This window comes from Schistocerca americana, chromosome 3, assembly GCF_021461395.2.
Source record: "Schistocerca americana isolate TAMUIC-IGC-003095 chromosome 3, iqSchAmer2.1, whole genome shotgun sequence".
Classification (NCBI taxonomy): domain Eukaryota; kingdom Metazoa; phylum Arthropoda; class Insecta; order Orthoptera; family Acrididae; genus Schistocerca; species Schistocerca americana.
The window spans coordinates 602,749,937-602,894,115 of NC_060121.1; the positions used below are offsets into that span (position 1 = coordinate 602,749,937).

Here is a 144,179-nt window from a genome sequence, read left to right on the forward strand (position 1 = left end):
GAACATCTGTTAGGTAAAAAAGGAACGAATATTCGCAACTCTACCTTTGCTGAACACCTCTTGTTAACCGGCCATACGCCTAAACAGTTAGAAGACACAGTTATCCTACATAGACAGGTCAAAGGACGGAGACTAGATCTGTGGGAAGAGCTATTTATTTTTAAACATCTAGAGCTCAAAGACGGCAATATTCTGAATGATCAGTTGAACCTTGCCTGTAAACAATTTTTCGAAGGCTTTAAACCCGTACTGTGTAATATATAACATTAATGTTAGTAACCTCAGTAGTCTATTTCCTCAGGAAGCTATAATGCACTTTCAAATCCTCCAGTTTACTATCGTTTATATAATGTGTTCTTTTCACGATATATGGCTGCCACTACAGCGGCCCTCATGTAATTTTCTCTTATTCTATATTACGTAGTAACTGGATTGTGGACCAGGTCTCGTAATTTTCTTAAAAGCCATTACCGATTGTTCTTGATGGTTTGACTTATATACGTTCTATGGGCTTCACTAATATGGTAATATAACTTTATATTTTGGCTATATAGACCACTGCATGTAACTCACGGCGGAAGCGCCACCTGTCTTTTTGATGTATGTATCTACGTTATTGTTCCTATACCTCCCACAATGTCATAACGGGAGTGTCAAATGCTTGCCAATTTATTTATTATCACTCTATTTAAGAACGCATTTAAAATTGATGTTTCAAATGTTACTTCAGTACGCCTATCGGCACATAGTTCGCGACATGAGCGCCACCTGCCCTGGCCGCTGTGCTACTACGCTGGCCGATTTTACTCAGTCGCTTAGGCGCTCTGCAACTTCTATGTATCTATTTTATTTGTTTGACAAACCCGGTTGTCAGGGCTATATTTTATATGATTAATGTAACTATGCAGATGTTTGCCTAAACGATAAGGACATATCACTTCATGTTGTTATAATACTGTAAGTACCAAGAATCTTTCTCACATCTTGTAATACAATATTTCCCTAATATATGTTAAACTTTATTCTTGACTCATTTATGCCAGCGTCGCCTGGATCTCCGCCCCCACCTGCTTTTACAAGGCTCTCCAAATCCTTGAACGCCATGCGCTCCGCCTTGCCTTCCGTATCCGCCTTCCTTCCCCCACACGGCTCCTGTATGAACTGATCCCCTTCCCCCACCTCCTCTTGTTCCTCCAACATCTCCGCATCCTTTACATTGTTCGCAGGGTTGATCCCCCCCACCCTCTGGTTTCCTCCTTCCTCTCCACCCCTCGCCCGTTGCCGCGCCTCTATCGCTGTATCCCTCCCTCTCTCCACCTCCACACCCTCCTTCTCCTTCATCAGGGCAATTTCCAACGCCTCCCCCTCCCGGATGACGAACTTCGCCGTGACATATACCCTTCCTTCCAACTATAACCCGGCCTTGTTCCCCCCCCCCCCTCCCCAGGGCCCCCTTCTCCTCTTTCCTCCTTCCCCCAGAGCGGATTCTCCTCCATCCCCCCCTCCCCTGAGACCCTGCACCCCATACTTGCCTCTCTCCTTCCCACATCCCTCCCTACCTGGCCCTCTTCCGAGCGACCCCCATTCCCCTCCCCCATCTCTTCCCCTCCCTCCCTTCTTCAGGTCTCCCTCATCTCCTTGAACCTGGCAGATCCTCTGTATTGATCATCATCAGTGTGCCACGTCAGTGTTGTGTTTCGTGCTATTTCTCGTGTGCGTCCAGAGGTGTGATTTTAATTGTGTACTGCCTTGAGGTTCGCCGTCAGTGTGCTATGCCATCCGTCAACACCTTCATGCTCCAGTCATACTGTGCCTTGTGTTCTTTTAATCGTCGCAGAGTGTGGCTTTTTGTGTGTGCTACTTTTGAACAGTTTTTTTTATCTCCATTTTACAGTCACCCCGTTTTTTTGTATATTGCCTTCCATGATGTTCTCCCTTTTGTATATCTATGTTCGCCTTCTTCTCTCCTTTGCTGTTTTTAAATGTCTTCTATTGTTTTGTTCTATGTCTTTCGGCTGAAGAGCAGCGCATATGCTGCTGCCAGCCCGCCCCGATGGGGAATTGAAATACAATAAAGAAAAAAAAAAAAAAAAAAAAAAAAAAAAATCTTGACTCATGTTTCATACCTTAATATATATTACGATGTTCATTGTCCCCAGGCATCTTCTGAAGAAGATAGATTTATATCTATTGAAACCTAGGTAAAGAATACTTTATCCTTTGCAACTGGTCGGCTGTTCTTAGTCTGATTTGCTATATATATTATGACTTTTGACCACTTTTAAGGTAAATATATTGCTTGTTCTCTATCAAAATCTTTCATTTGCTAACTATGCCTATCAGTAGTTAGTGCCTTCAGTAGTTTGAATCTTTTATTTAGCTGGCAGTAGTGACGCTCGCTGTATTGCAGTAGTTCGAGTAACGAAGATTTTTGTGGGGTAAGTGACTTGTGAAAAGTATAGGTTAATGTTAGTCAGGGCCATTCTTTTGTAGGGATTATTGGAAGTCAGATTGCGTTCCGCTAAAAACATTGTGTGCGCTAAAAATGTTGTGTGTCAGCTTAGTGTTGATCAGAACAGGTAAAGAGCAAAATGTCTGATTACGTTCAGTTCTGCTCAGCAGTTTGAAAATCAAATAATGTAAGAGGTTTATCAGCAAAGTCATTCATTAATTTTTCTAAGGGGACATTTCATATGTCGACCGTAGCCGAGGATACCTCACTGGAGTCTTCTGATTTTTTTCTTGTAGTCTGTGTAATTAGTGTAGCTACTGTTTATTGCTAGTGCGTAATTATAGAGAGAATTTCCTTTGTAGTTGTAGTTTTTCATTGTTGTACAGTAAAAGAGTTGTGGCATGCATGTAGATTTGCACCAAGTATTTCGCAGCTGCGCTTGCAATTAACGAGATATTATTTTCAATGCTATGTTAATGTGTTTTCTTATTTTGCTCTTCAAATTGTGCTTTTCTGTGTTATCGTGTAAAATATTGTGACAATAATGGCGTGTGAAAAACGTAATACTAGGCTCCAAAGTAAACTGAGAAATGACAGTGAGGACGAAAGCAGCGTGTTAGCGCCACCGTGTAATGAATTAACTAATGTTCAAAGTAGTAACTTGGTAATTGTGCATAGGGAAATGGAGCGGGCTGCAAATAATGGTGTAGACAGTGAAACAATTAGTAAACAGGTAAGCATTATCGATCGATCGGTCTGCAACAGGTCGCCTCAGGAATTCGAAATGACAGGACACAATCTCGCAAATACTGCAGATTCAGGTTTTGGGTCCTCACCGTTTTCTCAAATAAGTCAAGACACATTTTCTGCTTGTCAAAATGCGAAAGTTGCCGGTGCAAATTCACTGCCGAAAAGCACTGAGGAACATGTTTCATACACCAGTGCATTGTTATTACAATTAATACAACAAATGGGACAAAATCTTCAAAAGTTAGACACGATGGAACAAAATCAGAGACAAACACAGCAAAAGCTTCAAAAGTTACACTATAGAACAAAATCTTCAAAAGTTAGACACCACGCTTGAATAAACACGTGAGAATTAAACTACTGAGTTACATAACATCGAATCGAAATGTCAGAAAGTCTGAAATAACGTAAAAAAACAAATTTGTGAACATTTTAACCTATTTTTTCGCGGCACGAAAATGCATTGCAGAATCACGAAGCAACCATAAAACAACTGCAAACTATTGTTCATGAAAATCACGAACCTTGCGGGCTAAAAGTGACTCAGTTGCATCTACCGATTCGGTTACGCTACTTGCAAAAACTCAGGAAAACTTAAAGGACACAGTAGATACTCTGAAAATTGGTTCAGAAAGACACATGGAGGAAATTAGTTCATCATCAGAGAAAGTAGTTGAACTTTCGGATCAGCTAAATAATTTATCTACGAAGGTAGACGATAATCTGAATGACACAAGACTGGTAGTCTTTAATGACACAAAAGAGTACGAACAAATTAGGAAATTCAAACAAAATCAGAATCAAATTAATGCGCAACACCATAGAGAAATCCAGGAAGTACAAGATCAGTTGACGCAGGTAATACAAAAATTACATATTTCAGAGGACACTCGCGCTCCATTACAGGAAGAGGAATATAGAAATACGGAACAGCCACAAAATAATAACACAGTGCACTTCGGAAATTATGAAAGAAATTGGGAAGTTACACCGAATTTTGAGTTGGAACCGCCGAAACGACGTAACAAGGACTGACATGATGATTTTGACTATAAGCTGTTTATTACTACACGTAAATTCAAAACATTCAACAATTCTGGCAATGACATTCATCCACAAGCATGACTTCATTAATTCTCTCATTGTTTTCTTCCCAACTGGTCATTAGAGCACAGATTAGAATTTATGTGTGGCTATTTAGAGAATGAACCAGCTGTAAGAATGCGACCGGTCATTCACGATTGTCACAGTGAAGGAGAATTTTATGATGCCTTCCTCTCAGCATACTGGTTTCAAGCTACACAAGACCGAGTAAAACGTAGCATCATAATGATGAAACAATTCGAACAATCTGAATTTTCCAGTCTTGTGAAATATTTTGAAGACATGTTGCACAAGAATCAGTACCTGTCAATCCCATACAGCCCCTCAGCACTCATCTGCATTTGTTTAATCAAATTGCCTGAACACTTACGACATAATATTATCAAGGGAGACAGAATAACTTCAGACACATTGGTCCCCCGCACAGTTACGACTCAGGGAGAAGTTCTTCACCACGTGACCGACAAGAAATTAAGTACAGAAATTACCGACATGACGACAGACGATATAATCATAACAACAGACCTGAATTTCATCAGAACTGGCGAGATTCAAACAGGGCAGGGCCTTCTCGTCAAGGTGAATTTGTAGAAATTAGGTCTCCTAATCCTAATAACGACGCATGCCAACAAAGAGCCAGACAATGACTCGCACAGCCCGCATCTCATGGTCGTGCGGTAGCGTTCTCGCTTCCCACGCCCGGGTTCCTGGGTTCGATTCCCGGCGGGGTCAGGGATTTTCTCTGCATCGTGATGGCTGGGTGTTGTGTGCTGTCCTTAGGTTAGTTAGGTTTAAGTAGTTCTAAGTTCTAGGGGACTTATGACCACAGCAGTTGAGTCCCATAGTGCTCAGAGCCATTTGAACCATTTTTTGAATGACTCGCACCGCAGGCAGCTACGTGCGCTGGCTGGCTCAGAGAAAAATAACATAAACGCTAACCTTGAGAAAAATTCCAGTATTCTTTACCCACCTATACCACATGATAATTGCGTTCAAGTTGAAACTCTCTGAGTACTATGAAGAGTAAAGGATTGCACCACATTTCACATGTAAAACCGTTTATTGAGAGATAATATGTTTTTAACTTAGTCTTTTGCTATAAAACTTTTCACTTCGCGTTACTAGTACTCTTTGTCACTCTTAGAAGCTGTTAACATGCAACTATGTCTTAAAGTTATCTATACAGTCAAGAACCTAGGGAACTTATTTAGTTGAGTAATTACAAATGCATTGTTATAGTGAACAGAGGACACAGTGTTATTGTGTGTGTACATTTTTACTTGTTAGTTGCACGATTACGTAACGACTATAAGGCTTACATACTTAGAACATATACTGCTAATGAGATTTTAATGCAGCATTTTGGTTTACTTGAAAAGACATTCTTTGTTTGAAGGTACTTTCTGTGAGATTAAAGATGACTTAGTATTTGGTTTCTTTGACAGCTACACGATTATATCACGATGCTACTAATGTGTGACACAATTTATATTGTTGCTTTTGTGCTGTATCTGTTTCATATCTGCACAGTTTTTCTGAATTCTTCTGGAATGGAATACACGTTTTAGTAGTAACTTTTGTGGTATAGCTACAATGAGACAGCCTTTTCTGTAGCACAACAATACCTTACAGCATAGCACTTTCTTAATCACGGTAATGTACGTATTAACTACGATATCTATACGCATAGCATTTCACTTTTGTTTATGATGAGGTAAGTACATTGACTTCTGCAGAACTTAGCTTTCGGAGGACGATAACTACGACACTTCCACAGAATTATCTTACAGCAAGATGCACATTTAGCGCTACAGGACACGTATTTGAGTGATTAATTTTGTACTTAAAACATTTATATTTAAAGGTTTTTGAAATACAAAGATACAAAGGTTTTCTGTGATACATTTCATTCCATTGCTGTAATTGGTAACACCTGAGGGTATAATTACATTAATCCTCAGGGGGGTAAACGCTTACTTTGTGTACCATGCGTTTGGCAAGCACAAGGAGCCCTAGCTAACATGGTATTTGCTTATACAACTTTACTCATTGGTACAATATTTCTCTAACACATAATTACACTGCTATCTGATCATTTAACTGAGAGAGACAAAATATTTTACTTCATCAGTGACAGATGTTTACGCAATTACACAGGTTGATAACTTCACACTTATGAAATTGTATCTTGTCTGTACTTTGTGAACTGTTCATATTTTTTTGGAACCATTGTGATACTATGAGAGCTTTGAATGATGTATTTGGTATGGGATCATGATTTTTAAAATACGTTTGAGGTAGATGACACTATTGAAATGAGCAGAGAATCTTTTTTAGGTTTTGAAATTATTGGAGGAAGCGACAACGATTTTGAGATTTGACTGAGGTGTTATGATGTTATTATTACGACGAAGATGTGTATTATGCTGTTGAGGTATGCTTTTGATCAATAAGCTGATGCTATATGAGGAATTTGATTATGCTACATATTTATTATGATGAAATATTGAAGAAGTGTCGACGAATATGTATATGGGTAATAAGGTAAGGAATAATGAGTAGTGGTTAGGGACTCTGATTTGAGAAAAAGGATGTTGGAAACCAAGAATCGTACTTTAAGAGCTATGAAATTGTGTAAATGCGTGAATGTATCACAACGCCGGTGAAAATTTTTTGGACACTGTTATGTTTATAGGATTTTGTTTCTGCACATTTCTACTGTAACTTTTCGACCTGTGAAATTTTTTTATATGAGACTGTCACTGCTGTCATAAATATTTCAGTAAGAAAGCTAAGTGACCTTGATATAATGCGTCGTGGGTGCTCAGCTGTGCCACCTGCCTGGAGAAAAAGCCATTAGGTGGAGAGAAAAAGAGGCCATTAACCTCGCTATTGACATTCCCTTGTAGAAAGCATCGCAAATATGACACGCTATTACTTGGAAACATATTATTATACTGTGGAGCATGTACTTTGTGCTACTTACTGAAATGCTTATGAATTGATGGGAAATATTCTTACATCTGCACACCTGATTATGACAAGTGTCTTCCCACGAAAGTTGAGAGAATTTCTACTGATTTATGAAATCCCACATGGCTATTTAATGATGTTTTTATGGTTTGCTTTACATAGTTGCTTATTTCATTTCATATCTGTTTTCCAGCTGTGTTGCAGCATTGGTTTTATAAAATAAAATTAAATGCATTTGCTAATGTGAACACTTTCTGTCAACAGATCTATTAAATAATTATTTTATGATCCACATTCTTCGAAAAAGGAGCACTTGGAAAGGAAAGAACAATAATAAAGGATTAATAACAGTAACTGCATACATAATTTTCTTTTCAACTACTTGTTAATTTTTTTGGTAGAATAACTTGTTGTGGAGCACAACTTTAATTACATAGATACTAAGTTGTGAATAGACATTTCCCTTATCTGCATTGTTGTCTTTAGTGTACTATTTTTTCTGCTTGAACTTTGTCATGTTTAAATATAAGTTATTGCATTTGCTGCTGCTGTTTGCCAGGCATAGTGTTAGTGAATTTCACTTTGTGTTACTACGTTAAGCCAGTTTTACTACTGATTTATTTTTCTTGTTTGCTGCACAGTGTCTTATATTAGTTGCAACATTGCAATTGCTTTGCTAATTTAGATTTACTGCTGCTAGCTTTGCACAATTTGTATTTTTTGTCATTGCTGTTTGTGTTAATTTGTTGTGTGCTGCCATATTGCCTCATCCCTTAGTTTAGCATCTGAGCTCAGTAGATTTAAGTTAGCTTAAGAGGGGGTGGGACATATAAGAGAATGAGTTGAGGTGAATTGGAAGTGATGCAATGACAAGGTATTTAAAAAAAGTGAAATAAGAGGAAACATCTATGAAATGAAGTTTTGGGTTGGACTGCAGTACCAAATATCACACTGAAAACAAACCCTGTCCTGTCCTTTCGTGTTATTGCACTATGTGTCTGGGTACCTTGTGCATTTGTGTTCTTCCTGTCTCTATGTGTTTATCTGAGAAGAGTTATGTTGTAGAATGTTTCTAATAATGTGTTATTTACTTTGTAAATATCTTTAGACATTCTGTTCTGCTTCAATGTGCATGTGTGAAATTAATGTTTCGAGAACCATTCTCACTATTTTATTTATTTACTTATGTCATAATTCCTGTAACACTGATGTATATGCTTATTTCTATTCTTTTGTAAAGCCTGCATTACTACAAATGTTATCCATACTATTATGTTCTTTAATGATGTATTTTGTACCTTTGTAATTGTATTCTTATGTTGTAAATTTATAATTGTATAGAGACCAGTTCTTCAAATTAAGTTACATTTCACTGCACACATTTCTGTTGGTCATAGTATATGCACAATAGATGAGAAGTTGGGACTGTTAGTGTTTGCACGTGTGTTAATAATTCAGCAAGGGACTGCCTTACAGCATTGCTGGTTCTAAGGACAATTCCAAAAAACTTTGTGAGTGCACAAGTGGTGGTTATGGACTTGCTATGTTGTCATCAAGACTTTTGATAGTGATTGGGCACCTGCACAGTCGCAACAGATGGCTGCTGGCCGTCTCTACAAGGACTGCAGTGGGTCTGCACCTTTGATGACCCACCAATACCATAATCTCTACAAGGACTGCAGTGGGTCTGCACCTCTGGTGGCCCACCAATACCGTAATCTCTACCAGGACTACAGTGGGTCTGCTCTGTGATGACCTACCTACCAATATTCTTCAAACCTTCGACTGACTCTGTGTTGGGTTTGCTCTGTTGTGGCCCATTACCTGTCTGCATGTCAGGAGTCTGCATTGTCTTTCTGTTGGAAGGACAACACTGTTTCTTCAAGACTGCATGGAAGTTCACTACTTACATGTGCATTTTCTTTTACTGCTCAGACTCTGAGAAAAAAAAACCACTGCAATTTTACTGTGATGAATGATCAGGACTGTCTTTATGGACTGTGAGAAAATTTTAGCTTTTGACCAGCAGTGTGTCAATAAGTGTGTGCATTTGATTTCTTTGTTATTGTAATTAAGAAAAATTTTTTCAAGTCTGTATTTGCCACTGCCCAAAACAATTTGTAAATTTTTTTGTGGGGGGCATGGGGGCTATGTAAGTAGGCTGATTAGATTTTTATGTTGGTAACGCCACGTAGCGCTCTGTATGAAAATCACTGACTGTGCTGTGTGCAGTCTGAGGCTGGTCGATATTGTTGCAATATTTGCCATAGTAGTGTTGGGCAGTTGGATGTTAACAGCGCATAGCGCTGCGCTGTTGGAGGTGAGCCACCAGCAGTGGTGGATGTGAGGAGAGAAACGGCGGAGTTTTGAAAGTGCATGATCTGGACGTGTGTCCATCAGAGACAGTAAATTTGTAAGACTGGATGGCATGAACTGCTATATATATTATGACTTTTGAACACTATTAAGGTAAATACATTGTTTGTTCTCTATCAAAATATTTCATTTGCTAAATATGCCTATCAGTAGTTAGTGCCTTCAGAAGTTTGAATCTTTTATTTAGCTGGCAGTAGTGGCACTCGCTGTATTGCAGTAGTTCGAGTAACGAAGGGATTTCAAAAATCCCTACAAAAGAATCGCCCTGACTAACAATAACCTATACCTTTCATGAATCACTTACGCCACAAAAATCTTCGTTACTCAAACTACTGCAATACAACAAGCGCCACTACTGCCAGCTAATTAAAAGATTCAAACTACTGAAGGCACTAACTACTGATAGGCATAGTTAGCAAATGAAAGATTTTGATACAGAACAAACAATGTATTTACCTTAATAATGTTCAAAGGACATCATATATATGTATCAGTTCATGATATCCAATAATACAAATTTACTCTTTCTAATGGACACACGTCCAGATCATCCGTTCTCAAAACTCCGCCATCTCTCTCCCTACATCCACCACTGCTGGCTGCTCACCTCCAACTGTGCAACGCTACGCGCTGTTAACAGCCAACTGCCCAACACTACAATAGCGACTGTTCCAACAATGCCACTCAGCCACAGACTGAACATAGCACAGCCAGTGATTTTCATACAGAGCGCTACACGGCTTACCAATATAAAAACCTAAACAGCCTACTTACACTATGCACACAAATTGCGTGAAAATGTAATCACATGTCAGTTCTAGTATAATATATTTGTCCAATGAATACCCGTTTATCATCTGCATTTCTTCTTGGTGTAGCAATTTTAATGGCCAGTAGTGTAAATTTTAATCTATGTCCCACATACACTCTCTCAATCATTCTCACGCACTCACATGGCAAAATATAATCATACAATAATTTTGACCGATTCTTGTATTACGTAATGCACAGTGACTAAATTTTTAAAAAGAAAATTCTAATTAATTGATTTTTATGCACTGATAACTTTGGAATGGCTTCAAATGTTAATGAAAGTCCATCTGTTATTGTTGCTAACTTGGTTTTAAAAGAACAAGCGTAGGTTTTAGAAGTCTTATGTAATTCTCTTTATCTACAAAATTATAATAAATAAAAATCTGAAATTTTGACAGCATCATTCCATTAAATTTGAACAAAATCAGATAATAACTAATGTGGAATATTTAGATTCGTAAGGTATCGACTGAATTTTACGCTGTGCAGTTCTCACGGCAGGCAGCGTCAGCTGTGCTACGAAAAAAACAAAAACCAAAAAAAAAGGTTATCCTGCAGTCACCGTACTAGATGGCAGCGAGCCTTACTGCAACAAATGTCATCTCGTAATAACTTGCTGCCTAAACCCCTCTAAACCCACGTACCTGGTCCTTCCCGCGGCGGTTGATCTGCTGCTCTCTGCACTGCCTGCTATGATGTGTCCTGTAATTACTATTGTCCAGCAGGGAGAGGAGCCATTCACACAAACAAGTTGATCTGGTAGAATTCACTGTATTCTGTTAAACACTCCAACAGGGTAGGGCTGCACTGTTCTCAATTAACATTATTCCACAATGGACGTGATCAGTATTTGAACTCCAAGTACGTGTCTGTTATGGCGGAAAAGGATGCTGTCTAAATGATAGCATCCTCTGCAAAAACACTGTGCATACAACACAAAATAACCACTGTTCAGTGGATGTTGTATTAGTTGACGATTGACACAGTTCTTCCAACAGTAGTAAACAATTCAATAGCTTATGACATGAGCGTTCGCATGACCGAATCGCGACGCGGACGCTCCATAATATTTCGGGCACGATATACGAACGGGAAAGTACCTGCGCTCGTGATATTCAGCCAGTCAAAACGATATGTCTTTCTTTCACTTAGAAGTCGCAATTAGGATCATACCAGTCCACATTATTTTTCCGTAACCGTCGCGACTCGGTTGATTGTTGTTCTCCGACTCGACACACGAAACCGAGAACGGACACCTTTTGGATAAACAATGATACTGTGTCGTGAACACCGAAATTAAGCACAAAACTCGTGTGGCAAACATTTTCAATTACTTCATCATAACTTGTAAGATACGTGCTGCAGCCACGGCATCAACACAACACTCCGCCCACGCTCCACGAAAGTTACGCCACGACTCCCCACTGTTGTTCTGCGCTCGGCAGAGGTTACTATCGATAGTCAACGATAGAATTCTAAGCTTACAATCCGTGCTGACTGTGTGTCAACATATCATTTTCCTCGAGATGATTCCTAATGTCCAAACGCTGTATATGTTCCAAAATCCTACTGCAAATCAACATTTGTGAGATGGGTCTGTAATTCATCGAATTACTCCTACTTCCTCTCTTCAGTATTTGTGTCAACTGCGCAACTTTCCAGTCTTTAGGTACGCAATTTCGGTGAGCGAGCGTTTGTGTATGAATGTTAAGCATGGAGCTGTTATGCTTACAAACTCTGAAAGGAATCTAGCTGCTATACAACCTAGACCGGAGGCCTTACCTTTATTAAGTGATTTAAGCTGCTTTTCTACATCGAGGATATGTTGTTCTCAGTTACTCGTGTTGTCAGTAGTTCTTGATTCGAGTTCTGGAATATTTACTTTGTCATCTATGGTGAAGGAATTTTGGAAAACAATATTTAGTAACTCCGCTTTAATGGTACTGTCGTCGATAGTATTTCGATTGGTATCACGTAGAGAAGGCATTGATTGTGTCTTTCTGCTGGTGTATTTCACTTACGACCAGAATCTCTTTCAATGTTCTTCCAGATTTCTACAGAAAGTATCGCTGTGAAAATTATTAAAAGCATCTCGCATTGTAGTTTGCACTAAATTTCGAGTATGTGTAAAACTTCGGCAATCTTGGGAATTTCAATTTAAAGTTGGCATGTTTCTTTCGTTGCTTCTGCAACAGTGTTCTGGCCTGTTTTGTGTACCATTGGGGGATCATATCCGTCTCTTATTAATTTATGTCGTATAAATTTCTTTACTGTTGTAGATACTATTTCTTTGAATTTACGTGAGTCTGGTCTACACTTACATAGACTGGAAGGAATCAACGCTATTTCTTATGAAGGCGTCAAACGAAATTTTTATCTGTTCTTTTATGCAGATGTACTTTGCTTTTATTTTTGTTGGGTTTGGCTGTTACTGTATTCATTCTCGCTACAGCGACCTTGTGATCACTAATCCCTGTATCCGTCCTAATGCTCCTTACTTTCTCGAGATTATTTGTTGCCAAGAGGTCGAGTATGTTTTTGAAACCATTTACACTTCGAGTGGGCTCCTAAGCTAATTGTTAAAGATAATTTTCAGAAAAAGCATTTAGTACGATTTCGGACGATGTTTTATGCCTGCCACCGACTTTAAACATTTCCTTCTCCAACTTACCGAGGGTAGATTAAAGTCACCACCAAGTGCAGCTGTATGAGTGTGGTATCGATTTGAAATGAGAATCAAGTCTTTCCTAAACTGTTCAGCAACTGTATCATCTGAGCCAGGAGGTCGGTAAAAGGAACAAATTATTAGTTTATTCAATCTGTCAAATATAACCTTTACCGATAATAACTCGTATGAACTATCTGCTTCAATATCGTTACGACGTAGGCTGTTCTAACAGTAGCAAATACACGACCACTATCACACGTATTTAGCCTTTACCTTCTGACCACCGTCAGATCCTTTTTAAAAATTTCGCCTGATATTAAGCTCCGTCTTTAGCCAGCTTTCAGCTTTGGGCTACTGTCTGGTTTAACTTTTGCATCTGTCGGCCACCTCTCGAGGCGTTCTGAGTTTCAGTAACATCTCTGTGGTGTTTTGGTTCGATATGACCAAGTCGAGTTGCGGGCCTTGGTTTCTGCCCGTTGCCTTTGAAAAGCTCCTGGTAGCATGGCACATCCATATCGACTGTCGTTTTACAAAGGCGCAGGGCTGTTTCGCACCGGGCTTGTATTTCTCTCCCGTATGGGTTTATTGAAACTAGTTCTCGACTAGTGGTATGGAACAGGCCGTTAACACACGCCTTAGTGTGTTCTGGTTTTGCCGGCGAGAGAGCCACGCCTTGTAGAAGACGACGCCGGTCGGTCGATGCGGACCGACGCCCGCACCCGGAAAAACCGACGGACGGCGGCTCGGCAAACGGTACACCGAATAAAGGGTTACGTAAATCAGTATACGTAGTTGAAAGCTTGCCTTGAAGTAGAACCTTGGCTGGGACTCCCAATTTTTTTCCCTCCTTTTCTCAAACCATTAAGATTTGAACTGTTTTCTTGTTGTTTAACTGAAAGAAGTTGTAACATTTTATTAAGTATTGTGGCATCATGTAGGTTAATTATTTTAAAGCAATCATACATAATTTGAAGCATACCTTGAATGTATATACGGTGGGTCTCTAAAATTGTTGTTTTCTCTTAAATGGATATTTAAAAGAAAATTGTTTCTTTTCAATGGCAGAAAGATTTAAATTTGATGGTTAACATTTTTCTTAAGAAATAGTTAATTGTGAACCTTCCTCAAGCGCTTGAGTTGGAGTGTGGGTTAGGTTATTTCTTTTTATTTAAATTATATTTCTTAAAACATTGGAAAATTATTAATTGAAAAATTTTGGCTCTTGTTTAATAAAGTATGTTACTAAAAGATGAAAGATGTTTTCCGTGAACTTCGCCTAGACGCTACATGTTTTGTCTGGGTTTGTCACAAACATCACAGACGCTCTCTTGGCCATGTTTGTTTTTAAGTTGCTATTACTTTTTCTTATTTTTTATTTATTTATTTTTTGCCTAATCAGATGGATACTCATAGCGTTTTTCTTATTATTGTGGGTGGAGGGACCTTTTTTTGCCTAGTCAACTGGTTACTCAGAGCGTTGTTTTTATTACGGGGGGGGGGGGGGGGAGACGTTTAAGCATCTTTCACCTTGATTATTTATTTAGTGATATAATAGTTACGTAAAGTTTTGCTACCTATACATTTGCGATTTTCAGGCCACAGTTCACTGTGGAGGCGCGGCGTTGACCGGAGCTAAACTTGTTAAGACACAGCAGATCGTCCACGAAGCGGAGGTTCGGTCTCAAGTTGCAGAGGGAAGCGTTGCCGATCTCATCGCGGGTGAGGGCGACGTTGGACAAGCCTCTCGTCGTCACCGCGGGAACTGTTGGCGAGGTAGGTGTCGCGCTGCCACATTATGCTGCTGCGTTGGCCGGTTTAGGATGGAACACTGATTTTCTTGACGGCGCTCCTCCCACTCGTAAGCAACTCGCTCGCCTTCAGGCTCAGCTTTTGCTTTGGGAAAATAGGATTAGTGATTTGGTCATTTTAAGCCTGATACCGAACAAGTACAAGTTAGTTAACAACTCCAGGCCAGGTTGCCAAATTGCTAGATGCTGTAAATCGGTTTGCTTCAGAGGATGTAGCAAGTTCGAGTGGAGACCGGGTTTCTGATACTCAAGTTGGTTTGAATAAGCCTGGTCGGACACTTACTTCGCCTGAGTGTTTTGGTATGAATAATTTCAGTAAACTGCCACGCCGTATGGGACGGAAATTGATCAATTGTCCATTGAGTCCGTGAGCGACGTCGGGGCGGTCTTATGGCTTCCGGTTGAATTTGAGCGTGTAACGTCCCCTTAGAAAAATTAATGAATTACTGTGCTGATAAACATGTTATGTTATTTGATTTTCAAACAGCTGAGCAGAACTGAACGTACTCAGACATTCACTAAAGTGACACACAATATTTTTAGCGCAACGCAATCTGACTTTCAGTAATCCCTACAAAAGAATGTCCCTGACTAACAATAACCTATACCTTTCACGAATTCTTACCTCACAAAAATCTTCGTTACTCGAACTACTGCAATACAGCGAGCGCCAATACTGGCAGCTAAATAAAAGATTATAACTACTGAACGCACTAACTACTGATAGGCATAGTCAGCAAACGAAAGATTTTGATAAAGAACAAACAATGTATTTACCTTAATAGTGTTCAAAAGTCATTATATATATACATATCAGTTCATGACGTCCAATCTTACAAATTTACTGTCTCTGATGGACACACATCCAGATCATCCGCTCTCAAAACTCCGCCATCTTTCTCCCCACAGCCGGCCGGTGTGGCCGTGCGGTTCTAGCGCTTCAGTCTGGAACCGTGTGACCCCTACGGTCGCAGGTTCGAATCCTGCCTCGGGCATGGATGTGTGTGATGTCCTTAGGTTAGTTAGGTTTAAGTAGTTCTAAGTTATAGGGGACTGATGACCTCAGAAGTTAAGTCCCATAGTGCTCAGAGCCATTTGAACCATTTTTCTCTCCCCACATCCACCACTGCTGGCGGCTCACCTCCAACTGCGAAACGCTACGCGCTATTAACATCCAGCTGCCCAACGCTACAATAGCCGGCCAGACTGGCCGTGCGGTTCTGGGCGCCGAGCGACCGTTACGTTCGCAAGTTCGAATCCTGCCTCGGGCATGGATGTGTGTGATGTCCTTGGGTTAGTTAGGCTTAATTAATTCTAAGTTCTAAGTGACTGATGACCTCAGACGTTAAGTCGCATAGTGCTCAGAGCCATTTGAACCAGCCAACACTACAATAGCAAACAACAATGCAAACCAGCCACAGACTGCACACAGCACAGCCAGTGATTTTCATACAGAGCGCTACGTGGCGTTACCAATAAAAAAACCTAAACAGCCTACTTACAAGCGTCAAGCGGACGCGTTGTATTTGCCTCATTATCAGGTCCTTCGGTCATTGTACCCGTTAACTAGTGCGACATTTAGTCAAATATTTGCTGATGTTTAGCGCGAGGGAAAAGGGTTGAAGGAGTTACGTCAACGAGTGATCAGCTTCGAACTGCCACCCTGTTTGAACAACAAATTGCAGTGTAAGCATTATTGGAGGGTGCAATCAAGTAATCAGCCCTTGACTAAATATATAGAACGGATCCGAACCGCTGTTTTGGTCTTAGAATTGCAACTTCCCGAGGGTCAAAGTGTCGATAAGATATTGGAAGGGATGAGGCCCGAGGATTGATCTCGCATCACCTTTGCTACTAAACCCGCCACCTTTGATGAATTAACCGCTTTGGTTTCCAGCATTGAGTAACTTAGTTACGCTGATAATCAGTGGGTTCAACGACTTTGATTTGTTAGGGAGCTAGTGTGTGTTAGGTGCAACGCAAATTCGACAGTGCCCCGCGACAACAAGTTAAAGTCTGTCCGCTTCAGTGAAAAGGGGAGATAGTTGTCGGTATCTTAAGACGGGAATGAAGTCTATGCCATCCTTTGTTAGGAGATGTCCTCGAACTGGGAGCGTAATGCTTGAGCCTTTACCGTTTGTGTGTGCCCAGTTGAATCACGAGCCATTCGGCACCCTTGTTGATTCTGGGAGCTCAGAATCGCTGCTGGACTATCATTGATTCCTGGAGGATCGGTCTTTGTTAGTTTGTTCCCTTACGAACTTGTCGTCGGAAGTGTCGATCTGTTCGCAGCCATCAGCTGCTTTTAGCGGGTGTTTGCGGTTAGTTTCAGTATTACAAAGTCTCCCTGGCGATTAAGTTGTTAGTACTTAAGAATTTGTTAATTTGGTCCTGGGCTGTGATTTTATATACCACGCGGGATTAATGTTGGATGGTCGACAACGCGATGTTATTGTTCTTGTTGTGGTCTTCAGTCCGGAGACTGGTTTCATGCAGCTCTCCATGCTACTGTATCCTGTCCAAGCCGCTTCATCCAGTAACTACTGCACCCTACATCCTTCTGAATCTGCTTAGTGTATTCATCCCTTAGTCTCCCTTTACGATTTTTACCCTTCGCGCTGCCCTCCAATACTAACTTGGTGATCCCTTGATGCCTCAGATCACGTCCTACCAACCGAACTATAGTTAAGTTGTGCCACAAATTCCTCTTCTTCCCAATTCTATTCAGTACCTCCTCTACCTATCTAATCTTCAGCAATCTTCTGTAGCACCACATTTCGAAAGCTTCTATTCCCTTGTTGTCTAAACTATTTATCGTCCATGTTTCACATCCATACATGGCTACACTCCATACAAATACTTTTAGAAATGATTTCCTGATACTGGTAAATCTATACTCGATGTTAACAAATTTCTCTTCTTCAGAAACGCCTTTATTGCCATTGTCAGTCTACATTTTATATTCTCTCTACTTCTACCATCATCAGTTATTTTGCTCCCCAAATAGCAAAACTCCTTTACTACTTTAAGTGTCTCATATCCTAATCTAATTCCCTCAGTATCACCTGACGTAATTCGATTACATTCCATTATACTCGTTTTGCTTATGTTGATGTTCATCTTATATCGTCCTTTCAAGACACTGTCCACTCCATTCAACTGCTCTTCCACGTTCTTTGCTACCTCTGACAGAATTACAATGTCATCGACGAACCTCAAAGTTTTTATTTCTTGTTCATGGATTTTAATTCCTATTCCAATTTTTTTTGTTCTTTTCACTGATTGCTCAATATATAGAGTGAATAACATCGGGGATAGACTACAACCCTGTCTCACTCCCTTCCCAACCACTGCTTCCCTTTCATGCCCCTCGACTTTCATAACTGCCGTCTGGTTTCTGTACAAATTGTAAATAGCCTTTCGCTCCCGTATTTGACCCCTGCCACCTTCAGAATATGAAAGAGAGTATTCCAGTCAACATTGTCAAAAGATTTTTCTAAGTCTACAAATGCTATAAATATTGGTTTACCATTCTTTAATTTATCTTCTAAGATAAGTCGTAGGGTCAGTATTGCCTCACGAGTTCCAACATTGCAGCCGTGATTTATTAAACTGACAGTTTGGTAATTTTCACACCTGTCAACACCTGTTTTCTTTGGGATTGGAATTATTATATTCTTCTTGAAGTATGAAGGTATTTCGCCTGTCTTATACATCTTGCTGACCAGATGGTAGAGTTTTGTCAGGACTGGCTCTCCCAAGGCTGTCAGTAGTTCTAATGGAATGTTGTCTACTCCTGGGGCCTTGTTTCGACTCAGGTCTTTCAGTGCTCTGTCGAACTCTTCACGCAGTATCGTATCTCCCATTTCATCTTCATCTACATCCTCTTCCATTTCCATAATATTGTTCTCAAGTACATCGCCCTTGTACAGACCCTCTATATACTTCTTCCACCTTTCTGCTTCCCCTTCTTTACTTAGAACTGGTTTTCCATCTGAACGTTTGATATTCATACATGTGGCTCTCTTTTCTCCAAAGGTCCCTTTAATTCTCCTGTAGGCAGTATCTAGTGATATATGCCTCTACATCCTTACATTTGTCCTCTAGCCATCTCTGCTTACCCATTTTGATCTTCCTATCGATCTCATGTTTGAGACTTTTATATTCCATTTTGCCTGCTTCATTTACTGCATTTGTATATTTTCTCCTTTCATCAATTAAATTCAATATCTCTTCTGTTACCCAAGGATTTCTACTAGCCCTCGTCTTTTTACCTACTTTATCCTCTACCGCTTTCACTATTTCATCTCTCAAAGCTACCCATTCTTCTTATACTCTATTTCTTTCCCCTGTCCCTGTCAATCGTTCCCTAATGCTCTCTCTGAAACTCTGTACAACCTCTGGTTTTTTCAGTTTATCCAGATCCCATCTCCTTAAATTCCCACCTTTTTCGACTTTCTTCAGTTTTACTCTACAGTTCATAACCAATAGATTGTCCTCAGAGTCCACATCTGTCCCAGGAAATGTCTTACAATTTGAAGTTTGCTTCCTAAATCTCTCTCTCTTACCACTACACCCCAATATTCATCTTAAATCCTGTCTAGGGGAACGCATTGGTTTATGCTCATATACGATCTCATTGCCGGTGTGTTCTGTTCTGCATGCTACTGGGTATTATGAACTGAGCCATTTTGAGCCACAACAAAGGAATCAACTGTCTCTAGGGCCGCATTAGTTTCCGGTGGTCCCCAGCAGTAGGCTTGGCATGACTAATAAAATCCAGTACCAAATCAGGTTGATTGACCTTGTTCGCTTCGTCAATCGCCCGACAGGTTATCCACCCCCCCCTCCCCCACTGCGTGTCTTGATAGGCGGTATGTTGCGTGAAGGGGTCATAAGACCTTGTACTTCCTCCCTACGCGTCACCTGTGTTCTTGGTTCCTAAGTAAAGGGTAGTTCCGACCGACAGTTGCTTACAAATTAATTAATGAAAAGGCTATCTGGAGTGGGTGTCTTTATCTGATATTCATCATTGTTTCACAAGGTTCTCTGAAGCAAAATATTTCCCCGTTTTGGACTCGAGCCAACCCTATTACCAAATTCTGCTGTCAGAGGATTCCAAGCACATTACTGCGTTCTTTAGTGGTTGTAATCTCTTCGAATTGAACAGAGTTTCGCTCGGCCTATCGACAGGAGCGTCTTGTTTGTATAGGTTACTGGATTGGGTGCTCGGCGACTTAAAATTTAAATGTTTGGATAACTATGTTGTTATCTATGATGATGATGTCTGGTTCTTGGGGCGCTCAACTGCGCGGTTATCAGTGCCCGTACAAACTCCCAACCTTTGCTCAGTCCAAACTCGCCATTTTCATGAATGATGATAAAATGATGAGGATAACACAAACTCCCATCGCAAGGCAATGTTGTTATCTATAGCCCCACATCTGAGGTACACTTGCGACATTTAGAAGTAGTGTTAGAGAGGTTTAGCGAAACAAGATTGACCCTGGAACCTTGTAAGGTCATCTTGGTGCTCCGGCAGATTCCCTTTCTAGGCCGAAGGGATTAGGATAGATCAGGAGCGTACGAAGGATCTCCAAAACTTTCCCCTTCCTGTAAATAAAAAGGAGGTTGCCAGATTCATTGAGATGGCCAACCATTTCCTCATATATGTGCCTGACGTGGCACAATAGGCCTCCCCTCTTAATAAATTACACAGGAAAGGGGTTAATTTCCGTTGGGATCAAATTCAGCATGCATCCTTCCAAGCTGTTAAGCAGGATCTTAGTAACCCGCCCATCTGGGCTATATTTAACTTCGAGTTGCCCTTTGTGGTCCAAACTGACGCCTCTACTTGTGTGGTAGCGGTAGTCCTCCTCCAAGAGCAGGAAGGAGAACATAAACCGGTGGCCTACGTGTCTAGAAGGTTGTCCCCAGCAGAACTTAAGTATTCTGTCTATGAATGGGAGAGGCTAGCGGTGCTTTTTGCTTTAGAAAATCAAGCCCTCAGTAGGATGTTGGCGCGCCCACGTAAGACGGGTCGTATAGCTCGCTGGGCTGTCCGAATTCCGGCTTTCCTGTTCAAGGAGAAGCATAACCGTGACACCAACAATCAGGTGTCCGACGCCTTGAGTCGAATGTTTAAGGTTGGGGTCCAGCAGTCTGAGAAGTATTCGAGTCCGGAGGATTGTGTAGGCACTATACTATCCGAAGTCCCAGAACTTTCCGGGGACCTCAGGCAAAGACAGGACAATGATCTAAAGCTTAAGGCCATTAAAGATACGGTATTGTACGGGGAACAGGTGCCCGTTCATCTCATCCATAAACGACTAGTTTGTTGTTGTGCGGTGCGGTCAGATGTTTTTCAGATCTGTTTGCCCAGCCTATGGCATCTAGGTGTCCACGAAACTATCGTTATTATTTGGCGCCATTTGTTTTGGCCTTGCTTATACAAGGATGTTCGGCGGATGGTAACTAAGTGTGAAATCTGTAAAAGAGAAAAAACCGGTAAAGGTCTTCTGCAATCCACTAGGAAAACTTATCCCATGGATGAGTTTTCATCGATTATAATGGTCTTTTGCCACGCACTCACTATGGTAACCAGTGGACGCCTTCTCACGCTTCTGTTGGTTAATCTCTAGTCGCTGGGTTACGGCCCCTATTAATATTCGACAGCTCTCGAGGATAAGTTCCATCTTTGCCCGCGGAGGTGTTTGGTCAGCGATAATGCCCCGAGTTTTAAATCTAATAGCTTTAGGATATTTTGTTTTGAGCAGGCTATCCACCCCGTCACAGCTACCCTTATCATTCTCAACCATCTTTTGCGGAGCTTGGTTATAACGATTTGAAAGGAGCTCTTATTGCTATCGGTTTTTGGAATGTAAGGACATTGAGAGAGGCAGGGAGGCTAAGACAGGTTGAAAAAGAGATGGAGAACTTGAAAGGGTACAGTACCGCCCGACATTGAAAATAGGTACAACATACTTCATTATTTTTGTCAGAACAACACATTTTTTTCTAATAATAACTCAATTTCAATTAATACAGCGAAGCCGGATACCAGTGTGGGAAAGAATGACAATTTATTTATTTAATTGATCACATGTGTACTCCCACAAAATAAATCCCTACATCCAGTTTGGTGAGATCCGTGAAATGAATGAATGTATGGTCGTCTGCTAACCGCAGATAGTGAATGTGAATATATGATCATCTTTGAGACGATCCTTTGGCCACCTTTGGTGGGACCAAAGAGATGAAATTTACCTGAGCTTTGAGCGCCTGAAATGTGGCTGACCAATACGGTAGCAAGGTGCTCCCCCACTTCGGATGAGGTGCGAGAGAACTTGAAGAACGGCCATATTTCAGCACTCTGCCGCTGGATCTTGTGTTGTTAAGACCTGTCTTAGGTGTGCTCCGTAAACACAAAAGAGTGGAGACATGGTATGCATGTGGAATATTTAAGAGTAGTTTGAAATAATAATTTCTCTATTTCAGGAACTTTTGTGGGGAGAATTAAATGTCAGGCAGGTAATATTAATGGCATCGTAGTAATCTTCGGAAGTGACCAACGGTCACAATGAAACCACGTGTAGCAATAATTTGAATTACTTCCGTGTGCTTAAGTTAAGCTGAATTACTAGCATGTGTACAATAGTTGAAATATTTAAGAAATAGCGTGTGTACCATAAGTTGAAATATTTAAAAAATGGCGTGTGCAGGACTTGAAATTAGAGACGAGTACTTCCACGTGGTGAGTACTGTGTGAGTCTCAATCTGTGTATGAGACCAAGGATAAAGAGAAGTACTCGTCCATGGTATCAGTTGAGGACTCTCGTGTGTGATGAATATGTTCTTAATATTACTTTGCGTGATATGATTCCGTGTGACGCTAGATTCAAACTCTGAGAGAGAAGCAAGGTGAGTCAGCCGTCTATCCAGCAACGCCACTTGGCTTGCATTCCACAGGAAGACGTGCATATATCTCCAGAGTTCATAGTAGGAAAGTAGAATTACAAAGTGGGGCAGTGTCGTGTGAAACTGGGATAAATACTAATTGAAATGGGAAAGCTGAAAGTGATAGTGTTGTGACTATTTATTGTATTGTATTCCATGTTGTAGTGTGGTGTATGTCATGTAATTTGGGTATGTGTGGTATGCATGGGAGAGTAGCAAGGTAGTTTCAAAAGATTAGTGGGTTATGCTTGTTCCTTCTGTACCGCTCGATCTGGAGGAAAGATTCGTGATGATGATTGTGAGAGTCGAAGTGTGAGATATAATAAAAGATCCACCATCCTATCCAGAAAGTGCACTGTAGCGTTAAATAATTACGAGAGCATAAGGTAGAGAATCACCAATGTAAAGCCATGCCCACTGGGCGGAATTTCTGATGTGTTATTGTTGTAGGTCAGAGAATTTGTGTGTTTAGGTTATAGAATTTATCGGAATAAATAAGATAGTGAAAAGAAAAAAATTGGTGGACTTTTCCTTCGAATTGTATGTTGTCATGATGTCCCGAATTTATAATGTGTGCGCCATTCATATTCAGTGCGGTGGCCACATGTTGATAAAAGCCGTTAAATAAAAGACAAAAAGAAAATGTGGTATTGCCAGTGCATAGTGAACAGTCAAGAGTTCTGTAAATCACTGATAGTCAGATGCGCGTTTCCGTTACGTATTATTCATACAGGAGGATAATTTGTAACTTAATTGTGAGTACGAGAGTTCATGTTACTCGATAAATAAGAATGAATCCACTCGCTTGGCAGACCACTCATCTTGCAGGCCTGACTGCTTGATGCCACAGTATGAGCAAGGCATGTGGGTGCCTCTCACACTGTCACGTTAAAAAAAAAGGGAAGAAATGACAGTATCCAAACTAAAGAAACTACACAAACCCTCTTATTTCAGAGTTATGTCCCCCCCCCCCCCTTGTAAATTTAATACCCTGAACACGTGCAATACCTTAAACAAAAAGCGTGAAAATTATTCACTTCTTACAGTTCATAATTCTTTACTCTTAATGGCAGACGCCAATAGCAAGCTGCAGAGGGAGAGGGAGATAAATTAAAAAAACGAAAATAGGCAGAAAGAGGAAGACGAACTCAGAGAGTTAGAAGAACGGTTGTGTCGAATAAAACAGGTGGCAAACCCAACTGGGTATAGTCCAAGGTCGGAAAACATAAATGCGGAAGAAGAATGTAGGAGGCACTTCGTGTCGGTACAAACGTACACTTGTTTTCCGGATCCTGATAATTACCAACATCCATGCCTGTGGCTGTCTCAGTTTCAAGATTCATTACCTTCATCGTGGGGACCGCTCCTCAAAATGAAGTTTGTGTGTAATCATTTGAGGGACGAGGCTAGAGCGAAAATGCAGGAAGTTATTAAAGACTGTAGTAGCTACAAGATATTTTGTGACAAGTTTTTAAATGAATTCTGGTCGAAGAGTAAGCAGGACCAGGTTCTGCAAAGCATATTGATGATGCCAAATTGCAACGAAGGTAGTATAAGAGATCCAGTGGCGTGCTATCAGGAAATGCTGAGACGAAATAGATATTTGGATGTGCCATACGAAACTGGGGAGCTCATTAGGATCTGTATAACGAAGTTGCCAGTGAGATTGGGCAGAGATATAGCGACAGCAGGCAGAGGCTTAGACGATTCTGCGTCATTTCAGCACTTGTTACAAGAACTGGGTAATGAGAGCAACATTGTGAACAGACACACGGCTCATAGGTCAGACAGAGTCGAGGATAGGAACGGCAGAAACTATCAGAATGGCAGGAGAGCATGGAATCCTGGCATTTCATTCTTGTTATAATGAATTGAAGGATAGGAGAAACTAATCCAACATATCAGCCCTTAGCATCTTGCCTTAAAACACATGCCGCTGGCGCTGAAAATTGTCTATGTAGCAGACATACTCTACTGATATGCAGGAATGCAAATACCATACTTCCGATCACAAAAAAAAAAAAAAAAATACCAGTAACGGCATCTGTTAGGCTGGTCTCTCAGAGCAAAATTTGCAAATTTTTATTTGGAACACTACAGTAAAAGGACTGTTTCCTCAAAAACCAGTTGCTAAAAATGTTAGGTTAATGCCAATGAGTCCCGTTAATTAGTGCGATTTGACTATTGCAGGTACTTAACACGTAATGTAAAAAGTCAACATTGTGATCGAAGTTTTTGGATTAGCTGCCATCTGACCTATAATATGTCATTGTCGTGGTGACAGTTATAATGAAGTGCTGTGTATGGTTGTTCGGAATCTGGTGTTAGGGAAAGAGGCCACTAGCACCTAAGTTTCTAACACTTGGGCTTCCCATTTCTCACAGCTTGTATATTCTCTGCACACATTTAATTTTCATGTATACACAGATTCCTAACTAGCAAATTCTTTGCTGTATATAGTGGACCATTCAGAGTGAGGCGGATTGTCCATGAAAATGCTGTACTGATTGAGACGATCAAGGGAAAACAATCTCGCGGGCTTCATCACATTTCTAACATCAAATTATGGAAAAGTTAAGGATAGATCGAAAGTAGGCAATTTATGGTAGATAGTCAGTGTATTTATTTGTGGTGTGTAACGTTGTGCAGGGTCAAATCGAACATAAGAATTTTCAGGCGGGATGTCAGGAAGTATGACGGAATAGACTGGTCGAATGAGTCATGAACAGGAGTCGACAGAGTGGTGTATGTACGTATTTTTTGTCATATGAATAAGTATCAAGCAGAAACGACGTGATGATTAATGAGTGGATGGTAGATAGAGAAGCGACGTGATAAATAGTAGTGGATAAAGGTGATATTTAAGGAGAGAAGCGACGTGAAGCAGTGTGATTAATAAAGAGAGATTCGACGTGATGAAACAGTGGTAAATGAAGGTGATTAGAATTAATAATGTGGAGATGTCTTAGATGTATGTTACAGAGTGGCCTTTTTATGCTGCAATCGAGATAGATGCGAATGGCGAAGGAAGACCAGGAAATGATGGAGTAATGGACAGACGGAGAGCCGAAATACGAATGAAGAGATGAGGACAACTGCACAACGTGAAAGGACATAAAGGGAGTATGAGATCCAGATGATGAACGTTGTGGAATACTGACGTAAGATGTAATATAAGTGTAAATCTAATTCTTACCATAACATTTGCAATATGAAAAAAATAATTTTTGTTGTTGTTGTTGTTGAAGCCTGGTACCAGTATAACTAATCAAAACGGTACCAAGAACGTGTACAGTTATTTTGCAGGATGAATAATTTGTGTATTTTTTGTTCTTAGGTGAAATGTCGCAATTCTAAGTTGATATTTAGCAGGATGAATAATCGGTAAAGTGAATGCAGAGGTAAGCCGATGGAGAGAGGTGCCAGAGTGAAAGGACGAATTCGGAGACTGGAATGCAATCTCTGAAACAACTTCATGTGTTATGTAGTTGAGTATAAGGGAGCAAAGGTATGGTATGTTGTCGTGACTGTGGTGGTGTTAAGGTTAGCTGACTTCTAGACCTATTCTGTTAGTGTATTGATGGATTGAATGAGAAGGAAAATGGTGATGTCTGGTGAGTGAGAGTCGTAGGGTAGTGTGATCAATGCGCACACTGCTGTAAAGGGGATGCTACCGATCCATAACTAAAACATTATTGAGCTTTATTGTTTGATTTGGAGGAACCTCAATGGCAGGCCAGGATCTGACATCATGTGGACGGTGCATACATGTCCTAGAAATGTTGTTATATATAATAAAAAGGTAAAATATATAAAGAGATACTAATTTATGTCTGTCACAAGCACAAAGGTGCATTGTATGTTGCAGATTTAGAGTCACCAGTTTCTAAAATGTTTATTGTGTTAGGATGTTAAAGTAGTTTACTATTTAACAACATGTGGTAGGTAATTGTGAGCTGTGTAGATTATTTCTTATTTTTTTTTGTTAGAACACTTTCAAGGGGTATTAATTTCAGTCTGTCACAAGCACAAAGGTTCATTGTATATTGTAGTTTCAGAATCAACAGTTCATAATATTTTCACTGTGATAGGATGTTAGAGTAGTCTACTATTTGATATTGTAATTATGAACTGTACAGATTGTTTCTTATTCCTTTTTTTTTTCTTTTTTTTGACACGTTCATGTTTTGTATGAGGGATGACAGGTACAATCAATAGCACAAGCGTGGGCTGTATATAGAACAGGGATAAATGTTCATGTTGTATGTGTAGAAAACTAGGGTGTATGATTTTACGTTTTTTGGAACAAAGATTCTTTTGTTACCAATGTATCTAATAGATCATACATGTAATCAATGAGTATTTAAATACTGTAAGAATAACCTTTTGTCTGTAATGTTGCAAGATGCACGGAAGGGTCTGACTGATTGGGTGTCATAGTGCTGAGGTGCTCATGCAGAACGCGCCCGTACCTGCATAAGAAGGCGGGAGGCCAAGCTGACGTCGCCATGGGAGAAGCAACAGAGCCACGGCACTCCCCACTCCACTGCCGGTCGGGGTACACTCCACGCGCCCGCTACAGCAGGTCAACGGCCTGGGGCGACACGCACGTACCACTGGCCATTCATAAGTTCCGCCACCCTTACGACTGGGAAAAGTATCCCGCGGAGGCAACAGCGGGTGGTTTCTTCTGCTCAACGGCGCCTCGCGCGGCGGCGCCATGGCAGAATGAACGATGCGCGGCAGAGTCCGGCGGGCATTTTTTAACAGCAACTATTAACAAGTACTGGACTGTGGAGCCGCGAAACAAGATGACTGCTCGTGTGTCTCAATAAGTTGGAAAGTGAAGGACTGTTGTTTCCACGGTGTGAATGGTGGAAAAGATTTTGTCTTTAGCAGACAGGACGATTGTTTTGTTTAGTATTGACCACTGAGCGGTGGGATCCATAAACTTTTGGCAGTGACTTGTTAAGTGTGCTTTGTGAATTGCGTGTGGGACGCTTGGTATACTTAAAGAGGACAGTTGTCGTTTGGTGACTAATTATTGTATGAACGCAAGAAACTAAAGTAGGACATTGACATTTGCATTTGTAGTAGGAGACATTTCTTTAATTGGTGCGAGAATAAGTGCTGTTTGTAGGAACTTACGACTTTTAATTACACCATGAACTGAAAGGACAGAACTGTGGGTAATAGTAGTGGTAGGGCCATTTCTGGACGACCAGATTCGTGTGGATGGTACTCTGAGAGTGACTATGACATTTGTGTTTAATGTGAGATACAGTTTACTGTTCAGTGCGTGTTCAAAATGCCGATTTGAGTGACCTAAAAACTTTCGTCCAGGTAACCATGGGAGAGCTTTGACATCGAGACAGTGTTTCTAGGAAAACTATCAGCAACTTTTTGACCCCAAGAAAATCACAGAATGAAATGTTTCGTGTGACTCGCAAGATAGGGAATAATGTATTTGTAATTGTGTAAAATTTGTAAAATTTTTTATATGTTTCATTCCTGAAGGGACAGCAAGTGTAATTGTATTTCATTAGCGTATGTGTTTAGAATAGTTAGTGTGTTTTTTTGTTTGTTCTGGGTTATCAAGTTCACGTAGCATGTTTATTAGAATATTTGGTACAATGATGCTTTAATTATTAGCCATTGACGTAATACTAACGTAGCAGCTCTTGTTGCATTGGTCAGTAAGGTTGTCACAGGGGACAAGAGTTTGCATTGCACAACAAATATCGGAATTAACTGGTGCATTTTGATGTCGTGGACAGTAATGATCTTGTTGGTGTGTTGACTGAAGCCACTTAATTGCATTATCACAGTGGTGATATTTCACATTAAATTGTAACGAAGGCTGGTCGAAATGTAAGTTCTTGTCGTCTAAATGTGTAACAACAGAGAAATGAGCAGTAGAGTAAGATACGAGAGCTATTGGTGGATTCAAGCACTTATTGCTAACTATTTACTGCGTGTATTGATCAAAGTTGATGGACTGACTAGCTCAGCAGCAGGTATTTGTACTGGTGGACAAGGATAAGGTTAAACTCACAGTAGAGTAGTGGTGGCAATTGCTTAAGCGATGATAGTTAATTAGGTATGACATAATGTCTTAGATGAACTTTATTATGTAAGAAGTATGTAACTTATGGTATATTTCATTGTTTTTCTTCTCAGTTTTATTTCTCTGTAGGTTTGATGTATATTTTAGAGTAATGGTATGGAGCCTGACATTCTACATGTAACTACCGTACGCAATGTTTTTCTTTTGTTGATTTTGTTTTGTATTTAGACTTTGCTGTGTAAAGGTTTTTACCCCGCAATTTATGAATGTCAGATTACTTGCTCTGTGTTTGGACAGTGAGCTATTTAAAATTTCATGAGTACAATTAGTATTTTTTTATTTGATTTAGAATTATTGAAGTTTGGATTACTCCTAAAAATAACGGAGATCCTGGTAACTAAGCCAATTTTTATAACACCATTATTTTTTATTAGTATGATGTGATGTTTTATTTGTCATTTGGATTGTTGTAAATATGTATGTGTACGTTACTCCGGATTGTGGAGAGTACAATAATGCAACAACTGTGTCAATAATTTGGTAAAGTAACAGCATTTGGTCGTCTATTTGAGGTCACCAGGGGCTAAGGTCTCCTCCTGGTTATTATGATGACTTGCTACGTTTGTTCTAATACAGCTTTCTTAAAAAAATGTTCGGAACTACCCTCGCATTGCAAGGATAGTACCGTGCCATTTTTTTCTGCATGGTTAGCCGGTGGTGAAAGGGTACAGTACCGCCCGGCATTGAAAATAGGTACAACATACTTCATTATTCTTGTCTGAACAACATATTTTTTCTAATAATAACTCAATTTCAATTAATACAGCAAAGCCGGATACCAGTGTGGGAAAGAATGACAATTTATTTATTTAATTGATCACAAGTGCACTCCCACAAAATGAATCCCTACATCCAGTTTGGTGAGATCTGTGAAATGAATGAATGTATGGTTGTCTGCTAACCGCAGATAGTGAATGTGAATATATGATCATCTTTGAGACGATCCTTTGGCCACCTTTGGTGGAACCAAAGAGATGAAACTTACCAAAGCTTTGAGCGCCTGAAATGTGGCTGACCAATACGGTAGCATGGTCTTCCCCCACCTCGACAGAGGTGCGAGATGACCTGTAGAACGGCCATGTTTCAGCACTCTGCCGCTTGATCTTGTGCTGTTAAGACCTGTCTTAGCTGTGCTCCATAAAGACAAAAGAGTGGAGACATGGTATGCATGTGGAATACTTAAGAGTAGTTTGAAATAATAATTTCTCTATTTCAGGAACTTTTGTGGGGAGAATTAAATGTCGGGCAGGTAATATTAATGAGATCGTAGTAATCTTCGGAAGTGACCAACGGTCACAATGAAACCACACGTAGCAATAAGTTGAAATACTTCCGTGTGCTTAAGTTAAGCTGAATTACTAGCGTGTGCACTATAAGTTGAAATATTTAAGAAATGGCGTGTGCAGGACTTGAAATTAGAGACGAGTACTTCCACGTGGTGAGTACTGTGTGAGTCTCAATCTGTGAATGAGACAAAGGATAAAGAGAAGTACTCGTCCATGGTATCAGTTGAGGACTCGCGTGTGTGATGAATATGTTCTTAATATTACTTTGTGTGATATGTTTCCGTGTGACGCTTGATTCATACTCTGAGAGAGAAGCAAGGTGAGTCAGCCGTCTATCCAGCAACGCCACTTGGCTTGCATTCCACAGGAAGACGTGCATATATCTCCAGAGTTCATAGTAGCAAAGTAGAATTACGAAGTGGGGCTGTGTCGTGTGAAACTGGGATAAATATTAATTGAAGTGGGAGAGCTGAAAGTGATAATGTTGTGACTATTCCCTGTGTTGTATTTCATGTTGTAGTGTGGTGTATGTCATGTAATTTAAGTATGTGTGGTTTGTATGGGAGAGTAGCAAGGTAGTTTCAGAGGTAGTGGGTTATGCGTGTTCCTTTTGTACCGCTCGGTCTGGAGGAAAGTTTCGTGATGATGGTTGTGAGAGTCGAAGTGTGAGATATAATAAAAGATCCACCATCCTATCCAGAAAGTGCACTGTAGCGTTAAATAATTACGAGACCATAAAATAGAGAATCACCAATGTAAAGCCATGCCCACTGGGCGGAATTTCTCATGTGTTATTGTTGTAGGTTATAGAATTTGTGTGTTTAGGTTATAGAACTTATCGGAATAAATAAGATAGTGAAAAGAAAAAGATTGGTGGCCTTCTCCTTCGAATAGTATGTTGTCACGATACCCAGAATTTATAATGTGTGCGCCATTCATATTCAGTGCGATGGCCACGTGTTGTTCAAAGCCGTTAAATAAGAAAGAAAATGTAGCATTGCCAGTGCGTAGTGAACAGTCAGAGTTCTGTAAACTTGCGTAATATCCAAGCAGGAGGATAACTTTTAACTTATTTGTGAGTACTAGAGTTCATTTACTTGATAAATAAAGAATGAATCCACTCGCTTGGCAGACCACTTATCTTGCAGGCCTGACTGCTTGATGCCATAGTATGAGCAAGGCATGTGGGTGCCTCTCAAACTATCGACTAGATATATTGGGACTAAGTGAAGTAAGGTGGCCAGAATCTGGGGAATTCCAAACACAAAATGGTGGAGTGTTGCTGTATGTGGGTCAGACAGGTGAGGACGCGATGCATAGGAATGGTGTAGGGCACTTACTATCTAAAAGCAGCAAGAAGAGCTTACTGGAGCGGAAGCCAGTCTCAGAAGGGATAATAACCGCACGCTTTAAAACAAATGTGCGATATGTCACTGTAATTCAATGCTATGCACCTACTGAAATAGCTAAAGGAGAATTAAAAGATGCATTTTATACAGAGCTTAACGGAGTCCTTAGACAAACAAATTCTAGGGACATAAAAATTTTAATGGGTGACTTGAAAGCAAAAGTTGGTTCAGAAAATGAAGGGCTTGAACATATCATGGGCATGCATGGCATGGGGATCAGGAATGTAAATGGTGAACTGTTGATAGATACATGAGCTGAACATGACCTAGTCATTGGAGGCACACTGTTGCACATCGTAACTGCCATAAGATAACATGGGTTTCTCCAGACCACGTTACCGAAAATCAAATAGCCCACATAGTCATAAGCCGCAAGTTCCGACACTCTCTGTTAGATGTCAGAAATAGAAGAGGGGAAGACATTGGAAGTGACCACCACCTAGTTTTTGCGGAATTCAGACTGAAGATAGTGGCAAATACAACCAAGCTCAATCACAGGTGCAAGAAAATAGATGTGGCAAGGTTAAAACACCAACAGATCAAAGAAACATTTGCCCTTGAACTACAAGACAGATTCCAGGTCCTCTCTGAAGAAAACTTTATGGAAGAGGGAATTGAAACATGCTGGCAAAAAATCAAAGACAGTTATTTAGATGTGGGAGAAAAAATCTTAGGATTTAAGGCACATCAAAGGAAGGAATGGATCTCCGATGCTACAAGGAATGAAATCAGCCACAGGAAAGAACTAAAACTTAAGTTAAATATTTGTAAGACAAGAGCGCAGAAGAGCGAAGCGCATAAAGAATACACGGAGGTGAACAAAAAAGTGAAAATATTGCTACGTCGAGATAAAAGGAAATGAACAGATGAGCAAGCAAAATTAGCAGAAGAGGCAGCAGGACAAGTAAATATGAAAGAGCTCTATAATATTACCAACCGGTTGTCAATGAAGAACTTCAGACATGAAGGACCAGTAAAGAACAAGGATGGGGTGATGCTTACAACCCAACAGGCACAGCTGCAGAGATGGTAAGAGCACTTCAAGGAACTGTTAAATGGTGAAGACAACCAAGAGGAACAGGTAAGAGATGTTCCAGAGGAAGTCGAAGAAGATCAAGATATAAATTTGCAGTGGCCCACAATGGACGAAATTAGGATTCCCTTGAAAACACTAAAAAATACAAAGGCTCCAGACCTAGACAACGTAGCACCGGAGCTCTTAAAAGCCCATATTGAAAGTACTGTTAAAATGCTCCATCATTTGCTGAAGCATATTTGGCTTGAAGAAAATCTCCAAAGGAGTGGAAAAATGGTTTGGTGGTAAAGCTCCCAAAAAAGGTAAATTTGTCAGACTGTAACAACTGGCGTGGTATTACATTGTTGTCAGTGCCCAGTAAGGTCCTCACCAGAATTATTTTAAACAGAATTAAAGAATCCCTCTAAAAACGACTGCGTAAAGAACAGGCCGGTTTTAGGGCACAACGCAGTTGTGTTGATCTTATTAACACTCTTCGGATCATTTTAGAGCAAATCAAAGAATTCCAAGCAACCATGTACCTGGCATTCATTGATTTTCAAAAGGCCTTCGATTCCGTGAAACATAAAATGCTCTGGCAGGTGTTGCGGAAGTATGGCATACCACAGAAGATCTTAAACATCATAAAAGATCTGTATGATGGCTACAAATGCTGCGTACTCCACAAGGGAAATATGACAGAGCCCATAAAAGTAACAACTGGAGTCCGGCAAGGTTGCATTTTGTCACCAACACTTTTTCTACTTGTTCTAGACTGTTATGAGAAGAGTCACAGCCGGCAGGAGACGAGGAATCCAGTGGTGGATCGATGAACGTCTGGAGGATTTGGATTTTGCAGACGACATAGTTTTGTTAGCTCCAAGGCTGACTGATATGCAAGCTAAATTAAACTTGCTGAAAGAAGAAGCAGAGACTGCTGGCTTCAAGATAAATACAGGCCGATCGAGATTAGCCGAGCGGTCTGAGATGCTGCAGTCCTGGACTGTGCGGCTGATCCCGGCGGAGGTTCGAGTCCTCCTTCGGGCATGGGTGTGTGTGTTTGTCATTAGGATAATTTGGGTTGAGTAGTGTGTAAGCTTAGGGACTGATGACCTTAGCAGTTACGTCCAATAAGATTTCACACACACACATAAATACAGACAAAACAAAGGAAATGAGAGTAATTTCAGGGAACATGGAGGTGCCACTGTTAATAGGTGAGCAGCAGGTGGAGACTGTCAACTCATTCCTGTATCTGGGTAGTATAGTGGTGGAAGATGGTGGAGCTGGCGATGACGTGAAAAACCCCATTAAAAAGGCAAATGCTGCCTTCATACAATTGTATCCAATATGGAAAAATAGAAATATCACGTACAAAACAAAAATCCGTATATTTAAAAGAAATGTGAAGGCTGTCCTTCTGTACGCCAGTGAAAGCTGGAAAATGGATAAAAATATAACAGCCCATTTACAATGCTTCATAAATAGATTTCTTCGATGCATCATGAATATCTGGTGGCCAGAAAAAATATGTAATGAGGAGCTCTGGCGAATAACAAACCAGATACCTATAGAAGACCAGATACGAGAGAGAAAGTGGGGCTTGTTGGGACACACCTTGAGAAAACCAAATGGCGCCATCGAGAAAAAGCATTGGAATGGAATCCCCAGGGAACAAGGAAGAGAGGAAGACCAAGGGGCACATGGAGAGGACAGTGGAAGGGAAGCAAAAAGAGTTGGCAAGACCTGGGCAGAATTGAGGCAAATGGCCAAAGACAGAGACGGATGGCGAGTTCTCCTGGATGCCCTATGCCCCCATAGGGGCCAAAGGAATTAAGCTAAGCTTATTGCTTCTATAATAATTCGCAGAGTAAATGCGAGCGCTCCGTGGGGTGGCAGAATTTTGTATTTAATACGGCCCAACATAAGTCATTGAAGGCTGCCCCTGCTCCCTTTGTGTTGGGCTATCGACGCTAAAACACTAAAGAAGAACTGGAGGAAGGCGCGCCGAAGTATTCAGCGGACACATCAGACGTTGGCAGATCATTATAATAAGAGGCGTACGGAGTTTAGGCGTAAGGTAGGTGATCGAGTTTTTGTCTGCAGCCCCACTGTTAACCAGAAAAGGGGGAAGGGCTGTTCTAGTAAGTTAGTACCCCGGTTTTTGGGCCCCTTTGAGATCATCCGAGTATTTGGTCCGCTCAACTTTCTTGTGTGCAATGTTGAATCGGATAAGGTGTCCAGGGTTCATGTCTCCCAGGTTAAGGAAGACTAACCTCCTCCATGAACACTCAACACATCAAAAGGGTAGGGCGTTTCATTGGGTTTGGCGGGGAACGTTGAGCCTCAGCTTCCTTCTAATTCACGGGGCGTAATTGTCCTTTGTTACTTCGCTTCGCTCTGAGCGAGGTGGCGCAGTGGTTAGGACACGGTACTCACACGGGACAACGGTTCAATCCCGCGTCCGGGCATCCTGATTTAGATTTTCCGTGATTTCCCTTAATCGCTGAAGGCATATGCCAGGATGGTTCCTTTGAAAGGACACAGCCGATTTCCTTCCCCAGTCCGATGAGACCGATGACCTCGCTGTTTGGTCTCCTTCCCCAAGCAACCCAACCCAACCCAACTTCGCTTCGGCTCAGCTTCCTTCAAATTCACGGGGTTTGTTTGTCCTTTGTTACTTCGTTTCTGAGATGTTCTTGTTCTGGTGGAGGCGCTCGCCACGCGGAGGAACCTCAATTTCAGCGACGCTGGCCGCAAGAGGGCGCGATCGGCAGTACGGCAAACGGAGAGATCGATGGTTGATAGTCGGGTGGAGCAGCTCTGACCGGACGGAGGTGGCAAGAGGAGACAGGACGCGAACGCCAGTACAGACAGGAGGCGGCCCCATCGTTTTTCAGGAGTTGGCGTCCGGTGCAAGGGTATCATCGCCCGCACTACTCGTGTTTCCACTACTTAGCGACCATCTTTGACTTCCATTACTTGGTGCAGTGGCCCTAGTGCTGTGATCCCTGATACGAAATTTTGGCCCTAGTTACAAACCTGACTTATGGCTTAGCTGTTTGATTATGTGTGTTACGGGAAGAATACGCATGGGTAGTGTCACCTTGCTTGCGGTTTTATTACATGTATCCAAATAATCTGAAGGCCCACCCAGTATACCGTTGTGAATACTTCACGACATCTTCGGGGTAATGGGTGTGTATCACTAACTCCACCCATGGGCTGTATAAGTTGCTGCCTCCTCTGAGTTTATCTAAATTGGGGGACTGTTTGGTTTAATCTTTGCATCTGTCGGCCACCTCTTGAGGCGTTCTGGGTTTCGGTATCGTCTCTGTGGCGTTTTGGTTCGATGTGGCCACGTCGACTTGCGGTCCTTTCTTTCTGCCCGTTGCCTTTGAGCCCTGGTAGCTTGGCATTTCCATACTGACTATGACTTTACAGACGCACTACGCTGTTTCGCACCGGACTTGTATTTCTCTTCCGTAAGTGTTTACTGAAACTAGTTCTGGTGGTATGGAACCGGGCTTTAACACACATCTTAGTGTGTTCTAGTTTTGCCGGCGAGGGAGCCACGCCTTGTAGAAGACGACGCCGATCGGTCGCGGAGGCAGGACGGCCGCACCTGCGACAACCGAGGGACGGCGGCTCGGCAAACGGCACACCGAGTAAAGGGCTACGTAGGGTATTATACGTAGTTGAAAGCTTGCCTTGAAGGTGTACCTCGACCGGGGCTCTCATATATTTTTTCCTCCTTTTCTCAAATCATTAAGGATTTAACAGTTTTCTTGTTGAAACTTCCTGGCAGATTAAAACTGTGTGCCGGACCGAGACTCGAACTAGGGACCTTTGCCTTTCAGGGGCAAGTGCTCTACCATCTGAGCTACCCAAGCACGACTCACGCCTCGTCCTCACAGTTTCACTTCTGCCAGTACCTCGTCTCCTAATTTCCAAACTTCACAGAAGCTCTCCTCCGAACCTTGCAAAACTAGCACTCGTGGAAGAAAGGATATTGTGGAGACATGGCTTAGCCACAGCCCGGGGGATGTTTCCAGAATAAGATTTTCACTCTGCAGCGGAGTGCGCGCTGATATAAAACTTCCTGGCAGGTTATGTGTGCCGGACCGACACTCGAACTCGGGACCGTTGCCTTTTGCGGGCACGTTCTCTACCATCTTGTTGTTTAACTTAAAGAAGTTGTAAGATTTTGTTTTAGTATGGTGGCATCGTGTAGACTTTAATATTTTAAAGCAATCATACATAATTTCAAGCTTGTCTTGAATGTATATGTGGCAGGTCTCTAACATGGTTGTTTTCTCTTAAATAGTTGGAACCTATTTTTTACGAAAAATTGTTGTTTTTAGATGGCAGAAAGATGTAAATTTGAGATTAACATTCCTCTTAATAGTTGGGTAATTATGAACCTTCCCAAAGCGCTTAAGTTGGGGTGTGGGTTAGGTTGCTTGTTGATATTTAAATTATTTTCTTGAAACAGTGAGAAGTTTTTAATTGAAAAATCTTGGCTCTTGTTTAAGTAAAGTGTCTTACTAAAAGGTGAAAGAAGTTTTCTCAGAACTTTGCCGAGACGTTCCACGTTCCCTTGGCCTTGCCTTTTTTTCTTTTCACTGCTATTATGTTTCATTCGGCCTTGTCACAAACTTCACAGAAGTTCTCCAGTGACTAGAAGTCCTGGAAGAAAAGGCACTGCGGAGACATGGCCTAGCCGCAGCCTAGGGAATTGTTTACATATTGAATTTCCACTCTGCAGCCGTCTGATTTGAAACTTCTAGCGGACTGAAACTGTGTGCCGAACCGGGACTCTATACTGGGATCTTTGCCTTTCGCGAGCAGACGGTCTACCTACTGTTAAGAATTTTTTATTCTTATTTAATTTTCTGCTCAAACACCAACATTCATGTACTGGTCAAGACTGCAAACCACTAAAAAAAGTAATCTCTGTCAACTAATAAAGTCTTGACTACATTATAATACATATCTTCTTATTTTACTCCTCATAAAGTATAATTTTATCTCTAAAAGGTAATTAACGGCAGGTTTAGGCGCCTGGATATCAACACATTGTTTTGCGTTACGGATTTCACATTGACGGCTGGCCCGCAACGGAATGGGTAGTAATTCGCTTTTCTGTCCTGCAAAGTTTGACACTACGCTAAACCCTCGCCAACTCTTTGGCTTAGGATCGTAGGATTAAAGTCGTTCAGTAACTGGCATATAGTTGTGAAAGAAGACAAGATATCATTGGCACTACCATTTCCATAACGTATTTTTTGTTTTAGCTATATTTCACTCATGGTCTAAAACGTACAAGATTTGTAAGTCGATAGTACGCGCTTGATAAATAGCGCCATTTCACTGTTGTTAGTTAAGTAAATGGTAAACACTTTACTCTCCGTCCCCGGTACCTGAGTGGTTAGCGCGACAGAATCTGAATCCTAAGGGCCCGGGTTCGATTCCCGGCTGCGTCGGAGATTGTCTCCGCTCAGGGACTGGGTATTGTGTTGTCTTAATCATCATCATGTCATTCCCATCGACGCGCAAGTCGCCGAAGTAACGTCAAATTGTGAGACTTGCGCCCGGAGAACGGTCTATCCGACGGGAGGCCCTCATCGCACGACATTTTTATTTAACGGTTTACTAAGATGCTACGCTACCACGTGTATTAAAACTCAAGTTGTTTAACCGCGTACTTACTTCAAAATCGATTGAGGAAAGTTAAGGAACCGAAACTCCACGCGAAATGATAGGTAGGTTTTTCTTTTTTCGAAAGGAAAGTAGAGCTTTCACAGAAAAAATAATTTCGTGGTTCAAATGGCTCTGAGCACTATGGGACTTAAAATCTGAGGTCATCAGTCCCCTATAACTTAGAACTACTTAAACCTAACCAACCTAAGGATATCAAACGCATCCTAGCCCGAGGCAGGATTCGAACCTGCGACCGTAGCGATCGCGCAATAATTTCGTGAATGTGGCATATTTTACAGCGTGAAAATGCGGTCAAGTGTATTTTCCCTTCCCCCGTCCCAGGCTGGTTCGTAGTGTGAACGGCCTGGACAGTGGCCAGACGTGGCTAGTGGCTGGTCAGTCCAGTACATCCCGTTCAGGCCTGTTCCGTGCACAGTGTGAAAGCAGCCTCACAGGGGACGTGTCCTTCATCGCGAAGCACATTCGTGGTGGTTGCTCCATGCTCTGAAACGACCTACTACATCTCACGGAACGTGCTCTTCATCGCGATCAACGACCGCAGAGTGTAATGTCAGTCTTTGAGTGCATTATACTCATATTCTCTATGTTGTATTGATTTCCGTCACTCTGAAGTAACGTATTTCATCAAATAGATTTCACGGTCGTGATGTGTTTCGTAGTTTCATTCGAATGGTATAGGACATTTTTTTCAAAGCTAATGACCGTCACTGAAAATATATTTACCGGCGAGATGCGAACATGAGACAGTCCATAAAACCGAGGTGTACATCTTAGACAAAGTTCCATAACAGCAAAAACTTCCAGTGTGTAACTTGTGTTTACTTTCCGACATCAATGGCAGTTACGTTAAGATTTCTGGCGACAGGAGAAACATTACTGTCGCTGGCCTATGCAACAAGAATTGCAGAAACTATATTCTTTATAATTAATATTATCGATGCTTCTATTAAATAAACTAGAAAGTCCAGCAACATTTACGAAACGTATGGTGAATAAAATATTTGTTTCTAGCCAGACAAATGCCTGCCGTCTTTTTCTTCACAGCGCGCCCACTATCGATTACACCACGGTTTGAACTTAGCATGAGCATCTACGGTACATGATATGCAGTAATCACAGACATCTAACGGTTGAAACCACAGATATTATTTGATAATTAACTATGACAAATCGTACCATTTAAACTGCGTGCTTTTATAGCACGCAAGTTTTAATACGAAATAATTAAATACACCAGCTTTAACTGCCGATATATAGCTTCCCGTCATTTTACTCTAAGAAATGGTATCAAAAACGACATATTTTATGTACTGTTGCTTTGAAACAGCTTATATTCATACTACGTCCGCTGCAATAAGAAACCAAGAAACGAGGAGTTAAACACCATATGACGGAGTTAAACACCATATGACAAGCCATGGGGTAAAGATACGCACTTATAGACATGACGGTAGTGTCGCGTACACAAGGTATAAGCGGGCAGTGAGTTGCCGGAGTTGTCTTTTGTACTCAGGTGATTCATGTGAAAAGGTCTCTGACGTCATTATGTCCCCACGATGGGAATTAACACATTTGGAACGCTGAATGGTAGTTGGAGTAAGACGCATGGGACATTCCGTTTGGGAAATCGTTAGGGAATTCAATATTCCGAGCTCCACAGCGTCAACAGTGTACCGAGAATGCCAAATTTCAGGCCTTACTTCTCACCACGGACAACGCATTGGCCGACGGCCTTCACTTAGTGACCTAGAGTAGCGGCGGTTCCGGAGAGTTATCAGTGCTAATAGACAAGCAGTGCTGCTTGAAATAACCACTGAAATCAATGTGAGACGAACGACGAACGTATCCGTTAGGTCAGAGCGGCAGATCTTGTCGTTAATGGGCTATGTCAGCAGACGACTGGTGCGAGTGCCTTTGCTAGCAGTACGACGTCGCCTGCACCGCCCCACCTGGGATCGTGACCCTATGTGCAGGATTCCAGACGAATGGGAAACCGTGCCCTGGTCATATGGGCACCAATTTCGGTTGGTAAGAGCTGATGGTAGGATTCGAGTGTGGCTCAGACACCACGAAGTCAAGGATCCAAGATGTTAACAAGGCACTGTGCAAATTGATGGTATCTACATAATGGTGTGGGCTTTGTTTACATGGAATGGACTGGGTTCCCTGCTTCAACTGAACCCGTCATGACTGGAAATGGTTACGTTCAGCTACTTAGAGACCATTTTCAGCCCTTCATGGACTTCATGTTCCCAACCAACGACGGAGTTTTTATGGATAACAATGCCCCGTGTCACCGGGCCAGAATTGTCCGCGATTGGTCTGAAGAACGGACTATTCTAGTGAATGACTTGGTCACCTAGATCACCAAACATGAATTCCATCGAATATGTATGGGACGTAATTGAGAGGTCAGTTCGTGCATAAACTCCTGCACCAGCATAACCTTAACAACCACGGACGGCTGTAGACGCAGCATGATTCAATATTTGTGAAGGAACTTCCAACCAATTGTTGAGTCGACGCCACGTCGAGTTTCTGCATTACGCCGGGCAACAGGAGGTCCGACGCCACATTAGGAGATATCCCAAGATTTTTGTCACCTCGGTCTAATGCAGTACGACGTCTTCTAAGTTCGGCTTGTGTCATACTCTAACCAGTCAAAAAATTAGCCACCCTTTGAGAAATCATTATTAGAATTGTTTAATACAGCGTAATTTCGGCTCTGAACTTGGTAACTGCCTGGATTCGGCTAGGAAGTAAGTCCACAAGGTTGTGCAGGTACGTCGCAACCAACTCGCTGTGGATATGATGCCGTAATTCCACCACATTGCTTGAACGTTGATGTGGACATTTTACCCGCTGTGTCAACATGTCCCATATGTTTACTGTGCGTTTCATGTCATGTGATTGTGCAGACCAGTGCAGATGAATAGAGCCGGAGGCGTTCAGAAGACTAGCCACATATCTTTCCAGTCCAAGGAATTCTTCTGCAGTCGTTTTGGAAAATAGGGCTATCAGTAGCATAATCATCATGCAGATGTTGACTCAAAGGCAACATCTCATCTTTCAGAATGTATAAATAAACATGGTGGTTCATGCTAGTGGTCAGCTCAGGGAGTGGACCCAGTTCATGATGAGAAAAACATCCCAAAACGTCACGGAGACGCCTCTGGCTTGAACTTGAGCGTGGCACACATCCAGGTTGAAATGCTTCATTTGGCCTTCAGTGCACTCGACGGCGTGCGTCGTTTTAACATAGCCAAAAACGAGATTCGTGAAATCACATTACGTTTCTTCAGTCAGCTACTGTCCCTTCGATGATTTCTAGTCCAGTGAAGCTGCGCAGAAATACGTGCCTGTGTGAGCAACGGCCTCTTGCGAGGTGACGGACTGCCAGATATTCATTGCACACAGTTCCCGTCGCAATATTCACTCGCTAACAAGTGGAGGCGGCTGGCTGCAGCAATTCCTGTCGTGTTTGGAAGCGATTTTGGAAGCGCTTTTTGTTTATAAGCCGTGAAACGCGCCTCTGGTCCATCTCAGTCAGGATCTTTTCACAAATCTGACGCTGTGTTTCGTGGCCACGAGTGTTACACCACTGCTTGTAGACACGTTCAACAGTCCGCCGCGAAACATCAAGAAATCCACCTTCACACGCTGTACGGTCACGGGCACGGCCAAACACGATTGCCCCTTTTGTCACTCTGTCACGTTCTTACGTTTACCCTTGTTTAAGTACAATGTTCACTGCGAAGATAAATGCCTCGCTGATCACTACTCCATTACGCTCAAGCAGATGCTGTGCGCCCATGGAAGAGCTCGTGATTCGACAATGAGCCATGTGTTAAGACTTTATGATACATCTGTGCGAGCTCAATGGGGTGACTAATTTTTTCTCAAGTGAGTTTAAAATCTGTGCTGTGTCTCAGCGGCTACATTTCTTTCCGCAAGGCAAAAATCTGACGTGCCAGATTCTCCCTCTCACGCTTCACGGTGTAGCGGAAAGTAGAATTCCACGCTGTGACGTCACTAGCCGCACGTCGAGGAACATTTTTACGTCCTTTGAGAGGACGCTTTTAAGGTGTCCCCTCAAGGGACGTGGAGATTTTGATGTCACATAGTGATATTCCACGTTCCACAATAATGTGGAGCACGAAATGAAGAATCTGGGATGTCAGATTTTGCCTCGGGGAGAGGAGTGTGGCCAATGAGAAGCGAGGGCCTTTCACGTCCCACGCTGAACTCAGGAGCCGCCATCTTTTACTGAGTTAAACTACGTATTTGGTGGTTTTCTTTAGCACAGAATACGTGACATGAATGCAAGGTGATTCAAAGTAAGAGTAGATTAAGGATTTCTCGAAAACATGTCATTTTAGTTATGATTTTTATAATAAAATGACAGGAAACTGCCTATCGGTTTGTAGTTGAAGGCTTCCTGCATTTAATGTTTTTAGTGGTGTAAGTTGTGTACTATGGAAGTATACTGCTTCGATGCTGTGGCAAAATGGCGATCTATCAAAAGAGAATCATTTTGGTGTGGTTTGTCGTAGTTAAATACCAATTAACGATATTTACAGATACAGTCCCTTGTACAATGTATACCATTTACAGAGGATGGACTGCCGGCCGGAGTGGCCGTGCGGTTCTGGGCGCTACAGTCTGGAGCCGAGCGACCGCTACGGTCGCAGGTTCGAATCCTGCCACGGGTATGGATGTGTGTGATGCCCTTAGGTTAGTTAGGTTTAATTAGTTCTTAGTTCTAGGCGACTGATGACCTCAGAAGTTAAGTCGCATAGTGCTCAGAGCCATTTGAACCATTTGAGGATGGACTGACATGTGGAAGACGCAGTTTCGTTGACAGTGGCGTGAACTGTGAAGACAAAGCAAGCAGTTTGGTGTCCATCTCTTCTGAATTTTTTTTTTACCTTTTGTTTTCTAAAAGATTTATGGTCTTTCTTATTAATGTAATGTAAGTATTATCTACAGTAGTCAATTTTTATTTATTATGAAAAATGTAGCAGTTCTCAGTGAAACGCCATGCTGTGTCGTTGTCGTCGGAACAAGACACAACCAGGTCAAAAACACCACAGGCGCAAAGTTGCGAGCTGGTGCCAGTGCTATAGAGACTCGCCACTTGCCCGAGCTCCACCAGCGCCACGGGCGGCTCTGAGGATGGAGGTATCGACTTCCCCTCGACCAATTGCCGGCCGAGTACAATCCTCCAATGACCGGACTACAGTGGACAGAAGCCTACTCGGAAGAGAGGAGAGTACCTTTCGCCCTGTTGGTTATAGATCATCGTCTAGGGCTGACATGGACAGGAAACGTTGTTTAGTGAACTCTTAGAAGTGAACAGACAGTTGTTGTAAATTGCACTTGTTGTGTGCTGTGAAGTTTACCTGCGATTATTTGCACTTAGCGACTGAGGGCCTATTGTGTGTTATACTACATGCAGTGTTGCAGACTTCATTACTCGACAAGACACAAAGATAAGTAAACCTTTTTAACTCATTTGTGTGACTTTGTTGCTAATTTGCTGGCGTGTTGTAGAACCTTCATCCTGTCACCTGACCTTGGGTCATAGCTGTGTCCTAGTGGCACGGAGAAATTGTCTTAGCTGTGTACTGCACCACAAGACGCTAAACCAACTCACAAACTCGGCCTATCGTAAGAGCAGTGGCAGCTCGAACTCCACAGCTGTAGCGACGAGGCCTCTACAAAACTGGCGACGAGGGTTTCCAAAAAGATGGTTGTACAGCATCTAAAAGTCCAGAATCTCCTCTGGAAGTCCCTCCGCTTTTTTTGACAATCGCTGACAGAGTTAACGCAGCTACACTACTGACCATTACAATTGCTACACCACGAAGATGACGTGCTACAGACGTGAAGTTTAACCGACAGGAAGAAGATGCTGAGATATGCAAATGATTAGCTTTTCAGAGCATTCACACAAGGTTGGCGCCGGTGGCGACACCGACAACGTGCTGACATGAGGAACGTTTCCAACCGATTTCTCCTACACAAACAGCAGTTGACCGGCGTTGCCTGCTTTAACGTTATTGTGATGCCTCGTGTATGGAGGGGAAATGCGTACCATCACGTTTCCGACTTTGATAAAGGTCGGATTGTAGCCTATCGCGATTGTGCTTTATCGTATCGCGCCATTGCTGCTCATGTTGATCGAGATCCAATGATTGTTAGCAGAATATGGAATCGGTGGGTTCAGGATGGTAATACGGAACGCCGTATTGGAGCCCAACGGCCCCGTATCACTAGCAGTCGAGATGACAGGCACCTCATCCGCATGGCTGTAACGGATCGTGCAGCCACGTCTCGATCCCTGAGTCAACAGATGAGGACGTTTGCAAGAGAACAACCATCTGCACGAACAGCTCGACGGCGTTCGCAGCAGCATGGACTATCAGCTCGGAGAGCATGGCTGCGGTTACCCTTGACGTTGCAGGAGCGCTGCAGGAGCGCCTGCGATGGTGAACTCAACGACGAACCTGGGGGCACGAATGGCAAAACGTCATTTTTTCGGATGAAGCCAAGTCCTGTTTACAGCATCATGATGGTCCCATCCGTGTTTGGCGACATCGCGGTGAACGCACATTGGAAGCGTGTATTCGTCATCGCCATACTGGCGTATCACCCGGCGTGATGGTATGGGGTGCCATTGGTTACACGTCTCGGTCACCTCTTGTTCGCACTGACGGCACTTTGAACAGTGGACGTTACATTTCAGATGTGTTTCGACCCATGGCTCTACCCTTCATTCGATCCCTGCGAAACCCGACATTTCAGCAGGATAATGGACGACCGCATGTTGCAGGTCCTGTACGGGCGTTTCTGGATACAGAAAATGTTCGACTGCTGTCCTGGCCAGCACATTCTCCAGATCTCTGACCAATTGAAAACGTCATGTCAGTGGTGGCCAAGCAACTGGCTCGTGACAATACGCCAGTCACTACTCTTGATGAACTGTGGTATCGTGTTGAAGCTGACTGGGCAGCTGTACCTGCACACGCCATCCAAGCTCTGTTTGACTCAATGCCTAGGCGTATCAAGACCGTTATTACGGTCAGAGGTGGTTGTTCTGGGAACTGATTTCTCAATTGCGCGAAAATGTAATCACATGTCAGTTCTAGTATAATATATTTGTCCAATAAATACCCGTTTATCATCTGCATTTCTTCTTGTTGTAGCAATTTTAATGGTCAGTAGTGTATTTTACAAGCGTTGATTTTAGTAAAGAAGCTGCGTGGCTTGCACATTTGGTGCCGCAGACTGCCGTTGGAGGGCGCTTTCCGTGAGATGCAGCAGGTCGTTGCAGAGAGTGCAGTAACGAAGATGGAAACTGGCGTGCTTCGTGAAGCACGCCTCGTTTCAGGACGGCTGTATGAACCGCAGCACTTGACTGTTGCAAGATGTTATCCGTTAAGTATCGCTCCTCATTGTGAGAAAGCCTGACGTCGGAACGTGCCAAACGGTGCACTGCGCTGTCGGCAGCAAGTTGCAGCGTTGCGAAATGTGTGGGCGCGGCAGCCGGCCCACGCGCCGCCCCCTGCCGCCACGCTGCGGCTGCCACGCGAGCCGCTCGCGCGGGCCACGCGCCTCGCAGCCGGCAGCCGGCAGCCGGCAGGCAGTGCTGCCTGCAGCAGCAGGGCCGCGCCACCAGCCGGGCGGTACGCTCTGCTGCGCCCGCCGCCCACAGCCCGCTGCTCCCACCGCGCACCCACGCACGCTGTGAGAAAGGCGGCCCGCGCCGGTTCTCAGCGCCCTCTCTCCTCGCCGCTCCTCTCCGCTCGGCTGCCGCGGCGCGGCGCAGCGCGGTATGGGATGGGACCTTCACAGGCCGCCGCATCGCACTGCTCGCCCGCCGACGATTAAGGTCGTCGGCACACGGACCGCGCGCTTGAACTTTGAGCGTTGAGCGATACGAATCTCTGACGTCATAGCGTGGTACAACACATTGACGAGTCTTTCTAAGCGTGCAAAGCTTTTCAGTTGTTCTGAACGTGCACATGAACGTAGACGAATACGATGGCAGAACGCCTCACGCACGCCTTCTCCTTTCGGTACAGAATCGCCAAGCGCAGTATTGGTCTTTAGTTGAGCCCACATGTACACTGAAGAGCCAAAGAAACTCGCTCACCTACTTAATATCGTGTAGGGCCCCCGCGAGCACGCAGAAGTGCCGCAACACCACGTGGCACGGACTCGACCAATGTCTGAAGTAGTACTGGAGGAAACTGACACCACGAATCCTGCAGGGACCGCGCGGGATTAGCCGAGCGGTCTCAGGCGCTGCAGTCATGCATTGTGCGCCTGATCCCGGCGGGGGTTCCAGTCCTCCCTCGGGCATCGGTGTGTGTGTGTGTTTGTCCTTAGGATAATTTAGGTTAAGTAGTGTGTAAGCTTAGGGACTGGTGACCTTAGCAGTTAAGTCCCATAAGGTTACACACAATCCTGCAGGGCTGTCCATGAATCTGTAGGTGTACGAGGTGGTGGAGATCTCTTCTGAACAGCAAGTTGCAAGGCATCCCAGATATGCTCAATAATGATCATGTCTGGGGAGTTTGGTGGCCACCGGAAATGTTCCTGCAGTCACTCTGTAGCAATTCTGGTCGTGTGATTTGCCGCATTGCCCTGCTCGAATTGCCCAAATCCGTCGAAATGCACAATCGACATGAGTGGATGCAGGTGATCAGAAAGTGTCACCTGTAAGAGTCGTAGCTAGACGTAGCAGGGGACCAGTCCCTTCTGAGAAAAATTACAGATTCCAAGTTGCTCCACTAATGACACGGGTACGGGCTTGCGATCTCTCATTTATGCCATCGATTTCCGTATTACACATACTTGGCCATTGCATTGTGGCTGCAGTTGTGGAGGCTGTTTTCGCAGCTGATATTAACCTCGACGAATCATTCAGTCAACGATAAATGGCCCATCCGGCTGAGGCAGACAAGGGCGCTACAATAGCACTCCATGCAGAGGGATTTTCAAATGGCTATATAGCAAGAACTACGAATATTCACAAGTCGACGGTAGCCAGATGGATTAGACGAAAGGAAGAGGGTGGTAACCTGAATGGAAGGCCTCATGGCCATCGCCCCAAAACAGCAGCAGCTCAGGATCGGGAGAAACACCGTTTCAGTGAGAACCGCCCATTTGTCAACGCACGACAAATTCAGCACACTTTGGGTCTCAATGTTAGCAGTAAGACCGTCACTAATCGTCTAAGGGAAGGTGGACTGAGAGCAAGAAGCGCTGCTGTGAAAGAGACATTGACTGTTTCCCAGAGAGAAGCCCTCCTTGCTTTTGCTGCTGAAAATGTCGACAAACGTCTCCAGCTTTGGAGACGAGTGATTTTCACGGACGAAAAAGTTTCCTCTACGGCATCAACCGGAAAAGTACTTGTTTACCGGCCAAAAGGTTCTAGGTATAATCCAAAATATATTTATAGCTGCCGAAGGAGTGGTAGGGAGTCGGTAACGGTATGGGCATGGATATCGGCCGAAAGGTGTGGGCTCCTGTGGGAAGTGGAAGGAAGACTCGATACGCGCAATTACATATCAGTACTGGAGAACGTGATGTTGCCTTCTGCGAAAGCAAGATTTGGCGATGAACAGGTCATGTTCCAATAAGATCGATCGCCTATTCATATGGCACGTGTGGTTAAGAGGTGGCTCGACAACTGCACACGCCCAACACCATTATAGAGGCTCCACCAGCTTGAGCAGTCCCCTGCTGATATGCAGGGTCCACGCATTCATGAGGTTGTCTCCATACCTGTACACGTCCATCCGCTCGATACGATTTGAAACGAGACTCGTCCGACCAGGTAACATGTTTGCAGTCATCAACAGTCCAATGTCAGTGTTGACGGACACAGGCGAGGCGTATAGCTTTGTGTCGTGAAGTCATCAAGGTACACGAGTGAGCCTTTGGCTCCGAAAGCACATATCGATGATGTTTCGTTGAATGGTTCGCACACTGACACTTGTTGATGGCCCAGCATTAAAAACTGTAGCAATTTGCGGAAGGGGTTCACTTCTGTCACGCTGAACGGTTCACTTCAGTCGTCGTTGGTCCCGTTCTTGCAGGATCTTTCTGTAGCCGCAGGGATGCTGCGTTCCATCGCTCGTACGCCGACTATAACACCACGTTGAAACTCACTTAAATCTTGATAACCCACTATTATATCAGTAGTAACCGATCTACCAATTGCCCCAGACACTTGTCGTCTTATATAGGCGCTGCCGACCGCCGCGCCGTATTCTGTCTGTTGACACACCTCTGTCCATTATAATTATCCGGGCTGTTATGCCGTGGTCGGTTGATGAATTCTGTGTCAATTCCCAACATTTCGTCTCCGACTGCGGGAGACATCTTCAAGGGGGTCCGTAGCTCGATGGAAGGTCCAACACACCCACTGGCTCGCTACTGACGGCATAACAGCACGGATAATAATAATGGACATGATATTTCCGGCCGTGAAAGTCTACATTTTAGTATGACACACCTCTGTATTTGAATACGCATGCGTATACCAGTTTCTTTGGCGCTTCAGTTTACATACACTGATAAGCCAAAACATTATGACCACTGCCCTCTTCGGCATTGGATGCCGTCTGGTGGTGTTGTGGGCACGTGACGCGGTAATAAAAGCATGAAGTGGAGCAGACATGGACGGAGGATCACCTATGGCCTGCAGATGGGGAATCCATTCAGATAAGTGACTCTGACAAACGGCAGATTATTATTATGCAGATCTTGTGAACGAGTATCTCGAAAACGTCGAAGTTGGTCGAATGCTAATGTGTTATTGTCGTGAACATTTACGGAAAGAAGCAGGACACTGAAACTGCCACTAGGGGCTAAATGGTTGGACGTCCACGGTTGTTCACAGAACATGGGGTTTAGAGGGATGTCTCCTCTGCAAAGTAGGACAAATTTTGATGTGTGGCATCTCTGCCCGAAAAGCACAATGATGGTGCACGCACAAGTGTTTCGGAGCACGGCGTTCATTGTACATTGTTGAAGGTGGAGCTCCGAAGCAGACCACCCCTACGTGTTCCCCTCTTGACACAACGACATGGTCAGTCACGATTGTAGTGGGCGCAGGATCAACGGGATTCGACCGTCGAACAATCGAAAAGTGTCAGCTCTTCGGGTGAACCACATTTTTGCTGCACTAGGTCGGTGGTCGTCTCCACAAACGCCCTCGTCGAGGTGAACGGAACGTGCAGCGCGCCACGGACGCAGGCTTGTGGGAGCAGTATTATGCTATGGGAGACATTCTCCTGCACTTGCATGCGACCTGTGTCCGTGTAATCGGAGACGCTCTGTCAGCTGTGCTGCTTTAAGTGTCTTATTTCCTAATCTAATTCGACTTTATTCCATCGTCATCGTTTTGCTTTTGTTGATGTTCATCTTATACCCTCTTTTCAAGACGCTCTGCATTCCGTTCAGCTGTTCTTTCAGGTCCTTTGCTGTCTCTGACAGAATTACAATGTCATCGGTAAACCTAAAAGTTTTATTTCTTTTTTTTTAGTTTTAATTCCTACTCCAGTATTTTTTTTTGTTTTGTTTTGTTTCCTTTACTGCTTGCTCAATACATAGATTTAATAAAATCAGGGATATGCTGCAACCCTGTCTCACTCCCTTCTCAATCATTGCTTCCTTTTCATGCCCCTCGACTCTTATAATTGCCATCTGGTTCCTGTACAAATTTTAAATAGCCTTTCGCTCCCTGCATTTTACACCTTCCACCTTCAGAATTTGAAAGAGAGTATTCCAGTTAACGTTGTCAAAAGCTTTCTCTAAGTATACAAATGCTAGAAACGTAGGTTTGCCTTTTCTTAATCTTTCTTCTAAGATAAGTCGTAAGGTTAGTATTGCCTCACGTGTTCCAACATTTCTACGGAATCCAAACTGATCTTCCCCGAGGTCCGCTTCTACCAGTTTTTCCATACGTCTGTAAAGAATTCGCGTTAGTATTTTGCAGCTGTGACTTATTAAACTGTTAGTTCGGTAATTTTCACATCTGTCAACACCTGCTTTCTTTGGGATTGGAATTATTATATTCTTCTTGAAGTCTGTGGGTATTTCGCCTGTCTCATACATCTTGCTCACCAGATAGTATACTTTTGTCATGACTGACTCTCCCAAGGCCATCAGTAGTTCTAATGGAATGTTGTCTACTCCCGGGGCCTTGTTTCGACTCAGGTCTTTCAGTGCTCTGTCAAACTCTTCACGCAGTATCGTATCTCTCAGTTCATCTTCATCTACGTCCTCTTCCATTTGCATAATATTGCCCTCAAGTACAATGCCCTTGTACACACCCTCTATATACTCCTTCCACCTTTTTCCTTTCCCTTCTTTGCATAGGACTGGTTTTCCAACCGAGCTCTTGATATTCATACAAGTGGTTCTCTTTTCTCCAAAGGTCTCTTTAATTTTGCTGTAGGCAGTATCTATCTTACCGTTAGTGATATATGCCTCTACATCCTTACATTTGTCCTCTATCCACCTCTGGTTAGCCATTTTGCGTTTTATATCGATCTCATTTTTGAGACGTTTGTATTCCTTTGTGCCTGCTTCATTTACTGCATTTTTATATTTTCTCCTCACATCAGTTAAATTCAATATCTCTTCTGATACCCGAGGATTTCTACTAGCCCTCGTCTTTTTACCTACTTGATCCTCTGCTGCCTTCTCTATTTCATCTCTCGAAGCTACCCATTCTTCTTCTACTGTATTTCTTCCCCCTGTTCTTGTCAACCGTTCCCTAATGCTCTCTCTGAAACTCCACCTTTTTGCAGTTTCTTAAGTTTTAATCTACAGTTCGTAACCAATAAATTGTGGTCAGAGTCCACATCTGCCCCTGGATATGTCTTAAAATTTAAAACCTGGTTCTAAATTTCGGACTTACCATTACATAATCTATCTGAAAGCCTCCAGTGTCTCCAGGCCTCTTCCATGGATACAACCTTCTTTCATTACTCTTAAACCAAGCCGGCCGGTGTGGCCGAGCGGTTCTAGGTGCTTCAGTCTGGAACCGCGCAACCGCTACGGTCGCAGGTTCGAATCCTGCCTCGGGCATGGATGTGTGCGATGTCCTTAGGTTAGTTAGGTTTAAGTAGTTCTAAGTTCTAGGGGACTGATGACCTCAGATGTTAAGTCCCATAGTGCTCAGAGCCATTTGAACCACTTTTTCTTAAACCAAGTGTTAGCTATGATTAAGTTACGCTCTGTGCTAAATTCTACCAGGCGGCTTCCTTTTCATTCCTTAACCCCAGTCCATATTCACCTACTACTTTTCCTTCTCTTCCTTTTCATACAATCGAATTCCAGTCCCCCTTGAGTATTAAGTTTTTGTCTCCCTTAACTACCTGAATAATTTCTTCTATCGTATCATACATTTCTTCAGTGTCTTCATCATCTGCGGAGCTAGAGGGCACATGAACTTGTACTATTGTGGTAGGACTAGACCTTGGTGATGGTGGGGTGGCCTGCGTGCCTCACCGATAAAGATACAGATACCCGTACCGTAGCTGTAACCACAAAGGGGGGGGGGGGGGGGGGGGTATTAGTTTAGAAGTAAGGTATCCGAAAATAAGTGATTTACTAATAAGTAAGTATAGTGAATACATTTTAACTTGGTTGATTTTAAATGGGGGTGCAGGTTGTGGATGAAACAGCGGTCACTAGGAAGAGGTGTGGAGCTGAGGAAGCATGTCCTGTAGCAAATCTCACCCTAATGTAGATATTTAGTTTTGGTTTTAACAAGAAGTTAGAGGAAGCACTCGTGATATACTGAGAATTGCTTAATCATTCTACAAAAAGGTACGCTGGCAGAAATGAGCAGTTCCAACTGTTTCACTGATCTTGTAGCTCATGGATTCATGAATGCGGTATCGGCCGTTATCCGGTCGGCCGCCAATTACGCTGCGGCGTTTCCTACAGCCGCCACCGCGGCACGAGGGCGCTGCCTTGAAGATCACGCTGCTACCAATGAGATGCAGGCATCCCCTCTCCGGAGCCCCAGCGGCGCGTGTGCTTAAGTTCGAGTATTCACGCATTGTGCCCAGTTTACGTATTTACCAGTTGAATAATATTTACAGATTTTCATAGTGGCCAGGGCTCCATATCTTCTGAATAGACATTGTGTTGGAGAGTGACAGATTTATAACTCTTTTGTATCTGTATATATTTCTACATTCAGATCTACTAGTTACAACTGACGTTGTAACTTCAGAAAAAAGTTATTCCTTATTTTTCATATTTGATATTAGATGTAGACTTCACGACCCTTTTCTAAACACTCTTATCATTTCCATCCCTCTGTTTCACTATATGTTTTTCATCTGAATTACCCTAGGTGTGGTGATTTTAATCCATGAGGCAGAAGTTTCATTAATCTTAGTTGTGTCATTGACCGTATCAGCTACTTGCTGAAAGTCCGTCATCTCAACAACTTTGCTCTTTTTTCAATAACTGCAAAGTCACGGTCACAAGATAGAAATCTATGACCAGAACTAAATATTTGTGTCCCGTAAATTCTTAGGCACCAAAGCCAATCAAAAACATATGGAAAAACATCTAATCAGATTATTGTTTTGAGCGCTGCAGTTATCACTTAGCGTGATGAGTTTCTTCTTTGTCTTGATATTGGCGTTCTTGGGGATGCTTTCTATTTCGTCTGCGATTCACAGGAATGACATGAATAATCCCATTAGGAAGGTCCCTTGTGTTTGTTCAACATCAGCACAAAAAAGTCGTTCCTTCATTTGGGGTGAAACTGACATGCAGACGTGCAGTCGAGATGACACTTAAATGGATTTTGAAACGAAAATGCTAGACAATAAGGCAATTTCCAGATGTAAACAGTAGTAGCAGCCTAGACCAGTAAACCTAATAAGATAACGTCAAAACCTACCTCATTGTTTGATTTAATCTTCGCGAATATTTCTTTTGCATGCTGTGTATGACATGGTTTACCACTCACTCTTAAGTCACAGTTACGATTTCTTTTAAAGTTACCAGTTTTTATGTTTCTTTTGCTCTCTGAATTATTGATTGTTTTCCCTGTCCATTGTACCGCCGATGAAGAAACGCAAGAGACAGGCTACAAAACGGCAGGATCAAGCGGAACTGTATAATCTCTATCTCCAGTATAGCCAACTTGTGTAACACATTCTGCACTTGCCTTCCAAAATTCTCTGAAGTTTTTCTGCGAAACTTGGCACGACTAGCACTCTTCGAAGAAAGGATACTGCGACGACTTGGCTTAGCCACAGCCTGGGGGATGTTTCCAGAATGAAATTTTCACTCCGCAGAGGAGTGTGCTCTGATACCAAACTCCCTGGTAGATTAAAAGTGTATGTCGGACCGAGCCTCGAACTTGAGACCTTTGCCTTTCGAGAGAAAGTGCTCTATCGACCTTTTTTTCTTCAGGATCTTTTAGAAAACGTAAGGTGAAAAAATGGAAGGATATAGATGCGAACCTTTTACCTTTTGCATCACAGCTCACCGACACTATCAGTAAGTGCTCTACCGACTTCCTTCTTCAACCAACTGATTGCGAGAACGCTCATGACTAGATTATCAGTTACGATTACGCAGTAGTGCACTTTAGGTGTATTTTTTACTTTGTATCACGAGGAAAATAACTGTAAATATGTTATATGTACTTATTTGATTATCAATCACACCTCTCTATGTTTTACTTCGAAAAAAGGCAAATACACGTATTACGATTATCAGAATATTACCAGATACACCGAAAAAAATATCTAACGAATAAAAGGCCACGACCAGCAATCGAACACGGACCAGCGGCTTGACAGACTAACTCTTTGGCCCCTTTTTCATAAAAGAACCTATTCATGAATTTTTATTATTTTCACGTTACCCTTTTCTACGTTCTGGCAGTTTGCAAACTGTATAAAGAAAACGAGAAAAGAAATATTACGAACCACAACTTTCTTCGCGATATCCGAACGCGGTCTTGAGCAGCGAGCGCATCATTAAGCTAGCGCGTTACCGCTTTTCCCCTAAAGAACACGGGCCAGCAGTTTGGAAGTCTAACGCCTCGACCGCTTTTTTTTTTTTTTAACTAGACTAACAGGGCCACAAAAATGAAATGAATTGCGAAACAATATGCCTGGAAAGGCGCCATGACTGAAAAGCCACAAACACCGAGTAACAAACGATATCTTGACGACGAAATACAAGGTTCAACATATTGGCATTGCAGGCACAAAAATTTACAATATGCAGTGAGCGTATATTGGCGGAAAACGTATTGCCCCCTCCATCAATAATGTAATGAACATATTGGCGCAACAGTCATGCAGTTATATTTGACTTCGGAAAGTAGAAGGAGTCCGGACGCAACAGGATATCAACCGAAAAGGCAGTCTCAATCGATGGAGTTAGGAACGCTAATTGTCTTTTAAGCCAGTGCCAGTTCGCTTCATGCCCCTGACAAGTATATCTTCTGTAGTGGCGTGTCTATGGAGGGACAGTGACTTCACTGATCCGTGACGCTAAGCCCAATACGAAGTAGGCGCTCGTTGATGGATAACAGGTTGCGGACCACTACATACCATGAGGAAGCCACCGTCATTGATAGAACAGGAAAGCTAATAAGAGATCAAACCACACCGTCTTCCAAGAAGATTGCGGCGATGCTCGTTCAGTAGTTGCCTTACAGTCAGTCCCTCCCCCGGGCATTAACAACAATTTGGTGGTGAGAAGCGGTCGCTGTAGTATATTAGGCCGCAAGTAACTGACAGCAATACAAAATTCACAAACAAGATACCGACTGAACAGTCCACGTACGACTCACGAGCAGTCCTCACAGCATTGCTTCCGCCAGTACATCATCTCCTGCCTTCAAACTTCACAGAAGTTCTCCTGCGAAACTTACGGGACACATGGCTAAGCCGCAGCTTCATGTACGTTTCCGGAATGAAATTTTCACTCTGTAGCAGAGTGTGCGCTCATATGAAACTTCCTAGCAGATTAAAAGTGTGTGCAAAGGTCCCGCGTTCGGGTCTCGGTCCGGCACACACTTTTAATCTGCCAATAAGTTTCCTGTCAACCGGACCGGGACACACAGTTTTAATCTTCCAGGAAGTTTCATGTCAGCGCACACTTCACTACAAAGTGAAAATTAATTCTAGGCTTACGGATATGTTTGTAAATCTTCTGGTAAGCGTCAACAAAATTGACCTTTATTTTTATATTTTCATCAGAAGACTGAAGGCATACGTCTTTTGATATAGCTCCAAATATGTTGCACAAACATTTGTGATATAATCATGATGATTGCCTTTCCTGTTCGGTATCGAGGCAGTAGCGCTGGGTCTTCCCCTGTCAGATAGTTTCAAAAAAGGTGGACCTTTATCCCGATAAAAGCTACAGCAGTTTAGATGTATGCGACCTTCTGTTTGTCAGTCAGTTTGTGCGGAAGAAATCAGGAGCACTCAAATGTTGGCAAATGAGGGCATTAAAAGTGTACTTAGTAATTTCCAATTCGCGAGAATGCCATTTTCAGAAATTTTCACTATTTGTTTCCTGCACCTGTCGTCCTTGCGCGATATATTCTGCCTTCTTTTAATTTTTCTTTAGGCATATCATTCTTTAATTGACGGGGTCTCAGACATACAGTGCTATTCCAGGCGTTTGTTGAAGATATATGACACATGCAGTTGAAACCTAAAGTTTTCTACGAATAGGAGGAGGAGATTAGTGTTTAACGTCCCGTCGACAACGAGGTCATTAGAGACGGAGCGCAAGCTCGGGTGAGGGAAGGACGGGGAAGGAAATCGGCCGTGCCCTTTCAAAGGAACCATCCCGGCATTTGCCTGAAGCGATTTAGGGAAATCACGGAAAACCTAAATCAGGATGGCCGGAGACGGGATTGAACCGTCGTCCTCCCGAATGCGAGTCCAGTGTGCTAACCACTGCGCCACCTCGGTCGGTTTTCTACGAATATTCTGGTTCTACATAGAACACCTATATAACACACACGTGCACTTGAAGAGGGACATTAAGCCTTGACGGCGGTTTTACGATGGAGCAGTGGCACTCGGTTACTCGAGTTCACGAAGCTGGCTGTTCTCCAGTTTTACTGACGGTTAAGCTAAGCCTCGCCTATCAGCTACAATTTTATTCCTGAAAAGGTCTGAACCAACAGTAATCGCATTTCCTTTTCAAGCTTTCTGCGCAAATGATTGATACTCTAGAACTCTAGAATTCGAAAGAAAAAAAAGTCATTAGCGTTGACGCATAACCGCAGATTAATTGTGGGAAAGGTAATCGACCATACTCTTCTGAAGCAGGCATCCCAGAATTCGCCTTAAGAGATTGAGGAAAACCACGGAAAACAAATGGTGATCACTGGACGGAGACTTGAATCTCCGTCGTCCCGTCTCCTTAACCAATATGCGCACTCGCTCGGCATCAGAGCTGATCAAGGCACAATAGCAGAAGAGGAAACTGGACTTATTTGAATTTCTGTATTGAAGAAGACATTAGAAATTTACGTGAACTTTTAAATTGTTAAATGAAGGAGCAGTAGAGGGAACGAGACAAGAAACCCACGGATAACAGTAACCAGAAGAAGGAATGTGAAGTGAGTCATAGAGATAAATTGTTAACTTAGATTTGGAAGGAACAATAGAGGGAGAAATCAGTAGGCCATACGAAAGATTCGCACGTATAGAATGTCGAGTGACTCAACAAATGGACGTGGGAAGATTAATACAAGGGTACTGAACGCCTGTCGAGCATTTCGAACATAAAAAGATAAATTATTTTGAGGAGGCGATCACATACAGGTTCTATAAACTTTGTGAAAATTATGGTTTGCACACCGCTGTATTCCCAATTTATTACACAACCAGTTTCCGTCAGAAACGGATTATCCTCAGGGTAAATGCGACATTATTAATCAGACGCATGGCAAGTCGTAAGCACGTGGCAACACTGAGCAGTCACGTTACCTAATGTGTGTTGTGTGTACTCAAGTACTATAGATCCATTTAATATGTTAGTGTATAACATGATGCTTGTTAATAGTTACGATTTGTCATACGTATGATTAACGATATCACATTATATCTAAGGTTAGTCCGTTTTGGACAGAAACTGGTATTTTAATAAAGTAACGATACAGTTGTGCGCAAATAGTAATTTTCCAAACGGATAAGGAAGTCAGTGGACAAAGAGTTAAATAACACTTGGATATACCAATGGACAAAGATAGACAGCTGTAATAAATGTGCCTACGGATACTGTCGATCAGCCGGCCTCTGTGACCGCGCGGTTCTAGGGGCTTCAGTCCGGAACCGCGCTGCTGCTACGGTCGCAGGTTCGAATCCCGCCTCTGGCATGGATGTGTGTGATATCCTTAGGTTAGTTACGTTTAAGTAGCTCTAAGTCTAGGAGACTGATGACCTCAGATCTTAAGTCCCATAGCGCTTAGAGCCATTTGAACCATTTTGATACTGTCGATCGCTTTAGTACTTTACGACAAATGTTTATTGTATAGCTTTTTGGGTCAAATGCAATTGACGAAAGCCGACAGAAAAATCAGTTTCACCCCACCAACCAGTCTAATAGACTGAAAATCAACCTTTAGGAAGTTGTGCAATGATCTGGTCGTAATAAACATCTGTAACTGTCGTACCTCTATGGATAATTCTCAAGTTAAAAAAAGTAACGCTGACATCTGTCTGGTGATTGAGATGAAAAGCCTACAGCGTTTCACAATTTACAGGATTTGTTGCTTCAGACGTCTGGAGGATACTACTGAGCGCCCTGCTGGGACAAAGGAATGGCTCTGAGACATTGTCCGCCCCGATAGCTGAGTGGTCAGCGCGGCGGTCTGTCACGCCAAGGGGGCCGGGTTCGGTTCCCGGCTGGGTCGGAGATTTTCTCCGCTCAGGGACTGGGCGTTGTGTTGCCCTCATTATCATTTCATCATCATCAGTGGAAGGCAACGGGCAACCACGACTGGAATCACTTCCCTAAACGCTCATGCGGTGGACCTCTCTGACGAAACTTCCCCCACGACAAGTCCTGCTGGAAGGCAGAACACAAAGTTTTTTTTTTTCTGACACATTTTGAGTTTGAAAGTAGCCGAAATCAAGTAGGTGGGCAAGAGTCACTGACATAAGAGTCAGACGGGCCAGCGAACACGAAGCGCCTTGTTCCTAAGGATTTGGAGCAGCGATCTCGGTCCTGATTGCCTCCGGGCAACCGAGCTAATCTGGATGTTCGCGGTCGTGACCGAAGCATCGGCGACGGTGGTGTGTTTACTGTTTAACGGGAGCTGCTCACTAACTGAACAATGCCTCTAGGCTGCCCGGGAACGCAGAGCCGTTTTCATTCAGCTTCTTTACGGACACGCTAGCGATTGTTTTGAGTCATTTACCCCGACTGTGTGGGAGGAGTCCTTTATTCGCAAAACTGTGGTGGGCCACCACCAGGGCACATTCAGCTGACAAGTGAAGCCGTAGCACAGAGGGCAGAAGATACGAATTCTACACGCATGCGCTGCTCTTCCACCAATGCCTCGCCTGTCTTGAAGCTCATTTTACAAGGGGGACTTTTGTGGCCAAAATCGATTCCTCGTTTTGGGCGCACGTCACGTACTTGAGTGTAAATCAGCAGCCAACTGCGTCAATAGTGTATCAGCTGCGTAACTGATCTATTGGCTGCGCTGAGCGTAGAGTTCTAAACTCTCGAGTATGCTACAGACTGCAGATGCGCATGCGCAGAGGACTGTGGCGCCGTCTGCCAACATCGGAATTAAATCTGTTCTCATTGAGCTTTCGCCTATTATACGATGGACATTCAGTAAGTAATGCAGCACATTTTTACTGCATCCGTCTTGAGAGAATTCAGTAACTGGATACGAGTAAATGTTTAACATAATTCTCATTTATTTCCCCCTCTCAGCTACATACTTTTTTTAATTCCATGATATGTTTCGATCAGCCTGGCACATCTTCAGATCTAAAACAAAGTAAAACTAAATTTGTACCATTTAATATATTACAATAGCAGAAACGAAAATAACTGTATATAACTGTAGAATTAGCCTAACAATTGCATCAGCAACCTGTCTTGTCTATTCAGAACAAAATATTGGAGTACTGTATTTTTCAACTGCTCTCAGTGTTTTAAATGGGTGGATGTTAGAGGTAGGAGGGTAGGAGGCTGGAGGGGAAATGGAATGAGGCTGATTGCAGCGAGCGAAAGGAAGCAGGGAAGGAGTGGTAGGGATCTCATGATTTTAAAAAGAATGATCGTGTTCAAATTATGGAACGTATAATTATAGAAAAATTCCTACTGAAACACTAATAGCGTAGAACAAGGCGTATGTACAATTTAAACACTATAAAATTGTGAAAATTTAAAATGGAGGGAGGGAGAGGATTAAGAGGGGACAAAGAAAGCAAAGGAGTGGCAGGGGGAGGGAGGGATATATTCTTACGCCAAAATTGCAAAAAGTCGATAATATGAATAAGCTACTGTAAATATACCAGAATAGATGCGTGAAACTTTAGAAATAGTAATTTTAAAAGTGAAAATAAGGTCGCGAAAACCGAATAAGTATCTGAAGATGTTCAAAGTATGAAACTTAGGAAGTGCACTGAAGAACCGGAGAAATTAATACACCTGCTTAATATCGTGTAGCGACCCCGCGAGCACGCAGAAATGTCGCAACTCGACGTGGCATGGACTCGACTGATGTCTGAAGCAGTGCTGGAGGGAACTCACACCATGAATCCTGCACGGCTGTCCATAAATCCGTAAGAGTGCGAGGGGGTGGAGATCTCTTCCGAACAGCACGTAGCAAGGCATCCCACATATGCTCAATAGCGTTCATGTCTGGAGAGTTTGGTGGCCAACGGAAGTGTTTAAACTCGAAAGAGTGCTACACTTGTCAGCCCAGCATTGAAATCTGCAGCAATTTGCGGAAGGGTTGCACTTCTGTCACGTTGAACGATTCTCTTCAGTCGTCGGCGATCGCGTTCTTGCAGGATCTTGCGATGTCGGAGATTTAATGTTTTACCGGATTCCTGATATTCACGGTACACCCGTGGAATGATCCCCACTTCATCGCTACCTCGGAGATGCTATGTCCCATCGCTCGAACGCAAACTGTAATACCACATTCGAAGTCACTTAAATCTTTGTAACTTGACAATGAAGCAGCAGCAAGCCATCCAACAACTGCGCCAGACACTTGTTGTCTTATATAGGCGTTGCTGACCGCAGCGCCGTATTCTGTTTTTTTTTCCTTTATTGTATTTCGATCTCGCCACCCCCCCCCCCCCCCAGTGAGGGGGAGGAGCTAGCAGCAGCGTAATACGCCACTCTGCAGGACACAGATAAAGTTAAAAAAACATAATGAAGAGATATAACAATAAAAAGAGGTGATAAAACAGTGACTGTTTAAAACCGGTACATGGCGAAGAAGTTGTGAAAAAAGCATAAAAACAAAGGGGTTAGTGATGCTGATTAAAAGACACTTAGAAAATAGACAGGCACAATTACAAGACACGGCGACATTCTGGTTTCTGTTGGCAACACTTTAAAAAGGGGACGCACAACACTGAATACTCATGGAAAACACTGCACTATAGAGTACGAAGGCATGTGAGAATGGGGGGGGGGGGGGCTCGGATAGATGAGGGAAGGGGGAGGGGGGGAAGGGGGAAGAGATGAAAAGCAAAAAAAAGGAGGGGAATCAGATGGAGGGAGAGGGCACAGAAAAAGGGGGGGAGCTGCCTGTTTACATGTCTCTGTATTTGAATATGCATGTCTATACCAGTTTCTCTGGTGCTTCGGTATATAAAGTCATACGTTCTTACTCTGAAAGCATAAAAAATAAAATTGTATAAGGATTTTTCATTAATATAACGAAAATATCTTAATAATCACCACATTTTTTTCTCGGCAAATTTCGGTTGAAAAAATGCGGAGTTTGTTGTGGTACATCGTGAAATATTCCCGCTTCACCCTCTATAGTTTCATGAAGTTCAGACAGATAGAGCCACTATACGTAGTCTTCAAAATGTCGTCTGTAACGGAGATGCCTTCGAAGAAGAGAGCTGACATTCAGTTTCTTTTAGCGGAAAACCAGAGCATTGCAGATATTCATAGGCGCTTGCAGAATGTCTACGGAGACTTGGCGATGAACAAAAACACGGTGAGTCGTTGGGCGAGTCATGTGCCATAATGGCAATAAGGTTGCGCAAACCTGCCCAATCTCCCACGTGCCACCCGGCCGCACATAGCTGTGACTCTTTCTACGTTTGAACGTACGGACACTCTCATTTGAGGTGATCGACAGATTACAATCGAACAACTCGCTGCACAACTGGACGTCTCTGTTCTGAGGCACTCGTCCAACAGCTGGGGTACTCAAAGACGTGTGCCCGCTGAGTTCCTCGCCGCATGACAGAATATCACAAAGAGCAACGAAGGACATCTGTGTGGAATTACTTGAGCCTTACGAAGCTGATCGTGATAATTTTTTGTAGAACATCGACACAGGCGATAAACCATGGGTTCATCACTTACAACAGGAAACAAAATGGCAGTCCATGGAGTGGCCCCACACCACCTCTCCTTCGAAAAAAAGTTCAAAGCCGCACGCTCAGCCGGTAATGTCATGGCGACTGTCTTCTGGGACTCTGGAGGGGTTGTTCTCAACTCGGGAGTGTATTGTGCTACCCATAGGAAATTCAAGGAACGTGTTCGTCAGCACAACAATGCGATCTAACTTCTCCTTATCCATGACGACGCAAGGCCTCACACAAGTCAGCGCAGTCGAGAGGAGTTCGCGAAACTTCATTGGACTGTTCTTCCTGATCCACGATACAGCCCGGATCTCGAACCTTCTGACTTACATGTCTTTGGCCCAATAAAGGATGCACTACACGGGAAGCAGTACGTCGATAATGGGGAAGCTGCTGGTGTAGTAAGACGGCGCCGACGTCGTCCGGTAGGTTGTTACCATACAGGCCCTCCCAGCAAGGTGGGGTAACGCTGTCGCGTTGAATGGAGATTATGTTGAAAAATAGGGTTTCGTAGCCAAACGACTGGGGAATAATATTCTGTATTGGAGTCCTAGGCGCTTCTAGGCGGTTCTAGGCGCTTCAGTCCGGAACCACGTGACTGCTACGGTCGCAGGTTCAAATCCTGCCTCGGGCATGGATGTGTGTGATGTCCTTCGGTTAGTTTGGTTTAAGTGGTTCTAAGTTCTAGGGGATTGATGACCTCAGATGTTAAGTCCCATAGTGCTCAGAGCCATTTGAACAATTTTTTGGAGTCCTGAATAACACAAACTTGTCTTCAGAAAAAAACATGTTCCATTAGTTATTGAACGCTCCCCGTAGTAATGGATTTAGTCTCGTGTCTTTCTAATATTTATTTTGTTGTTTGCCTTGCTTTCGTCACTCGTTGCGAAGGTTGGGCGAGGGCTTGGTATTTTCCCCACTAGTGTTGACCTACAAGAGAGATGAAATATCCCTAAAAACTAAAGAGTATTTATGTTTAACAATACCTGGATAAACAAAACGCCTACACTACGAGTAAATAAGAACGTAAATACTAAACGTTTTGTAAGGAAAATAGTTTAAATGGTGATGAAGTCAGATTTGTTTAGCGAAAAAAATAATTATCTTTGTTATTTGTTACTTAGAAAACAAGACAAAAAAGATAAAATAAAAAGATGCTATTTACTAACTTCTGAATATTGTTTAACGTGTTTGCAGTTACATATTTTCTCGAGAAATTAAATGTTTTGAAATATTTCGATGACACTTTTCCAATTCTTTCAGCCATCAAGAGTGTGTAGAGTTCACCGTACGATTTTTGTCATGAGCATCCACTAAGAATTTTGCTACAGCTGTGAATAAACTTTATTGACATTTCTTGTTCCTAAATTATGTTAGTATATTTCGATTTTTTCGTAAAAATTATTGTCGCTCATTATAATTTTAGGATCTAAAAATATTTTCGTTGCGTTTTTATTATTTGGTTTTTACATTTCACTTGAAGCAGTTCTTTCGGTATAGTCATTCAAAGTCGGAATCATTGGTTGGTAAAAAGTTACGCCGCGTGCAAGATGTGCCAGATAGGCAGTTTATGATAGGTGGAATCTGTCGTCACCGATATCAGATTCTAGAGCTTCCCATAAATACTAACATGGCCTGCCAAGACTTTACTACAAGAGTGGAAATCCAAGTTATTCTCAGCTATAAATTAGAACACGCATACATCAATTTCAATTTAAGTCTCACCATGTATGTCAAGTGAGACATTTATTCCTCTTCAAGCGGATATTCACAATTAATTAAAATTAATAAGATGGCGTACCCAAGCTAGAACCATTTGCGTATCTGCACGATATGTCGGTTTTTAGAGAGGCCACCAGCAATCGTATCTTTATTCTTGAGAATAGATATGAAACAATGATGGCAGCCACGATAACAGTTCCACAGGGCGCAAAAGATCGCTCAAGCGCACTGACCTCTACACTGTCTGAATGTTGAACTCCAACTGTCTGGACGTGCTGGCCAAATATGCCCGTACGGCGGAACCTCGCTTTACGAGCACCTCTCATAACGTGCAATACGCAAAACGAGAAAAACAAATTGTAAAAAGATGACTCGCTTAATGAGTGATGTTTCGCATAACGAGTGATAACAATTTAGTGTGACGTCACCAGCAGTTCACGTGCGGAGGAGAAAACATTAACAATATGAACACCTTTCACTGCCGGCAGCGGCATATGAACAATGTCTTTAGTAGGTACTGCAGTTTGCGTTTAGCCATCTTTCTGCTACCATCTTAGTGCAGCTTGTAATCACACACTTTTCTAAACTTGTGTTCACACAGTGCCTTTTGTGTGCAGATTTTAATAACCTTCATAGAAATGTCCCCGAAGATAAAGCCGCAAGAAGACGACCATAAGAGAAAGAAAATGACCTTAAAAATTAAACTGAAAATCATTAAGAAACGCGAACGTGGTGTAAGCATTGCTGATTTAGGACGCACGTACAATGGTTTTGTATCAACTATTTTCACTATGCTGAAGAACAAGGACAAGATTAAGGAGACAGATGCTTCAAACGGGGTGAAAAAAGTATCTGAACAACAATTTCGTATTCTGGACCATACAGATAGGTTGTTCCTTCTGTGGGTAAGTGAAAAGCAATTGCGAGGCAACACTATTGACGAGAACATGATGTGTGGTAAGGCGAGAATAATTTTCGCCGACCTTGATAAGGTCATCACCGGCCGAAGAAGTGTTTAAGGGAAGCCGTGGGATATTCGAGAAGTTTAAGGGACGAACTGGCATCAGCAGCGTTGTGAGATCCGGCAAAGCAGCCAGCTTCGACACAAAGGCAGCAGAGAACTTCATCAGGAACTTCAAGATGCTCGTAGATTCTGTGGGTTATCTGCCGCAGCAGGTTTTTAATTGTGACGAGACGAGCCTATTCTGGAAAAAGTTGCCGAAGGGGGTACCTTAAGAACAGCAGAGGAGAATGCACTGTCAGGTCGCAGGACAATGAAAGACCGCCTCACACTCCTAATCTGTTCCAACGCAAGCGGTGATTTGAAAATTAAACGGCTGCTTGTTTACCGTTCAGGAACTCCACAAGGCTTTAAGAAATGTAAAGTACGGAAGAGAAGGTTAAATGTGATGTGGAGATCCAACAACAAGTCTTGCGTGTCATGTGATCTTTTTTGTGATTGCATCAATGAAGTGTTTGGTTCTTCGATGAAAAATATTTGTTTGAGATGAATCTTCCACCCCAAGTCTTGCTGGTTATGGACATAGCTACTGCTCCAGAACTACAAGACCACCTCCCTGAAGAATTTCAATTCATCAAGATCCAATTTCTGCCTTCCAGCACAACTCCGTTACTCTAGCCTAAGGACCAACAGGTTATTTCTAACTTTAAGAACCTCTACACTAAAGCACTCTTCGATCATTGCTTTCAGTTGCCTCAAGCTACCTACCTCACTCAGAGAGGTTTGGAAATATCGCTTCGACATCGTTGCTTGCGTCAAGATGATCGAAAACGCGTCGGAAGCGATTACGAAGAGAACTCTCACTTCTGCTTGGAAATAGCTTTGGCCGGAGAGCGTTGTCGAATGTGACTCTGAGGCTTTTGAGTCAATACCTGTTAAGCGTGTACTCAACGAGATTGTGTCTTTGGCCAAGAGCATGGGACTAGAAGTGGATAACAATGATATCGACGAGCTTGTGGAAGACTACATCCCAGAAATGACCACCGAAGTGCTTATGAAGTTGCAGTGCGTTTTACAGCAGGAAGTTGTGGATAGGAGTTCAGAGGAGGACGAGGAGGCGGTAACAGCTGAGAAGCAATCTTCTGGCGCAATAAGAGAAATGCTGAAAGCATGGTTGCATCGCACACTGAAAAATTAGACTACAAATTAGACGCTAATTCTGAGTCGCATTTTCGTCAAGTGCTGAAGCGTCGGCAGAAACGAATGACTATTGATAGCTTCCTAGTAAAAAAGAATTAGTTATGTACCGTAAATGATAAAGTACATAATACTGTATGTATAATTTTCTTTGAATAAATGACATGAATATGATAAAACTTTTAGTACTTTTCTGCATGGAACGCATTATAGTATTTTGCTTTAATTTATATGGGATAAATTGTTCGCTTATTCGCTTAACGTTGTTCGCACTACGACTAAGATTTTGGAACGGACTATGGTCGCTATACAAGGTTCCACTGTATTTCGTTTCTTGCCATGGCTGCTACGAAATGTTACGCGAACGCGGAATGAAAATACTTTTTGATTCTGCTTTCAGTCATCATTCATTCATCTCATATTGACATAAGGTTCATACTGATATAAAGCTCAAATACAGAAATAAGCAAAGAATCCTTTATCACCTACATGCCTATGAAATTTTTTTGGGGTATTTGCAACATGGCGGATTATGCACATGACAAGACTCTTGCAGGCACGTCGAAGCTCCATGATCGGAGATCTACGTCGAGGTACTATACCATAGACCATATATAACATAGACCGCGCATTTCCGTATCTCTGCCGTGTTAACGCTTGAAGCCAATATCTAAGTCACGTGATTTCCTGTCACGTGGGTTCCTGTCATTAAGGGGAGGTTTACTATCATTGGCCCGAAAAAAGCATGTTCTTTGAGTATTTTTTTCTCGGTATGTGTTGTAGATATCAATGACAAATTTGGTCAAAATGTTTATCGATATTTCCTCTACAAACCGGAATGTTTTCGATCGGAAATTTCGAAGAGCAACGGCGGAAGCGCCGTCGGAACGAAACAAAATTTCGATGTAGACCTCCACGCGCGGTATGTCACAGGTCAGCCGGCTCGTCTGAAATCAAAATTGAGTTGACTTTAGCGACGTATATAAGATTCTTTAGGAGTTGTACCTCGCTTACGTTATTTGGACCATAGGAAACAAAATGGCGGCCATTTGAAAAAAATAGGGTTTTTTAATCGGTTTTTCGACTTCGTCGGCCAAGTGAAAATACTTACAGTTGATGGATCGGAATAAAAGTGGTACAACTCCTAGATAATTTAGTTAGCTTCGTCGGAAACAAAGAATCATGCCAATCGGTTCAGTAGGTTTGAAGTTACCATAGCGCGCGATAAGAAAATGTCATTTCTGGAAAAACGGGTTTGAAGTTTTGACTACATATAAATGTAATATTACGCAACTTACGTTCAATCTGCTATCCCGGATCCATAAACTAGTCCTTCCTCTTCCTCATAGAAGGCGTTCTGCGCGACCTGGGCCGTCCTGCGCTGCTCCAGAGCCGCTCGTACGGCCTGTGGCAAGCGGTTTTCGGCCGCTTGAATCCGGTGGTCGTCCGAATGCTTGGCGAACTGCGTCGAACAGAGTCCCAGGGTGACGTCCATCGTTGTCATGGTCTTCAGAATTGCTGAATACCCTTCGTTGAAGCTGCTCACTGCCAGGGAAGTCGCAGGCTCCACAGTCTCCTCACCAGAATGCAAATGCTTGGGGGCTACCTTCCAAAAACACGCGTTCAAACATTCATTTGAATTTTGTGTGTTTCCTCCCAAGCACCGGTACAATAACTCGTCCTCCGAAAGGGCCTCGTAGATCGGATGAATCACTATTTGAACTTCTTTGGAGAGCAGCTGGTCATGTTGATATTCGTAAAGATGTCCGGTAGCCTCTGCAATGCGCCGCTTGCACCAACTAATTTCCCCAGCCGGACAATTTTGGTGTGGTGGGTGGTCATCCGCCGAACACTTGTGGAAATACGTTGCCCAAATCGCCTTCTTCATCTGTTCCACCGAATTGGAACGCCGTCGGATTGCCAAGCCGTAGTATGTCGTAAGCTCCTTAATCACTTTATCAGTTTTAGTCGTGGGCAAGCACATAGAATAATTTTTCGCGGCTACGAAGTCGAAATTCCCGAAAAAAAACTGGCGCGTGAAAAGGCAGATTTCAGGTAGATGCATTTTTTTGTTCAACCGCGAATAACAAACATTTCCGTTCAGTATTTGGAAGAACCGTTTCAGGGGTGGATTCTAAACGCTTTTATGGATCCAAAAACGCATTTTTAAAAAAATCGATTTTTTGAACCAAAAGATAGTAAACGTCCCCTCAAGCGCTGTGTGAAGTGGAGCTGACAGTTACAGTTTCTCTCATTTATAGCTGAAATCAAGCGTTGATCTTGACAATTCAACGCACTGTAGTACTACTCTTACACATGTAGTATGCATTTAACCCAGTTTCGCCGAAATTCCGGATAATGAAGCAGCGTTTATCGTTGTAACATGTGGTCAAGTTGACACGTGTTGGCAGTTCTTTTAACAAGCTACAGAATGGCTGTTCTTCAGTGATTTTTCTTCCCTTTTTTTTTTTTTTTTTTTTTTTTTTTTTTTTTTTACTGGTAATTCTTGCAGTTCGCCGTTTCCTCAGGGGCGGAAGACAAAATAACAATTTCGAAAGCAGCATTAGTTTTCTAACAATTCCACATGAATATGCGCGAAATGCTTTAGTAAGCTTTTGTAAGAAAAAAGTTCGTTTTTATGCATAATGTCAGGTATTTACACAATGTAAGCATGTATGTTTTCTGACTTTTGCTTAAGCCAGTACAGATACCGAAACGATATCAAGATACGAAGGGTAATATATTACAAAACGTTTGTTTTACTGGTGTTTTGAGCTAGATATTAACGATATGTAGTTTCGAAATTTTAGTCATTCACCAAGTTTTACATCGAAGGACCAAATCCATCCTAACTTTCAACTTATGGAAATACCTCTGAAAGTATTTTAAAGTAATTCAGTTACACAACTGAGATTTTCGTCACTATACCTAATCTGTAGAATACAAAACAAGACTAATCTGAGCATATGTGAAGATCTTTACTTCAATATCTAGCAAAAAGCACACCATCTGTGTTACGTGGTACTTACTGGAATTAAGGAAAACGTGGAAGGAGGGGTCCAGCATATAACTTTCTATTCACACAAACTGTTTATTTAACAATATATATAAACTGTGTTTTACAGATAACCGAAGCATTTAACCATAAAATTTTCTTTAACAAAATAAACAAATCTGCAAAATTTTTTGACCTTAAACCCTAACTTGAATAAGCTTTTAATCTTTGCAAAAGAAACCTGAAGTGCTGTATTGCAAAACAGTAAACAATATGACAATGATTACAAGACGGCCGGACCCGCAGCCCGCCCGTTATCGGGCGGTGTTTACTAACGCGCTGGACACAGTCTCTCTTATTAAATTCCCTTCTGCTATATAAGCACCATTGATGACAAGAGTGATTCAGTTACTCAAAACAGATGACTTAATTTTTAAGTTGAAAGCTGTATGTCGAAAGGTTCGGGGTTAAGATGCGCACCTGTGCTTAAAGGTTAAACAGATTAGCAAACAATATGACACTGATAAGGCTTACATCAAAGCAAACAACCTCTTAATTTGAATCGGCAACCAACTGTGCTTAAAGTTTAAACAGATTAGCAAACAATATGACACTGATAAGGCTTACTTCAAAGCAAACAACCTCTTAATATCAATCGGCAACCAAGGTGCGATTTCCTAACCAGTTCCTTCTGATAATTTTATTTTGACCAAAGATCTGGTGACAAATGGTTGTTAATATTTTCAAAGTTAAACTGATTGTCAGTTATTAAGATCGCTCTGAAGGAATGTCTTAAAACACTACTTGTGGACACTTATTACAAGAGAACTCACTCGGCGGAACTGCAAGATCCAGCTAAAATACATCAATAATAACCCGGTCTTTCAAACACAGAAACGAACGGCTTAGTACAACAGGTTGTTCAGATTATAAGTAATGACTGAGAAATGCAATTAAGTCAAAGAATTGAACCGGTTAAGAGTTAAATCTAGCCACAAGGTCCCTCTTTTGTTTAACGGCAACCTGTGCCTTAGTACACTTGTTCCGGCTGTCTTTACGACCAAGAGCTGATTAATTAGAACATTAATGATCGGGTACAAACCAGAAAGGAAAGGCAATGTAGTAGCGGGTGTAATGACACATTCCTATGCAGAGACATACGATATCTTAAAAGCTGCGCCAAAGATAAATTGAGAGGCATGTATATTATAATCTTTGTAAAGTTCACATTGGATTCTCTTTTGTTTGATACTCCAAGGAGCTAAGGGACACTTTCGATTGTTGCCTTGTGGAGGATGGACGTGATTTTTGGACTGTGCGGAAAGGCAGCCATATGGTTGGTAATTATGGTTTGTGCGACGAGCACAGCAAGTCTTATTGTGTTGTGAATAAAAAATAGTGAAAAGTATCGAAGTGTTACGAAAATTATTTATAGCGACGTAGCATAGTATTCCTTGGTTTCCACCATCTTCGTGAAGTGAACCGATGCCGACTCATGATGGTACACACGGTCAACAAAGAGAAGAACATCGATGGCGACTAATGAATTAATATTGTGGCAGAAGGACTAATTCTACGTCTAAGGTGAGAACTCTGATTAAATCAACAATGACGTGGAATTTAAAATATAAAAATGTTTTTTATTTATTTCGCCACACTGGCGACCGTGACAGGACAGTGCTGGTGGAACAAAGAGTAAGTACTTCATTGTTGTGCTACAAATGTACTTGTACTAATTACTGTTTCTCTGTTACATGACGCACATGGAAAATGACGAATAAAGTGAAACAATATTAACTGTATAAACGGATGGCACAATAACCAGAAGGAACAAGGACAAGGATTTACAAAACTAACGTAATCGTGAGTGACGCAGCTCAGTCGGAATTAAGGTAGGAAAGCGCAAACGCATGCAGTGGCTGCACCTTGGCTTAGCTCCACTTAAAGCAGAACCTTTTCCTGTCCATATTAAAATCCTGGTAGTGTTTGTGGCAACACACAATTACACTTTGATAATTACTTTTTTATGTTCAACAATCGCAGAATTAGAAGACGTAGTGCGCCATCTTGTAAATTTCCGACGCGCAACAAATAACAATCGCGAGATATTTTTATTAATTCAACTGCGAGAGAATTTAAAGATTTAGATTAACAGTAAAGTACAGATAAAAATAATATCTTCACAATGGAATCGAAGAACTTTAATTTGACAAATGTTCATGGACACGTCACCGATTCTGACAATAGTGACGTAAATGATGACGCAATTAGTTTTTCAGCACAACATAATGTAGAAGTAAATACAATTCAATTGCACTCCACAGGGATTAACAATAACGAACCACTTGCAAATGAAACCTTGTGCACAGTCGATGAAGCATCGATTACCAGATCAGATGAAAATATTTCGCGTGAAGTCAGTGAACCTAGCCCGGTTTCGATTCAATCAGACCGTGGCAGAGAAACAATGGCAACAAATAATGGCATAAATACAAACACACAAGCTTCGTCAGTTACGCTTGAGGCATTATATAGTCTGATGTCAAATGTGAGCGAGAAACTGGCGAATCTAGAAATAATGACAAACACAAAATTGTCAAACATGGAAATTGGGTTCCAACAGCAGTTTTCAAGTGTAAACACGCAATTTGAAAACATACACAGACATTTCGATCAACGCTTAAATAAACTCACCAATGAAATCGATCAAAAGATCGAAGACAAAGTCATCAAAACCGTCAATAGTATATACAATGTATTGGCAAATGACTTAGAAAAGAAATTGTCAGATCTTACAAACAAACAGGAACTGTCAGAAATAGTAGAAACACACAATCAAACACAAACCGTACAAAAAGAAATACATGAAAACGTACAGGCTATTCAATTAAATTTAACAAGAGTAGAGTCCGCATGTGAAGAAATACCTGACCAAGTTAATAAAGTTAACGAAGAAGTCGGTTTTCTGAAACAGGAGACTCGACGTACCAACGCGGACATTATCAAAATAAATGAAACTTTAGAAAACGGTAGTGTAAATGAACCAATAACTGACCGGGAAACAAAACTTTTTGAAAAATTAGGTAATGAAATCAAAGTAGCCGAGGACAGAATACGCAAGGAAATTGCTGGTAGACTGAATGTTTCAAATGACTTGCCTACGTCAAGCAACAGGCAGTGCGACACTTATTCGCCCGTGCCAGATTACGATGTCAATAACGCAGAACATCACGCGCCCAGTCCGGCGTATGTGCACGCACCGGCACAGGCAAACAATGGCTATTCGCCAAACGCGGTGCTGCAACAGGCAGTAGGCGTGTCGCCTTGCATCTCGACGACTCTAGTCGATGAGAGCCTGTTGAAACATAGACAGTTTCCAGTTTTCTCCACAGAATCCAGAAAAACTCATCCAGTCGTATTTGTAAGAGCATTTAAAAATGTCTTACCAAGAAACTGGACTGAGGCACAAAAGATTAGATATGTAGTAGGCTTCACACAAGGCGACGCACTTTTGTGGGCCACAGACATGGCTGAACAGTGCGTCACCTACGAACAATTTGAACAGGCTTTCTTGGAGAAATATTGGTCTGCTGGGGTCCAAGAAAGACTGCGCCGTGAAGTATTCAACCCACAACCGTTCAACCTCAAAAACGGCGGGTTGAGAAAGTATTTCGAAAAGTACTTGAATAAGACGCGCTATTGGAACAATCCAATACCGCACGTAGATGTTCTCAAAATTCTGAAAAACAAACTACCCGCGAACTTACGCGAAAAATTGGTAACCATACCGGAGAACGACCTTGAATACTTTCTTTCCGTGCTTGACTCAATTGATCTAATATACGAAGAAGAGCCGAGCACAGGTAATCGGAATGAATATTCCGGAACCAATCAAAACAACGGTAACGGATATCATTTTAATGGCAGTGGACAAAACCCACACAGTTGGCATCCGTATGCGACAAGGCCAAATAATGGAACCTGGAATTACGGAAATCGGAGGAATTCGGCGCCACAGAGACGTGAAGACCGAAGGTATAGTACAGATTACGGTCCACGCCGGTATGGAAATGATAGAAATCACGTGAATGATTGGTCAGGCCCGCGTGATGAAAGGCGGCACACAAATGAAAATTACAATAGTTACAGTAATAGGAATGATAGACCAAGGAGGAATAGCGACGGCCGGTCGCAAGAAAATGTTGCACGCAGCGGTCCGGAAACTAATTGGCGACAGAATAACCACCCAGTACACTTGGTAGAGGTAACGGACACTACTGAAGCAACGCCGTTGTCTCCCCCGGTAAACAACAATCGGTCGTAATGAGCCCCCACCGGCCGACCGATTTGACAACAGGGGGCACAAACAAGCACACATTACATCTTAGACAATTATTTTTAAGATATGATCAGGATGCGACCGTAGAAGATGATCTATGTGAAGAAGAGATGAAAGCACCGGACAAGGTAAGTGACCTCGTGCAGGCTGTAATAACAGCAAAGATAGGAACTATAATTACCAACGTAATTTTAGATACAGGCGCATCTACGAATATTATTTCTAACAGTTTATTTCAAGAAGTTTCGAAAATATTAAAAGTACCAGTGTTGCCAACGGAAAATTGTAAAATCTTGACAGCTATAGGTAACAAGTCAAAAAGTATTAAGTGGCAGTTGTTGTATGATGGCCCTTTCATTACAATAGACAAACCTCACCCAGGATGTTATCTGTTAGGTAACACACGAACGGGCAAGGTGAAAGGGTTATAACCCCACAAGGATATCAAGGAATTTTTTCATTAATGGTTATATGTTATTTTAGCAAAATTGAAATTGTACAACCTTGGATCACATAGTAAAATTGCTGTCATTAACCTAAGAAACTTGCGAACAACTGGGGGCATATGCCAGCTTAAAAGCGCATATTTAACCAAACCTAATGAAACATGTGTTACTGTGAGTCTTAACACTATAAAATAAACCATACAGTACTTTTGCAGTCTAACTCAGTTATTTAAGAGAGGGGAACAAAGACAAATTAGCTCGACGGTCAGAGTTTGTTCGCTTGAGACGAGCAAGAAACCACGCGTCGAAGTTGCAATCCAATGCTCAGCTCATGAGCACGCGATAACTGCATGTCAAGACGAGGTCATTGGCCGCGCTGTAGGCAGCGAGCCGGGGAGAAATCTTCCCCCTTCCCTGTCCGATCAGCTGAGTGTATACAAAGCGCGAAGGCGCATGCGCGGACGAGTCCAGGCGTCACGTGACTATTACACGATGGTGGCTATCACGAATAATGTTCACCAACAATGCAGAGTTTTCCCCGTACCTACAGTCCAGTCGTGGTACGTAAGCGCGCATGTACGGAACGTTTAAAAGTTTTGAGACCACTCTTACTATGAGACACAGAGACGAAAGTCATTCAAAAACAAGAAAGGAAAGGGTACACAAGTCTTGTAAATAGTAACTTAGAAAATTGAATTATAAGCTGGTATTACGTAATAAAAGTGAACATACAAGTACATACTGGTCATGGACGGTATTGTAATATTATATTATACTGAGTAAAATCTTAGCTTGTACGGAAGGAGAAAGAAAATAGAAAAATAAATAAATAAATAAATAATGCAGATATATAACCGGAAGAAAGGCTATGTACACGAGAACAGCACACAATTACATATAGGGAAAAAGCAGCAAAGAGGAAATCAAAGAGATAACGCATACATTTACATTACACAGTAGATAGCGATTTTCAGAATGAACAACAAGGTAAACGCGTTAATTTTTGTGACTAAGGAAGAGAATGACACAAGCTTTAAAATAGGAAAAAATAAACGGATCTATACAACGTGAGTAACGAACTGAATCGCACTCAAAACAAATACCTAGGGTTTATAGAGAGAGACACACACATTAACGTTAGGAAACACCTGAAGCACTCAGCAAACAACTTTGTAGAATATATAAGCTATACACGAGGGTACATGTACGAAAGCTAAAGTGTAAAGGAGGAAAATAGGGAATGTTGCGCATTAATGGACTGTAAGGCAGTTATGTATGTAAGAAGAAATATTTAGTTGTAAGTATTATTAGTATAAGGGACGATGCTCAGCACACCCTGAATTATTTTGGAATATTGAAGGAATGGTGCAGGGTACCGAAAAAGGGCCCCACCAGCAAAGTGTATACTATAGTGGTAGATATTTTTTTGTGTATAAACGTATGTATGAATGTGTGAAAGGCGAAAGAAGCCCTGTACATGTACGGAACTTAAACAACGTAGAAGTGTATAAGGAAAATTAAACTGTAAGACAACCTCGTATAAACAGGTATACCTAACGTCAGGAAACAACTTAATTAAAACTGTAAGACTCTACGAGTGTACGAGAAAAGGTGAAAAACCTGACACAAAGTGCAATATTAGCGATGCTTCACTCATGTATGCAAAAGGAAGGTATGAATTACTTTACCCACTTGAAACATGAAAGGAAAAAATCATGTCAAAATTATATGTTTCACACATATTACAATTTACAGTCACAAAGAATGAAAATGATCTCGCCGCTATACGAGAAACAGGTAAGTAGTGTGATCGACGACCTGTAAGCAAAGGAATCGTCTATAAAATGAATTATGAACAAAAGCGTCGTAAAGAATTTCATGCTGCACTGAAGCTATGAAAGTCTGATTGTTCGTGTACATAGATTTTCATGACAACCGATGCATTAAAATGTCTGTAATTTTTCTCCCATGATAACACAAGACGCCTATAAGCGCACTTTAATTGAAGATGATACACGCAAACAAGGGCGTGCCGCTATTATGAAACTCTGTACATAGTAATAGTAGTTACACCCTGAACTTCAAAATTTTATGTTTATATGTCCATGTTAAGGTAGGAAGTTTTATTAGGGTTAATGATTTACAAGCACACCAGAATGTGCTTACGCCCAAAACACTGTACATATTAGGGTTATGCTGCATATAAATGATTATTTCGTGCATTTTCAGATTTTATACGCAAAAAACCGTAGCATACACGTAGTCGTTGCCACTACCCTAAGTAGAAGGTAGAAAATTCCCTTCCCAAGCTTCAGTGGAGCGGCTACAGATGTATTCTCAGCATGCTGATGCATGTCGTTACGTATGAAGAATACGTAACGGAGGTAAACCTTAACTTATACTCGAGTTCAAGAAGGAAAACAAAGGACTTGTTCCTTCTAACAGACTGATGGAAAAAGGCGAGCGTGTGTGTCAGTAAAATCCAAGACGAAGAAGCCACTATGAGTGGTCAAAAATTTTTTCAAATTTAGTCGATAGTTTTTTCCTGTAGTTAATGTAAACAATGTATTGTATGTATTATATGTTATTCCATTGTATGTGATGTATTTTGTATTTCATGCCAAGTCCCGTGACTTACAAATTATGTGCATTGACCAGAAGTATTGAGGGGAATGAATCTCAGTACAATAGGTAAAAGGGGTTAATGCGAAGAAAAAAAAGTGTAGTGAAAAGGAAGTTTCGATCGCAATACTCGCGGTTAAAGTGGTGTGTGTGTAGAAATTAAAATTGTGCAAAGTAGTGCTACGTTGCAAATGTCAGCGACCCTAAACAAGTGACAGCGAAAATTGAAGCTTGTATCGTCAAACGACCCATGGCGTCACAGTAGGAAAGGACAATGCCAAACAAGTTTGACATGGTACGCTTCTTACCAGGAGCTGCATCGACGGGATCGTCCTCCGCCTCGCACATAGTGTGGTGTGTTCTTCGGGGCACATATTCCAATGTACCTCGTTGTATCCAGTCTAAGTACTGGAAGGAACTACAAAAAGCACACGCATACTGAGGTTCGGAAGTCTTGACGGTACCCGCACGTCGGTGTATATTCAGTGCACTGGCGCGCGCATTCAACCAACGTCGCCAGCTAACGGACGACCAAACAATCAGGCGCGCGTATCACCCGCCCATATTCAACACGGGCTAGCGAACAAAGCTCGTCGCCCCAGAATAAACACAGAAAGCAATACAAGGACTTAATTTTCACCTCGGATGAGGAAGGAAACATTTGTATGTAACGTTGTATTCAGTGTATATTTTATTGTACAAACTTTACTACATGATGTCATTTTCTCAGTATTAACCAGAACCTTGTATATTAGGATTAAGGTTTGTAAATATTAGCATAAGTATACCAAAAAACTGACACACACTCAGAAATACCAAAGAATTCACAGTGCCATGAAAATGAGACAATAAAAATGAAGTTTGTAAATAAAAGACCCCCAAAACTTTCAATTGCAAGGTCGACTACTGTATCCTGTCAATCAAATAAAATTTTCTAGTGACAGTATACAGTAGGGGGGCAGTTGTAATGACACATTCCTATGCAGAGACATACGATATCTTAAAAGCTGCGCCAAAGATAAATTGAGAGGCATGTATATTATAATCTTTGTAAAGTTCACATTGGATTCTCTTTTGTTTGATACTCCAAGGAGCTAAGGGACACTTTCGATTGTTGCCTTGTGGAGGATGGACGTGATTTTTGGACTGTGCGGAAAGGCAGCCATATGGTTGGTAATTATGGTTTGTGCGACGAGCACAGCAAGTCTTATTGTGTTGTGAATAAAAAATAGTGAAAAGTATCGAAGTGTTACGAAAATTATTTATAGCGACGTAGCATAGTATTCCTTGGTTTCCACCGTCTTCGTGAAGTGAACCGATGCCGACTCATGATGGTACACACGGTCAACAAAGAGAAGAACATCGATGGCGACTAATGAATTAATATTGTGGCAGAAGGACTAATTCTACGTCTAAGGTGAGAACTCTGATTAAGTCAACAATGACGTGGAATTTAAAATATAAAAATGTTTTTTATTTATTTCGCCACACGGGACAAATTTTCAAAGACAGCTAGTATCTTAGTACAATACTACTGCCTATATTTACGACCAAAGAGCCGATCGAGTAAAACTCTGAGGGTTGGGTACCAACCAGAAAATAATAAGGAGGGTAGGTAGACAATTAAACAAATTACCACGAGGATTACAGAATGTTACTCCCCTTTATTAGCAAGCAGTTCCATGGATCCACGGTGCATCGCAGCGGTGGTGCCGATGAAAGCCAAGTAGAAGAGGGCAGCCAGGCCACGAGCAGTCGTCCGACACGAATATTGCAACCAACCAAAGGAATGTCGCCCTGCTGCTTGTAGCCGGCACTGACCCCGGTGAAGTACTCCGGCATCTTCACTCTGCGCAGGCCCTCCTTTCGGAGGCTCGGACCTGGTGACCACCTCTTGTCGGGACGGTAGCCAGTTGCCAAACTTAGTGCCTCCTTCTCGCGCTAGAGAACCCCTTATATATATCGGCGAGCAAAGATCTTCTAAGGACACAACCCACAGATACCAACACTTCCTCATAGATATTGCGAATGGGGCCGCAAGAGGTATAGTCGATACCACACTTGTACCAGTGGCGCCAGACAAAAAAATGGTTCAAATGGCCCTGAGCACTATTGGACTTAACATCTGAGGTCATCAGTCCCCTAGAACTTAGAACTACTTAAACCTAACTAACCTAAGGACATTACAAACATCCATGCCCAAGGCAGGATTCGAACCTGCGACCGTAGCAGTCGCGCGGTTCCGGACTGAAGCGCCTAGAACCGCTCGGCCACAGCGGCCGGCGGCGCCAGACAGAACAGTCTACTAATTCAATGGCTCCACGGCTCAGTCCCCCCCTTCCAAACTTGAACAAGCCTCCCCCAGGGCTAAGAACCCCTCACTCCGCTGAAATGTTTAATCTGACTGAGATGAACCCTTATGAGCTTCCCCTTTCCCGGGTCCCTGACCAGAAGACTGAATGGGCTTAAAATTTTGACAATGGAATATGGACCTAGGAGACACAGGGCAAGCTTCCCTAAGTGTTTATCCTGGAATGTCCGCCCAGAAATGTTCCTGATGTAGACAAGATCCCCTATCTTCCCCTGAAAGGGGCGCTTGTTTCTATTATAGCGACAGACTTGACGATCGTGAGCCTTCATAATATTTGCCACAGCTAGCCCCCATCTCTACCTAAGAACATCTGAAGTGATAGGTGGAGGTAAAAGATCATTTGTCGTCCATAAATTGGAGAGCAGGGAATTCATGGAATATGCGAGCATTAGGCTAACTGGGGTGGCCTAGGATGCTTCATGCCGCGTGGAGTTAAACGCTAAGTTTAACCAGGGCAAGGTGGTACCCCACTTCTTGGGCGATTTATGGTGACAAATAATCGATGGCGTCTTCACGTTGTGGTTAATTCTTTCGGCAAAGGAAGCCTGAGGATAATAAGGTGTGGTGGGAACATGTTTTATCCCATTGCTAAAACAGAATTGTCTAAGCAACGTTGCCAGACAGCCAGGAGCGTTATCCGTAACCAACGCCCGTGGTGGCCCAACCACCTAAATATATTAGTACGATGAAAGATGATTATAAGACTAAGTATCAACCAAAAGAACCTGGAGAAAGTGTCCACCACTATGAGAATATATGAATTGGCTTTTTTTGTCCGGGAAAGCAGGCCCACATAATCAAAAAACAGTTTGTCCAACGGATGCTCTTCCCCTTCCGACTGCAGCAATCCCCTCGCCAGGGAGTTACTTGGTTTTCCCTTCTTACAATCTCGGCAATCTTTGACTAAACCTCTAATGTCTTTATAAAGAAATAGTCACTGGATTCCTATCAATTAGTATTTGCTTTCTGACTCCACCCCCTCCCCCCCACCGCCCCCCACAATCGGTCTTGCTCTTACTCATTTTACAAATTATTAAACAGTTAGGGTACCTTGGTAAGGATCATACATGCTAAGTGACTGTTCTCCTTCTCGGGGCAGAGAATCCCATACATATATCGTTGAGCAAAGATCTTCTAAGGACACAACCCACAGATACCAACTCTTCCTCATAGATATTGGCAATGGAATCACAAGAGGAATACTCGATACTAGACTGAGCCAGTGTCGCCAGACAGAACAGTCTACTAATTCAATGGCGCCACAGCTCAGTTTGATCTGTTACAGAAATGTCATAAATTGCGTGCTATAAATACTTAATGACATGTTCGGCTTCGTGCCCCATGTCCCGTGACTTAGATGTTGGTTTCAGCAAAATGACGTCATGGACAGTCTATCTACGGTTAGTGTAATACATGGATCACTGCTTCCACGTCAACACTAATAGCTCTGGTTCATGGAAACTTAAGAGTGTATATACTACATCACATCTTCATCTTCGCAAAATGCACAATAGGCCGCCAGTAACAGGTTAAAGAGAGCACCACTCCACATTGCATTGTTGCCAAATTTATTCAAGATGGCGGATCCAAGATAGAGGAAATAGATGTGGCAATATCGCAATGACGTCATGGCGAGAAGTTCAAATTTTGCCAGGAAAATGAGTTAATTGGGCTACCTCCACTAACCTAACTCCCTCCCTTCTCCCCTTCCCTCCCCTCCCCCAGAAAATTGCAGGAACGTTTTGGTGGTATAATAGGTCAATTGGACTACCTCCTCTAAACCAAGCCATCCAATCACCACCTCTTCCTCGGAATTGGTGGGAAAAGGACTCAGTCTGTGCTGGGCTGCTGGATAGGATGGACGTAAGTCTTTATTTTGCATGAACTGTTCATTTAAACAATTTGAGTTGTCATAGGCAGTAGCTCCAGCCAGTGTGTTCACCATGAGGTCTGGAGTCCAAATGACCTAGTGCACAGTACCGCCACTAGAAGGTGCTGTCGTACCTCTCCCTTTCCCCTAGTCCAAAATGGCGGTCTGGGGGGAAAATGGGGGGGAAAAGGACCCAGTCTGTGCCCTGTGCTGGAGAGGAAGCAATGTACTTTATTTATTGTTCAAATGGCTCTGAGCACTATGGGACTTAACATCTGAGGTCATCACTCCCCTAGACTTAAACCTAAGGACATCACACACATCCATGCCCGAGGCAGGATTCAGCCTGCGGCCGTAGCGGTCGCACGGTTCCAGACTGAAGCGCATAGAACCGCTCGGCCACAACGGCCGGCTACTTTATTTTCAGTGGAAAGTTGGAACAATTTACTTAGGAATGGATTTCACGTAGTTTATTTATTACACTGATGCAGAACACTCTGACGTGCTTGGGCTCACAAGAAATAGCCTACAGACCCGCAAACTGCTCTTAAATTACCGAAATAATGCAGTACACTGATGTACAGACACGGAAACAACTCGTAAATTGCCAAAATAATGTATGTAAAACGCTATGCAAATTCGCTCACAATTTGTAAACTGTCGAAATAATGCATTGCACAGCCTACAGACCTGCAAACTACTCGTAAATTTGAAAGATGGTGGTGCCTTCCAGGCAGGCCACTGCTGTGGAAATACCTGTCAGGCACTTCCCCTTTCATTTTGTTTTGGTGATTATCATACAATTTCATTCGCCTTTGGTGTATCTAAATTTTCCCTGATTGATATTAATCTGAAACTTCCTGGCAGATTAAAACTGTGTGCCGGACTGAGACTCGAAGTCGGGACCTTTGCCTTTCGCGGGCAAGTGCTCTACCAACTGAGCTACCCAAGCACGACTCACGCCCCGTCCTCGCAGCTTTACTTCTGCCAGTACCTCGTCTCTTACTTTCCAAACTTTACAGAAGCTGTCCTGCGAACCTTGCAGAACTAGCACTCCTGAAAGAACGGATATTGCGGAGGCATGGCTTAGCCACAGCGCACACTCCGCTGAAGAGTGAAAATCTCATTCTGGAAACATCCCCCAGGCTTTGGCTAAGCCATGTCTCCGCAATATCCCTTCTTTCAGGAGTGCTAGTTCTGCAAGGTTCGCAGGAGAGCTTCTGTAAAGTTTGGAAAGTAGGAGACGAGGTACTGGCAGAAGAAAAGCTGCGAGGACGGGGCGTGAGTCGTGCTTGGGTAGCTCAGTTGGTAGAGCACTTGCCCGCAAAAGGCAAAGGTCCCGAGTTCGAGTCTCGGTCCGGCACACAGTTTTAATCTGCCAGGAAGTTTCATATCAGCGCACACTCCGCTGCAGAGTGAAAATCTCATTCTGATATTAATCTGATGGACTTTTAGGGTTAGGGTAAACCACTGATTGATCTCACAGTACAGTACTTGCATGACTTGAGAAGCAGTAGTAGAATTAAACTGGGGTATAGAGACAGATTTTTGGACGCTGGAAGTGACCACTGCATTGCTGCAGGCGAGTTCTCGGAACCTTCTCATTGCTAGCCTTCCTTTGTAGTCATAGAAACTGGCCATGGGCCCCGTAGGACAGTGGTTTACGGGCTGCCATTCTGGCGGTCGGCCATGTACCGCTAGCGGCCGAAGCAAGAGGGTGGGAACACCGTGGCTGAATGCGAAGTGACACTTCTTTAGAAACTGCGGGCGCCGGGCATCCTGGCGCCGGCCTAACCGCTTTGTCAGGGAGTGGACGTGGTGTGGAAGTCTGGTCTCCTTATGCTGTGTGCGGATCCAGGTAAAGTGGCGTCGGGCTGGCGCCCGGCTAATGTGCATATTGCAAGAACAGCGTACCTTATGAGTTATCTATTGAAAACATAATGTCTGAAAATGAGTCCGTGATCATACTTTGGCACTTTATTTCAAATGGTTCAAATGGCTCTGAGCACTATGGGACTTAACTTCTGAGGTCATCAGTCGCCTAGAACTTAGAACTACTTAAACCTAACTAACCTAAGGAAATCACACACATCCATGCCCGAGGCAGGATTCGAACCTGCGACCGTAGCGGTCGCGCGGTTCCAGACTGAAGCGCCTAGAACCGCTCGTCCACCCCGGCCGGCCGGCACTTTATTTCACAGGTCCGTCATGATCACATAATTTTTGTGTGATCAAGATGGACGTGTGAAATAAAGTACCTTGTGAGATGGGACGGCGAATTTCTCCGGATGTCGCGTTTCTTAGAAGCTGCCGCACCTTGCCAAAACGGGGCCCACTAAGCTTCCCTCATCTTGTGAAATGCGCCAGGGGTTTTGCTGCAGGAACGCAAGACATTGTATGCTGTTTTTTTTTTTCGGAAAACGGAATGTGTACTGCACTGCAGTGATTCGTTGAGGAAGATCGGGTCTCCTCTCCAGAAAACGTGATTGGCACGGTAACCATTGCTGGGCCGTGATAGGCTTATTCAAGAACATCGGGGGAACAGCTGTTTTTTCGGAAGGTTTTGAGCAAGGGTAGAAACATGGACTTGCTTCTCAACCGTCGCGGACTACAAATGCTAAAGCTCTTCCTTTTCTGTGCAGAAAGCAGTTAGTTGTAAACTCGTCCGGACACCTGGGCGAAACTTTAATATATTCGTGGACATGAGACAATCAGCAGTGGATGTGGGGTCATCTCCCACAATACGACGTGCCACCAAACCTTGCAGCTTCGGCCGCGCCAGCACGCAATCGACAGCATCTCGTCTTTCATCTACTATATCGGTAACGTTGCGCAGCTTCGGCAAATTCATGAACTTATCAATCGTTTTCATGGCCAGCTTTTTTTTATAGCACCCTTGAACTAGCAGTAGTCACTCCCAGTGTCCATTGCAGGCTTAATTATATTCTGATGTGAGAGACCAATCAGTGGAGCGATACAGCAGAGTGTGCTTGCCTAGATTGTCATCCTTCCACTCACAGTAGCCAGTCTCATCTACATGTAAATTCCAATTAGGTTCCCCAAGTCTATTGCCAACCAATCTGAGTTCGTGTTCAAATGGTTCTGAGCACTATGGGACTCAACTTCTGAGGTCATTAGTCCCCTAGAACTTAGAACTAGTTAAACCTAACTAACCTAAGGACATCACACACATCCATGCCCGAGGCAGGATTCGTACCTGCAACCGTAGCGGTCTCGCGGTTCCAGACTGCAGCGCCTAGAACGGCACGGCCACTTCGGCCGGCTGAGTTCGTGTTAATGAAATGTTATACACTTGATGTTTCTGTTTACATGTTTGTTCTCTCTTGACCTTGATATTAGTTAATAAATCTCTTTGTGATACCATCGGTCCTGGTTACTACTTTTTTAATGAGACCCATTCCCATTCCCTACCATGTCGTTTATTTTGTTGTGGGTTTGAAGAAATTAAATTAATTTTATGTCAAGTTAGCCAACTCCTTAGGTGATGCACATATGGGCCACTATTTAACGAATGTCAGATTTCCTTGTGCTGTTGATAAACGTGGCACCTCTTGGGTGTGGTGGTTACGACTTTTTAGTCATCTGGCAGACGGATAACTGCCGCCACCATAGGCCAGCTTGAAAATTACCGAAATAGCGCAGTAGGCTGATGTACAGACACGTTCACCACATGTAAAATTGTAAAAATAATGCATGTAAAACGCTCTGCAAACACGCTCACTAATTGTAAACTGCGTAGTATACAAGAAACCCTATCTGACAACTTGTCAACAGCCCACCAAACACTGCAAGATACTAAAAGATGCTCCCAGTGCTCTGTCTATTTCAGCAACAATTACACCACTTTTCTCTGTATCTGGTTGCGGGTGCTGTTTTCTCTGCCCACTGGGTAAAGATACACCCATCGACTAGGTAGTGATACCCACGAAAGTTTGGCCATACCCTACACTTTTCATTGACTCTAGATTTCCCAGCTTATCGACACACCACATTCCAGCTCAACTTCTGTCCTCAGTTGCTGGCAGCCAACCAACTCTCAGGCCTGCTCCAACTGTGGCCTGGGACAATAACTTGGCCCACCACACTGACCCAAAATAAGTCTGGACATTGCCCCATGCGTTGCTCTGTGCCACCCCATGACACGTCTGTCACTAGCCACTGAAGCTTCTGGTGGCAGCTGTAGTTGTAGATGTACAAGTAGCATCTTCCTATCCTACTGACCCACAAATCCAGGCGTAGGCCATCGGTATTGGAAACCTCGGTAACCATTCGGATCCTTGGCCCCCACGATGTGCCACAAACTTGCCCACCAGCTGACTAATATTTCGAGTTCACTCTGTAAGGGATCCGCAGACCCTTACGTAAAGATAAATATAGTTTTGCCTCACATGGGTTGAGGTAAGCTAGATATCAACAGTCGAGCGCCACGAGCGCCAGAGAGATACAGCAATTGTTAGTAAGTGGCATGCAGGCAGTATCTGGAGAAGTGGCTAGGTGAGCTCTAAGTGAGCAGGACTTGGTGTAATAGCGAAAGGCCGCCTACAATATGTATTGTCGACTGAGCGTGCCCCAACGCCACGTGTTGACCCTCAGCAATTTCCCCATTGTGACAATGGAGTCTATTTTGAAACGTTTATTTAAGTACCTACGTGTATTGTGATTAGGAATTTCGCACCCACCGCGCTGGCCACCTACAATGGGATTTCAGTAAAGACTGCGGTGTGTTTGTGCTAATTCTCTCAATAGTATGTGAAGCTATCAAGAAACGACCTGTGATGAGTATAACCATGATTAGTGACTCACATTTGTGAGTGAATTACAGTGGAACACTGTAGTGATTTTTGTTACAATAGGACCTTATTGACTGTATTGATACAGCAGCTGAAACACTAATAAGAAACAACCCCTATAGCAGTATTATCCGATCAGCCACGGACAGTATAACATATTTATTAGGCAGCTACTCGCTGATTAATAATATCCAAAGCAATCAGGAGTGTTTGAACTCCAATACGCTGAAGCTCAACCTGCCACTGTGGACAGCTTGGTCATGCCAGTCATCCTACAGCGACATGCTGCATGCTTGCCAACTGCTTCTATGGTGGCCACCACTGGACTCTTAGAAGATGTTGGTTCCACTTGCTGCAGCTGACTGACGTCTTCCGTGTCTTCTAGTTCAGCCTGAGCTCGGAGCGGCTCTACTGTGCCCCAGACACTGCCAGCCATATCTTCTGTTTGGCCAGACTAAGAGCGCCAGGCCAGTGCTGCTGTGGCTGGCTGGCAGCTAATAAATTCAACAGTGCTGCCAAATTCAATTTTGTGGCATAATGTGGAGCATATATCATGAAAACAGGAAAAAGAAGACACAATGTTATTCATTTTTAATTGAAAAAAGCTAGTACAAAACTGTGGTAAAAATGACTATTGAGAGCTGCTGATTGCCCACATATGCATGACACAAGGTGAACACAGTACAAACAAAACTGCAACTATTTGATTAGCCAACCAATCGTCTACCTTAAAAACGAAAAATCTTGTGGTATGTTTCTGTCCATTTTCCAACACACTTTTAGTTTACGTTTCTTATGACGACTGCTACTAGTCACATTCATGCATGCATGCATCCGTGCATATCCGAAGGCACTGCAATATCATATTTATCCACCGACATCGGGCAAGCGACTTTGAATGAAAACTTCTCCCCTACACAGGAACATACAGGGTGTTTCAAAAATGACCGGTATATTTGAAACGGCAATAAAAACTAAACGAGCAGCGATAGAAATACACCGTTTGTTGCAATATGCTTGGGACAACAGTACATTTTCAGACGGACAAACTTTCGAAATTACAGTAGTTACAATTTTCAACAACAGATGGCGCTGCAAGTGATGTGAAAGATATAGAAGACAACGCAGTCTGTGGGTGCGCCATTCTGTACGTCGTCTTTCTGCTGTAAGCGTGTGCTGTTCACAACGTGCAAGTGTGCTGTAGACAACATGGTTTATTCCTTAGAACAGAGGATTTTTCTGGTGTTGGAATTCCACCGCCTAGAACACAGTGTTGTTGCAACAAGACGAAGTTTTCAACGGAGGTTTAATGTAACCAAAGGACCGAAAAGCGATGCAATAAAGGATCTGTTTGAAAAATTTCAACGGACTGGGAACGTGACGGATGAACGTGCTGGAAAGGTAGGGCGACCGCGTACGGCAACCACAGATGGCAACGCGCAGCTAGTGCAGCAGGTGATCCAACAGCGGCCTCGGGTTTCCGTTCGTCGTGTTGCAGCTGCGGTCCAAATGACGCCAACGTCCACGTATCGTCTCATGTGCCAGAGTTTACACCTCTATCCATACAAAATTCAAACGCGGCAACCCCTCAGCGCCGCTACCATTGCTGCACGAGAGACATTCGCTAACGATATAGTGCACAGGATTGATGACGGCGATATGCATGTGGGCAGCATTTGGTTTACTGACGAAGCTTATTTTTACCTGGACGGCTTCGTCAATAAACAGAACTGGCGCATATGGGGAACCGAAAAGCCCCATTGCAGTCCCATCGTCCCTGCATCCTCAAAAAGTACTGGTCTGGGCCGCCATTTCTTCCAAAGGAATCATTGGCCCATTTTTCAGATCCGAAACGATTACTGCATCACGCTATCTGGACATTCTTCGTGAATTTGTGGCGGTACAAACTGCCTTAGACGACACTGCGAACACCTCGTGGTTTATGCAAGATGGTGCCCGGCCACATCGCACGGCCGACGTCTTTAATTTCCTGAATGAATATTTCGATGATCGTGTGATTGCTTTGGGCTATCCGAAACATACAGGAGGCGGCGTGGATTGGCCTCCCTATTCGCCAGACATGAACCCCTGTGACTTCTTTCTGTGGGGACACTTGAAAGACCAGGTGTACCGCCAGAATCCAGAAACAATTGAACAGCTGAAGCAGTACATCTCATCTGCATGTGAAGCCATTCCGCCAGACACGTTGTCAAAGGTTTCGGATAATTTCATTCAGAGACTACGCCATATTATTGCTACGCATGGTGGATATGTGGAAAATATCGTTCTATAGAGTTTCCCAGACCACAGCGCCATCTGTTGTTGAAAATTGTAACTACTGTAATTTCGAAAGTTTGTCTGCCTGAAAATGTACTGTTGTCCCAAGCATATTGCAACAAACGGTGAATTTCTATCGCTGCTCGTTTAGTTTTTATTGCCGTTTCAAATATACCGGTCATTTTTGAAACACCCTGTACATAAAGATGTACGAATGGAGGTTGTTGATACCTGCTTCACAACACATGGAAGTTTAGGTCTAGCTGTGTAATGGTAAGGCGACTGCTCGCGATAAGCGAGATATCTGCGTTAGAGCCCCAGTCTGAGACAAATTTTCACTCTCGTCATTCCATTATGCAGCTGGTGGTTGTCCATATTCGCAACTTCGAATACATTTCATGTATTTCGTAACGGCTGTAGTCGCCATAGTGCCCGTTGCTTTGGACGTGCATGCATGTCCAGCCAGTGGCTGGAGTATGGGTCTTGAATATGAAGAGCTTTTTATAAGTTTCGATATTACATGTCATGATCATGGGGGTGCAAGATAGTTTTTTTGTATTGTGACTTACAGTCTTATATATAAGCTGAGGACATTTACTACTGTTGTACAAGAGACAATTCTGTATTCTGCTTGTAATTATGCTGAATGTGTTCAACTACTCTATACAGCCAGGGGTTTTCTGAATTTTATGTTGCTGTTGTTGTCCATAGACTAGATGGCCTTGGTACTCTGTTGTATGTAGCAGCAGTAAATCTCTGGTGGAGTTGACAGTAGAGGAGATCGTGTTGTGATTTTATTCATTTATTGCACTGTGTCTATATATTGCCCAGATGTCCCATAGTATGGGTGCAGAGTGTGAATACTGTGTTTTCTGCTCTGTTCACGGCTGGTGCCCACTTGAGTGTCACAGGGCTGAATAACATTTGAGTTTTATATGTATTGTATTGTTCAAGACGTTTCTTATTTATTTTATTGATATGTGTAAGTAGGTTGTTTAGGTTTTTTTATTGGTAACGCCACCTCAGTATGTAAATCACTGGCTGTGCTGTGTGCAGTCCGTGGCTGCTTTGCATTGTTGTAATACTCGCCATTGTAGTGTTAGGCAGCTGGCTGTGAACAGCGCGTAGCGTTGCGCAGTTGGAGGTGAGCCGCCAGCAGTGGTGGATGTGGGGAGAGAGATGGCGGAGTTTTGAAATTTGTCATGAACTGCTATATTTATATATGATGATATCAAGGTAAATACATTGTTTGTTCTCTATTAATATCTTTCATTTGCTAACTATCCCTATCAGTAGTTAGTGCCTTCCATAGTTTGAATCTTTTATTTAGCTGGCAGTAGTGGTGCTCGCTGTATTGCAGTAGTTCGAGTAATGAAGATTTTAATGAGGTAAGTGATTTCTGAAAGGTATAGTTTAATGTTAGTCAGGGCCATTCTTTTGTAGGGATTTTCGAAAGTCAGATTGCGTTGCGCTAAAAATATTGTATGTCAGTTTAAGCACAGTCATGTAATAATTTTTCAAAGGGGACGTTTCATATGTTATGCCTATTTCCCCATAAAGATTAGTTCTGGGCAGAACACTGTTGACTTCTGTTGATATCATTGTGTATGTGTGAAAATATTTGTAGTGTTAATAAACGCTGTTATAAGCTGCGCTGTCCGCAGCACAAAGACCACTCGACCCAACACGTGCACTATAATTAGTAGCGGAGCGTGGTTGTGCTTTGTGGCAGCATTGTGAGTATAGCCCTAGAGTATTTACAAATTGTTCCTTGCTCTCTCCTGTATTGGACGTATGGGCACAAGGAGGTATCTGATGCAGTGTGGCTGTGCAAGAACGAGTTAGCATATGTGATACCCATTCAAGGGCGGTCTCCTGTGAACACTTTGGCCAAGTTGCCCTGAAAATTTGGCAGCTGATAGCTAGACAGCAGACGGACATCAGTAGTGACATTGATAACATTAGTTTGGTCCTTGTGGATATAGAAATACACTCCTGGAAATTGAAATAAGAACACCGTGAATTCATTGTCCCAGGAAGGGGAAACTTTATTGACACATTCCTGGGGTCAGATACATCACATGATCACACTGACAGAACCACAGGCAGATAGACACAGGCAACAGAGCATGCACAATGTCGGCACTAGTACAGTGTATATCCACCTTTCGCAGCAATGCAGGCTGCTATTCTCCCATGGAGACGATCGTAGAGATGCTGGATGTAGTCCTGTGGAACGGCTTGCCATGCCATTTCCACCTGGCGCCTCAGTTGGACCAGCGTTCGTGCTGGACGTGCAGACCGCGTGAGACGACGCTTCATCCGGTCCCAAACATGCTCAATGGGGGACAGATCCGGAGATCTTGCTGGCCAGGGTAGTTGACTTACACCTTCTAGAGCACGTTGGGTGGCATGGGATACATGCGGACGTGCATTGTCCTGTTGGAGCAGCAAGTTCCCTTGCCGGTCTAGGAATGGTAGAACGATGGGTTCGATGACGGTTTGGATGTACCGTGCACTATTCAGTGTCCCCTCGACGATCACCAGTGGTGTACGGCCAGTGTAGGAGATCACTCCCCACACCATGATGCCGGGTGTTGGCCCTGTGTGCCTCGGTCGTATGCAGTCCTGATTGTGGCGCTCACCTGCACGGCGCCAAACACGCATACGACCATCATTGGCACCAAGGCAGAAGCGACTCTCATCGCTGAAGACGACACGTCTCCATTCGTCCCTCCATTCACGTCTGTCGCGACACCACTGGAGGCGGGCTGCACGATGTTGGGGCGTGAGCGGAAGACGGCCTAACGGTGTGCGGGACCGTAGCCCAGCTTCATGGAGACGGTTGCGAATGGTCCTCGCCGATACCCCAGGAGCAACAGTGTCCCTAATTTGCTGGGAAGTGGCGGTGCGGTCCCCTACGGCACTGCGTAGGATCCTACGGTCCTGGCGTGCATCCGTGCGTCGCTGCGGTCCGGTCCCAGGTCGACGGGCACGTGCACCTTCCGCCGACCACTGGCGACAACATCAATGTACTGTGGAGACCTCACGCCCCCGTGTTGAGCAATTCGGCGGTACGTCCACCCGGCCTCCCGCATGCCCACTATACGCCCTCGCTCAAAGTCCGTCAACTGCACATACGGTTCACGTCCACGCTGTCGCGGCATGCTACCAGTGTTAAAGACTGCGACGGAGCTCCGTATGCCACGGCAAACTGGCTGACACTGACGGCGGCGGTGCACAAATGCTGCGCAGCTAGCACCATTCGACGGCCAACACCGCGGTTCCTGGTGTGTCCGCTGTGCCGTGCGTGTGATCATTGCTTGTACAGCCCTCTCGCAGTGTCCGGAGCAAGTACGGTGGGTCTGACACACCGGTGTCAATGTGTTCTTTTTTCCATTTCCAGGAGTGTAGTACTGCAAGTTACTGAAAGACAGACACGTTTCCATAAGTAACAGCGTAGGTTACAGGCTAGCGCTAAAATTTATGTCAGCTGGTTTAATGATCTGTTGTATTTAGTGAGAGACAGAGACGCTAGACAGGCTGTGAGTGAACTCCAACATAGGGCAGCTTGGGTAAGTGCTGTAACTGTCATGTTTTTGTCTGAGTAATCCGTGCTGGGTACCAGGAAGATTTATTTGTTGTGTTATGGGGTGTGATGTTTCTGGTGGGCGTAGTTGAGGTTCCACGACAAATGCTAATAGGCTTGTTGGATTCTTAGCTGGTCCGTTTTTCTTTTTCCAGTGTGTCACTTGTGTCAGACGTCTGTACGCGAGATTTCCACAGTCCTAAACATCCCTAGGTGCACTGTTTCCGATGTTATAGAGGAGTGGAAACGTGAAGGGAGACGTACAGCACAAAAGCGCACAAGCCGACCTCGTCTGTTGACTGACAGAGACCACCGACAGTTGAAGACGATCGTAATGTGTAATAGGCAGACATCTACCCAGTCCATCACACAGGAATTCCAAACTGCATCAGGATCCACTGCAAGTGCTATGACAGTTAGCCTGGAGGTGAGAAAACTTGTATTTCATGGTCGAACTGGTGCTCATAAGCCACGGATCACGCCTGTAAATGTCAAACAACGCCTCGCTTGCTGTAAGGAGCATAAACATTGGACGACTGAACAGTGGAAAAACGTTATGTGAAGTGACGAATCACGGTACATAATGTAGCGATCCGATAGCAGGGTGTGGGTATGGCGAATGCCCGGTGAACGTCATTTGCCTGCGTGTGTAGTGCCAACAGTAAAATTCGGAGGCTGTAGTGTTCTGGTGTGGTCGTGTTTTTCATGGAGGGGGGTTGCACTCGTTCTTGTTTTGTGTGGCACTATCACGGCACAGGTCTACAATGACGTTTTAAGCACCTTCTTGCTTCCAATTGTTGAAGAGCAATACGGGGATGGCGATTGCATCTTTCAACAGGATCGAACACCTGTTCACGACCTGTGGCGGACTGGTTACACGACAATAACATCCCTGTAATGGACTGGCCTGCACAGAGTCCTGACCTGAATCCTATAGAACACCTTTGGGATGTTTTGGAACGCCGTCTTCGTGCCAGGCCTCACCGACCGACATTGATACCTCTCGTCAGTGCAGCACTTCGTGAAGAATGGGCTGCCATTCCCCTAGAAATCTTCCAGCACCTGATTGAACGTGTGCGTGCGAGAGTGAAAGTTGTCATCAAGGCTAAGGGTGGGCCAACACCATATTGCATTCCAGCATTGCCGATTGAGGGCGCCAAGAACTTGTAAGTCATTTTCAGCCAGGTGTCCGGATACTTTTGATTACATATTGTATATGTGTCTGTTAACGGGACGGGGAGTTGCCGTCAGAGGCCACAGACTGGAGTTGGTTGATTGCCAGTAACAGAGATAGAAGTCCAGCTGTAACAGGGTGTGGTAAGGAGCTGAGCAGCCGTGTCCATGGTCAACACGACGCATGGCCAAGTTGTCATAGACATTGCCTACCTGGTGCATGGGCATTTTCTTAGTCTGCAGAGAATATGGCGGCCACAACCAGGTACGTAAAGGAGTAGTGTTGTAATTGCTGCTATAGTAGACAGACCATTAGCAGTGTGCTTCAGTGGCCCACAGTTGGGCTGCTGACAAGTTGTCAGGTTGAGATCATTACACGGTGGGTACAGCGTACACCGAAGGCAGTCAGTGGCTCGTTCATATGTTTTGAAGCATTCGTTACCAGTTACGTTATTACAGACATGCCTGTCAGGGTACAAAAGTGTGCATTTGTATTGTGACTAATGTCCAGACTGTGAAGAAGTTCTATAGCTTTACAAGAGAGTATTTTGTTTAGATATCCTTGGCAACCGTGTAGTATGTAGCAGCAGTAAGTTGCTAGTAGAGATCCTTGGTAGAAGACGTAGATCTTGAAGCGATTTTATTCATTTACAGCACTTTCTTTAAATGATTTCCCTATTGTAATGTGCTATTGGTGGAGAGCGTGACCACTGAGTTTTCGATTCTGTTGCTGTTTTTTGCTCCCCACTTGTGTGCGCAGAGCCTTAAACACATTTGAGTTTATATCTATTGCAATGCTTACGAAATGTCGTTATTTATTTTATTACTAGCTGTTAACTGCTGCTGTGTTCGTTCATCAGTAATTCGGTTATCATGAGAAATGGTAAGTAAGCTCTTGCACGTGCAAGAATGTCAACTGTGCTCACATGTCCTCTTGATCCGGTAAGCATGGTAAGTGATGGTGTGACTCCCCACCCCCCACCCCCCAGTATTCCACGCACCATATGCGTGACACAGCAGCACCACGTGTCGCTTCCTTGCTGAGCAGTGCGTGCAGCGGACCGTGGGTAGGTATGTGCATCTAAGCATTGTGCTCCTGAAGTAGCTACACGCCATACAACATGGACATTATGTAACAAATTATAAATTTTTGACAAAGGTTATGTTCAATGATGTAAAACAAAAGATATTCCATCCCCTGCTTCAGACTCTTAAGGATCAGTTTTTTTCCTAAAGTAGCCTGTGTTCTTCCTCAGGATGCAAGCTATCTCCATACCAGTTTTCATCGACACTGGTGCAGCCGCTTAGTCACGAAAACGTAACAAACAGAGCTGCTTTCGCACTTAATAATATTAGTATGTAAGTATGGACTGAACACTTTGGGGATTGTATATGCACTGAGTTCTTTGCGTTGAATCGTATTACATAGAACATATCAATCAATGAGAGCATTTTCACAAATATGATAACAGTTCAAACTTCAAAGAGTAAACAACTTTTTCAAAGAGTAAATATGTTTCCCTGTGTCATTTTATATTATGAAATCTTTTTTTTCCGTGATCCGATTTTGATTAAATGAAGCCTGTGCGTCGGCCCTAGTTACGCTCAAGTTACCTGTGGAAGCCCAATGAAAATTTTCTAGTGGGTTTGGAAATTAGCGTGTTCAGACACGACGGTTTTGCAGTTTTATTATTAGAACAGATTGTGCACTGTCCATTTTTGTGTATAAATTATCTCTGTGTATTATGAATTGTCTAATATTCTGATGTCATTGTGTTTGTGTGAAAATGTTTACGTTGTTAATAAATATTTTTATAAAAGAAGCCCACGCCCACAGAACCCCCAGCGGAAATATCACTCCACAATGACACGTTCCCATTCGTAAACACTATTACAAAAAATGTTATAAACGATACAATCCGTACTCGCCCGATACTTTAGTCATTATTTCGGCTTTTGACCGCTTGGAGTGCTACTCTTATTGAACAGAACAAAATCGAGTGTTAGTGTCGTGACTGAATCAGTTAAGAGTTTTTATTTTTTGGTTTTTTGTATATACTCCTTTCCTCGCCGATTCTCTCGAGAACCTCCCCATTCCTTACCTTATCAGTCCACCTAATTTTCAACGTTCTTCTGTAGCCACACATCTCAAATGCTTCGATTCTCGTCAATTCCGGTTTTCCCACAGCCCATTTTTCACTACCATATAATGCTGTGTTCCATGCGTACATTTTTCAGAAATTTCTTCCTCAAACTAAGGCCTATGTTTGATACTAGTAGATTTCTCTTGGCGAGGAATGTCCTTTTTACCAGTGCTGCTCTGCTTTTTGTGTTCTCCTTGCTCCGTCCGTCATGGGTTATTGTACTGCCTAGGAAGCAGAATTCCTTACTTTCATCTATTTTGTGACCATCAATCTCTATGTAAGTTTCTCGATGTTCTCATTTCTGCTACATCTCATTACTCTCGTCTTTCTTCTTTTTGCCCTCCATCCATATTCTGTACGCATTAGACTGTGCGTTCCATCCAACAAACGCTGTAACAGTTCTTCACTTTCACTGAGGATAGCGTAACAGTACTATCGATGTTACTTGTAATTGTCTTATCTAACTTCTTTGTCTATTTTTACTTAATGTGACTTCAGTATCACAAACCTCTTTGATGTGACATCTGTAAAAATGTTTTACTTATTGTTTTGACCATTTATGTAACTGCAATTAATCTATGGATTTATTTTCAAAAGAATGAAACTTAAAAACTGTGCTTTTTATATTGGTACACGCATAGGGCGTGCAGGTTTTTATCACGTAAAACATGGAGGGAAGCCCCCCTGTAATGAAACTGGCTTGACGGGAATAGGAAAAGTGGGATCTGGCTGTGGAACTTCAGAGATCCTTTGTGGCATGAGTCGGTGGGTGTGCGCATCTTGTGAGCTGAAACAGGCTAGAAGATAATATAGCGTCGTATGTGGACGTAATTTGGCTTATCCTCATGCGATGCTCTGGCTGCTTCTGTACTACAAAAAGCCGACGCCAAGAAGAGAATTTTCAGATCTTGTTACACAGCAAGCGCCATGGATACTTTTGCCATTTTTTTGAATAGCACAGGAGATCGACACTGCTACCACACTCCTCTCAAATTATCGTTTGAGTACTGTATGATTGCAGGAACCAGTTACGTGGCTCCTTTTTCAACAATATGTTTGCGTTCCGTAAATTTTGTGTCATGCCAACGTATTTTATCCTTAGTCTTCTACCTAGACAGGGTGCTGCTATTCCAAGTGCTACGACGTTTCCAAGTATCCTATTGTATATAACTGAAAAGTCATTTCAGTAAATTTTCACATCAGTTAATAAAGTATTTCTCATAAAATGATAGTTAAAGTGTCATCAAGTTTATTTACTAAGAGAAGATTTAAAGTATTCAGTTAAAAGATTCTTCTTATTGAAATAACAGTGTTTGTAATTTCATACGTTATGTAGTTAACAGTGTTTCTGTGATTTCCCTAAGTGGCTTCAGGCAAATACCAGTTAAGTTTCCTTTGAAAAGGCACGGCCGACTTCTTTCGCTAATTTGTTGGGACCAATGACCTCGCTGTTTGGCTGTTTGGTTCCCTCCCCCCAAATTAGCCAACCAATCAACCAAATAACAGTGTTCTTATATATTGTGTTGTGGCTAAAATGTTCATCCTAGATCCGAGTCTACTGATAGACTATTTTCTACGTCCTCATGCTACTAGTTGAGCCAGATTTAAATTTCATATTACAATAACAATACTCAAGAAGTACAGCTTTCGTTCTTACACTTTGCGCTTGCTACAGTAAGCAAATAGCTACAACTATTCAAACTATACTGGATTCAGGTATCGCGTATTCCATTTGAGCTAAATAGCATAAGTATATGAATGCTCCTTCGAGCAAACAAATAGTAACAGGCATAAAAATGCAACTAACTGGTGGCCATTTCAATGGTAGCAATATACAGTAATTAAACTGAAAAAAGAACCTCTTGCCCAATTTAGGAGTGTGTAACACCCCACCCGTCACTTATCTGGTTTTGGTGTGTGTTCACCCCAGGTAATTGACTAACAGATCAACAGAGAGTGCAAAACTGTCACAATGTCGGATACCGCAAAGAAAGTAATAAGGCCCTGTGACTCCTGATTGAATTGCGGTGGTAGTGTTGACATTAATTGGTTAAGAAATGATCCCTTTTAACTAAAAAGGGGTGCACACTGATGTTATATTCAGCTATCGAACACCAGATGCAAATGTTGAATATAAAATTAATTAAGAAAGTGACTTCGGATTTCAACTACTTGATTGAAAACAGGTGCAGTCGATTAGCACAGATTTATTTTAATGCATGACCTTCAATCATCATATTACATGACTCTCCTAACAGGCAGTGGTAATAAATTGCGTTTCGTTGGAGTAAAGCGCGATAAATCAAAAGTAATTCCTATCCACTGACCCAGCCGTAATGTGAAGTGCGAGAAGAATTCTACAATACATGGCCCATGAAACCCTCATGGAAACTTTGCCGACGTGATTCAACAAATTAATCAGTGGCCGGAGGGGGCGCAATATCACCGAATTCAGCGTGGCGGAGCAGTGTCATTGTGCGGATGTTGCCCGACCTCGTGGTGCTGCAAGGCTGCGCTTGTCTATTCACTCCTAGCTATCTTGCTCAGTACATAGCTGAACTTCCTATGTCCAAGCTCAATTGTTCCATTTGCTAAGTCCTAAACTGCAGAGGTGCTCACTCTTTTTCAGGCAAGCTGAGTAAAGAACGCCACGTCCGCACTCTATGCAAGCTGGGAACGGAAGACCCCTACAGAGATTTCTCACAGTCCGCTCTTCGCCTTGGTTTCCCCTCCAGCAAAATCACATACGCCAATTGCAGCGCAAGTTGCGTTAATTATGCGTCACTTCCCAGTGCCGACCAATGCCTGCTTTGTGAAGTGAACAAATTCCCATAAAATTTCCCTTCCTCTCAACTTCTGCTATTTAGCTCCTCCCAGGCCACCCATCAAGGTTAGCGTCTGCACAAAATACCGATTTTTCCGGAATTCTGACTCCCAGGAGAGTACTTTAAATTCCTTGGTACTACGTTCCCATCGGAGGCCGGCATATTTCATTCTGTCGCTCTTCACCTGATTTACTTCAGACTCTGCGGACTGTGAATTCAGCGTGAAGTTGCTATAGTCACGAACACGCATATTTTGATCTCTGTCGACCGCTCCACCGTAGCTGTGCGTGGCTTTCTCGCATGTTTCACTGAAAACGGGACGACGGACATTTATCAACAGGTGTACAAGTTCTCCGTCTGCTTCCCAGTACATCAGCATGAGGTCAACCACCCACTCACTGTCACTCATCTTAAGGCGGCTGGAGCCCGCGCCCCGTTACCGCTTTCTCAGAGCTTGAGCCATCCTAAGCTGCCTATTGTTGCTTCCCTTCGCCGCTCCCCTGGTGGCCATGGTCAATTCTGAGTACTTCCCTGGGATAAACTAGTCTCCAGTAAATCGACGCATTTCCATAAAGTTTTCATGTCGTATGAATTACTTTAAAACCATCACCCGACATTAATTATTTCAATACGTCCATAGTATACCCTCTACAAGATGCATTGTGCCTTGTCAGTCATTTTTGTTCAGCCCTACTGTTCGCTCAACGTGAGTTAGGTGATCTTTAACGACTTCATGTAAGGGGCATAGTTCTTGCCATCTTACAAGTGCTTCATCATTAGTAATAATTTACCTACAATTATCATACAATTATCATTAGCTTCCTACTGTAATCTACAAGTAGTGTTACTGAGAGCCGTTTGTTACCTAAACGAATTAATACTCCTTCTGTATAGTTCATGGAAAATCACTGGTAAATTACTTGCTAAACTGCCCTACTGTCTTGGATCTTACCAGTAAAACAGAATTTCAGTATAAAGTAAAGTCAATCCCAATAGTTAACTTTCTTTATGAATGATGCAAGTACTTAGCACAACTTTGCCTAATTGGGCTGGTGTCCATTTCCTTTTACGTAATTATATTTGACTAATAGAACTTTTGTTCGATTCCTGTTTGTTCTGCTACTGCTTCCTTACTATCAAAATCTTTAGAGAAACAAAAATAGTCCGATGCCTTTCCATCATGTACAATCACAGTCAAACAAGTATCTTTTCTCAGGAGTAACATTACTGCTGTATTACCGATTTAGTAGTAGCCACCATTATTACAACAGCAATGTCATCAGCGAATTTTGCCATTGATGTCCTTTCGCCTTGAATTTTAATTCTACTCTTGAATCTCTCTTATTTCTGTCTTTGATTCTTCGGTGTATAGACTGAAGAGTAGCGGCGAAAGACTTCATCCCTACCTTACACCCTTTTTAATCCAAATGATTTTTGAAATTCTGGTGGAATGTTATCTATCCCTTCTGCCTTATTCAATCCTAAGTCTTCCAACGCTGTTTTAAATTCTTCCCTATCTCTTGCCTCTTGTACATATTTTATATTACCTGTCTTTCTCTATAGCTTACCCCTTTTCTCAGAATTTCGAACACCTTGCACCATCTTACATTGTCGAACGCTTTTTCCAGGTCGACAAATCCTATGAACGTGTCTTCATTTTTCTTTAGTCTTGGTTCCATTATCAAATGCAACATCAGAATTGCCTCTCTTGTGCCTTTACCTTTCCTTAAGCCAAGCTAATTGTCATCTAACACACCCTCAATTTTCTTTCCCATTCTTCAGTACATTATTTTTGTAGAAACTTGGATGCTTGAGGTGTTAAGCTGATTGTGAGATAATTGTGGCACTTGTCGGATCTTGTAACCTTCGGAATGGAGGGTGATGTTTTTCTGAAAGTCAGACGCTATGTCACCACACTCACACATTCTACACACACTAATGTAAATAGTCGTTTTGTTGTCACTTCCCAGAATGATTTTTGAAATTCTGGTGGAATGTCATCTATCCCTTCTGCCTTATTCAGTCCTAAGTCTTCCAAAGCTGTTTTAAATTCTTCCCTATCTCTTCCCTACGGACTCTTGTTTCTTCTTCTATCACGTCATCAGACGATATTCACCCTCATAGAAGCCTTAAATCTATATTCGATGTCAATGAATTTCTCTTCTTCAGAATGCTTTTCTTGCCATCGCAAATCTACATTTTATATCCTCTCTACTTCGGCCTTCCACTTTTTTGCTACCCATAAAGAAAAACTCATTTTCTACATTAAGTGTCTCGTTTCCTAATCTAATTCCCGCAGCATCACCTGATTTAATTCTACTGTATTCCAATATCCTTGTTTTGCATTTGTTGTTGTTCCTCTTATAATTTCCTTTCAAGATAATTCCGTTCAAGTGTTCTTCCAAATCCCTTGCTGTCTTTGACGGAATTACCATGTCATAGACAAATCTCAAAGACCTATGGGAGGATGACGGTTCAAACCAGCATCCGCCCATCCTTGTTTATATTTTCCGTGATTCCCTAAATTGCTTCGGGCAAATGCCTGAAAGGGTACAGCCGACTTCCTTCCCCATCCTTCCTCAGTCCGATGGGACTAATGACCTCGCTGTTTGGTTCCCTCCTCCAAATCAACCAACCAACCAAACCTCAAAGTTTTTATTTCTTTTCCCTGAACTTTAATTCCTACTCCAAATTTTTCCCTGATTTTCTCTATTGCTTGTTCAATGTACATATTGAATAACATCGGGGATAGGCTAAAACCCTGTCTCATCCCCTTCTCAACCACTGCTTCCTTTTCACACCCCTCGAGTCTTGTTGCTCCCGTCTCGTTTCTGTACAAGCTGTAAATAGTTTTTCGCTCCCTGTATTTTACCCCAGCCACCTCTATAATTTGAAAGCGAGTATTCCAGTCAACATAGTCAAAAGCTTTCTCTAAGTCTACAAATGCTGTAAAGGAGGTTTGCCTTTCCTTAACCTATCTTCTTTGAGTAGTCGTAGGGTCAGTACTGCCTCGTGTGTTCCTGCATTTCTCCGGAATCCAAATTGATGTTTCCCGAAGCCGCCTTCTACCAGTTTTTCCATTCTTCTGTAAAGAATTCGTGTCAGTATTTTGCAACCACGACTTATTAAACTGATAGTTCCGTAATTTCCACATCTGACAGCAACTGCTTTCTTTGGAATTGGAATTATTACAGTCTTCTTCAAATATGAGGATATTTCGCCTGTCTCATACATCTTGCACATCAGATGGAAGAGTTTTATTATGGCTGGCTCTCCCGAGGCTAACAGTAATTCTGATGGAATATCGTCTACTCCCGAGGCTTTGTTTAGACTTGATCTTTCAGAGCTCTGGTCTACTCCCGAGGTGTTTCGGATTCATCTTCCAGAGCTCGGTCAAATTCTTCTTGCAGTATCATATCTCCCATAGTTAGTATAAGTTAGATTAAGTAATGTGCAAGCTTAGGGACCGATGACCTCAGCAGTTTAGTCCCATAAGATCTTACCACAAATTTAAATTTAATTCCCATCTCTTCAGCATCTGCGGAGTTAGCTGGCATATAATCTTGTACTAGTACCAAGCTCATATTCTCCTATAACCCTTTCTTCTATTCCTACCTCTTCAGCCGCATTCCAATCCCCCATGACTATTACATTTTCATCTTACTTTTGCCTACTGACTCATCCGTTCAATATCTTCATATCATTTCCCTATCTCTTCATCATCTGCTTGCGACGTCGGATAGATGCCTGAACAATTGTTGTCGGTGTTGGCTTGTTGTCGATTCTGATGTGAACATCCCTATCACTGAACTGTTCATAGTAATTGACTCTCTGCCCTACCTACCTATTCACAAAGAATCCAACTCCTGTTATACCGTTTTCTGCTGCTGTTGATGTTACCCTGTACACCTCCGACCAGAAATCCTTGCTTCTTTCAGTTTCACCTCATTGACGCCCACTATATCTAGACTGAACCTCAACATTTCCCTTTTCAGATTTTCTAGCTTTCCTACCACGTTCAAACTTCTGACATTCAACGCCCTGACTCCTAAAACGTTATCCTTTCGTTGGTTAATCAATCTTTTTCTAATGGTCACATTCTCCTTGGAAGTCCCCTCCTAGAGATCCAAATGGGGGATTAGTCCAGAATCCAGCGTCAATGGAGAGATCATCATCCTGTGGACACTCATTATGTGTCCTTAATCCAGTGATTTGCATTGCCTTCTGCATCCTCATGCGGTTTGTCGTTCTGTTTCTTTCGCCTTTAGGGGCAATTTCCCACCCCAAGGGCAAGAGAGTGCCCTGAACCTCTGTTCGCCCCTCTGCCCTCTTTTGACAAGGCTGTTGGCTGAATGAAGGTGACTTCTTGGGCCGTAAGTCTTCGACCGCCATCGCTGATGACTTTTATTCCAAATATAAGCGGTAACGGGGTTTGAACCTGGGACCGAGAACGTGTAGATTACTAATCAAACTCGGGTCAATGTTAATAAGGCACATGACAGTAGTCCTGTTTATCCGACAAAATTATGCTGTTGCCCTCCAATATAATGCTCAAAAAATTCGCTGTCTAAATTAAACAAGATTTACAATTAACTCAGTTCATTATAAATGGTTTGACAATGATAACCTAATGCCGTGGCAGGTTTCGATACAGGATCTGCAATGGGATTCAAATGAACGTATATCAGAACAAAACAATTATACTCACGGGACTACGAGTTGTATATTATTGCCGACGGGTTAGCGTTTAAAGACGGAAAGCATTACAGAAGGGTATATGTCTGTATCTATGGCTTTAGCTACAGCTTGTCTGTCTTGTCTTCAAAATGAAGCTTGAAGTTACTGAATGTCACTACAAATAACGCGACTTTCAATATGATTCGTCTCGTTGTTGTGGCAAGGTCTCACCATGTTAATCTGCAAGTGGAAGCTCAGAATCATTCACTGGTTTCGTACCAAGAACCTGCATTTGCGCCAAAGTTCACATCAACCAGAAAAGTGTCAAAGTTGTTTGCTCATCAAGTCTGTTCGAAGAGTTGTCCAGCTGGGGAGACTCTTGTCCGAAGAGATCGTCCCGCTATGACTCCTGGCTGTTGAGTAATTCTGTACTCTCACATAACTTGAATAGACAAAACAATAAATATTATGAGTACTGATGAGTGAAAACTTCTCTTAAAAGATGCTGGCCTCCTTCCATTACTCTCATTTCAGGCAGGCAGTTAACCAGTAACAAGCATCGTTACTCTTGGTGCTGACAAACTGCGTCCTACTCTTTTTCTTTCTCTATATACGATCAATGAGGACAGCCCTTTGTAAGTGCAGCTCTCTCTCTCTCCCTCTCTCTCTCTCTCTCTCTCTTTCTCTCTCTCTCTGTCTCTTTATGTTACCCAATCACAGCGATTTCACATTGGGTTAAATATCTCGTTTTGCAGGGTCTGAGCTCGGTGTGCCACACTCTTCAAAAGTATCCTAACTTCCCCGTTCCCCACTCCACTCTCAGGTGTTAATTATAGCAGCATATATATTTCAACGCAGTTTGGCTTTCTACCGTTCACAATAACGTTCTTCTGGGACGCTGCCAAAAACTACGTGCACTCTCCTTCCACACACAGCTCTCCATTGTCCCACAAAGCCTGAAGATGCAACCTGCATTGTCAGTTTTAGCGACCGGGCCCAGAGTGGAGCAAACGTTAAAACCTGCGAAGATTCCAGCGAGGATCCCCCCCACTCTAGCTACCTGCGACAAGCTCATGTCCAGAGTGGCTCCTCAAAACACGGCCCGTCTGACCACTTGGCGAGGACCCTCACCCGTGAGCTTAGGGCTTTCTGTGAATTCGGCCGACAGCTGTTACACTCGCCAGCTTTTACGGCCTACAATATCCGCTTGCTCGCTTACAGCTCAGTGCAAGATTCTTTCATGGAGGCTAGTGACTTTGCGAACATGCAGTTCACTACAGGAAATTATAATCTACGATAGTTAACTCCTGGCAGTCACGGATACTGAAACATATTTCATTTACTGGTCGGGATTAATTACGCTAATTTGCTTTGGCGTTTGTGTTTTACTTCAATTACGGGAAAACTTCGCAAAACCGGTCGCATAACAGCAGGTAACGTTCTTCAGGCGTTCACCAAACCCAAACCTTTCCATCGGATGCCACAAGGTACAGCATGAAATAGCACTCAAACTCATATGTTTCCACTCATCTGCTGTCCAGTGGAATCGCTGTTTGCGCCACCTCCAACATCGTTTAACGCTGACTACAGAAAGAAGGAGCTGCTCGGCCATTGTAGCCCATTCTGCGTAACTCCATAGACTCAGACACTGCGTTAGCCGGATTGCTGGCAGCACTTGGTTTAGCTGTGGTTGTTCCTTCGCGTTTCCATCTTATAATCACGTCACTAACGGTCGACATGGGCTATTTACATGTTTTGAAAAGTCGCTCATGGGTTTATTACTCAGGTGACATCCAGTGATTAGTTCATGTCACTGAGTTCTCCCGAACGATCTGTTCCACTGTTACTGGTTCACTGCTGATAACACAGTACTCCCTGCTCCACTTACACTGGCGGGTCCACCTCTTACGCCACCCAGGAGACAATGGCGCATTACATAGGAGACCCCAGATACGAGGGCTGCTCAGAAAGTAATCCTCGTTCGGAAACAATGCCACGAAAGTGAAACATTACTTATGTATTATTTGAAGTCTCCTGAGTGAGCGCGCCAAGTTTCCGTCACTTCCGACAGATAGCGTAGCTGCAGGACAGTTTCAAAATGGTGTCTATAGGTGATGTACGTCATAACCAACGTGCTGGCATTGAATTTGTCGCTGCAGAGAAAGAAACTGTAGGGAATATTCACAAATGCTTCTGCAAAATCTACGGAGCATCTGCTGTCGACAGAAGTAAAGGTAGTCGCTGGGCAGGGAGGGTGAGATCGTCAGAAGGCCGCGATTTACAGCGGTCGGGAAGACCATCCACGGCTGTCACACAAGGCACACCTGACCTAGCCCCTCGGACTTCCACTTATTTGGGCTATTAAAGGATGCCATTCGTGGAAGACATTTTGAGGACGATGAGGAGGTGATTCACACAGTGAAGCACTGGCTCCGCCACCAGCGCAGGGATTGGTACCTGCAGGGCATACACGCCCTTGTTTCGCGCTGGAGGAATCACGTGGAAAAATAGCGTGTGTAGATGAAACACTATTCTCTCATGTGTGTTATTCGGATTATGTTCAATAAAGAATTGTTGAAGAAAAAATGCGATGCATTACTTTCTGGGCAGTCCTCGTACTTTTGGTCAGATAATGCATATTCCTTGTGGAAAACTTGATCCACCCAGTCACTTCCTGTAATTTCAGAATAGTTGACACCCTAATGTAGGAACACACGAGGCTATACGTCACCACCAGCTTTTCTTAGAAGTTATACTGAAGTAAAGCGAAACTAAATTAACAGAAGAAAGCTTTGGACAATGTTGATTGAAACATAAGCATTGAATTTTTAATTGGAAAAAAATACGTGGAGCTAAAGAAATGGTTCAAATGACTCTAAGCACTATGGGAGTTAACATCTGAGGTCATCAGTCCCCTATACGTACTTAGAACTGGAGATAACTAACCTAAGGACATCACACACATCCATACCCGAGGCAGGATTCGAACCTGCCACTGTAGCAGCACTGCGGTTCCGGACTGAAGCGCCTAGAACCACTCGGCCACAGCAGCTGGCGTGGAGCGAAAAGTTCTCTACAACTTTTACAGAAACCGGACTGCACTTATAAGGATGAAAGTGCATGGAAGAGAGCCAGTAGTTGAGAAGGGAGTGAGACAGGTGTGTAACCTCTCACAGATGTTGTTTAACCTGTGCATTGAAAGAACAGAAAGGAGATCAAGGAAAGGGATTTAAAGTTCCAGGAGAGTAAATAAAACAATTGTGGTTTGCTGATGACATTGTAATTCTGTTAGAGACAATAAATGATTTAGGAGAGCAGTTGAACGGAATGTGCAGAGTCTTGAAAAGACATTATAAAATGGATGTCAAAAAAGTAAAACAAGAGTAACGGAATGTAATCGAATCAGTGTGGCGATTCTCAGGGAATCGGATTAGTAAATGAAACTAAAAGTAAAAAAAAATGGTTCAAATGGCTCTGAGCACTATGGGACTCAACTGCTGAGGTCATTAGTCCCCTAGAACTTAGAACTAGTTAAACCTAACTAACCTAAGGACATCACAAACATCCATGCCCGAGGCAGGATTCGAACCTGCGACCGTAGCGGTCTTGCGGTTCCAGACTGCAGCGCCTTTAACCGCACGGCCACTTCGGCCGGCAACTAAAAGTAATAGGCGAATCTATTTGGACAACACAATAACTGAACACGGCAGAAGTGAAGAGAATATAAGAAGTCGACTGGCAATATCAAGAAAAAATTCTGAAAAAGCGGAATCTTTAACCTCTAATTTAAGTGTTAGGAAGTCTTTTCCGAAGGCATTTGAATGGTGTTGAAACTAGTCCGCTCCGAAATGAAAACCAGCGAGCACTAACCATTTGTGAACACACTAAACAGCTTTGCATGTTACTCAACATTCCGTTAGTAATTTGGGCACTGCACACTACGGAAATACCATCATACTGAAACAGCACATTAGTGTATTCCTGATTATACAAGGGCGTTCTGAAAGCAGGTTGGTTTTATTCAGGATTCCAATACACCGTATTAATCCCCACTCTTTTGGCTACAAAACACTATTTTTCAACATTATCTCCATTTAATGCAACGGCCATACGCCACCTTACTGGCCTGTATCCCTGCGGGGCACCACTCTACCGTTCGACGTCGGAGTTAACGTGTTTCTGCATCAGTAAGCTTTCCGTCATCGTCGTACTGCTACTTGCGGGGTGCATCCTTCATTTGGTCAGGTCAGAATGTGCGAGATGCAGACTAGAAGGTGAATGAGGAAGATCTGTGCAGTGAATTTTTGTGAGCAGCTCTCGGGTGCGCACATTTGTGTGATGCCTTGCGTTGTCATGGAGAAGGAGAAGTCGTTTGCAGTTTTGTCGCGACGGACACGCTGCAGTCATTTCTTCAGTTTCCTGAGGGTAGTGCAGTACACTTCAGAGTCGATCGTTGCACCGTGGGGGAGGACATCTCTTCAGAATACCAAAAGACAGTCGACATGGCTCTACCGGCTGGTGCTGCATCTCTTCTGAGGAGGGATTGCCGTTTTGTTTCTTATTCGAAGTGCTGAACCCATATTTCATCAACTGTGACGACGTTCAACAAAAAATTGTCACAATAAGCCTAGTAACGCACAAGCAATTCTGTACACATGGTCCTTCGTTGCTCTTTATAGTCTTCTGCTAGGTAGCGAGGAACACCTTTGAGTACCCCAACGGGTGGACCAATTCAGCAACGCGGTGTCTGGTTCTGACCCGTCGATCATCTCAAACGAGAGTGTCCGCACGAATCAACATTTCAGGAGTCACAGCTGTGTGCGGCCGGCCAGCACGCAGGAGGTCGCATAGGTTTGCGGGTAATTTCCGAGAATGATTGTCTATCGAACTCGCTGCGTCCAAACGATACATATCGAACGTGCGATCGTAAATCGATTATGTAACACTGGTGGCGGGCGATATGAGTACGTTTACGGTGGTCACTACAGGAATGACAAAAGAAGAGCGTTACAAAAATACTTGCAATTGCAAAGGAGACGACTTACCTTACTCGTCGTCGGTGTTGTCGTCATGTTAAAGTCCATTACTGCGGTCTGTATGGATAATTTGGAAAAGTCGAACCATGTATTCTTCCTGATACTCGTTCGGTTTCCGCACTGTCCGCAATGAAGTTGTAATGGTATCTCAGCATCGACCGTTCTTACGAAGTTTTACACAATTCGCACCACCACAGTCTACACAGTCCCTTCTTCCCTCGTCTGGTAGTACTCCATATTTGCGACAAAAAGTCAAACAAATTTCTACGCTGGATAAACATGGAAGTAGATTTTTTCGTGTGAGAGAATCCGCCGAAGAAACATCAAGAACACCAGACACCTCACTCACTAACGGCATAAATCGTCTGGGAAACAGATAAAAATGACGATCACAAATAATTGATCACAACGCCTGGCTCCGGAGTCGCATGATCGATTTACGATCGCACGTTCGATATGCATCGTTTGGACCCAGCAAGTTCGATAGGCAATCATCCTTGGTACGATGATGACAGACGCCTCGCCCAAAGACTCACAGTGCTTTCGTTCACTGCCAGGTCTCTGTAGACATTCTACAAGTGCTTACGGACATCTGCGATGCTCTGGTTTTCCGCCAAAAAAAAAAAAAAAAAAAACAAAAAAAAAAACAAAAAAAAAAAAACTGAGTGACAGCTCTACTTGGAACGCAACTCCGTTGCAGACACTACTTTGAAGACTACGTATAGCGTCGCCACCAATCGGAACTTCATTAAACTATTGGCGCTGAAGCGGGAGGATTCAACGAAATCGCACAACAAATCCTATATTTTTAAAACCGAAACTGGCCGTGAAAAAAATGTGTTACATTACTTATTGAACGCTCCTCGCAAGAGTCGCCTAATCATGGGAGATGTTGTAGGAAGTAGGTTTCATAAATGAAAGTCGACATCACAATAATTTTCTATCCAATGTGGAATCTTAATGCAATGTGCGAAATTTCTCACCTTTCATGGAAACGGGAAAGCAAGATTCTTGTTGACAGCCATGCTGAATAGATACTTCGTACGTGGACACTTGATGGGTAAGTTATTTATCCAATGTGGAATCTTAATGCAATGTGCGAAATTTCTCACCTTTCGTACGTAGACACTTGATGGGTAAGTTACTGTTGCGTCACGCGCCGGGGCTTAACTCCCAGACACCGCAACTTCAGAATACAGAGAGCAGGCCATGGGAACAGCACCAGGATGCCCACCCAGCTCTGAGCAAAGCTATTCTGTCGTACATGGCGGTGACCTTGGAATGTCCAATAATCTGCATTCTTGCAGAAACTTTTAGTCACCACCTAGTAGCTCGTACTTCTTGAGCCGCGGCGAGGTTGCTGGCGTCGCCTTTAGAATTCCTGGCACCACTATCTCGATCTGACTTGTGATGTCCCTCTGATTTGAGGCCACTAACAAGGGAACCTCCCCATCGCACCTCCCTCAGATTTAGTTATAAATTGACACAGGGATAGGCCTTGAAAAACTGAACACAGATCAATCGAGAAAACAGGAAGAAGTTGTGTGGAACTATGAAAAAATAAGCAAAATATACAAAGTGAGTAGTCCATGTGTAAGATGTGTAACATAAATGGACAATGATAGCCGATGAGTGCCGTGGTCTCGTGGTTAGAGTGAGCAACTGCGGAACGAAAGGTACTTGGTTCGAGTTCTCCCTCGCGTGAAAATTTTACATTCTTTATTTTCGCAAAGTTACCATCTGTCCGTTCATTCATTGACGTCTCCGTTCACTGTAATAAGTTTAGTGTCTGTGTTTTGCGACCGCACCGCAAAACCGTCCGATTAGTAAACGAAAGGACGTGCCTCTCCAACAGGAACCGAAAACATTGGATCGCAAGGTCATAGGTCAACCGATTCCCCCACAGGAAAACACGTCTGATATATTCTTTACGACACTGGTGACGGTATGTGCGTCACATGACAGGAATATGTTGTCGACCCACCTAACTTGCACACTTGGCGAATGGGTAAAAAGATTCTTCTACCTTGCCCGATTTAGGTTTTCTTGTGGATGTGATAATCACTCCAAAAAAAGTGATGAAAACATAAGAGATTGTCACATAAACTGCATCAAATGAATGCAACAGTATCAGAGTCTCACAGTTTTCCCTGTGCTCTGTCAAAACATATGTTTTTTACGTTTTCAAATGTTTCCGTGCGTAGACTGTCAAATTCTGTATATGTCCAAGCACATCTGAACATGTCCCGGATTTTGGAGAGCGAAGTTGATTATGTGTTAGTGCCTGAACTTTGATAATTATCTGAAACAAAAAATTAAAATTTTCACCCAGGAGAGGATTTGAACCAAGGACCTGTCGTTCAACAGCTGCTCACGCTTACCACGGGACCACGGCGCTCGTAAGATAACAGTCTCCTTGATGTTGCTTACCTTGCGCATGGACTACTCAGTTAGTATATTTTGCTTATTTTTTCATAGTTCCACACAACTTCTTCCTGTTTTCTCGATTGATTTGTGTTCAGTTTTTCAAGGCCTATCCCTGTGCCAACTTATAACTAAATCTGAGGGGGGTGCGATGGGGAGGTTCCCTTGTAAGATCTTTGCTCGTGGTTGTTGGTGAGGACAGCGCGTGTTGCGGCATGGCGAGTTGGCGAATGGTAACGGAGCGAGGAGGACGGTGTGAGAGGTCATCCCGGTGAGTAGGACGAGCACTTGCGCAAGCGACTTGGGCACGGAGTTCCTCGAGTGGCTGCTGGGCATATTTGAGGGCCGATTTGAATCCGTGGCCGACTTGTAGTGCCGTCAGGAACAGGAAGGCGGCCCACTCCTATGGGAGTTATTGGTGAAGTTACTGTAGCTGTAGCCGACCGTGGAAAACATGCCTCAAATCCTGACTCGATCTGCATCGTGCCAGAAGTCTCGCGTCTGCTCACAGTTCAGAAGAGTGTGTGGCGCATTTTACACTGTTATCCCTATAAGATTCACAATGTGCACAAAATGAAACCCTAAGACAGGCTACAACGGCGTGACGAAGCAATACTGTACTGTGCTTCTCAATGATAACTGACACCGTGTCAGAATCCGTGGATGGCAGTTGGCTGAATTTAAAAGTAATGGTTGTCGTCGTCGACTGTTGCCGCTTTTACATCGTGTGTTTCAATATGATACAGTTATTGTATTTAAAAAATAAAAAAGTAAGAAAAAAGACTATCCAAATGTCCCATAGATCCGGATTAATGAGGGCCGAATAAACGAGGTTCGATTGTAGTAAATCTCGCACTCTGTATATCCCCAAATCGCCAACAGATTTAACCGCGCGACTGCTACGGTCGCAGTTTCGAATCCTGCCTCGGGCATGGATGTGTGTGATGTCCTTAGGTTAGTTAGGTTTAAGTAGTCCTAAGTTCTAGGGGACTGATGACCACAGATGTTAAGTCCCATAGTGCTCAGAGCCATTTGAACCATTTGAACCGCCAACAGATTTAATAGTTTGTTCTTCTCACTGTACTGTATACACACAATACATAAAACTCATTGTTTGCTATTCTTCTTGGGGTTGCAATTTTAATGGTACCAGTGTGTTTTAGTGCGTGACGTGAGGTTCAGTGAACCGGATATTGGCTTAAGGAGTTTGTCTGCAACTGCTGAATCAGCTGCAAAGAAAAAAAGAAACATGTCGGAGATGGCAGACTGGAAGTCGAAAGGAGCCTCCCCTCCACCAGACCCCTTTAATCGTAAGGTAGAGCGAGGCGGATTCGGCCTGTGTTGCCCGGGGCGAGAAGAACCGCCGTCGTTCCTGCATAATGCGAAGCCCAGTAGCCTGGGAAAATGGATAATGGGAAAATGCTTGACCTGGAGACGGGGTGTAGGGGGGGACAGAGGCGGTGAGCCCTGGGATCCTCCGCCCACGCTGGCCGCCCACCGCCCGCCTCTCGGGGTCACCGCGGCGGCCGTCCTTGACACCCGGCCGGGGAGTTCGGCTCCGTCCCGGCTGCGGTGATCCCTGGCCCTGGGAATCCCCCGCGGGCCATACTCGAGCCAATCAGTGTGAGGTGTCTGACGGGCATGGCGGGGGTGGGGGGGGGGGGGGAGGAGGAGCACTGCGCAGGTCACGCGACGGCGCGCGCCACCCCAGGCCGCTAACGGAGATGCCGAACGCGGCCGCAGTTTTCGCCCACCAGCGCCGTGCTCCATGGGTAAATAGTCGCCGTTCGCTTCTCCGGCGCTCTCTTCTTGCTTGCGTCCGCTTTTTTCCCGCGTTGTGTGTGTGTGTGTGTGTGTGTGTGTGTGTGTGCTCTCTGAGCGTCCGGAGCGTGGGACGGCGGACGGGAAGGAAGCGGCTGGCTGCGCTTCCCACATTTGGGTTCCCACAGGATGCCGCTGCACCTGCCGTGGCGTCCGGGAACAAAAGTACACAGTGCTGTGGCGCCTGCTCATCGCCCTGCCGCGCTCCTATTGTATTCTCACATTATCCAGAGAAACAGTGAGGAGCCGGCTGATAATTATTATCTTCGGTTTTACTTGTTCTCCACAGCAGTTGCTGATTTACATGTTCAGTGGATCGTAATTTCGATCTCTTGCTATGATGCAGAACGAGTCATTTAGTTACATTTATTATACACTTTCACAATGAATATTACGGCAACACGTTGACCATTTCCTCGTACCTGATTGTCTGTTAGGTGTTTTTTATTATTTATATTTTATTTTTTATCGTCTGACTGGTTTGATAAGGCCCATCACGGCCTTTTCTCCTGTGCCAGCCCATACACCCCAGAGTAACACTTGCACGGAACGTCCTCAGTTATTTCATGGCTATATACTAGTCTCCGTTTCCATTACAGGTTTTACACTCTACAGCTCCCTGTAGTCCACTTGTTCCCAACCTTTTTTGAACGATTACCCCTAAACGAGAGCAGGTGTCATCCACTGCCCTTAAAACAGTGTGCAACTTATTTAAACATTAGATCGTAAAAAAGTTATATTCCTGTTTTTAAAGTGTCAAGTTATTTATAATAGTTAATGTTCAAACAACTGATACCAACGAGTTTTCTACTGTTTACACTAAACCAAAAAATAATGAATCAAAGAGGTGTTGTAAGTAGGCTGTTTAGGTTTTTATGTTGGTAACGTCACGTAGCGCTGTGTATGAAAATCACTGGCTGTGCTGTGTGCAGTCTGTGGCTGGTTAGCATTGTTGTAATATTCGCTATTGTAGTGTTGGGCAGTTGGATGTGAACAGCGCGTAGCGTTGTGCAGTTGGAGGTGAGCCGCCAGCAGTGGTGGATGTGGGGGGAGAGATGACAGAATTTTGAGAGCGGATGATCTGGACGTGTGTCCATCAGAAAGAGTAAATTTGTTATACTGTATATCATGCATTGATACATATAGATAACGACTTTTGAACACTATTAAGGTAAATACATTGTTTGTTCTCTATCAAAATCTTTCATTTGCTAAGTATGCCTATCAGTAGTTAGTGCCTTCAGTAGTTAGAATCTTTTATTTAGCTGGCAGTATTGGCGCTCGCTGTATTGCAGTAGTTCGAGTAACGAAGATTTTTGTGAGGTAAGTGATTCATGAAAGGTATAGGTTATTGTTAGTCAGGGCCATTCTTTTGTAGGGATTATTGAGAGGCAGACTGCATTGTGCTAAAAATATTGTGTGTCAGTTTAGTGTTGATCAGAATAAGTAAAGGGCGAAATGTCTGAGTACGTTCAGTTCTGCTTAGCTGTTTGAAAACCAAATAACGTAAGAGGTTTATCAGCACAGTAATTCATAAAATTTTCTAAGGGAACGTTTCAGTGTTTCGATCTGTTTATTTCTGACACTCATTGTTCATGTTTGGTATAGTGTCCGCCATTGCACATCTGAAGTCATGTACCAAGTTCATTCAGTGCTTGGCTTTTTTCTTGCTGCTATAGCCGAAAGTCTACTTTAAAACCTGTAAGTTGTGGCGAATGGAATCCATAATCTTAAACGTTCTTCCAGTAATAACAGCTACGAACAATAGACCGTCAATTCTGTTGTACGAAAAAATCTGTTTGAATAGTGTGTTGCCTTTGCATAGTCGGGGAGATTGTAATTTGGCTCGAATTTCACTACGTGGAAATATTCCTTCATCTACTGAAAAATGCCTTGTCTAGAACCCACATCAATTTATCAAGCTTTAAAAAAGAATGCTATTAGAGTTTATTACAGTGGCAAGTGATTGCTACCAATGGATGGACAGCAAAAGGTGTAAATACAATAGTAGTTGACCCAGAGTGCCGTTGGTAAACTAAATGATGTTTCATAATAAGGTTTTTAACGTGTATGAAACTGAGCGCTAACAGTCAAATCGTACTAAGAGTTCTACATCTGTATCTACACGATTACTCTGCAATCACAATTAAGTGCCTGGCAGATCGTTCATCGAACCACCTTCAAGTTATTTCTCCACAGTTCCACTCTCGATCTGAGCGCGGGAAAAACGGATACTTAAATCTTTCCATCCAAGACATGATTTTTGTCTTATTTTATTACGATGTTTATTTCTCCCTGTGTAGCTGGGCGCCAACAAAATATTTTCACAGTCTGAAAGAAAGTTGGTGATTGGAATTTCATGAGAAGATCCGACAGCAACGAAAAACGCCTTTGTTTTAATGACCGCCACCCCAATTTGCGTATTATATCCGTGGCACTCTCCTACTTATGCTTGAAATGATATCAAAGCCATCCATACACTATTATGACCCTCCATGCTAGGGCTGCATTATCACGTTCTTCCATACGGTCGTTGGGCTTGGGAGTGCTATCTTGCATTTTTTGTGGACATCACAGCTGATACGTTAATAATTACAAACCGCTAAGTGTGGGTTTTTGGTGTGCAAACAAAACACAGGCACGTTGCTTATCATTGCTGGACCCACATACTTCCCATGGCTCCGGAATGCCTATTGGGCTGCAAGTCCAATTATATGTAGGAGATATGCCCAGAAGATAACGTAGCTAGAAGTGTTGTGATCAACATCTTTCCCCGAAGGGTTTTGCTGTTATTATGCGTAATCATCATCAGTAAAAAGTAGTAGTTGCTGCTGGTCGTTCTGATCATGTTTCTATGCTAAGATACATTCCAGTGTTTGTCCTACACATTTACGAATACTAAGACATACCGACTTGGGAACTAAACTGGCATCTTCCGGAGAGTTATAGTAATTACTGTCGACTTGTGTGGCTGTAGATACGTTCCAGATAATCAGTACTGATAACTGTGGTCTTAATGTCTGTAGATTTAATTATTTAAACTGGAAATCTATTACACGAACTACCAAACAGCGACGCTGACTGATCTACTGTAGACTTTATTCTGGTCGTCTTCTGTGTTGTACGTCTGGATGGCAGTCTATTTGTCGTAAGCAAATCGCACTTTGAAATAAGTGTGGGCTGCAACACCTTCCGAGAGTTTTTTTTTTTTTTCCTTTTTGTTAGGGTTACGGATGCGGAAAATTCTAATGACAGTAAACGTGAGAACCTCTATACGTCTCTAGAGGCCTGACTGTCTTGGTGGCAAAAGTATAGAACAAATTATATCTTCCTGATACGTAAACGAGGTACTGTATCGAACAGATTTAGGCCATTATCTCCATTCCACAATTTTGTGTACTGGGAATTAATAGGAGCTTAATATATTGATCACGTGACAATGCCGTCTTTTCCTGTTGTAACTCCTAAAATTAGAAGATGTAAGTGTTATGTTTTAGCTGGATGACTACATTTTGTTTAATGAAATATTCGGTAATGGCAGCATCCAATACCATACCTCGATACTCTACCTAAGAAAAGGTAACTAGAGCCGATAATGCGCTATGAAACTATTCGCTGTGTGTCTGTAGTTACTCACAAGGGAACCTCCCCATCGCACCCTCCTCAGATTTAGTTATAAGTTGGCACAGTGGATAGGCCTTGAAAAACTGAACACAGATCTATCGAGAAAACAGGAAGAAGTTGTGTGGAACTATGAAAAAAATAAACAAAATACACAAACTGAGTATCCATGTGTAAGATAGGCAACAACCAGGAGAACGTGAGACGAGGAGCTCCGTGGTCCCGTGGTCAGCGTGAGCAGCTGCGGAACGAGAGGTCCTTGGATCAAATCTCCTCTCGAGTGGCAGCCGGCGCGGTAGCTCAGCGTGTTCGATCAGAGAGCTGGTTGACCTCTGTAATAAAAAAACTGAGTGGAACGATCAACAAACGAACTTGAACGGGTGTCATGTGACGTCCGCAATGACCAAACACAGCGATCAAAACAAAAAAAAAAGTGAAAATTTTAATTTCTTTATTTTCGCACAGTTATGATCTGTCCGTTCGTTCATTGACGTCTCTGTTCACTGTAGTAAGTTTAGCGTCTGTGCTTTGCGACCGCACCGCAAAACGGTGCGATTAGTAGACGAAAGGACGTGCCTCTCTAATGGGAACCGAAAACATTTGACGCAAGGTCATAGGTCAACCGATTCCTCCACAGGAAAACACGTCTGATATATTCTATACGACACTGGTGACAGATAATAATTGTCTGAAAATAAAAAATTAAATTCTTCACTCAAGGGAAGACTTGAACCCAGGACCTCTCGTTCCACAGCTGCTCACGCTAACCACGGGACCACGGCGTTCCTCAACTCATATTTTACTTGATGTTGCCTATCTTCCACATGAACTACACAGTTTGTATATTTTGCTTATTTTTTTCATAGTTCCACACAACTTCTTCCTGTTTTCTCGATAGATCTGTGTTCAGTTTTTCAAGGCCTATCCACTGTGCCAACTTATAACTAAATCTGAGGGGGGTGCGATGGGGAAGTTCCCTTGTCAGTGATTTTCACAGTTCTTTTGTACACTATCTATTGGTGGAATTCATCTGTCATATTACTGTTGTCGGCGGTTTACTGTAGAACTAAGGCTGCAAACATGCTTTATTATCCATTCGCAGTTTTTATGACAGGAACATCACGTTCCCAGCAGTGTTGCTAACGTAACGCTATAACGCTGCAACATATGGTGCATTTGTGAGAATGTTTAGGCAGAGCTAGTCGTGTTGTGAATAGCGTTGTAAACAAATATCTACGATTACCCATCGAACCTATAACTTTTTATCACGTACAAAAATTTAGTTTTTGTAGTGTGTTACGACAACATACGGGGTTTGTTCGTCGGTCTGAGATACTCACTGGGTTGGATTAATAGATGTAGGCTATGCCTATCGTCAGAACTATATTGTACGTCTCCCACAGAAGTGTATTTTAGTCCCACATACATATACTTGCGAACAAATACTAGACAAATGGTTGTGCTCAGATTCATCGTGGTTTTTAATGCTTGTCCGAACTCTAGGTCGCTTATAAGAGGTTCACGCAGTCATGATGTCTCTTCCTAAATTTATCTTTTAGAACACACACATACTCCATATGGCAGATTGTGCCATCTTCAAAAAGGGAGCAAGACATGAGAACACCTATCTGTACGAGTCATAATGTCTCTTATCTTACCCGAAATGCACACTGGATATAAATTTCAGCTGTCAATAGTGTTCTCGCGAAAAGAGCGTTGTTCAATTTGAGTTCACGTAGTACTAGTGTGTTGATCGAACCTAACGGTGACAGGAAACTTATTCACGAAATTCTGCCAGTTCGCTCTAAAGCTCTCTGCCACTGCATTTCCTGACGCAGGTCGTCTATAAAAGCACCCGGTTACCATTTTTTACCCACCTTTGATGCTTATCTTCACCCACATTAATTCATATTCTGAATCTATGATAACGTCGCTAGATATTATCGAATTCTTTACGGCAATAAATGCGCCACCATCACTGGCGACTGATCTATACTTACGATAACTACTCCGACGTGAATTTAGGATTTAGTTGCTGTTCACTTGCCCTTTCTGCTCCTAATACTATCTGGGCACTATAACCTTCAATAACCTGTACTAATTCTGGGACCTTACCACAGATGCTCCTTTTTTTCTGTTCACGATCTGCGGCGACGAGCATTCTCTGAGAATAACGTCGCGAATTATTTTCGATTTCGGCAGTTGAACCATCTCTGATCCCAAGGGTGGGCGGAGGGACTGGGGATGTCTAGTAACCTAACAAATTCCCATGTGCACGCCACACGTACTCCCCCGCCCTAATAGCTGTTTCCTTCGTGTTGGCCACCCGAGAGCAGGCTCGACAAATTCGCATCAGATACCATCACAGAACCGTCTGAGCATCTGGTTTAGACCTTACAGTCTGCTCCAAACCAGAGGACCGCAGGCGACTCTGGAACGATGTCACTAATAGTGAGCTTCGGCTGCACCCCGCGTGCGTTGCTAGTTGTCTTCACTATATGAGCCATCTGTGTGTAGGAGTTAATGATGATCTCAGAACCCAAGCGGCAGGCGTCATTCGTACGAAAGGAGCCACTTTTTGCAGCCCAATGCACACTGCCAATGCTCGACCGCCTCCAGTTCAGCCCCCTCCACGACACGGATGAGACCCTCCGGCAGACGTACCGAGTGCACACTGGTATTCTTTCCCCACGTGCCTGCTATTTCCCTGAGAGGGTTCATTATGCGCCTAACGTTGGAGCTCTTTATGACTCGCGTACCCGCCGTCTGCACTCCCCTTAGACTAGGTAGGGAAATCGTACTGCAGTAGGAATGATTGAGTATAAAACAGCAGCGAGACAATAACGTCCGACAATTCGTGCTACATTAAGCATGCGACTGCGAGACGGCACTGCGCGAAGACAGGGTTATTCTAAATGATGGACTCATTTTCAAAACTTCGTATTTATTCAGGTACAAATCCAAACTGACCAAGCTTTATACCAATGAAAAGAGGAAGTTTCAAAGTTTTTTTCATAATGTTTGTTATCAATTTAATAAATTTAATAGTGTGAAATAATTTGTAATTAATCAATTTTAATAATTATTTCATAATTAGAAATGTGATAAATGTGGCCACCGTTGGTTGCACGGCAAACATCGACGCGGCAGCCAAACTCGTCCCAAACAAGCGAAAGCGTATCTGCAGTTGTTGAGTACACGGCAGCAGTGATCCGGTCCCGCAGATCGTTCATAGTGGTTGGTATAGGCGGGACGCGAACAGCTTCCTTCACATAATAGTCGCAGGGTGTGAGATCAGGAGATCTCGGTGGCCAGAATTGCAGAGCCAGGACCTCAAGTCCCCTGCGACCGATCCAACGATGAGGAAGGGAGTCATTCAAAAAGCGTCGTACACTTCTCGGTGCCAAAGAGGCGGAGCTCCATCCTGTTGGAAAATGAAGTCCTGGGAATCTTCCATAACTTGAGGGAACAGCCGTTGTTCCAACATGTCCAGGTACATGATTCCCATTACAGTTCTTTCCGCAAATGAAAATGGTCCATAAACCTTTTTACGGCATATGGCACAGAACACGTTGATCTTCGGTGAGTCTCTTTCGTGTTGCAATGGAGAATGTGGATTTCCCAAACTCCATATCCGAACATTTTGTCTGTTGACTTTTCTACCAATTACACCTGTAGAAATGCGTCATCCTCCATTTTTGCTAGCATATAACGAAGCTCCTCTTTGCCATTGGGGTTGAGAGCCTGCACAAGTAGTAATTGGAGGTCTTGTACAGCAAACGCCGTCTCAGAACTTTCCATACAGTAGGTTGGGGTATTCCAAGTTCTCTACTGGCTCTATTGGTAGACTTACTGGAACTGCACACAAAACTTTCTTGAATCCGTCGGACATCATCCTCTGACACCCACGGTCGGCCTGTGCTCTTTCCTTTGCACACTGTCCCAATGTGTTTAAATTGCTTAAATCAACAGCTAAAGTTTTTGCGAGTTTGTGGTTGAATATCGAATTTGGTACGAAATGCTCACTGCACTGCAATCTGCGACTCACTTTTCGTGACCTCAAGAACGCAGAAAAAACCTTGTGCTGCACAGTCGCCATCTCACTCGTAACTGATAGTGAAACGGAATAACGGCCCTATTGCCGCGCAAACTCGAGGTCGCACCGTGTTGTGTTGAAGGTACTAGAGGCGCTGTCAGTCCTAAGTACGATTGGTTATTACGAGAATTGGCCGGACTCGAAGTCTTGGCAAGCTAAGACGGAACATTTCTTATCAAAAAGGTAGATGCTCTGGTTCACAAAGACGTACGCATCACCGAGGTCCTGAGGTTAAGGAGATTGTGTTTTTATTATAGTGTTCGTAGGGAGTACAACTGACTTAATATCTGTAATGGGAACTACTTAAGGGAGACATGGAGAACCACAGGCGTATCCCACAGAGGAAATAAATAAATATGAAAATAGAGGTTAAAGAGAGTGAAAGGTAATGCACAAGTTCAGAGGTGTAAAGGTAGATGTACGGAAGTTATAGTTATTGAGCTGAGAATCATTATTGCGTGTTTTGTGTTCTTCCGCTCTATCTATCACGCGTTATGCTTGTATGTGTTTATTGTTTCAGGGCAACTATCATTTACGGTAATCATCATGTAATCATAGTTCCAGCAGCCAAATGAACGAATGTATTCGAAAAACTTAGGAGGATGTATCATTAAGGAATAAAGTATACAAATGTGTATGCTACATGTGCAGTAGCTAGCCTTATGGTGCGCAGACAAGTAATATAATTATACACAGCCAAGGGATCCCCTAAGTACTGACGGATCCCTCGGAATGAAATGGATTTTCATGCAGTAGTCTTTAACAGCGTCAATACTAACTTGTACACATTAATATATAGCCCACGTGCACCTAGTACTTGCAGTAGGACAATAAGATTTTAATGTTTAAGATACAACACTCTGCTGGTGGTTCAGAGTCAATTTAGAATAAATGTTTGTACTCGCTTCATTCAGTCGAAGAACCAACAATTAATTCTTTTTTTGGTAAAAGCACCATTCAAGGTTAATTCGTAAGAGATTGTATTCATCTGGCTACGAATTCCACTCCTGTGCGAAGTTCTTCACTCGGAGGAGCCTACGTACTCAATTATTTGCAGGATGTGTTTCAATCTCTATCTTGCACTACAGTTTTTACAGTCTACAGCTCCCTGTAGTACCAAGATGTCTTAAGAGATGTCCTATCAGCCTGTCCCATCTCCTTATCAACCTTATCATTCGTTCCTTTCCTTGCTGATTTTGCAGAGAACCTCCTCACTCCTTACGTTATCTACATCTACATGGTTACTCTGCAATTCACGCTTAAGTGCCTGCCAGAGGGTTCATCGAACCATTTTCATACTACTTCTCTACCACTCCACTCTCAAATGACGCGTGGGAAAAAGGAACACCTAAATGTTTCCGTTCGAGCTCTGATTTCTCTTATTTTATTATGATGATCGTTTCTCCCTATGTAGGTGAGTGTCTGCAAAATATTTTCGCATTCGGAAGAGAAAGTTGGTGACTGAAATTTCGTAAATATATCTCGCCCCCCCTCCCCCCCCAAAAAACCGCCTTTGTTTCAGCGACTGCCAGCCCAACTCACGTATCATATCACAGACACTCTCACCCCTATTACGTTATAACACGAAACGAGCTGACCTTCTTTGCACTTTTTCGATGTCCTCCATCAATACTACCTGGTACGGATCCCATACCGAGCAGCAATATTCCAGTAGAGGACGGACAAGTGTAATGTAGTCTGTCTCTTTAGTGGGTTTGTCGCATCTCCTAAGTGTTCTGCCAAAGAAAGCACAGTCTTTGTTTTGCCTTCCCCACAATATTATCTATGTGGTATTTCCAGTTTAAGTTGCTCGTAATTGTAATTCCTAGGTATTTAGTCGAGTTGTTTACAGGCCTTAGATTTGTGCGATTTATCGTATACCCAAAATTTGTCGGATTTCTTTTAGTACCCATGTGGATGACCGCGCACTTTTCTTTGTTTAGTGCCAATTGCCACTTTTCGCCCATTCAGAAATTCTCTCTAGATCATTTCGTAATTGGAATTGATCGTCTGATGATTTTACTAGACGGTAAATTGCAGCGTCATCTGCAAACAATCGAAGGGGGCTGCTCAGATTATCACCTAGATCATTTATGTAAACCAGGAACAGCAGAGGGCCTTTGACACTACCTTGCGGAACGCCAGATATCACTTCTGTTCTGTCACTACGAAGTATCACCTCTCGGAGAGGAAATCCCGAATCCAGTCACACAACTGAGACGATGCACCACATGCACGCAATTTGATTAAATAGTCACTTGTGAGGAACGGCATCAAAAGCCTTCTGGAAGTCTAGGAATATGGAATCGATCTGAAATCCCTTGTCAACAGCACTCATTACTTCATGGGAATAAAGAGCTAGCTGTGTTGCACAAGAACGATATTTTCTGAATCCGTGTTGGTTATGTATCAATAAGTCATTTTCTTCAAGGAGATTCATAATGTTCGAGTACAGTATACGCTCCAAAATCCTATTGCAAACTGAGGTCAGTGGTATGGGTCTGTAATTCAACTTCCTTTCTTGAATATTGGTTTGACCTGTGCTACTTTCCAGTCTTTAGGAACAGACCTTTCGTCAAGTGAGTGGTTGTATTTGACTGTTAAGAAAGGCGCTATTGTGTCTGCATCCTCAGAAAGGAGCTTGACTGGTATGCCATCTGGACCGGAAGACTTGCCTTTCTTAAGTGATTTGAGTTGTTTCACAACACCTAAGATATCTACTTTTATGTCACTCATGCTAACAGCTGTTATGGTTTCGAATTCTGGAATATTTACTTCGTCTACTTTCGTGAAGGAATTACGGAAAACTGTATTTAGTAACTTCGCTTTAATGACGCCATCATCGGTAACATTTCCATCGCTATCGCTCAGTGACGGTATTGACTGTTTTTTGCCACTGGTGTACTTTACATACGACCAGAATTTCTTTGGGTTTTCTACCACATTTTGAAAAAAATGTTTCATTGTGGAAACTATTAAAATCATCTGGCATTGACATCCGCACTAAATTTTGAGCTTCCGTGAAACTTAGCCAGTCTTGGAGATTTTGCATTCTGCTGAATTAGGGATGCTTTTTTCGTTGCTTCTGCAACAGTGTTCTGACGTGTTTTGTGTCCCATGATGGATCAGTCCCGTCTCTTATTAACTTATGCGATATGAATCTATCTATTGCTGTCGATACTGTATCTTTGAATTTGAGCGATATCCGCTCTACACTTACATAATTAGCTTGGAAGGAATGGACACTATCTCTTAGGAAGGCATCAAGCGAATTTTTATCTGCTGTTTTAAACAGATATATTTTGCGTTTATTTTTAGTGGTTTTGGTTGATATTGTTTTAAGCCTCGCTACAATGACCTTGTGTCCACTAATCCCTATATCCGTCATGACGCTCTCTATTAGATCAGGATTATTTGTGGCTAAGAGGTCAAGTTTTTTCGCAACCATTTACAATTCGTGTGGGCTCATGAACTAATTGTTCAAAGTAATTCTCAGAGAAAGCATTTAGTACAATTTCGGAAAATGTTTTCTGTCTTCCACCGGCTTTGAACATATATTTTCGCTAACAAATCGAGGGTAGATTGAAGTCTCCACCAATTATGACTGTATGAGTGGGGTACTTATTTGTAATGAGATTCAAGCTTTCTTTGAACAGTTCAGCTTTGTATAATCTGAGTCGGGGAGGACGGGGGGGGGGGGGGGGGAGGGAGGGAGGGGGGGAGAGGGCGGTACAAGGAGCCAAGCCAATTATTATTTTGGTACGGCTGTTTCTTATAACCTCTACCCACAGTAATTTGCAGGAACTACCTATTTCAACTCCACTACAAGATAAACTACTACCAACAGACACAAAGATACCACCACCTACTTTATTTAATCTATCCTTTCTGAAGACGGTTTGCGCCTCTGTAAAAATTTCGGCAGAATTTATCTCCGGATTTAGCCAGCTATCTGTTCCTATAACGATTTCAGCTTCAGTGCTTTCTATCAGCGCCTGAAGCTCTGGTACTTTTCCAACACAGCTACGACAATTTACAACTACAATACCGACTGTTGTTTGATCGATTCTCGTCGTTTCTTTGCCCTGTACCCTTTGAGACTGGAGCCCTTTAATCTTTCCCGAGACTGTCTAACCTAAAAAACCGCCCAATCCACGCCACACAGGCCCTGCTACCCGTGTAGCCGCCTCCTGACCTATTTAGTGGAACCCGAAACCCCACCACCTTATGGCGCAAGCTGAGGAATCTGCGGCCTACACGGTCGCAGAACCCTCTGAGCCTCTGATTCAGACCTTCCACTCGGCTCTGTACCAAAGGACCGCAATGGCTCCTGTCGACGATGCTGCAGATGGTGAGCTCTGCCTTCACCTCGCTAGCAAGACTGGCAGTCTCCACCAACTCAGATAGCCGCCGGAAACCAGGGAGAATCTCTTCCGATCCATAGCGACACACGTCATTAGTGCCGACGTGAGCCACCACCTGCAGTTGGCAGCACCCTGTACCCTTCATGGCATCCGAAAGGACCCTTTCCACATCTTGGATGACTCTCCCCGGTATGCACACGGAGAGCACATTGGCTTTCTTCCCGTCCTTAGCTGCCATATTCCTAAGGGTCTCCATCACCCGCCTAACACTGGAGCTCCCAATGACAAGCAATCCCACCCTCTGCGCTTGTCCGAACCTCTCAGGTAGATCTGCCACTGCCGCAACAGGCGAGGCCGCCCTTGCTGGCTAAGAAGTACTTCCAGCAGTGGGCAGTACCTCAAAGCTGTTACGGGGGCGTAAGGGTACAGCCTTGTGGTCAGCACCAACTTTCACCTTCCGCCCAGAGATTCGCGACCCCGCCAGGTTCGCCAATCACCGTCAGGCAAGTGACAACCGGCAGGGACGTCCGAATTCGACGGCACAGTGGCATCAGAGATACCAGGCGATGCTACAGTTCCAGAGGTGCCAAAGCGCTCGCCTCGAGTGTCCCAATATCACTGCGGCCCAGGGCAGCAGCCTGGAGCCTGTCGACCACGGTCAGCACAGCTGAAACGTCCCCTTAGAAAAATTTATGAATTACTGTGCTGGTAAACCCCTTACGTTATTTGATTTTCAAACAGCTGAGCAAAACTGAACGTACTCAGACATTACTCTCTTTACTTATTCTGATCAACACTAAACTGACACAATATTTTTAGCACAACGCAATCTGACTTTCAAAAATCCCTACAAAAGAATGGCACTGACTAACATTAACCTATACGTTTCACAAATCACTTACCTGTTCGTGCGGTAGCGTTCTCGCTTCCCACGCCCGGGTTCCCGGGTTCGATTCCCGGAGGGGTCAGGGATTTTCTCTGCCTCGTGATGACTGTGTGTTGTGTGATGTCCTTAGGTTAGTTAGGTTTAAGTAGTTCTAAGTTCTAGGGGACTGATGACCATAGATGTTAAGTCCCATAGTGCTCAGAGCCATTTGAACCATTTGAACTTACCTCACAAAAATCTTCGTTACTCAAACTACTGCAATACAGCGAGTGCCATTGTTGTTGTTGTTGTGGTCTTCAGTCCTGAGACTGGTTTGATGCAGCTCTCCATGCTACTCTATCCTGTGCAAGTTTCTTCATCTCCCAGTACCTACTGCAACCTACATCCTTCTAAATCTGCTTAGTGTATTCATCTCTTGGTCTCCCTCTACTATTTTTACCCTTCACACTGCCCTCAAATGCTAAATTTGTGATCCCTTGATGCCTCAGAACATGCCCTACCAACCGGTCCCTTCTTCTCGTCAAGTTGTGCCACAAACTCCTCTTCTCCTCAATTCTATTCAATACTTCCTCATTAGTTATGTGATCTACCCATCTAATCTTCAGCATTCTTCTGTAGCACCACATTTCGAAAACTTCTATTCTCTTCCTGTCCAAACTATCTATCGTCCATGTTTCACTTCCATACTTAATTTGATGAACTGGTGTCGATTACAATTTTATAACATGAGAATACAATAACGAAGATACAAAATACATCATTAAAGAACATAACAAAACAGATAACATTCGTGGTAATACGGGCTTTACAAAAGAATCGAAATAACATATACATCAGTGTTACAGGAATAAAGACTTAAGTAAATGTGTAAAATAATGAGAATAGTTTTCGAAACATTAATTTCACATATGAGCATTGAAACAGAACAGAATTAATAATGTCTATAAACATCTTTACAAAGAAAGTAACATATTATTAATGTCAATTAGTTTTTAGGATAACAGTGTTCATCATCATAGTGAATGTAGATTAGTATTTGAAAAATTCTACAACATAAATCTTATTAGCTAAACACATAAAGACAGGAAAAACATAAATACACAAGGGTATACAAACACATAGCGGAATAACGCAAAAGGAAAGAACAGGGTTCGTTTTCAGTGTAACATTTGGTACTGCAGTCCAACCCAAAACTTCATTTCACAGATGTTTTCTCTTATTTCACTTTTTTTTTTATACCTTGCCAATGCATTACTTCCAATTCATCACAACTCATTCTCTTATATAGCCTGCCCCCTCATAAGCTAACTTAAATCTACAGAGTTCAGATGCTAAACTAAGGGACGAGGCAATGCAGCAGCACAAAACAATTAATGAAAACAGCAATGACAAAAAATGCAAATTGGCAAAGCAAGCAGCAATAAATATAAATTAGCAAAGCAATTGCAATATTACAACTAATATAAGGCAATGTGCAGCAAACAAGAAAAATAAATCAGTAGTAAAACTGGCTTAACAAAGTAATACAAAGTGAAATTTAATAGCACTATGTCTGGCAAGTAGCAGCAGCAAATGCAATAACTTATACCCAAAATTAACAAAGCTCAAGCAGAAAAAAATATTACAGTAAAAATGGCCATGTTTAATACCTATGTCACATCTTAACACTAGAGTGATGCATCACGAGATTTTACTCTAGCAGACAAGTTACCAAATCGTAAAAAAATTATTTATGCAATTCCTGTGAAGGGAAATGTCTATTTACGTTCCCTCGTTTTCTTGGAAGTAGATCATAAAATTATTATTTACTGGATCTGTAGGCATAAAATATCTATATTAGTACATCTATTAAATTTTATTTTAACCAATGCTGCAGTGCATGTAGAAACTAGATATTAAACGAAATACACATGACACATCATTCACTAGACAAATGGCGTCTCCAAAGGCAGTAAAAAAATCTCTCAACTAGAAAGACAATAGATGTAAAATGTTTCTCATCATTTCATTAGGCATTTTAGTAAGTATCATAAATTAAGAGCTCTACAGTGTAATCATATGTTTTCAAGTTTGAGTGTGTCGTATTTGCGATGCTTTCTACAAAGAAATGTCAATAGCGAGGATAATGGCCTCTTTTTTTTCTTTTTTTTTTTTGCCTAATGGCTTTCTTTTTTCAGGTGACTATCTCGCAGTTGGGTGCCCACAACGCATTACGTCAAGGTCACTTACCTTTCTTACCGAAATATTTACGACAGCAGTTTGCACTACAGTGACAGTCCCATATAAAAATTTCACAGGTAGAGAATTTGCGTTACAAATGTGTAGAAACAAAATCCTATAAATATAACAGTGCCCAAAAAATTTTCGTCGGCATTGTAATACATTCACGCACTTTCACCCATTTCATAACTCTTAAAGTACGATTCTTGGTTTCCAACATCCTGTTTCACGAATCAGCGTCCCTAACCACTACTCATTATTCATATACATATAAACACGTAATCACATTTCTCATATACGGTAGCATCATCTTATTGATCATAAACATACCTCAACAGCATAATACATATCGTCATCGCAATAATAACATCATAACAGATCAATCACATCTCAAAATCGTCGCAGCTTCTTCTAATAATTTCAAGACCTTCAATAAAATCATCTACCTCAAACGTACTTCAATAAATCATGCTCCCTTACCAAATGCGACATTCAAAGCTCTCACAGTATCGCAATGGTTCCGAAAAAATATGAACAGTTCACACAGTGCAGACAAAAAACAATTTCATAAGTGTGAAATTACCCAACTGTGTAATTGCGTAAACATGTGTCGCTGACATAATAAAAGAAATGTTTGTTTCTCTGTTAAATAATCAGATAGTTGTGTAATCCTGTGTTAGAGGAATATGGTACCGATGTGTAAAGTTGTATAAGCAAATACCATACTAGCTAGGGCTCCTTGTGCTTGCCAAACACATGGTACACAAAGTAAGCGTGTACCCCCCTGAGGATTAATGTAATTATACCCTCAGGTGTTACAGATTACAGCAGTGGAATGAAATGTATCAAGGAAAACCTTTGTATCATTGTAATTCAAAAATCTTTCAACATGAATGTTTTAAGTACAAAATCAATCACTCCAATACGTGTACTGTAGCGCTAAACTGTGTGTCTTGTTGTAAGACAATCTCTGCCATTAATAAGGGTAAAAAATGTGCCAAGTGTCGTAATTATCGTCGTCCGTAAGCAAAGCTCTGTAGAAGTCAATGTACTTACCTCGTAATAAACAAAGTGAATTGCTCTGCGTATAGATATCATAGTTATTACGTACAGTACCATGATCAAGAAAGTACTGTAATGTAATGTATTGTTGTGCTACGGAAGAGGCGGTCTCATTGTAGCTATACCACAAAAGTCACTACTAAAACATGTTTTACTTTCCAGAATAATACAGAAAAACTGTGCAGATATAAAACACATACAGCGCAGAAGCAATAATGTAAATTGTGTCACACATTAGTAGCGTTGTGATATAATCGTGTAGCTGTCAAAGAAACCAAGTGCTAAATCATCATTAATCCCACAGAAAGTACTTCAAATAAAGAATATCTCTTCAAGTAAACCAAAATGTTGCATTAAAATGTCATTAGCAGTATATGTTTCAAGTATGTAAGCCGTATATTCGTTACGTAATCGTGCAACTAACAAGCAAGAATGTACAAATAACAACACTGTGTCGTCTGTTCACTATAACAATGGATTCGTAATTTCTGTTTAAATAAGTTCTCTTGGTTCTTGACTGGATATTTAACTTCAAACATTGTTGCATGTTAACAGATTCTAAGTCTGACAAAGCTTACTAGTAATGTAAAGTGAAAAATTTTATAGCAAAGACTAAGTTAAAAAGCAGATTATCATTCAATAAACGGTTTTACATGTGAAATGTGGTGTAAACCTTTACCCTTTCTAGTGCGCAGAGTTTCAACTTCAAAGCAATTATCATGTTGTATACGTCGGTAAGGAATGCTAAACTTTTTCTCAAGGTTAACGCCTATGTTTTTTTCTCGGAGCCAGCCGGCGCAAGCGGCGACCTGCGGTGCGAGTCATTGTCTGTCTCTTTGTTGGCGCGCGTCGTTATTGGGATTAGGTGACCTAACTTCTACAAATTCACCTTGTAGAGAGGGCTCTGCCCTGTTTGAATCCCGCCAGTTCTGATGAAATTCAGGTCTTTCATTACGATTATATCGTCTGTCGTCATGTCGGTAGATTCTATAGTTTCTCTTTTGTCGGTCATGTGGTGGAGAATTTCTCCCGGAATCGTAACTGCGAGCTGAACTGTTGCGTCTCAGGTTATTCTGTCTCCCTTGATAATAATTGTTTTGGTTCCCATATTGTCTGTGTCTATGTCTGTGTCTATCGTTATCTCTGTCATATTCAGAGGTTGTCATATGGGTGTGTTTGTTTTGGTCACGATTTGCGTTGTAAGAATAGCCTTGTCGTGTCCAGTTATTATTTCTGTCACCGCATAATTGTGACGGATGTGACCTGTAATTGTTGTGTTCCTGTTTTCGCGTCCCACGATTGTCAGTGTCAATTTCAAATTCTTGTAAAAGTCCCTGAAAAGCTTCAATGTCGTCTTTGCAACGTCCTGCCAAAATAATGTGTCATAAATGTTCAGGCAACTTGATTAAGCAAATGCGGATGAGTACTGAGGGGCTGTACGGGTTTGACAGGTACTGATTCTTGTGCAACATGTCTTCAAAATATTTCACATGACTGGAGAATTCAGATTGTTCGAAATGTTTCATCATTATGATGCTATGTTTTACTCGGTCTTGTGTAGCTTGAGACCAATATGCTGAGAGGAAGGCATGATAAAAATCTCCTTCACTGTGACAATCGTGAATGACCGATCGTATTCTTACAACAGGTTCATTCTCTAAGTAGCCACACATAAATTCTAACCTGTGCTCTAATGACCAGATGGGAGGAAAACAATGAGGGAATTGATGAAGCCACGCTTGTGGATGAATGTCATTGCCGGAATTCTTAAATGTTTTGAATTTCCGTGTGGTATTGAACAGCTTATGGTCAAAATCATCATGTCGGCAAGTCGCATATCGCTCATTGTTACTTCATTTCGGGGCTTCCATCTCAAAATTCGGTGTACCTTGCCAATTTCTTTCATAATTTCCGAAGTGCCCTGTGTTATTATTTTGTCACTGTTCCGTATTTCTAAGTCCCTCTTCCCGTGTTGGAGAGCGAGTCTCCTCTGAAATATGTAATTCTTGTATTATTTGTGCCAATTGATCTTGTACTTCCCGGATTTCTCTTTTGTGTTGCGTATTAACTTGATTCTGATTTGGTTTGAATTTCCTAATTTGTTCGTATTCTTCTGTGTCATTGAAGGCTACGGGTCTTGTGTCATTCAGATCATCATCTACCTTTGTAGATAAGTTAGTGAACTGATCCGAAAGTTCGGCTACTTTCTTCGATAGTGAACTTATTTCCTCAAGTGTGTTTTTCTCAACCAAATTTCAGAGTGTCCATTTGTGTTGAAATCGTATCTACTGTGTCCTTTAAGTTTTCCTGAGTTTTTGCAAGTTGCGCAACCGAATCGGTAGATGCAACTGAGTCAGTTTTAGCCTACAAGGTGTCGTGATTTTCATGAACAATAGTTTGCAGTTCCTTTATGGCTGCTTCGTGATTCTGTAATACATTTTCATGACGCGAAAAAATAGGTTGGAAATGCTCACAAATTTGTGTTTTTACGTCACTACAGACTTTTTGACATTTAGATTCGATTTTAAGTAACTCAGCAGTTAAACCTTCACGTGTTTGTTCAAGTGTGGTGTCTAACTTTTGAAGCTGTTGCTGTGTTTGTCTCTGGTGTTGTTCCATTGTATCTAACTTTTGCTGTGTTTGTCTCTGATTTTGTTTCATTTGTTGCATTAATTGCGACAATAATGTATTAGTGTCTGGAATCTGTTTCTCTATGCTTTTTGGCAGGGCATTTTCACCGGCAACAATCATATTTTGACAAGCAGAAAATGTGTCTTGACTCATTTGAGAAAACGGTGAGGACCCAAAACCTGAATCTGCAGTATTTGCAAGATTGTGTCCTGTCATTCCCGATTCCTGGGGCGAGCTGTTGTCGACCGATCGATCGATAATGCTTCCCTGTTCACTAATTGTTTCCCTGTCTACATCATTATTTGCCACCCGCTCCATTTCCCTATGCACAACTACCAAATTACTATGTTGAACATTAGTTAATTCATTACACGGTGGCGCTATCACACTGCTTTCGTCTTCACTGTCATATCTCAGTTTACTTTGGAGCCTAGTATTACGTTTTTCACACGCCTTAATTGTCACAATATTTCACACAATAACACAGAAAAGCACAATTTGAAGAGAAAAATAAGAAAACACATTAACATAGCACTGAAGATAATATCTAGTTAATCACAAGCGCAGCTGCGAAGTACTTGGTGCAAATCTACATGGATGCCACAACTTTTTTACTGTACAACAATGAAAAACTTCAACTACAAAGCAAATTCTCTCTACAATTAGGCACTAGTAGTAAACAATAGCTACACTAATTACACAAACTACAAGAAAAAATCAGAAGATTCCAGTGAGGTATCCTCGGCTAAGGGTCGACATATGAAACGTCCCCTTAGAAAAATTTGTAATTTACTGTGCTGGTAAACCCCTTACGTTATTTGATTTTCAAACAGCTGAGCAATACTGAACGTACTCAGACATTACTTATTCTGATCAACACTAAACTGACACACAATATTTTTAGCGCAACACAATCTGACTTTTAATAATTCCTACAAAAGAATGGCCCTGACTAACAATAACTTATACCTTTCATGAATCACTTACCTCACAAAAATCTTCGTTACTCAAACTACTGCAATACAGCGAGCGCCAATACTGCCAGAAGATTCTAACTACTGAAGTCACTAACTACTGATACGCATAGTTAGCAAATGAAAGATTAGGATAAAGAACAAACAATGTATTTACCTTAATAGTGTTCAAAAGCCATAATATATATATGTATATCAGTTCATGATATCCAGTATTACAAATTTACTCTCTCTTATGGACACACGTCCAGAACATCCACTCTCAAAATTCCGCCATCTCTCTCCCCACATCCACCACTGCTGGTGGCTCACCTCCAACTGCGCAACGCTACGCGCTGTTCACATCCAACTGCCCAACACTACAATAGCAAATTACAACAATGCAAACCAGCCACAGGCTGCACACAGCACAGTCAGTGATCTTCATATAGAGCGCTACATGGCGTTACCAACATAAAAACCTGAACAACCTACTTACACAGCTTCCAGCTGTTTAGGGACGGTGGCCAGTTCCCCTGAATCCATACACAACTGGCACAGTCCCTATTCATCCCTAACAATTTTTTTCCTCTCTTTTATCTCTCAAGCCGTTCAAAACAGATGACTAACAACTACGCGAATTTACACTATACGGGTACTAAAACGCGATGCTACAACTCTCAAGTACTATAATACGCCCGAAATTTGTGAATTAAACTACGCAATTACCTAAAAGCACGCAAAGAAATTAAGAATTAAACTATAAAACAAATAAGTGCGCTAAGAGAGCTACTTGCTGTTGGCTGCTGCTTATCCAACGAAAGCAGGCAGTTCACTGGCTGTGACCAACCGGCACTGGCCGTTCAAAACAAAAACAGATCACTGACGACCACGCGGATTTACACTATTCAGTACTAAAACGCGATGTTACAACTCTCAAATACTATAATACGCCCGAAATTTGTGTATTAAACCATGCAAGTACCCAAAAAACGCTGTGTAACTAAGAATTAAACTATAAAACAAATGAGTGAGCTAAGAGTGCGACTTGCTGCTGGCTGCTGCTTATCCAATGGGGGCACGGAGCTCGGTTCACGTAATTTTCACATTTCTTCCAGAGAACCACAATTCAAATATTTCGAGTCTCTTCTGTTCCTATTTTTCCGAAATCCATGTTTCATTACCATACAATGCTTTGCTATTCTCCAAACACACAATCTCAGAAATTTCTTCCTAAAACTAAGTCTGTGTCTAGTGCTACTAGACTTCTCTTGGCCAGGAATGCCCTCTTTGCCAGTCCTGATATGCGTTTTTATCACCTCCTTTCTCACTCCGCCATGGGATATTTTGCTGCCTAGGTAGCAGAATTCCTTAATTTCGCCTCCTTCGCGATCTACAATTCAAAAGTTAAGTTTCTCGCTGTTCTCATTTCTGCTAATTCTCATTACTTTTTTCTTTCTTCGATTTACTCTCTATACATATTCTGTACTCATCAGCCAGTCCATTCCATTAAAGAGATCGTGCAGTTCTTCCTCACATTCACTGAGGATAGCAATATCATCAGAAAATCTCATCATTGATACAACTGTAATTTTAGCTCTTGAAACTTTCTTTTATTTCCGTCATCGCTTTTTCGATGTACAGACTGAACAGTAGGAACGAAAGACTACATCCCCGCCTTACACGCTTTGTAATGTGAGCTCTTCGTTCTTGGTCTTCCAGTCTTATTTTTCCCTCTTGGTTAATGAACATGTTGTATACTACCCGTCTTTCCGTATAGTGTACTCCTACTTTCCTCAGAAATTCAAACATATTGCACTATTTTACATTGCCGAGCGCTTCTTCCAGGTAGACAAATCTTATGAACGTGTCTTAATTTTTCTTTAGTATTGCTTCCATTATCAACTGTAAGGTCAGAACTGGCTCTCTGGTGCCTTTACCTTTCCTAAAGCCAAACTGATCGTCATCTAACACTTCCTCACGTTTCTTTCCCACTCTTCTGTATTTATTTTTGTCAGCAACTTGGATGCATCAACTGTCAAGCTGATTGCACGATAATTCAAGCACTTGTCGGTTCTTGCTATCTTCGGATTTGTGTAGATCATGTTTTTCCTAAGTGTAGTGGTATGTCATCACCCTCATACATTCTACACACCAACTTGATTAGTCATTTTGTTGGAACTTCCCCCCATGATTTTACAAAATCTGATGTTATGTATCCCTTCTGCCTTACTTGATCTTAAGCCATACAAAGCTCTTAAATTCTGACTGATACTGGATCCCCAATCAGTTACCTGCCGACACCTGTTTCTTCTTCTGTCACGTCATCAGACATGTCCTCCGCTTCATAGAGGCCTTCAGTGTACTCTTTCCACCTATCTGCATTTATCAGCAGATATCATACTGATTTCGAAATGTGATTTGCTTGCAATAGTTAAGAAATCATTACAAATATACAACATAGAATACCACCAAGATATAGTCTATAGTAGATCTGTCAGGATTGCTGTTTGGTAATTCGAGTAATCGATTTCCAGGTTAAATCATTGAAACTAAAGACACAATTTTATAATCAATTATCGGTCCTGATTCCTTGGAGTGTATCGACATCCACACAAGTCAACAGTAATTACTTTATTGTTCGGTAGATTTTGGTTTAGGTAGCACATACAAATGTCTTAGTATCCGTTAATGATTAGGACAAACACTGATTGCATCTCAGCAGAGCAGTATGATCAGAATGACCACCATAAGCAACTGATTTTTACTGATTTTGATTATTCATACAAATAGCAAAATGCTTCAGATAAAGATCTTGATCAAAACACTTCAAGTTACATGATTTTCTAGTCATATCTTCTAAATGTGATTGTATTTGGGATGTATGCATGGATGTATGCATAGTTACAACAAGAAACCCGTATTTGGCGGTGTATAATTATTAAAGTATCAGCCCTGAAGTCTATAAAAAATGCGAGATGTGACTCCCAAGGCTGACGACCATATGGAAGAATGTGATATGCCACCCTATCATGTATTGTCATCGTAATGAATGGGTGACTTTGGTATCATTTACGTAGACCTATGAGATGTATTTTGATAAAGTAACGCACACAGTCTGTACTTAGGTCCCTGCGCAGCGTTTATGCAGCCTCTGTGGTAAACATCTCAGAATACATTATTTGGTACGAGCACACCAACGGCATGAGATTGAATAATCGATTTTCATGTTAAATAATTATACACTGTTACATAATATTCTGCATTAGACCCCAACAGATTAAACACAGTTTAGTCAATGATTCATACCGGCACTGAGTCTCAAGATGCCAGCACTGTCGGTCATAGGCTCTAAGAGTAAACAGTCGAAAAAATGGGTAAATGTAGGATAAATGTTTTTATCAATTAGACAGACTCCGATCAATAGTATTGAGTGCTAATCTAAGTCATGTAGATAAAATGTGTGCTAATGTTATCCTGGAACTTCTCGTAGTTTCATCGGTAGTAATGTCAATACACCATCTATGAACATGGCTTTTTAGTTGTGGAATCGTGTCACTTTACATTGAATCCAATTTTTTTACTGTTCCAACTACATAAGACTTGTAACCCACATGTATTGGGAGAGAGTACCACAATATTCAGAATAAAATTATAGCTATTATCATTTTCTCATGCGCACAGAACTAGTGTCAGTATGACAATTTCATCTGATCACAAAGTCTCTCTAAAATGCACGGCATTTCCACTGTTAAAGCAAATGCGGTATCATTCTCTCTCTTGTATCTAATAGTTACAGCCGTTCTCTGTCGATTACTCCACGTGAATAATTGTCTTTACTTCTAAGTATACGTGTGACACCATGTCCCTTTCTCTTCCTCCTCCCGGAGAAATAACAAACTCCTTATTTTTTTTCCAAGGGGTCCCCAGCCCTCCCAGACTTTAGCGCGGATATCTCAGTAATTGTTGCGAAACATGATGCTGTGATTGTAATACATCTCTCTTCCCTAATACAAGCTCCCAGATTTTTAGGAAAGAATTCAAGATATCTCCATACACTGATCTAGCGCTTACGTAAAAAAAATTTCGGCTTCTTTCTAAGCAGATATCACATGTGACCATCTCGTATCCGAATTTTCCAGTATTTTTTAACGTTTTTCCATTATTCTACACTTTTAGGGTTCCATACCTCAATCGGTAAAAACGGAACCAATGTATGGCCAGTTTGTTGTCCGCCTGTTGGTCTATATGTCTGCCCGACAGCTCAGATTCCTTTTTCTCGTGAACAGGTAGACGTATCAAGTTGAAATTTTTGTCACATATTGACATCCACGGTCCCTTGGCGGTGTGAAAAAGTGAAGCTTCTAAGTCAAAGAAATCGAAAGATATGTTGTTACTCGCAAACTCACTCATCAAAAATTACAGGGTACTTCCCGTTGACCTAGAATCATGAAATCTGTCAAGAAGAAAGGTTTGACAGTACAAGTACGGGGGGAAAATAAAAAAATAGTGAATTAGCAATTATGGGAGACGAAAGAAATATTTCTTTAGTCATTTGTAATCCGATTTCAAACTCGAAAGTAAAACGATCCCTGAAGACTTGGAAGCCCTAATTAATTGATCAATTAATTACCTCTCTCCCTCTGGGAAATCCCCAGCCCATCGGAGGGTCCCTCCTCTCCCTCCCCCTTCCCCATCCTCCTATTGGTGGGATATCCACAAATCAGCGGAAATTCAAAATTTCATGGTAAATTTTAAATTTTAGCGGTAAATTCAAATGCTAATTACATTATATTGCAGAGGACATAATAATAATATATTCTCTATTTATAGAAATTCAATTTGTGTATCACTGGTGCCGTAGGACCTAGGCTTCGCACTTTATTTCATCATCTTTGGAATACTGACACAGTCTGACATAAGCCAAGATGTCCGACCCAGAATACTGCTGCAGTCTAACTCCCCTCCTCCTATTCACGGGAAAATCCTTTTTTTTTCCTTTGGCTCTGAAGAATGAGAGTTGGGGAGAGGCAGCTGCAATTGATTGGGCGCTAGACAGTACCTCCATCCAGTTTCGTCAATAACTGTTGGATGTAGAGAGGATATTTTCGCTCTTAGTCTAGCCAGTAGCCCTATTTGGGAAGGATGTATGGTGATGGTAATAATAATAATAGGACAGCATGCTATCGGTGAAGTACAGGGAAGTAGTCTCCTGCCAGTCTACAAGTGAAAAGCTGCTGCTGGGAGGAACATAAGGATGGGTAATAATAATATTAGGACAGTAACCCACCATCCCAGTGCAGGTATATAATTTTTTTTTTTTCGTTATTGAATTTCAGATCCTCGTCTGGGGTGGGCTGGCAGCAGCTTAGACGCTGCTCTCCAGCTGAGAGACAGTAAGTTCATAACAAGAAGACATTTAAAACAACATAAAAGAGAAAATATGGCTCAACATAGATATAAAAAGAGGGAACATTATGGAAGAGAGTGTACAAAAGGAAGTGACAGTAAAAATGGAGATAAAATCTAAAAAAGTACATTAGACAAAGAAACACACATTGTAAAAGAACACAAAGTGAAGTACAGCTGGAGGATAAAGTCAAGCACACATTAACATTAACATTAAGAATTCCACTGTTAAATGAAGTGGAGTGAGCGGATAGGTGGAAAGAATACGTTGAAAGCCTCTATAAGGGGGAAAATTTGTCTGATGTGATAGAAGAAGAAACAGGAGTCGATTTAGAAGATATAGAGGATCCAGTATTAGAATCATAATTTAAAAGAGCTTTGGAGCACTTAAGATCAAATAAGGCAAAAGGGATAGATAACATTCCATCAGAATTTCTAAAATCAGTGATGGAACTGGTAACAAAACGACTATTCATGTTGGTGTGCAGAATGTGTGAGTCTGGCGATATACCGTCTGACTTTCGGAAAAGCATCATCCACACGATTCTGAAGACGGGAAGAACCGACAAATGCGAGAATTACCGCACAATCAGCTTAAAAGCTCATGTATCCAAGTTGCTTACAAGAATAATAAACAGAAGAACGGAAAAGAAAATTGAGGATGTGCTAAACGCTAATGAGCTAATGAGTTTGGCTTTAGGGAAGGTAAAGGCACGAGAGCGGCAATTCTGACATTGAGGTTAACAATGGAAGCAAGACTCAAGAAAAATAAAGACATGTTCATAGGATTTGCCGACCTAGATAAAAGCGTTCGACACTGTAAAATGGTGCAAAATGATCGAAATTCTGAGGAAAGTAGGGTAAGCTATAGGGACAGATGGATCTATACAATATGTACAACAGCCAAGAGGGAATAATAAGAGTGACGAACAAGGACGAAGTGCTTTTACGTAAAGCCTTTCGCCCCTACTGTTCAATCTGTACACCGAGAAAGCAACGATGAAAATAAAAGAAAGGTTCAGGGGTGGAATTGAAATTCAAGGTGAAAGGATATCAATGATACGATTCACTGATGTCATTGCTATCCTGGATGAAAGTGAAGAAGAATTACATGATCTGCTGAACGGAATGAACAGTCTAATGAGTATACGGTATGGATTGAGAGTAAATCGAGAAAAGACGAAGGTAATGAGAAGTAGTAGAAATGCGAACAGTGAGAAACTTCTTATCGTGATTGATGGTCACAAAGTAGATGAAGTTAAGGAATTCTCCTACCTAGGCAGTAAAATAACCAGTAAAGGACAAAGCAAGGAGGACCTTAAAAGCAGACTAGCAATGGCAAAAAGGGGATTCCTGGCCAAGAGAAGTCTACTAGTATCAAACATAGGCCTCAATTTGAGGAAGAAATTTCTGAGAATGTCTGGCTGGAGTACAGCATTATATGGTAGTGAAACATGGGCTGTGGGAAAACCGGAACTGAAGAGAATCAAAAAATTTGAGATGTGGTGCTACAGACGAATGTTGAAAATTAGGTCTGGGGCGTCCTGTCACGGTCCATGCGGCTCTCTCCATCGGAGGTCCGAGTCCTCCCTCAAGCACGAGTGTGAGTTTTGTCCTTAGCGTAAGTTAGCTTAAGTTAGATTAAGTAGTGCGTAAGCTTAGGTACCAAAGACCTCAGCAGTTTGGTCCCATAAGATCTTACCAGAAATTTCCAATTTGAAAATTAGGTGGACTGATAACGTAAGGAATGAGGAGGTTCTGTGCGGAATCGGAGAGGAAAGGAATATATGGAAAACACTGATAATGAGAAGGGACAGGATGATAGGACATCTATTAAGACATGAGGGAATGACTTCCATGGTACTAGAGGGAGCTTTAGAGGGCAAAAACTGTAGAGGAAGACAAAGAATGGAATACATTCAGCAAACAATTGAGGACAAAGGTTGCAAGTGCTACTCTGAGATGAAGAGATTAGCACAGGAGAGGAATTTTTGGCTACCCACATCAAACCAGTCAGAAGACTGATGACCCAAAAAATAAATAAAAGTGTGTGTGTGGGGGGGGGGGGGGACGTAGATCCAGGCTACGCTGGTGTAACAGAGGATAGAACGGATAAGGGATTTGTAGGTATGGAGGATGATGGAAGGATGCAATCTCCATGTCCGTCCAGACAGGAGTTTCAGGTGGTGGGGGCGAGCGTGGGCTTTCTGCTGGATGGTCCGGTGATGAGGGGTCCACGTGAGGTGCCAGTCGAGGGTGAGGTCAAGGTATCTCAGGATGGGGATGAGCTGGATGGGACAGCCATAAATGGTTAGGTAGAAATAGTGGAGACGGAAGGAGTGGGCGGTGTGGCCTATGATGATTGCTTGGAGGGGTTGATACGAAGGAACTACTGGTTGCGCCAAGTGGTGAACTGGTCAAGGTAGATTTGAAGGGTGCATTCGAACTGTTGAAAGGTAGGATAGAGAGCCAGGAAGGCGGTGTTATCAGCATATTGGAGGAGGTGTACAGGAGGGGGTGGCTTGGGCATATCGACAGTATACAAGGGATAGAGGAGAGGGGAGAGGACGGAGCCTTGGGGGACTCCAGCAGTCAGATAAAAGATACAGGAGTTGGTATTGTGGAGGGTGACATAGGAAGGACGATGTGAAAGGAAGGAAGCGACCAGATAGACAAAACTGATAGGCAGGGCGTAGGTTTGGAGTTTGAAAAGGAGACCAGGATGCCATATGCGGTCATAGGCATTCTGGAGGTCGAAGGAAACAAAAACGGTGGAGCGACGGTAGTTAAGTTGGAAGAAGAGAAGGTGGACGAGGTTAAGGAGTTGGTCTTCAGCAGAGAAGGAGGGTCGAAAGCCACACTGGGTAAGGTGGTGTTGATTAAGGTAGTGATGGATACGACAGGAGAGGATGGATTCAGAGACCTTACTGAAGATTGAGGTGAGGAAGGTGGGATGATACGAAGAGGCAGCAGGAGAGGGTGTGTCGGGTTTGAGGAACAGGAGGTTGCAGGAAGTCTTCCGCAGGTTGGGGTAAAAGCCAGTGGAGACGGTGACGTATAATGTGGCAAAGACAGTCAGTAACGAGAAGGGGCACTCTTTGAGGTGGCAGTAGATGACACAGTCGTGACCAGGGCCAGTTGCGTTTTGACCAGAGGATAAGTTTAAGATTTTGTGCTGTGACTGGAGTCCTCATGTTGGAGGGGGTTAACTGCCCCAAGTACTGGAGACTGGGACCAAATGGAGTGACCGAGGTATTGGCGCATTCCAAGATGGTGGGGAAAAGGGAATAATCAAAGTGGGGATCATCAGGGATGAAGAAGACAATGGTGGGAAGCGAAGTGGTTGGCCTCACTGAGGTTGTTAGGAAGGGGTGGTCGTTATGGAGAAGGGGGTAATGGGGTGTGGAATGGTAACCAGTAAGGCGATGGAAGACTGACCAGTACTTGGAGGAGTTTATAGTGAGGGTGGCATTTAGTCGCATACAGGTCTGGTGCCAAGCCCAGGTTTTCTTTGCTGTAACCAGCTTCCGAATGTGTTGCTGGAGTTGACGGTGGCAGTGTAGTGTATCCCTGACACGAGTGCACAGAAATGAGCGAAAGAGGCGGCCGGATTTGCGGAGGAGGAGGACAGCCCATGGAGGGAGAGTGGGACAATGAGGATGGATGGTTTTAGTAGGAACATGGGCCTTCACGGCGTCGGTAATAGCCTTCTCAAGAAAGGATGAGGCGTGGTTGATGTCATCGGTATGGTGATAGGCAGGAGGGTGGCTTTCGACCTGGATGGTGATGGATTACCGGTAAGCATCCCAGTTGGTGTGACGATAGTCATGGACTACCTTGGGAGGGTGTGCAGGATGGGAAGGCAGAGGTGGGTGGTAAGCAGACACAATGGTGAGAAGGACTGGGAGGTGGTCGCTGTCTGTGGGGTCAAGGATGTCTACGGCGATACGCCCAAGGAGGTTGGCAGAGGCAATGACAGCATCGGGGGTGGTGTTGCTTTCACGTTCAGGTCCCCCTTAGTCAGGCTATCGGTTACCTGCCGCATTCTCATGGATCCTCCAGTCTTAAAATACACAGCATTTGAATCCACCTGATTTCGATGAGTAACAGATGTCTAGCGCTAATTTACAGACCCTTGCTAAGTATCTCGAAATCTCATTTTTTTCCAGGAGGACTGTTTCATTAGTTAGAAGTCTGTATAGTTCTCCACCTGTCACTGACTAGGAAGAGATCTCTCACAACAAGAAAAATAGTACACTAACGTACAGGGGGAAATTCGCAACCAGACAGACTGCAAGAGGAAAATCAGAAGCCTAACACCTACAATTCATCAGTGTCGAATGACCGTCTATAAATATCCCCCATACATGATGTAATCTTCTTTACCGTATTCCTATGATTACACACTAGTAGTGCGACAGAGTAATGGTGTCAGAGTCTTCATTGACAGCATAGTCTCTCCCTCTCTCTCTCTCTCTCTCTCTCTCTCTCTCTCTCTCTCTCCTCTCTCTCTTTCTATTTCTCTCTCTCTCCTCGTTATTTTTGCAACATGCAATGCAGTAAAACTACAAACTATGAAAACTTCGCTAACATCATCCAGTAGAGAACTTAAGAAGGTCAGGTGTGCCCCAGGGCAGTGTAATAGGTCCGCTGCTGTTCACGATTTACATAAACGATCTGGTTGATGGTACTGACAGCGGCATTACACTGTTTGCCGGTGATGCTGTAGTCTACATGAAAGTAGTATCACACGAAAGCTGTGAACAAATCAATGAGGATTTGCAGAAAATGCAAATGCGTGGTGAAATGACTGGCAGTTATCTCTCAATATCAGTAAGTGTAACCTACTGTGTATAACAAGGCGAAAATCCCCATTAATGTATGAGTACGAAATAAATGCCCAGTCTTTGGAAGCGGTAACATCCGTCAAGTATCTGGGTATGACTATTCGAAATGATCTCAAATGGAATGATCAGATTACACAAGTAACGGGTAAGGCGAACTCTAGAGAGCGATTTATTGGTAGAATCCTGAAGCGATGCGGTCCTTCAACAAAGGAAATAGCTTACAATACGTTAGTTCGTCCAGTCTTAGAGTACTGTTCGTCTGTATGGGACCCTTACCAGTTGGGTGCGACTGGTATATTTAGCCATTGCGAGAGCGTTACAAATGTCATAGAAAGTTTGAAGTGGTACACACTTGCAGATAGACGGCGCGTTAAGCGGAAGGGGCTGCTCACTAAATTCCGAAATCCGATCTTCGTTGAGAATGTAGAGCATATATTATTACCACTAACTTTTAAATCGCGCAATGATCACCACTCAAAGGTTATTAGAGCTTGTACTGAGGAAGTGGAGTGTAGAATATATGAGTCTGGCGATATACCATCTGACTTTCGGAAAAGCATCATCCACACAATTCAGAAGACGGCAAGAGCTGACAAGTGCAAGAATTATCGCACAATCAGCTTAACAGCTCATGCATCGAAGCTGCTTACAAGAATAATATACAGAAGAATGGAAAGGAAAATTGAGAATGCGCTAGGTGACGATCAGTTTGGCTTTAGGAAAAGTAAAGGGACGAGAGAGGCAATTCTGACGTTACGGCTAATAATGGAAGCAAGGCTAAAGAAAAATCAAGACACTTTCATAGGATCTGTCGACCTGGAAAAAGCGTTCGACAATATAAAATGGCGCAAGCTGTTCGAGATTCTGAAAAAAGTAGGGGTAAGCTATAGGGAGAGACGGGTCATATACAATATGTACAACAACCAAGAGGGAATAATAAGAGTGGACGATCAAGAACGAAGTGCTCGTATTAAGAAGGGTGTAAGACAAGGCTGTAGCCTTTCGCCCCTACTCTTCAATCTGTACATCGAGGAAGCAATAACGGAAATAAAAGAAAGGTTCAGGAGTGGAATTAAAATACAAGGTGAAAGGATATCAATGATACGATTCCCTGATGACATTGCTATCCTGAGTGGAAGTGAAGAAGAATTAAATGATCTGCTGAACGGAATGAACAGTCTAATGAGTACACAGTATGGTTTGAGAGTAAATCGGAGAAAGACGAAGGTAATGAGAAGTAGTAGAAATGAGAACAGCGAGAAACTTAACATCAGGATTGATGGTCACGACGTCAATGAACTTAAGGAATTCTGCTACCTAGGCAGTAAAATAACCAATGACGGACGGAGCAAGGAGGACATCAAAAGCAGACTTGCTATGGCAAAAAAGGCATTTCTGGCCAAGAGAAGTCTACTAATATCAAATACCGGCCTTAATTTGAGGAAGAAATTTCTGAGGATGTACGTCTGGAGTACAGCATTGTATGGTAGTGAAACATGGACTGTGGGAAAACCGGAACAGAAGAGAATCGAAGCATTTGAGATGTGGTGCTATAGACGAATGTTGAAAATTAGGTGGACTGATAAGGTAAGGAATGAGGAGGTTCTACGCAGAATCGGAGAGGAAAGGAATATGTGGAAAACACAAGGAGAAGGGACAGGATGATAGGACATCTGCTAAGACATGAGGGAATGACTTCCATGGTACTAGAGGGAGCTGTAGAGGGCAAAAACTGTAGAGGAAGACAGAGATTGGAATACGTCAAGCAAATAATTGAGGACATAGGTTGCAAGTGCTACTCTGAGATGAAGAGGTTAGCACAGGAAAGGAATTCGTGGCAGGCCGCATCAAACCGGTCAGTAGACTGATGACAAAAAAAAAAAAGAAAAAAGAAAGAAAAAGAAAAAAAACTGAGGCGTTCAGACAATCGTTTTTCCCTCGCACGGTCCGCGAGTGGAACAGACGGGTGGGAAACATGGCTTCGGCGCGAATAGTGCCCTCCGCCACATACCGCTTGGTGGCTAGTGGAGTATATATGTAGATGTAGACGTAGGTTTTACTGTGTCTCTCTCTTCCGATACATCGGAAACAAATATTGTCTGCGTGTTGACATCGACCATATGTGGTGATACCATTAAATCTCCTTGTATTGGTCCATTGGCGCAGGTAACCAGTAATCGAAGTCTCTTTCACGGACCTGTGTAGAGTTTTGTCACCCTTACTGGAGGAAGACCATATTCCACGGATTATCAATTACAGGGAAAGGGTTCTTATGTTGTTGTTTCATAAGCAGTTTGATGCATTGTTTTGGCTGTAACACATCGAAGTAGTGTATGACTACAAAAATGGTTCAAATGGTTCTGAGCACTATGGGACTCAACTTCTGAGGTCATTAGTCCCCTAGAACTTAGAACTAGTTAAACCTAACTAACCTAAGGACATCACACACATCCATGCCCGAGGCAGGATTCGAACCTGCGACCGGAGCGGTCTCGCGGTTCCAGACTGCAGCGCCTAGAACGGCACGGCCACTTCGGCCGGCTGTATGACTACAGCTGTGTACACAGACATACATTTTATTTTCCTGCTGTGACTTCAAGGTCTGTGTCGGGGGCTAAACCAGCATTAACACGTTTCAATCCATTGGTTCTCACAGAAATCTGGACATTGCAATGTGTAAACTATGCTGTTCCCACAACACACAGTATGGTTGA

General features: G+C 42.7%; 1 non-coding gene across 1 annotated transcript; it reads left to right on the forward strand.

The window, feature by feature from the left end:
• Nucleotides 1–81,888: 81,888 nt before the first annotated feature.
• On the forward strand, nucleotides 81,889–81,963 carry Trnal-caa. Its single transcript has one exon. It is a non-coding gene; the product is annotated as a tRNA-Leu (tRNA).
• The last annotated feature ends 62,216 nt before the right edge of the window (nucleotides 81,964–144,179 follow it).